A 143,111-nucleotide genomic window follows, 5' to 3' on the forward strand; every position below is an offset into this window, starting at 1 on the left:
GTTTCGGCTACATAGTTCATATTGAACTGGTAACATGCTGCTGACCACAAAAGAAAAAAGAGACAGGGCTGAGCGCAGAAATGACAGAGCGCCCTGCCCTCTCTCTTTCTTTATTTTTTGGTTACGCAGCACGTCATTATCCCAAAAATGAAGTTATAGCAAATAATACACACCGACAGAGTAAGGCGCTGATTCTTCATGCCGCTGAGCCATTTCGAGAGCGATCTCTTGCCATAGCCTGTTACGCAGCTGCGCGCTTGCATAATCGGCGTGCTCTATATTCAATAGCGCTGCGAATCCATTAACAAGAGCAAAAAAAAAGTGCCGGTTGCTTCGTCACTTAGCATTTTCTTGTGCACCTCACTCATGTTGAGGTCACGCAGGCTGCGCGGTCTAAATAGAAATGCGCGCGCAACCACGACTCGCCTTTGCCGCTGCACCACAACAAAAGCACATGCGGTCACTCCTGCACACTCCTGCACAACAAAAACACATGTGGCATCAGGCCACGGATGCATCAAGCCGACAACACGCCATCGTAGCCACGCCAACCCGTCCAATGTTGGCAGATTTGACGCTGACTACGTTAAATTGAGGCCAGACGACCGCCAAACGGACGGATGGAAATACCGGCGAGCATTTTCAATCCGGACCGCGAGCGGAGGAGGCCGGACAAGGCGAGGGCGGCAAGTTTTGATGACGCGCGCGTCACGTGATGCGCCATCCGCTGCGAAAATTCCTCCTCCGTCCGGTCGTGTGAATGCACCTTAAAGGACGCTCGATTAATCCCCTCGGTCAAAGAAACGAGGCAGGTTCTTTACGTTTGTTGACAGTAAGGACCAGGTAATGGGCGACGTGTGGACAAAGTTGAAAGCGCGCGGGTTAATTAGGGCCTTGGCAATTGATTACCTAAACAAGGGCTCCGGAGCGTCATAGGGGCACGTGTCTCGCGAGCGGCGCAGAATTTAGCCCGTTGCCCTGGCAGAAATGCAAATGCCACCGCGATGAAATTTAGGGAAAAATATAGGTCGACGCTATATATGGCGAATCTCCGTGCGAGGTAATTCATACTTGTGTATGAAACATACAGACTGTGCAAAAAAAAAAAGGTCACACTTCTTAATCAGGTGTTATAATGTGTACGATCATATATGATCACGCTATCAGTTGTGCCCATGCCGACATATAGGTGTACATTACACCGGGTCTGTATTTCTCGGAAGGAGGGGTGCATGGCGAAGGCAAATTGTTAGAAAATGTTCACGTCCTTGCCCTAATTAGAATAGTTGCAAATAAATTACTGAGCCCTAGTTTTCTTATTGGCACCACCACCACCACCACCACCACCACCACCACCACCACCACCACCACCACCACCACCACCACCACCACCACCACCACCACCATCATCATCATCATCATTATTATTATTATTATTATTATTATTATTATTATTATTATTATTATTATTATTATTATTATTATTATTATTATTATTATTATTATTATTCATGCGACCTTAGTGGTTGATTCCTCCGTTGGATTCCTCCGGTGACACTAGGCATCTTGTTAATATTTGGCGAAAATTAGGGGCGCGTTATTGCTAATATTGTAGGCAAAGTTCGTAGTGTGCGGGCTAATTACGGTCTTTGCTGTAAATTGCGTACCCAAGCGATCTAATGTCAGTGGCGTGCAGCCAGGGGGTGGCACAACAAGCACGTGACCTCGACCTCGCCGAAAGCTTTATGAGTGCGTTTTAAGAACAACGCAGAGTTTATGCCGCTGCCATGGGAGAACCGTGAATGGAACCGAGATCAAATTTAACGAAAATTATGGGGTGGGAAGGGAAGGGGAGCGGGGGGCGGAGGGGGGGGGGGGGGTTGACAATATGGGCCACTGTTCTGGCGAAGTAAATTGCCAGGCCTGAGCACGGGACTGTCCGTGTCAGGCTTGGCAGTGAATCATTGGAAAACAACATTTTCTGCAGAAATAATAGGGGAAAATCATATAGTAACACAGAAACATAAAAAAGTAAAAAAAAAGTTTGTAAGACATGCTATTTAAACAGAGGACCTCTCAGTCACGAACCCAGTTCTGTGACCGCTATCCACTTCTCCCTAGTGCAACTTGTCTAGGCACAAACGTAGCACAGCGCGCCCTCCTCCGTTGTGCTGTGGCACGGCCGCTCGATTCAAAAGCACGGTACTTTTGCATCGGTGCTTTTGCAAGGTGCTTTTGCAAGGTACTTTTGCAACCCTGCGCTTTTGCATCGAGTGGCCGTGACTGTGGTACCTATATAGAAAGGCGGACTTCGAGGAGGCAGAAAAGTCCCCAGATGTCTCTCGCGCGGTTCACGCATGCGCACTATGGTCGTGCAAACGCGAGAGAAGACGCCTCCCCCCCCCCCCCCCCCACGTGGCTGTAACCCTCCTACAACATGGCGTCCGAAAGCTGGTTGCGCCGCCACGCCGACAGATGGCGACGCTTTTGCATGGGGTTTTACAGACATTGGGTCCCGACTGCTTGATCAGCGCGAATTGAAACCATGCTGTGTGGATACGCCAGCTGTAAAGAACTGACCAGAACGCCCTTCACGCGCAGTTGTACAGGGGGAGCGGGATATGTTTAATCGCTTTGCAGCCGGTTTCTCAGCATGGAGTAGTCGCAAATGTACGTTTCGGAGTATGAATTGGGCTGCTGTTGAAAATTCAGGTGAATCTAGAAAGGTAATAACGAATTGGTGCAGGTTCAGAGTTACTTGCTTTTGAATTCATGCTAAAACGGTGCGTTGTTTTTAAAGCTTTCCGCTAATAGTGTCTTTTACACGAATCTACATTTTCCGCTTTGAGGGTCAGTGTGGCACACCAGCACATGACCTCCCCCCTCTTCGAGAGAGAGAGAGAGAGAGAGAGAAAGCAAGGACGGGAAAGGGAGGGAGGTCAACCAGATAAGTACCCGGTTACCCTAGTTCTCTAGAGGGTGTTGTTACCCTACACTGGCGGTGGGGGAAAGGGGAATAGAAATCTCTGTGTTAGTATGCGGCCTGTCCAGCCTTCCCCCTTCCTTCCCCTCCCCGGTCAAGAGCCTGCCAACACCCCTCCCCTCTTTCCTGAAAGAAATGCCTGGCCATACCCCTGGCTGAGCTCGCGGCTTCAATCCTGCCCACGGCGGCCACATTTTGATAGGGGCAAAATGCAAAAACACGATCGTGCACTTTGATTTTAGCTGTACATTAAAGAACCTCAGGCGGCCAAAGTCAATCTGAAGTCCCCCTCAACGGCGTGCCTCGATAATCACATCGTGGTCTTGGCACGTTTACTTATTTAATTTAGTTTTAACCAGCAACACGCGACCGTCTAATCCCAACGCACTTTTCCAGCACATCTTTGCAGTCACTACAAAAAAAAAAGAAAAGGCGAGGTGGACAATTAGCACATATAGTATAATAAATAGAATCGCAACTCAGATACTGTGTGCAAGAAACTGGCGATATATACACTTGAAAATAAATGAGAAAAACATTGGGGCAAGTTCACGCTAGCACGCGCAAATTCGGTCAGATTCCCGACATTTTCGCTGTAGATCGTTATTCAGAGTTTATATTCGTATAATAATCTATACCAAGAAAAGCGTAGAACGTCGACTGCTTCTCCTTCAAAACCGCAGCGCTAGAGCCGTTGCTCCGCGAGGAAGATGAACTCCACTCCAATGAGGGTACCGGCGTGGAAACATGAAAGCCGCGGCTGGGGGTTCCCTCCTAAATCCGCTTTGGACCAACATCCCTTCAACAGCGTTGGGCAGCAGGGTGGTACGTAATCCGCACCCCGTGACTGACAAGAGGAGGGGGGAGGGGGGAGGGGGGGGGGAGGGCTCTAAAGCCGCGTCCAACATCGCAAGCGTTTTGCAAGCCTGAGGCAATATCCAGGCGGCAAATGTTAGGTTTTATGTATATATATCCGAAGGAGAGGCTTGCGCGAGAGAAAGTATGTAGTATCACAACAACGTGGGAAAGGTGCGATAAAACGAGGCTTTCTATACGTTCCGTGTACACCTGTAGTAGTACACTATAGAGCGGGCTCGCGCGCCGTTCACAAGAACGGGAGCTTTTATCGAAGAACCCCAGCCCGAAAGGTCCGAGCCCCTCCCATGCATGCGCATCGACGAGCTGCCCCCTTTCTCACTTTCCCTCAACCGTTCCTTCCTTTTTCTTGCTCTGGACCGGTGCTGAATATACGGCGCTGCCTTCCAGTCTAGCTTATATCTTTCTCTTCTTTTTTTTCTTTTCTTTTTACAAAGCGGCGGCAGCTTCTGGGTGGTTCTTGAGAGCCGCCGTCTGCTCCCTTTCTCACTTTTCTGTCGTCTGCACAAAAGCTCCGCACCTCCTTTGAATCGTCGTCTGGGCGCCTTCTGCTGTTTGCCTAGGCGGCCTCTCCTTTCTTTCCCCGTGGCCACGGCACGTTCCTTGGCTTTGGCAACGTTGGCTTTGAAATTGGGGAAAATCGCGCGTCACCGGCAGCTGGTCACTGCTGGGGAAACGGCGTCCGGCATAATAGTGGGGTCGAGGCGACGTTTCGGCTGTAGTCGTCGTTACGCGCTACTGCTACAGCGAGCTCCGTGCACTTGACCATTCTGCATGGCGACAGCAGCAGACGAACTCACTCAGCACATCGTCGAAGGTATAGAGTTCTTCAGTGACGCGTTATGAAATTCTCGACATGCCCACGTTTCAAATCATGGAAAAAAACCATTGGCAGACTGCCTTTCGGGGGAGGGGGGGTGCAGCCTGCTGACTGTTGCGCCACCTACCGACAGCAAAACTAACTATAGCTTCCCGTATATTTAGGCGCAACAACAAAGTATGGTAATGGTGGTTACATCTTTATTGAGCATCATGGTAGGGCTTTAGGAAGACCTTTCATGGGGGTGACTTCCTCGGCCCACAGTGACGATTTTCAGTTGTTCCCTGAGCTCGGCGGCAGTCCTAAGCAAGACCTCCCAGCTAAGTTAGATGGGGCCGACAAGAGCGTTTTGGGGGGAGGTGAACCCCTACATCCCCAGAGGATGTGGTCTTGTGTCGCCAATTCGTTCATGTTACAATTTTGGCATAGGGGGTTAACTTCCCCATTGGTGATAATCGCCAGTCTGTGTGGACTGAGAAAAGAGTCTGTCTGAAGCTGGCTCTGGTAAAGTCCCGATGAGGCCCCAGATAAGTGCGCCTCATTTCTTTGTACAAGCTTGTGATTCCGTTATATGTGCATGGTCACCGCCTAAGTATAATCTCGATACGCACTGCAAGCCCTTAGGACCCAGTGGCTGAGCAAGACTTTCACACCCACCCCGGTAGCTCATTTATATACTGCTGAACACTGTAGGTCGTCGGCTCGATTCCCTGCCGCATTCCAGTAAAGAGGGCGTGAAAAAAAAAAAACAACGGAGGAAAGTTATGCAGATCCCACGCATCGAGTAATGGCACTGGGAAAGCGCTAGCTGTCACGAGAGAAGAATGCGAGGAACTGTCACGTGACGCACACGGCGGAGGTGTCAAAGAGCTATAGGGGGCTTTGCCACGAGAGAAATAGGCAAGCGATCCTGGCCTCGTGGTCAGAGCATCGGGCTGCTGTGCTGGAATTCCGAGGCTCAAGACTTGCGTTGGCCACGCTTTTTTTTTTTTCTTATGCGAGGATAAATGCCTCAGGGCATAGAAGGGTATGGGATGGGGGTGAATAAGGATGATTAAATGAATGAAAATAGATGTGCTGACCTAATGAAGTCCAAGAGGGATCGATAATGCGGTCCCTGCGTCCAAGCAGTGTAATGGCTCAGATTATGCGGCGAGAGTCCCGCTGCTGCGAGGTGCCGGAGCCTCGTCGGTTTCAGTGCAGGGCAAACCCACAGCAAGTGGCGCATTTCGTTTTACCGAAGAGGACCGAAGCGAGGAAAGTGAGGCAGCTGCCTACCGGCGATGTGCCCGAAATGAAGCAAAGAATGCTTCGCATCAAAGCTCTCTTGCTTAGTTCGACTAAGGCTCGTGTAGCGTTTCGACTGCCGGAGTTTCAGACTTTCAAGACGTACTACGTAAAGCCTCACTTGCCCGCGATGTTTCCGTCGTGGGGCACGAGGACCTTGAACCTTCCGAGTCTGGCCCGGACGGTGGAAGCGAAGATGTATGTATAATAAAACACACATACAAAAAAAAATTGCGGGCGGGCCCGTGTGGCTGGTTCGACGTCACGAGGAAAGCGCGCGAGACGGTGACTTTACGAAAAAAAAAAAAAAGAAGGAAAGGAAAGGCCCTTCGGAGAGAAGGAGTCGTTACGCGTCACAGCGCGCTCGTTCAGTTCGCAGCTATCTTGCACTCGAAGTCGGCGGCGCGGAACAGACGCATTGTCCCCGGGGCCCCACACGGGTCACAGTGGAGGACGAAGGGCCGCCAGCCGCGGACAGGTCCGCTGATAATCGTGCAAGAAGATAGCGTATCGTGGCGGTCGGGCTTTTGTCTCTTTAATCCGTGTTTAAAATGGCAGCACCTTTAGCGCGTCGCATGTGCATGCAGTGCAACACGGCCTTCCTCAGTCGCACCTCGATGGTGATGACGGAAGATGCGAACCTTCGTCGAGAGAGCCAGAGCTTATAGCAAAAGAACCAAAGTCAAACGAGGATACTATATTACATCCACTTCATGCCATGGTTGCGATATTCTCCACATAACCACGTTGCATATTCGTACAGCTTTTGTCGAACCCTCTATGGAGAGAGAAGAAGGGGGGGGGGGGTCTTGCTGATGGCTGTGCCACCTGCAGACAGAAATATGAACTATAAATCGCTGAGTTTTTTAGCGCAACGACGAAGTGAAAAGTTCGGCACGCTCCGCAAGCCCTTGCGAATCGGCAACGCTGCTGAAACAATACGCGCGTAGTGCAATCTTAGAAAGTGTCGCTCTGCGAGACAAGCCTGAAAAGGAGAGAAGCTATTTAGTATCAATAAGCTACCGGCATCCTACTTATGTCGAAGTAGCAATTTGAGTGCTCCTGCTGTGTCATATAATATAAACTCACGTAACAGTAGTGCGCTCGTATTCCTAATCTAAAATCAATTAATAGTAGGGTGTGCAATAATTTTCCGAAGAAAGTATGAATTTTATTTTTCGTAATAGCCGGAGAATGCGCCATTCCGAAATGAATAGATGTCCGCCTGCCGAACGCTCTGGCATTGGCTACTCGGCGCTGCCGGAGGGAATGAATTTATTTACATATAATAAAACATTTTGCGAGACAGTATAACGTTGTCGGGTTCTTTCGGCACGTTTACCGATATTCCCCTGCCAACTCTTTTTCGCCGAGGAACTGTTTCCGGTGTATTTTTTAACCTGCCATTGCACGACGCCGTGATTTTTCGACCAGACCGCAAACTAAGCAAGGGGAAGCGGGCCAATCGCAGACGCCGGCACCACCCTCCTTAACCGGTTAGTTCGGCCCTATAACTGCGCCGGCTCGGCCCCACCGAAACCCTTTCAACTTCTGCGTGCTCCTCGACTCTTGTCAGCCAATTATATATATATATATATATATATATATATATATATATATATATATATATATATATATATATATATATATATATATAAGAAAAACGTGTTAATGGAGACGATGCTATGCGCTTGGAAAGCAAACAAAAGTGACCTCCTATGGAGGAGGAGAGCCCTTGATTGGGGGGTTCGGACAACGCCGCATCGGACAATGCTGCATAGTCATCGCCCGATGCTTTCGTCGGCGGTTACGTAATTCCGACGTGAGCAGATTGGAATATGTTTCCCGTTATAGGGCCCATGCTTTCTCTAACGCTGTTGTCCACATTAGCGTCCTATCTTTGCCGCGATCCAGCCTCCAGAAATGCCGATTGGTATGTGCACGGGGTTGTTTCCATCGCCGATGGGGCCTCCAGCCACAGGCCGTCGCTCGAAGCCGCGGTGCCCCGCTCCCAGGGTGGGCCTCTTCCCTGGGGATCTGTTGGCGGCGCACAACACAGGTGTAGTATGCAGTTGCTCGCTGCGAGTCATTGCTCAATTCCTTGCACCTAGCTAGGCAGTTACTGCGGTCAGCAGTTACTTCCTTCCCTTCATTTTCCTTTATTTACATATCTGTTTACATAAGTAAGTAACTCAATTACAGCAAAACTTCGTTATATCCGTTACTTTACTATATACAATATTCCGTGTACTGCACTGTACTGCACCATAATCTCCACGGGGATTTCAAGGGAAATTTTCTTACTTCGTTATATGCGCTATTTAGTTGTGTCCAACTTCGTTATAACGAGGTTTGACTGCACAAACACTACGAGCTCGCTCTTGAAAGTGAGCTGCGCGCCTTCCCTTCGTTGATACAGAGACGGCTTGAGTCCGCTTGTCGGGCTGATGCGATTGCCTGTCATGCTCATGTGTCCGCGGTCGCGTTGGGCGAGCGTCGAATATATGGCTGAGCCAACCCGACTCATACATGAAGCACACATGTAAACGCTGACGGGTCGTGTCCGTGGTTCGCATCCAGCAGCGACTGAGCGGTCGCGTCGTCTCATCTCTGGCCACGACACAGGCTGTCGCAACAGTCTCGACACGCCAGGTGCAGTCATCACGCAAACGCTGTCGAGTCGGACTGTCTGATCCCGACTATTGTTATGCTGACTCGACGCACTCCGGTCGGGTTCGTGTAAACGTAGCCATTATATTAACGCGACAGCGTCAAGTGCCCCGTGTTGCAGAAAATCTGATGTCGGCGTCGGCGGCGTTGTCCGTTAGAGCAAAATCATCCCGAACGTGCACCTATCCCGAAGCACGCATGCAGGCCCTCCGCGTGGCGCAGAGGCATCACTGACGCTAATTGTTTTCTCAAAGCAAAACGCGTCACGAAATTCGTACCGCACCATTTACACGCAGTCTACAGACATGATAGCGTCGGACTGTAATTTGAACATGCGAGAAAACACAATTCTGGTGCGCGCAAACTCAAACACATACCTCATTTTCCGGCTGCCGTTTGAGATCTGTCAGTACCCGCGGACTCTATTTAGGTGCATAGAGGGAGACGTAGTGAGTGGGTTGTGTTTAATTTAGTGAGGTGTGTTAGAGAAATCTACTGGTGCGTACGTGAGTAATTATGAATATCCTAATTATGAATGAGGTAGTCATGCGAAAGTAACGGCGAACAGGGCCGTTATCGCTCTCCACTTTGTAACGGCGAAGCTTAAGCGTCATCCAAGTTCGTTCTTTTTCTTGCTCATCTTTTACCGGTGACTGCTCGGTTAGCCAATGCTATAGTATACGAAGTTATCGCTCGGCAAGAGGGACGCGCCTTTCGTCTTAATTTTACCGTTCTCTCGATCTTCTTTTTTTAAAATTATGGCTTCTCTGGGCATGATCATCATGTACTTAATGAGTACGAGTGCGAAGCAATAAATGAGTCACTTGAGGAGCGCATTCTCCCGCCTTCTTCTGTCTTCCTGTTTGTGCAAAAGCGTTATTCAAAATAACAGGTCAATGCAATGCTTTTGACAGTTGCTCGCAGAGCACCGCGCGTACTTACTTTTTGAGAGTCCCTGGGGCGAGACGGGCCTGGAGGCTGGCTCTAGAACATGCGTGACGCATTTTTGAGGTCAGTGGGATGCAAATATGACGCAAATGTGCGGCTGTGCGAATAATACGAGCAAATATGTGTTTGCGCGCCGATTGCATTCAGTATATATGAACGTATACTTCTTAGGTATAGCGCATCCTAAATTTTAAGTATATAGACGCGCGTGTTGAACTTCCCAATAGGAATGCGACCGCCATGCCTGGGATTTGGCCCCGCGGTTTGATTCCTAACTGCTGCTGCTGCATTTGGATGAATGCAAAATAAACGAAAAAAAAATTTGCTCGTGTACTTCGATGATAAATCCGCGGCCCCACCACTACGTCGCGTCACTCAATGGCCTCTGTGTTTCCTCGAGGCGTTAACCTCCACGGGTCAAACAATTCTCGCCGAAGAAGTCAGTACTGCGGAATGTCAGGGCAGCAGCGCGCGCTGCGCGTGTTCGTGACGTCATACTGCGCATCTTGTCGTCACGCGCTGCCATTGAGAGAGAGAGAGCGAGAGAGCACTTGACGGCACCGTAAACATGCCCGGACAACACCGAAGCGCCGAGACAGCGTGCTGTCAGTTGCAACTATGGAAAGTCAGTTCGAACCCGCGGGGGAGATCCAGCTCAAAGCTAGAGCACACTGACGCTGCTATAACGTGGGCGTACTGCCCTTTCCTCTAACGGAACTTGGACGAACATTTCTCTTTCTTTCTTTTTCGCCTCACTTGCTCTCAAAATCCGCGCCGTTGCGACGGCAATAACGCGCGCGCGCTACTCCTCGATCTCGCCCTTTCCAACATCGCCTTCGGCGGCGCAGCATTGGGCGGCGCGGTTGACGACGGCGCAAAAAAAAAGGGGGAGGCTGAAGAGCGCACCCCGCGAATCGTGAATCAGCGCGAGGGGAACCGGCAGATCGAGCGCCAGGCGCTGCCACCCGCCCACTTTCGTAGCGAGAGAGAGAAAGCAAGCTCCCCGGGCGATCATCCTCTTCTTCTTCTTCCCCGTAAAACCGCGTTGCCTGCCGAAGGAGCGCGACGTCGTCGGCCGACGACAACTACGCCGCGTTGCGTTGTTCCTCTCCCCCTCCTCCTCCCTTCTTCCTTCCCAACCCGAGCGCAAAGCTCGGGAGCTTGCCCAGCAGAATCGATTTTTCGGACGCCGTTGCCATGACGACGAAGGTAGTAGCGTCAGAGCGGGGAGGGACTGCGCGTGAGCGGATCACTTGCTGCTGCTGCTGCTGCTGCTGCTGCTACTGAGTCTTCTGGAGGCCTCGTGTTGTTGTTACTGCTTTCCGGTCGTTATATTGACGTTGCGGTTGCGTATGACACCGTCGATTGGGCCGGCGTGCCTGAAGGGACATCGACTGGTCGGTCTGGATGTTCGACGCTTACAAATTGCCGCTTGCGCGCGTGCGACCTTGGGTTGCGGAGACGAGCGCTGAGGTAGCGGCGGCTGTTAGTTGATATCTAGAGTGGGAGTGCAGCGTGGGTAGTCAGAAAAGACCGGCATAGAGTCAAGACGGAATGCAGCAGGCTGTGTAGCTGAATAGCAACGACTACGGCAGTTAACGAAAAAGAAAAGTGACGCGGGTAGTTATGCGAGAGCTAGCTTTGTTTTATTTTTTTTTTGGTCGCGCTTATATAAGTTTGTTGTTCTTAAATTTAGTAATATATCCCATTTTCATGCTCCAGTGGCTTGACATTGTATCAAACACGGCTCTGAAATATTCTCCGTCTGGGTTACAAGCGGCGAAGAATAATCGTGAGCGTTCTTTTCAATATATTAAAAAAATTATAAAATACCTTCTCCTCATGGAGATACCACATTTAACTACGACAGACTGTTCAGTCGCTCGTTCTTTCACAAACAGTAATATATGTAATATATGCATACATATACATATATACAATATATACAGTAATATATATATATATAGAGCTAACAGCATCGGCGACAAGTTATCTTTTCGTCCCCCACTTTCATTTGGCTTTATTATTCTAATTTCACTTTCAACCACAGGTAATTTCCCTGATGCTGGGTCTCGATTTTGTTAATCGACACCCTTATATAAATAAATATCTTAACTGTTAACAAGTTTACTACTATCAGCGTTTTAACGCTAGTGCTGAGAGCTTAAGTGGCGTCTGCCAAATGGTAGGCGCTATAAAAAATTTAACCACCAGCTCATAAACTCTTCAAATCCTCGTACAAGTGTTGAAAGGCCCTGCTTGGCGAACTGCGTTGATGAGCGTCGATCGAAATGTGAAAAACGTGAGCCATCCATTCCGCCGCCAGTTGTGGAGCGCCTCGCGCCTGCCGCATCACGCTCAACATTCCGCAGCAGCGGAGAGATGCGCGCATCACTGCGTTCATCTTCCGCGCGCTTTGTTTACACGGCAGTACGTTGACTCCGCTTACGTTGACTACCGCGACCAACCGGTGACAACTAACCGTCCCGCCACAAGGAGCTCTTCAACCTGTCACCGTTCGCCTTCAGACCTTGCTCCGCCGTCAAGCTACGCGAGAGCGTAAGAATGAGCCAAGAAAAAGAAAAAGTAATAGTAAAGGGCGAGAGAGGAAAGAAAAAAAAAAAAAACGAAGGGTGGTGGTCGAGTTGAAGGAAGTGGGGGTGGGTGCTCTTTGACTAGTGGCGCCTCCTGGTGCGCGCTCGAAAACGAGTCGAGGAACCCTGTGGTTTTCGTAGCAAACAAACATGGACGTCCACGCACGAGCTGTGGAGTTTACGTCTAATTGTCGCGGATACCGTGCGCTTCGCGAAGACTGAACGGCCCGCCGGCACGCACGGGAAGGAAGCCTGGTCGTGGTCGACGAATGTGGCGAGGTTTCTGCGACGGTCAGCGTCGCTTAGGCCTAGCAGCGAAGCGAAATGGCCGCTGCTACGTTCTCGCCGAGCTCGGACCGACGCAGTTTTCCGCTTTCATGAGGTAAGGTCAGACGCTTCTAGGCTCGTCAAACCACCGCGGACTGCACACAGGACGTTTGCGTGGCCTTTAAAACCGACTGTGGTCGTGTCAATGTCTGGGCTGAGCCGCTAACCGACGCGGAACCAGCGCTGCTTCGGTGACGTGGTAGGAAGAAAAAAAAAAGAGGAGGCTATCGATTCGACTCGTCCGTACCAATATTGTTTCGTCCAAACATATCTATGGCCACACGAAACTAGCAAGCGCATGGAAAGACGTTCAAAGCCTGCCCAAACATTGCGAGCAGCGGCAGGCGCAACTGTTTCCCCCGCAAGTCCGAGCGAGCTCTCTCCGCCAAGACTGGTTCCCAGCAAACGCCTCTGGCATCGTAATCAAATTGTGCATTGAAACTTGATGATCGGTCACTGCCTGCGGCATTACGTTGCACATTCATTGCAATTGGAAATTTGTTTCTTCGGGACGCGATCGAAGGCCATAAGTGCGGTTATAAGCTACGTTGCAGTTTCTTTCTGCGAGGCTTGGCGCAGGCCTTAATTACCGGAGGAAGTTGAGCGTATCATCGTGATCGCCGTAGTAATTGGGGGCCGAGAAAAAAAAAAAAACGAAAACACGTAACTTTCATTCTCGACACACATTTGCCGATGACCGTCTCCTAGAGCGAAACGTTTTCGCCTCCGTGCCATATTTTCACTGTTCAGGGTAGTAGGCGCTGTCACGAAAGTTGGGCTGGCAGGGGTTGACGTCTGCTTAGCTTGACGGTGTTCAGGTTGGTCCGAGTGTCGCGCTGCCCGGTTGATATGTCGGCGATTACATTTGGCCCGAATGTGGATGGTTAAAGTAAGGGCAGTTTGTCGGAAGTCGCGTTGTTGCTGGGGTCTTCGCTTTGCAAAGCCTCCTCGATTGAATGCCACTCGGCATTGAGGTCAGTTGCATCGTTAGAGTTGTTGCCTCAGACAAGGCCCAAGCTGTTGTAAAAACGACCGGGCACACTTTGATCTCGATCCTGTACAAAGGCACCGGCTTGGCAAGAAATCCACCCACCTGCACATTTGTTTTTATGATATCTGCCCAAGCACCCAGACCCAGCCGTAAAATTCGCCGTGTCTCGATGCATTGCGTCAACACGACAGGCGCAGTGGGGTGGTTTGACTTTCAGTGATCAGGGTCATGTAATAAGACGCTATCAGAACAAGAGATCTCAGAAATGGCCTGCGTCGTGACGCAATTACTGTCTTGTTTCATGATTACGTAGACGAAACAACCTTCTGGTAGGCGCTGCACTGTAATAGACTGTCCTAGTTTTGGGTTGTCCCTTTCAAGTCGCAAACCTCGCTTGTGGTTCCACATTTCATCTTACATTTAAACCATACTTAAGAAAAGCTTTGAAAAACATACCTAAGTTTTCATACATTGAGAGGCCTCCCGTGATAGTTAAAAGGGCAGTTTTTCTTGTGATATTAGTACCTAGCGGAGTAGCTGAAGCTACGAAACATGCTCTAGCAGACGAGGTTGAGCAGACGACGCGTAGCTGCTGCGGTCACGTGCGTTCATACGATCGCTCTTGGGTTGACGTCATCAATAGCTACAACAGAATGTAGGTGCAGTCGACCCGGTAAAGGGTACATTTTTTTGCAGTCTTCAACATCTGCATAAGTTTGTTGTCTGCAGTCACATAAAGAAGGGAACACATTTTGATACTGGAGATTTCTATTATTTTGGAGATATATAACAGATTGGTCTGTGATTGTTGTTGCTGAACCAACAACAGTTAGCTGTTGTGCTCAGGCACAGAGTGATAGTGATGGGTTTCACTGCCATAGGTAAAATTATACTCTTCCGAACTCCTCAGCTTGCTGCAGTTGATTGTATTTCATACACGACCCAGTGTTTATAGCAGGTAGTAATTATCACAGATGGCTTCACCATTGCTTGTCTGTTTTTAATTAGGGAATGAAGAATGTGGATGATGCCATGATTAAGGAAACTAAAGTTTGTTCTTGGTTGATTATCATTCCATTACATGGGGGGGCTTAAATTGTCTAAGCAAGTTTTACATGAGTGAACTCTTGAGCAGTCTAGTTGACATGTCTGTGGTTGCACCTACCGTTTTTAAAAGCAAATATAGATCTGCCTCATTTACTCCTAGCTAAAACTTCATAAATTTATATTCGTGCCACATGAGCACAACAAATTACATTAGCTACTCGATTACTTAATGTTTAATGACATTTCTGCTGTGCCACCCAGACATGCTTAATAGCTTGAAACTTTAATGCCATCATTGGCATAGTGCATTCTCACGACTCATTTGGTCATTGAATCTGTACTGTTGTACTCAATGTTTGCAGTTATGGCTCCTTGGGAAATGTGCATTTTTGAAATCAACTGCATTTTTTTTTACATAAAATAGGCTTCTTAAGGTAGTAAAGTTAATAAGCTGGAGCTGACAGCTGAACATTTCACACTTTTCTTTTGTAAACACAAAGCCAGCTGAGCAATTTCAGGGTGATTGTTAAGGAAGTCGGGAATGCAATTCTTGAACTTTAGCGTGTGGAAAATTTGGGGGGATATTAAGATTGCTAAGCAAAATTGTTGCATTAATTCCAGCTATCGTCATTGTGACATTTGTGTAGTTGAAAGTGCCTGTGTAGCAGCAAACTTCAAGTATAATGGCATTAAGAAACTTAAGGTTGTAGGCATTTAATGGCAATGATCTTGCATATGGCAAGAGTATCAGAATTAAGCGTTCAGCAGAGTTCATTGACAATGAAACCTCCTGTGAAGTTGCTGCTGATGCTAAAGAATCTTGCCTAGTTAGTGAACTTCCTATTTGTTCGCAAATACATTGCTTATGAATTTTAATGAATTTTGAGAAATCTGTAGTTGATAACAATCTAAGAAAGCTGTGAAAATGCACTGCTGTTCAACTCGGGAAGAATAAAAGAAAATGTTGCAGTGGAGGCAAACTTATTTCAACCTCAGTAGGTTTATAAGCGAGGACAGGTGTTGGGTGGCATTGTGGGTGGGGCTCATACTGAATTCCTAGATTGTCATTGAGTGTAGGTTTTAAAGCATTTGGCATGTGAATAGAACCTCGACACTATATTCACTTTTACAAACAATATTGCACTGGCGGGGTTGTTGGGTCAAGTAATGTTCGTTCACTCAAGTAATGACTGACTAAAATTGCTATGCAGGGAATGTTTTCGCCAAATACCTGTGATGGAATTTAAACAGAACTCTCTCAAATGTCACATCATTGAAGTCGGTTTCAAATTTGTAAAGGCCAGGCATGATAATTAATAAACGTTGCCAAATAATACATATAATGTTAAGGGACATGAAGACAGGGGAAGTAGAATAGACAGCAGACGGGGATAGCCAATGTTCTAGTTGACATAAAGAGGAAGGAGTGGAGTCAGGCAGGCAATGCATAGGGTACAAATTTACCATGGATTTGCAGAATGGTGGCCAAAAGAAGACAAGCGCAGCTGAGGACAGCAGCGAATTGGGTGGTGTGACGAAATTGGGAAAGTTGCAGGCGTAAGATGAGGTTCGCTAGTGCAAGACGGGAGGGATCGGAGACGGGAGGATCGAAAAAGAAAAAAAAACAACTTTTAGCACTCACCAGGGTGGTAAACTGCAACTACGTATACCAGTTGTAATGTGCAGCTATATTACAGCCCAAATATCCCCCCAAAATAACTTGGTGCCAATTCTAATGTGTACCAGGTTTAAAGTATATTATGGAACATACAAAGGCACATAGACATGCACACAGCTGAACCTTAACAACTAGTTGCTCTCGGAGTCTGATGATACCTCCTTTTCGCTGTCTACCAACCACAGGAAGTCATCTTCAGTTTCATTTAATGCATTAGAAATGCCACACTTCTTGAAGGCTAGCGGAACCATCGTCAGCGGGAGGGCATTCCATGCACCGTGAACCCACCTTGCGAAGCCTCTGAGCTGAGCATCACTGTCTTCAGACAACCCATTTGATGGGAGTGTGGCTAGCTAGCTTGCACTAAGATTGCTTTTTTTTTTGTAAGAATTGGTTTTGAGTTTGAGTAGAATTAGTATGATTGTAATGTGCTTGCAAACTTGAATGCACCTTTTACTTAAGAAAAGGTGCGTTAGAATTGTGCAACTATGGTAAGTTCAGGTGGTAGTCTGTGCTCACCCTCTGTGTGGGTCCGTGCGTATTTGTGCAGTGAGTATTTGTGCAGTGCAGTGTATTTGGCTCGAGCTAGTACACATACTCAAATACCCAAAAAAGTGTACAGCAGGGTGGCCGCAGCGGTTGCTCGGTGATAGAGAATCGCATATTAATGCGGAATATGCGAGAGGTTCAGATCCCACCTGTTTCAACTTGTCTTTTCATCCACTTTCATTTCGTTTCTTTTTTTATTTGTACAGTTTAATTGTAAACAGCAGTTAATTTCTCCTGCGCTTTACCTGGCTTCATTGCCTGTTGTCTTCATGCTGTAACAAACGAGAGATTGAGCCCCTCGTTTCTTCTATTCTCATCCATAAAAGACGCTGCAAAATAATGGGCTGATTGACCTTTTTCCTAACTTGCAACTGCGCTTCTCCTCACTGTCACCAGGGGTGGTATTCTGTAAGACTCCACCTAGTGGACTGTCGATTTCGGCCGCTGCTGATTGGATGCAGCTGTACGAGCGAGTTGGAGACGAGTGGCCGCAGCCAATCAACAGTGGCCAAAATGGACATTCCACTAGGCGGACTCCTACAGAATACCTCCCCAGTTGTTGTTTGGATGAAGACAAGGCTGCACACGTTAGGGCTTGTTTTTTCTCATGCACGTTCTCGTCACAAGGACCACGTCTGACATCTTCCAACACAAGCGAACTGTGCTTGTATCCCCTATTTGCAAAAATATGACTACTGTGCCACCAACCATGAGCTGGGCGAACTGCCTCACAAGAAAGCTAGTTGCACATTCATGAAAAGGGTGTTTGGGAGACAAAACCACTCTACAAGCTAAGTTTGCTTGGCAGAGAAATTCATTTGTTGACTTCCAAGCAAACAAAATTTTCACTTGGCAGTCCGCGCTCGTCCTGTGTGTGCGGTGCTAGATTGTGCAGCGGATTCTTTTGTCCAATTTGTGCCGACTACTGAAATTAAGCGTTACGGTCAAGCGTAGTGTATTGCTCAGCCTCTCTCTCCCTCTATTTTGCAGGGAGCGGTGGGCATAGCGGATGGCGGCTCCGCAGCAGGGCAGAGGCGCGCCGCCAGGAAGCGCGGGTGCCTCCAGGGTCGGGCCCCGGCCCGACGTGGTGGGCCTCAATCCTTGCCTCACTTGCAAGCTATGCAAGGGGTACCTGGTGGACGCCATGACCGTGGTCAAGTGTCTGCACTCCTGTAAGTCGCCAGCTCCGCGTTTCCCTCCCGATGTTTTTCTGGGAATCTGAGGTTTCTCGGTTCTTGACTTGTGGCTATCCTTCAAATGGGTCGACAGCGGGGCCAGTTTGTTGAGCGCTGTGGTTTAGATAAACACTGCAGAGAAACAATAAATCAGTTTAGACAGATGAAGTTGTATTTCAATAACTCGCACTTTCGTTAATTTTAAAATGACAGGTCGATTACTCGAAAAAGTTTTTTGCCCGCAATCTCTGTTTTGGAATGTCACTGTGAGGTCACGGATTTCAAACTGTATTCTCATATTTTAGCTGTTGGGGCGCAGTATATGTTCATGAAAATTTGTAAGGTCAGTCATTGGCTCCTTTATAGAAATACAATTTTGTCTTTTGTTACTGATAAAAATCAGCTAGGCCCAAGCAGGTGTTATATTCGGCGGACGGAGGAAGGGGGTGTTGTTGAAGGATAATTTACTAATACATCTCAAATTATTTTTCTCTGTAGTGTCAGGTAAGGCAAACAAACACACAGTGATCGAGACAGGACGAGCGCTTGCTGAAGCTTGTTCATTCAAAGCATTGGAATTCGTAGGAAGGAGATGGGCAGCGCAAGCAGAGAGATGGCCAAACAATGAAACATGAAAGGGTGACTTTTGGGAGCGTTAACTTTTTATCAGTATTGTTATTAATGGGACCCTGAAACGATCTTGAGGATATTGTACAAATGTACGGAGTCATTAGAGTAGGCCTTTCTGATCATTGACGTATCTAAGTGCTCCGCAAGAAGGGTGTAATTTATTGTAAGGTTTTAAAGATGTACATCGCTGCCGATCGCAGCACACTGCTCGGCGGAATATTCAGCCGCCCCTACCCACATGACGTAAATAACCCAATTAACGTCAGTAGGGCGAGCTATCCTATTGGCTGCCCTGGGCGCGCCATCGATAATTTTTCTGCCTTTGTGGTGAGCAAATGATGCTCGTAATAGTTGGAATGTTAGTTAACTTTTTTCTGTAAAAAGAAAGTAACAGAAAGAGAATGCACAAGAACAATTTCTCACTGCACTTAAGCACTTCCGGCACACAGCAAGTGTCGTCTGCTTGTGTTACAACGTGCTCCGTCTTCGATGAGAGCTCTGCGGTCATTGTCGGTCTCAGTATTTTCCTGAGCACTATGATTCGGCTTTGTTGCGTTGTGGCCTGCATACATAGCGACTGGCGATATGTCAAGCTGCGACATCCGGTCGCTCTGCAAAGCGGCAGACAAGCGGACTGGCTACAGCACATCGGACTTCCACTATCCGATCGGCGCCAGGATTTGCGTGTTTGCGACAGTCACTACACCGGAAGATTACTAGTTCAATAGCGTTTCGAGGGTCCGGTATTAGGGTAAACACTAGCACAAGGGGACAGGGCTTGGCCGTTTGACCATGTTGTTTTGCGGGATGAGCAAAAGCGCAAATTTGAATGGTCTGCACTGTGCAGCCGCCTTGTGGCATAGAGCTCAACCGCACACAGTGCAGTAACGAAATGTATTCTTCTTTGCTGCTGGCATAAATTTTTTGCTGGAGTGTAATCATTAACACATTGTTTTTGTAAATGTTTAAAATGTTTTACACTTGGTTAGAGCAATATTAGCTCTTCGTTTGGCTGGTTAAACTCTGTGCCAACAGGTGGCTGGACCGTGGAGACCGATCAGGCTGCTCACGTACGTCTACGCTAAAGTTCCTTCATCAGCTTGAGTTTATGCGTCCACCATTCCGTCAAAACGCCCAGCCCGCCTGTAGTTACCGGAATACAAGACATGTTCGGCGCTGCAACAGAATGCTCGCAACGCCCGCTGCTTCGATAGCTCTCGCTTGGGGTGGACTGCCAAGCAGCTGGCGGAGAGTTTGGATAGGCTTCGCGCTCTCGCTCCTAGAGAACCGGAAGTCGACCACACGACGTGCCATCATGACACAGAGCCAGTGAAGGCTGAGCTTAGCCCCGATCACTCGGCGAACAAGTTGAGGGGGAAATGCACGACTGTGGAGGAGAGTAACTTGTAATCATCCGTAGCTATCTTAATATGAGACATTTCACACAAATTGTGGTGCGAATAATTAACTTGAGCTGTACCCTATGCGTCTACAAAATTTGTCCGAACCGTTTGATGGGCTTTTTAAGCTGCCAATTTTCATACTTTGACAACACTTGATTCAAGCTGCGCTTCCATATATCTCTTGTTTGTCTGTTCTTGTTTCTCCGTCTCTTTCACCTATTGCCTGGCTTGGAATTCCAGTGCTTCGAATAAACTGATTTCAGTGAGTGCCTGGCCTGGCTCGGTCATTGTGGATTTGCGTTTGCACTTTGGACAGTGGGCAAAACCTTGTTGGTGTTAACTATACCTTCAAGTCATACTTGACATGAGCAAACTCTTTTGTGTCACCTCATTGAAGATGAGGCAGTACTGCTGTCAGATTCAGAGCATCAGTCAGCCAAACAGCTAGTCTTGTGGTCGGTCAATTTGTATAACATCTGCCAAAGACAACGGTACTTTTTTTATGATTGTGCCTCTCATCCACTATAGCACATGCTGGTGTGATGCATATAAGGTGTTATTCAGTTTGCTTTCGGACCGGGCAACAAGTGTTCTTTGTTCCACTTTACATATTACGACATCTCACGATATGTCTTTGTGAAGAAAACAGCTTTCTCATTTAATTTGGCCAGTGCGAGTACAGAGTGAGCTGCACTAATAATTCAGGCTAAAGGAGGCGCGCATTTTAAACAATCCCTTGCAACTTCCTTTCCTTATTTACCGCATGCGCGAACATAAAAAAAAAAAATTTAAAAATTTGAAAGTTTTTTTGCAGATATACCTCCCAAAGAGGCAGTAAACATCTTTTGTTTTGTTGTCGTATGAAATAAGTCTGTGCACGTGACTTCCAAAGCCATGTTGCGTCTTCAGAGTTTTATGTCTCTTTAATTATGTCAGGTGTTTTAATAACCTCTGTAGCTTTCTTTTCTTTAGTAAACAGATTGCACTAGTAAACTACCTCAAAGCCACCCGGAGTCTCTTGCTGTGGCCCTGGGTTCATTGTAAGGAAATGTTTTCGCAAGATGCAGCTGCAGCTTTTGATAGGTCATGGCTAATGTGAAAAACAAGGTCAGGCTGATCTAACAGATTAATTTTATCAAAACCATTGCTTCTTTTGTTTGGTAGGAAAAGTAGTCATATTAGTGGGGTAACTAAAGGCCCGAGATTATTAGTCTGAGAAGCTTGAAGCATTGGAAGAAACACATGAAATAAAGCAAAGGCACATTCAATCTCTTTGAGATGCATCAGGTGCTTAGGATAACCTCTTCAGCCAATAAACATTCAAACTTTTAGCCCTGAAGGGTGACACTGATGATGGCAGTTTAACACGGCAGATTTTACAGCATTCCTTTACAGTACTTGGGGCTCGTAATTTGTAGCCTTTGAAAATTGTCAGGTTGAGTTGTGTTTCCCTTTTTCTTTTTCGGTTAACTAATGATAAACTTTGCCTACGATGCACTTGAGTATACTTTCAACGGTCATTGAAACCAAAGGCCATTGAAATGCATGTATACTCGATTTGCTCCTTTGTGCGAGCTTGCGGAGGAGAGCCAATAGGGCTTGCAGATTTAAGTGGTCTTTGATTTTATTTTAATGATTGTTTGTTTGATTTCAAAGTGTGTGTGACTGCAATATTAGCCAGGTGTTGTAAGCTATGACAACACACGAAGTCAGCACATAAAGCCGGTGCCGCACCAACTGTGAATTACATTCGTACTGTTTTCCGAAGTATCGAGCCATCACTCTTGATAAAAGTGACTACGGTCGACCTGCCTAATTTAAAACTCGGGTAATTCGAAATTTCGGTTAATGTAAGCGAATGTAGGAAGTTTGTTTGGCTCGCAGTGTCTTTTGTGACATTTGAAAATCGGTTAAATTCTCACCGGGAATTCGTTCAGTTCAAACCCTCTGGCTTCCTAAGGCACACTGTTGAAGCCAGAACCAGTGAGTGAGAGACGTGATGGCATGAGCAAAGAAAATGCGCCCATGTTTGATTTAGCAAAAGATTTTCTTGGGTGAGTTTGTTTATAACTGAGAAGAAAAAAACTGTAGCAAAAAAAGATGACAATACAAGCCCACAGGACTGGTACTCGTCTCTGCCTTGTTTCTTTAGTGCTAGTTTTTCCTTCTCAGTTATGAACCAACTCTCCAAGAAAATGTTCTACTAAGCCGTCTATGTCCTACATTGATCTCTTTATTGAAGCGCCAGTCCTGTGTAATCATCTCGTTCTTGCTTCTTTCGTGCTATGGTTTTTCTTTCCCATGTTTGATGTTGAGACAGCTGCGCTAATTGACGGAGACCAATGCATCTTGACGATGCAGACCCGGTTACATGTTCGCCTCCATGTATCAGATGCACATCCTTAGTGAGGTGGGTAAGGGCTTGCATAATGATAGGGCCTGTGGCTTGCGGGGTCTGAAATTGAGGACATGGCCTAAAATTGATGACTCCAGTTTAGAAAGGGAAATTAACTTTGCAAATACACTGCACCACACTTGTAAATTACCGACTGCACATTCTAGTCTGGCGAAATCTAGTTTTACTGTTGCAGAACTTGTCACTCGTACATCTTAACCAAACAAATTAACAAGAAGTTTTGAAATAATAATTTACCATCCTAAACTCATTATGTGTTTCACTTTAGTGTATCTTTAACAGCTCGTCTGTAACAGTTTGTGTCCTTTGCCACATCCTTTGCCACATCTCTTGTGTGTGTGTCTGGGTGAGTGGTAATTTCAAGGATTGCAGCAGATGAGAAGACGTGTTGAAGTAAAACCTTGCATGTACCTACTAGAGGTGTTCTATGCATACTGGTGAGAGTTGTGGACAGTGCTTGCTAAGATTTTGAAGCCCACTTGTAGTTCCTATGAATTTTGGTAGAATGAGTTGACACCACAGTGGAGAGAGAGAGAGAGAGCGAGACAACTTTATGTCATGCTAGTAAGTGATCACGCCCATCAGTCCTGAAGCTCGCTGGCCACTCACATAATTGCCGATTTTGATGCAAGCAACCAGGTGCCACCATCGATCCCTTGTAGATGTGGCCCGATTCAGCCGATTTGCAGATGAGGGGATAGCCTGAACTTTTGTTTTTTAAAAGAGCGATGGCAGTCGTGGTCCACATTCCCATGTATTATGTACTGTTCATGAGAGTGGCTTGTTGGGCTAGTTGGTACATGGTTATGCTAGGAGAATGCCAGCAAACTTTAGAGCAGGAAAAAATCGAGAGGCAGACATAGACAAGCCACCTTCCAGCCATCTTCCAGCCACCTTCCTGTCTCTTTGTCTATGTCTGCCTCTCGATTTTTTCCTGCTCTAAAGTTTGCTGGCATTCTCCTAGCATAATTATGTACTGTGTCAGTTGTTGCTGCCTGTTGCAGTGTTTTGCTCTTCGATTGGGCATCCATTCCCAGTACCGACATGATGTGGTCCCTTGCTGTGAAATAAAGCCCTTTTTCACTGTTTATAGTGACCTTTCTGTAAACTTCTGCGTCAGTGAAAGGCTTCATTTGGAAATCCCATGCAGACCTTTAGGCTTTTGAGTTGACGGTGTTCTTTCTGAAGGCCCATGGAGAGTTTGTCTAGATTCTTGCTGCGGGATGCCCTGTGCTGAAAGCTCTTCTCCCATGTCCCAGTTGGGCCAAGGGCCATCCCACTCGGATGCAAATGCGTTGCTTATTCTCTCATTCACTGTGCGTTCTAGATTGCATGTAGATGGCATGGAAAAAGAAAAGAGAGCTGGTGTCATCTTTTGTTCAGCCTAATATATGTCTCTTCTTTGTCCCCATTATTCTTCTAACAAACCTTGGTCTCGCTCTGGTTTTGTTGCCTCTGTGCAGTTTGCAGGTCCTGCATTTTGAAGCACCTCGAAACTGGCCATGCGTGTCCTGTCTGTGATCTGCGGCTTTCCAAAATCAACATGGAGAATCATCTTATGTGAGCACTTTGTTAGTTTTTGTATTTTCAAAAGTCTGTGCAAGTATATTACAGCAAAGTTGATAAGGGGAGTCCCACAACATTCGATACCGTGTCATATCAGTTTCTGTATAATTTCTTTCGATGTTTTTAATGAAAGGAAAATTAGACATCTGCCTGTTCGTAGCAATTGCTAGAGAGGAAACCCATACGGTTTTGTCGAAAGAAAAGCCTCACAGAATTCGTCCTGGTCTGGGACTCGAACCCGGGACCACCACCTTTCCGGGGCGGTGGTCCCAGAAAGGCTGCGGTCGATATAAATTTAGATATTAAATGTCCTCCAGAGAACAGCAGCCAGCAATGCCACCTGCATGGCAGCCTCGAAGCGGCCGTATTGGAACATGCAGCCAAATAATGCCAGCATTGGTATCGCTGGCACAGCACACAAAAACATTTATTGGCTATATGGTGGGGGGACTATTGCAGTACCGTATTTTCTGGACTGTCGTCCGCACCCGGTGCATAGTTGGCGGGGGCCAATTTGGGCTTAAAATTATTCTTTTTTTTTTTTTCGTAAATAGTCTGCAGGGACAACTTCGACAGAAAATAGTTACTTTATCTTGTCTGCAACAAGTTAACAGTAGGTAAGCAAAGATTTTGTCAACTAGTGAAAGCCTGTCTCCTTCAGTACACCACAGCAAGGTTTTGCGTATGTGCTCACAAATCCAAGCACTGAAAAGCAGGCACATTTAAGTATTGTGAAGACTGCTTTTGCTTGCTTATTGTCACGGTGTTCCATACTTTAGTGCGCGAGTCTTAAACCCGAAAAATTTCACCAGCTTGCCAGTATGGGCTGGAAATATAGCTCGTGCGACCCTTGCGGGGCTCATTTTGATAGATTATTTTGCACAGAAAAATTTAGAAAACGCAGTCTGGCCTTGTCACGCTTAAGCGCACCTCCGATCTTAATAAGTAAAAAGAATCTATGGTTCATACTCACAGATAGTCCAAACCTCACGAAATCTCAACTTTCAAGTTTGTAGAGTCCATGGACTATAGTCCGGAAAGTATGGTGCTAAGCTAGAATATAGTAAATTATCTGAAAGGACTCTGGTATAGGAAAGGGAATGGCACCGAACATAGTCGAGCTTTTGCAAAGTCATGGGTGGATTTGAAGCAGTGGCAAAGCAGACCTATACGAGTTATGAAAGATGCGAGGACTCCCTCATACAGCTTCTCGCCATCTTTGATGTACTAGTTCGGATTTGTGTACATTTACAAAGCGTCTTTTTTTTTTTCCTTGTACGATTGCCGTTGTTTCATTATTCTCTGTTTGCAAACTACGCCTCTCTGATTCTTTTCGGCACTTGTCGTTCCAGCTGCTGTTGTTGTTCATTGTTGAGGTGATGCCTTATTTTTATTTTATTTTTTTAACATGTCCCTCCTGCACATGCTTTCTCCTTTTCGCAGAAAGGATGACACTTTACAGAATGTCGTGTACAAGGCTGTGCCAGGACTTTATCAGAGTGAGTTTCATGTTGCCCTGTTGCTGGGAGGCTGAGGGAGTATTACTTCATTCGCTTGCATATGATGCACCCTTTTGTTTGGAGAACTTTTATTGGGTAGGTTTCCCCACAAGCATCAGATTTATGGCTAACTCCCAAAGCCATGCAGTGCACCACGACTGATGCAAACGATACACAACCACAGATTGCACTTGCGTGCTCCAGTTTTCAGGGATTACAATGTGTTGTTTGCAAAACCTCTCTAACCTTTTTGGCTGGTAGAGCCTTCTAGGCCTAGGGCAACTACAATTGCAAGAACTTCTAAGTTTGGAGTACAGGTCTAAGTTTTGCTTATTCTTATTCTTTCCTCCTCTGGTTTCATTGCCCTCTTTTCTGTTGCTCGGTTACAAGCACTGAATCTCTGTAGTGCAGTCTGGAATTGATGTGGTGCGGGATAGATGTGTCGTCAAACATTTCGAGATTGTAACATTTCCTCCTGGCATGTAGCTACGCAAACATGAATTCCTGGGATGTTGCTTCTGCTTCTTGCTTTTCACCGGTGATTGTTAAGCTTGGTGGTGATGTTTATCTATCTAATATTTTTTGCGATTAACTACCTATATCCATTACACCTAGTAATAAATGATTGCTTTCTTATGCCTGCTACGGGTCGCTGCTGTTCGGGCTGCTGAGTACGCCATAATTGCTCGTTCCTTTCAGAGCTCACGGCAGCCACACTATGTGAAATGCCAGAATGATTTCACTTAGGCTTAAAAGTAGGACTTTTGCAAAACCCTTTTAAACAGTTTAACAATCTCACGTTAACTGTGAATTAATATATGAAATTTGTCCACTTCAGACACTCTAACAGACACAGTGTACAGCACTGGCATTATATGTACTTGATGCAGAGTTATGGATTTTTAAACATCATGCTCAAATTTTTTTTGTCATACTTTTGGGACAGTAGTGCATTGCAGGTCTGGTCTGTGACGCGTGCTGAACCCTTGGTTCAGGCCGCTCGAAAATTTGCCACGTAGGATTACGCCACGCTGCAGATGGACGGTGATACGAGATTTCCTGTCTGTATTGCGCTGAGAGGGATGTATGTGATGCATTGCTACTTTCAGCACCCGCTACAGAAAGCACAGTTAAAACCTTCATATTATCTGGGAAAACATTACAGTACTGGGTGTTTTGGCATTGAATGCTTCTTCGAGCCCTGATTCAAATTCAGCTTCCTAGAGTCTCAAGAATATAACTTTCTCTCGAAGTGCAGCAAATTTAATTCAAAGCAGTCCAGTGGTTGCCTCGTAAAAACACTTCTGCATTATATATTTAGTTTGGATAGGGAAACACGCATATCCTGCAGACTAGACATAAAGAAATTTGGTTAGTGCCGACACCTAGGGCATATTATACCAAGCAGTCTCTTTCTTGTACTGTTCCAGTATTATTAAATAAATTGAACAAAGAATTGTTTGACCCCTTTCAGCATTCAAGTGATGTTATTAAGCGATTTTTTCTTAGCAAGATTACGTAATATTGCACTCAGTTTAAACCTGTACCTGTTATTATTTTTTCCGTTTCCCCATGACCAGTTATTTGTTTTTCTAATGCCTATGTTTGTGCTGCAATGCATAGCGCTGCTTTTTACGAAGTGTTTTGTTATTTTGTTTCACTGTTTATTTGGAAAATTGATAATCTTTGCCTGTGTACTGTACTGCCAAGTTGATAAAGGGGGCAGGACCTCTGTCAAGCTTACGAGATTTTAGTCCTGCCTCCTTCTCTGTTCAAGAGAAAAATAAAGACTGAATTGAATTGAATTGAAAATCAGAGTGGGCCCCCGCGCTAAAGCTTCCTCTTAAGTGCTGGTGAAAGAACTGCAGGAGATCTAAATTTAATCCACAGCCCCCAACCACTATGATGGCTCTCGTAGATGAAGTGTTGCTTTGGTATGTTAAAAAACGCCACCACTTTTTCTTTCCCCTTATTTCATAAACAGTGCTGAAAGAGAACATGCTCGTAACTACTGTTTGTGTTCCTTGACGTCATGAACTTTTTTATTTCTTTTCAGAGGAAATGAAGCGGCGGCGGGACTTTTATGGTTCCAAGGGCAGCAAAGGTAAGTCTACCGTAAATTTGAAGGCAGTATAGTACATTTGAAGGCCACCATAACGGGCACTGATAAATTTTATTATTGGATGTAAGGAAGTAAGTTCAACATTTCGTTGGTCATGCTTTATTGTAGCGAGCATTTGTTGGGTGTCTTGAGTGTTTGTCATATTTGAGTAGATAATGGACATTCACTAAACTATGAACATTATGCACTCGTACAGTAGTCGCGGCATCAACATGTGCGTGCTGCCGAATGGTTTGTTCTTAAATGCCTTGGCGGGAATTTTGTACCGACACCGTTCACAATGCTATTTATTTTTGTGTTTCGTCAGTGGTCAGAGCGAGACTCCGCCCGAGTTATCAATGCAATCAGCAGGCTGCGAGCGGGGGAAGGTTGACATAGAATCAAGCGGAAGGCATTGCTTCAAAATTTTATCACTTCTAAACAAAGTGAAATATAAAAAATTATGTTTAGCCCCTTGGGCAACAAAAGGCCTATTTACGCTACTGGGAGAGTTATCAGTTATTTATGTTATTATCGGAGGGAGTGATGCAGGGTGTCATCCCCTCTGGACCCACTTTAATAAAGTAGCACTGCCGCTGTGTCCGCATGTGGCTTGCATTATTTGTGGTTCCGTGTGTTACCTTTAACCTTAAAGGCTGTCGCTTTTGATGAGGAACTTGCGATATTAATATGTAGACAGGCAATCTTTTTCTCTTTCGCGTTGTTTCGTGCTGTGACCCTACAGCTACTGCTCTGGGCACCGCAGGCCACCAACAGCATCTTCACGTGAACGAAGTGTCTGACACAAAAGTTGGCTTAATTTTTTTGAAAATAATGTCACAAGCCACTTTTTCTGCAAAATGGTCGCCTTCATACCAATTGCAGCACTAAGCCTAAACGCTCAGTCGCCCAGCCAGCACACAGTAGTGCTCCTTGCACTCATTGAAACGCTTCTCGTGCATTCTTATTACGGAACTGGTGCAGTGGAGTAGCAAACTAGCCTGTATGAAAGCTGCAGTGAGCTGACACCGACGTGCCTGAACCACAAATTACGCATGGACGCTCGTGTCCGTTACAATATGTCATGTAAACAGCCATATCATCATCCGTCGTTGACAAGAGTTGGCCAGGCAGCCAGACGCTGCTACGTTCGAAAGTGACTCTCGAATTTGCCGATTTAATTCCCGCTTACATGTTGCAAACTGTGCCCGCAGGCACGATTGAGGTGCCCAGCTCTGTCCCAGTGGGGTTTCTCGCAAATTGCACGACGATGCGTCTTGCATGCCACTGTCACGAGAGTTTCTGCTTGCTGATTACGGAAGTGCGAATGTGGCATGCAACGGCTTCTTTAAATCCACAATGCATTGCAAAATTTGTTCTCTAAATTAGTAATCCGTCTTTCACAGCTGTGCATCGTTTCACGCCGTTTGCTTTGAGTAGAGTGTCAGTATCCGCCTTGCAGTCTCCTGTGGTGTAGAATGTAGCAGTTATGTACAGGATGTGCTGCACAAGCAGTAGCATTGTGCTGAAGCTGTGTTGCTGACAGCTTTTCTATCCCTCTTTTTGTCAGCGGACCAAGCATCATTAAGCCCCGAACAAAAAGGAGAACTAGATAGCTCGAGTTCCGGTCGCATCATCTTCAGTCCTGATGAAGCGGTCAGCCTGTCTTTGGAGTACAAGCCCATGTAAGTGGCCATCTTTTAAGTAAGCACTTTGGTGAGTCCCTGGGAAGAGAGTTCTCAGTCTTGCCTACACCTTGGGATGTGTCCTTCAAGTTATCTCAAATCGATGCTTCCTGTGGCTTTGTTCTTCCTTGTAACGATGGAGGAATTCCGTGCCTGTTTTCCGAGCCTCCATGGAGAGCTTTGCCAGACATTAAAGTACAGCTTCAGGCTTGTTTAGCAAAAAAAGACATAGCGCTGTGGGCCTTGGTGGGCTATTACTGAGTGACATCTTGGGTGTACAAAACAAAAAATACATTCTGTTAAAACCAGGATTTGTACTAGTCTGCGATGCCCTTGAATGTAAAACTTCTATCAATAAGGTCATGAGAGCTTTAATTGCTTAAAAGTCCTTAAAGTTTGCTTTCGGCTAAGCTCAGTGGATTTCATTAGTGCATTTATTTGACCACGAGGCTTATGCAAGCCAAGAGTCAAGCCAATCCAAACTGATTATTATTTTTGTGGTAGAATCCTTCTTCTACATCTTCATTTTCTTCTGCTTCTTTCTTTTCTTTTCTTTCTTTTTTGTCTTTGTGCCTGGTGGTACATTTGTGAAAAAGGCTCATCAAGAACTTTTGGTTCGATGTGGAAGAAAGAAATTTGACCTTGTTGTTTGAGGTGGTGTTTAGTCTTCAAGCTGTCAGGCATTATGGTGCTTTAGTCCTTAATAATGCATTATCGTGGCCTTAGAAATTTAACTTTTCATAGTACAAACTCCTGTAAAAAAGTAATGCACACATGTTCAGTCACTGTCATTGCCATCATTATCAGTTTTGAAATGTTGTACAGGGATCGCATTTGCCACCGATTAGATATTCCTCCGGTCATAGTATTGCCGGGTCCTGGTACACAGCATGCAAGAGACTTGCTTCAAAGCTAAAGTATGCAATAACTTCTGGGAACCCTCTTGAAAGGTTCTGCCACATTCTTTGGGCAATTTATTGGGAATGTGTTTAATTATTAACCCATGTACTAGTATGACTGTCAAAATGAGAATTCCACATCAAAGTACTGGGAGCATATTGACTGGTAGATTGACTTCGTCATTTAGAATGAAAACAAAGCACGCACTAATAAGACAAGAAATGGAGACTGATGTACCACACAGATTGTTTGGCTTGGGAAAGCAAAATTGAATCGAAATTGAAATGACTAAGTTCCAGCTAGACCAACAGCAACTAGTCTAAAAGCCAACACAAGGGCAATGTTGGTAACTTAGTCAGAAAGTTGCTAAATTTAGCAAGTGTTTAGTCACCTTAACAACAACCTTGTCATTTTTAAGTCTGAGTTACCGTTTAGTGAATTTCTGTTTGACTTATTGACTTAAATAGCCAGTAAATGGCCCTAGCGAAATTGCGCAAGTGACTTTGGCTAATTTAAGGCCCTTGACTCCATTTTATCGCAGAAAGCGTAAATGCATTTCAATATGTCACTGCTTCTAAAGAGATATCGTAGAACTTATTAGTGAACCATATTCTCTTGGTGCATTGAAGCTGCTTTTCTAGGCAAAGCACAATATCTCTTGAAGTCTGCTACCGCTGTGTAAAACTGGGTCGTCGTTTATTTTCACAATTCCTACTGTTGACTTGCCATCATAAGAGGTTATCTACGAACAGTTAGGACATAAATCAGACAATTTTGAGCAAGCCATCGTCAAGTGTGCGGGATCAAATCCCGCCTGCTGCGGATGCATTGCGATGGGGCTGAAATGCAAGAAGGCCTGTGTACTGTGCGTCGGGTGCACGTTAAAAGAACTCCAGATGGTCAGAATTAATCTGGAGTCCCCTGCTATGGCATGCGTCATAACCATATCGTGGTTCTGGCACATGGAACCCCTGAATTTTTTGAAAATCATCATCATCATCACTTAGCGACTTTTCTTCAAAAGCCGTAGCGTTTTCAGTTGTGACCTGGCAACTTTGTCAAAAATAAAATGCCAACATTGCACACGGCTTTCGTTCTAAATGAACATTTACCAATGGGTTAAAAGCAAGTTCTCTGACTTGGAGTTGTAGCCTGCAAATTTTAGTACAAAAAGTTCTAGCTTTCTTTTTTTTTTTCAATAGTGCCATTTTTTCTTTTGCACCTTGTGTTTTCTTTGCGGAAATAAATAGTTGGGTGATTGACGAAACTATTGTGTAATGTTTATCAGTTGTTGGACTACTGTTTGGTGGACAAGTAGTCCGCTTCACTACATACAAGTTCATTTGCTCTTTCCAGTGTTGATGTTAAGACGGAGCCTGAGGCGTCTACAGCTGGACCGAGCAGCCAAGCATTTAAGGTGGGTGTGAGTTACCTGTGGCAGCAGGGTGAACTACAGTGTTTACTAGAATGTATTGCAACTGAATTAGAGGGAAGCTAAAGGGAAAGCCAGAAAAGGCGCAGAAAGGAGCAATGGATGGCAACACTGCCTTGCGAGTTCCTGCACCAGCTAAGCTTGACGGCACATATTTTGACAGCGCCTGCACAGGTCTGGTAAATTTCCTGTTGGGGAAAAATGGACTGCGTCGTGTCCTAAGGAGCCAAAGACTGAGTTTGGCAATTTTCGGGAACTCGTACTGAAACACAATGGCCCATTGTCTTCTATGCAGTTCAACGCTACTTGACAACATTGACAACTTACTAAAAAGGGACGCAAGTTCTAGAGATAAAAAAAAATCAAGAAAACATATTTTTTGAAAATTGTATTTTTGGAAATTGTGGCTTTGATGAACTCTGCATTCCTTCGTGGTAAATGACAGCTCACTTCAAGTGTGCACCTCTTATGTTGCTTTGTCGTTAACACAGGAGCCCGCAAAACGTTACCTCAACTGCCCAGCCGCTGTGACGATCGCCCTACTTCAGAAGTTTCTGCGTATGAAGTACAGCATCAGCACAAAATACAAGGTGGGCTGGCAAAAAACTCCTCATGAATCTTTGCAAATGCGTGCATGTGTCAATTCAGTTTATCTCGCCTCTTTGCGTTAATGATGTGTGGGTGCTCATAGACTGCTTTGAGTGGCTTTTGTGGCTTTGCTGGCGATGCTGCTGAAGCACGTCTTTCTTTTTCTTATCGTTATGAATGTCACTGATTCTGCATCAGGTTGCGATATTTTAAAAAAGATGTTTTCTAGATGCCCTAAGTACAGTAGAACCTCGTTCATATGTTCTGGAAAAGCAATGCGAGAAAATAATACTAATCGGAAGAATTTACGATCCAAAGTCACTAAAAAATTTGCCAGACTCAACTGTAGTTGACATCTACGTAATGCAAAGTGTTCCGTGAATCATTGCAGCATGACAGGCCAACGCACACCGCGCTGGTGGGGCTTGAGCATCCTGGCATGTGTGTTGTCATTTTTGCATTTGTGCTCCTCGAAATTGGCCTGGTTCAGCAGCTTCTCTGGGTGGGGCATTTTCGCGGGATATTTTGAGGCGCGCCAACCCAGCGAGAATCGTTGCGGCGCGAGACCCAAGACCCAAACAACCCAAGACGCGCTTTGTGGTTTTATGCGAAGCATATTACTAGAGCTCAATGCCTTCAATGACCTTGAGTACTCATGCCATACCACGTGACACCGTGACGTCACGACAGAGGAGAAACGAGGCTCCAACTCGCGCCGTCGCCTTCAAGGCTGACCACGTGACACCGTGACGTCACGACAGAGGGGAAACGGGGCTCCAACTCGCGCCGTTGCTCGCGGCGTCGCGGCGGTATATAAGCAGCTGCGCTTGCCTCTGCTAGACACTCACGAGGTGAGATGCCTCCTGGAGACAGAGCTGCTCGTTGGAATAAGAAGCGAAGGTTGCGGCGTGCTACAGAGACTGATGAAGGCGGGAAGAATGTCTCGCCAAGCAACGTGCTCAGTATGCGTCTCGGCGACAAGTTACTTACCAAGTTTAGCCACCAATATGCTTCGCATCTGACTAGGCTTAACCAAGCTAAGCCTCAGCCAATTTTTTTCTATGTGCACTGTGTTAAGTAATGTGTTAAGCACTGTGTTAAGCACTGTGTTAAGCACCGTGTTAAGACAGCAATGGAAAACTGAAACGAAATCGAGCAGTGGCCGATGGCGGAATACGATGCCACCAGAGTGAAACATGACGTTCACTTTGTGCCACCTGCAGCTGGGAGTAGCAGCATGTTTGGGTCGTTGCCTATTACAAGCATGCAGTACGCTTCCAACCCCACACGCACTGTCAAGCAGATAGCGGAGGATGCTTATTGCAATAGGGTTGGCGGGGATAGCTGTGAATGTGACGTTCGACGTCTCGCAGGGAGATTTGCCTGTGCTGGTATCATTGTCATATCATTGCGATAGCTGTGAATGTGACGTTCGACGTCTCGCAAGGAGATTTGCCTGTGCTGGTGTCATTGTCATTGTCAGTGTCATTTTCACATCACACAGGCAGGTAAGTACTGCGGGAAAGTTGCTGCCCAGGCTCCTACTGCGCTCGATCGCAGATGCCTCGTTGCTTTTTGTTCGTATGGCACATAGCGGCCTGAAAGCTTATCATCTGATTGCAATTTGCCAATGTACCGAGAATTAGTGCCTGAAGATAGTGTTTTCCTAGAATGTATTAGCCAGTAAAAAAGAATCGTAACTGTATTGGGTCATTTTTTTGTGTTCTCGATCGTGAATGTTGGCCCTGAAAAATTCTATGAAACAGGATTGTATCAACGAGGTTCTACTGTATGTTAGAAAAAAAAAAAAGCTGGCTCTTGTTTATGTGATGAAGGTATGCAAAAGGCCTTCAGAAGCATGCAGTTGGGGGCGTTTCAAACACATTGTGTGGCCATGGCTTGGCCATGCAAGGCCAGGAAGAATGCCGTTGTCCGCGTCACAGAAAGATTTCACACCACTGCTGCAAAAAGTGAGGCAGACAGACAGAAAATAAAGAGGGTGCCAGTATGCAACGTACAGCACTGGTAAGACGAGTAATCAGAACTGAGCATCATGCAAAGGAAATGAAAGGAACGCACCTGCAAATTGGGACAAAGGCCTGTTACCATATTATCTGGGCTATAATTCACACCAGTTGTACAGTTTGTTGGGTCAAATTTAGGCTTAAAGGGAGTATTAATACGTATTTTCAAAGTTCATGTCACCTGCTTTCAACTCATATAAGGATTACACTTTGCAGATATGAAGGTTTGGAAACTTGGGATATTTCAATTTGGTGTGCTTAAGTTGGTCTCAAAATGTCAGACCTGGCACCACTGATATTATGTCTATATCATGACACTGAGGAAAGTTTGCTGATGCTTAGTAGCAGTAAGGCTAGGTAGGGGTATTCCCCATAAAGAATGCTAAATGTGGAATAAATGAATATGCTGCGTACGTTTTTTTCCTGGCTCAGCTGGAATGTGTCAGCTGCAGCAATCACAAGAAGGGAGCGAGTCAGTGATTCATGATGTCGCAACACCTGCATACCTTCTGTGACGAAACCAAAAGGGCTTTTTTTAAAGAGGGAGATGTTATAGTAAAGTATGAAAAGTGCTGTCCCGCTTGGCAGTATGTTTTCTGAGATCTAGAGGGCCTGAAAAATCACACAGGGAAAGACAAGTAGAAAATAATGTTTGTCCTTAGGTAGTCCACACCCGTTTTATACTCTGCATAGAAGAATTACGGCTCAAAATAACTTCAGCATTTGCCATCTCAGTGCCACGGCAGCTGGCTAAGAATGAATGCGCTGTCCGTGGCCTTACTTCTTTCACTGATGCGTTTGCATACGTAATATTCTATATCCACATCAAATGAGATTTTGTGCAGAGATCACAAATCCTAGCACTGGAAAGCACCCATACCGAAGCCGATAATGAAAAGTGTTCAAGTGTAGGATTTGCTTGCTCATTGAGGGCTGCCGCTATCAGCTGGAATATCGGTTATGTGCAGCGAGAGTCATTCCTTGACGAACTGAGTTCACTGTGATTTAGCACAGTAGAAGTTGCAGGCACAGTCTGCATCTTGGTGTCTGCATCTCGGTCTGCATTGTGTATAGCCGCTTCTGGTGCTGTGTGCAGAATTGTGCATGCCAGGATTATTTAATATGTGTCGCAAACTTCTTTAAATACTTCTTGAAGGACCTATCATAAGAAGCCAACAAACACTGACATTAAGTACAATATTGGGGAAATTACTTGTGCTTAATAAATGAAATAAAGAAACGATAAATTAATGGAAATGAAAGTGGGTAAGAAAACAACTTGCCACAGGTGGGGAACGATCCCACAACTTTCGCATTTCGCTTGCGATGCTCTACCCATTGAGCTAACGCGGTGCCGTTTCCCTATCCACTTTCTTGGGCATTTGTTTCCTAGTAGAACCCTGGGAGCGGGGGGGGGGGGGGGGTGGCTGTCAGCCAACGCCAACACTCGCAGACCTTGGAAGCGGATGTGGAACATCCTTTCTGCCGCAGGCATCACGAGGACGTGATCTTTTTGGGTGAAGGCAGCCGCTCAATAAACCCACACATGCTACCTGAATGCATCAGTGTTGCTGGATTCGAGACCCTCGTTATCTAATAAATGAGAAGAAATGGGGTAACTGAGGGGTCCGATTTTTATTTATCAATTTTTATTTATTTAATTTATCGTTTATTTATTTCATTCATTAAGCACAAGTAATTTCCCCTATGTTGTCCTTGGTATCAGTGTTTGTTGACTTCTTATGATATGACTAATAAAAATCGGGCCCCTCGGTTAACCCCCTTTCTTCTCGTTCTTGAAGGACCTGTGTGGCAAGTTTCAATAATAAGCACGGTTCAGTCCACAGTTCCAATGGGCGGCAACCCGTAGTGCATATGTTCTTTGCCCTCAAAGGCTTATATTGCCACAGTCACATCCGAAATAGCCGTGAAGGCCTGCCAGTTAAGCAGTTTGGTGCTCGAACTTTAACAGGAAACAGCGGGTATATGCGTTTATAATAAAGGAACACCTACTATATGTCCCACTCTTCGTGTGCTTCACCGCAGTATATTTCCTATGCTTGACTGCACAACACTGCTGTACTGTGGTGGAGTAGGCTTCTGGGAACCAGATTATGCAACCTTTCTGAGACCTTGCCATCCTTCCTGCACTTTGAAGCCATCGGCGAGGATGATGAAGGCAGAATTGCCATCAATGCTGGCAGTGGCAAATCCTCTCAATAAAAAAACATGGCGCATGATGCTAAACATGACATAGTTGGTGTTCTCATGCCTGGCATTGCTGGAGCCAGTTCTTGTCAAAAGTTCACATTCTGTAAACCTGAGAAAACTCCTTAAAAAATGAAATCTACATATCTTAATCTGTTCTGCAGCTGTACACTTGTGGTTCTGAAGTTGCAAATGTATGTGGTGAGACTAAATTTTCAGTAGGCAGAATAGGTGCATGGAGGCGGTAGTCTGCAGCCATATATAGCCAGAATCACATTAAATTTCTCCTTTCAAGCGTGTATGGTCCATGGGCTGTAGTCTGGAAAATGCAATATTACCTTTCATGTTCCTTTAGTGTGCAGATGCAAAGGGCATTTGTTTCAAGAGGGCTTGTTGCTATCTTTTTGCAGGTGGACATACTTTACATGGATGATGTTCTCTGGAGTGATTACATGCTTATGGATATTGCCTACATCTACTCTTGGAAAAGGGTATGTGGGGCTGTGAACTTAAGGATGTTTTAGTTGGGGGGAAACATCCGTTGAAGCCTTTGAGTTGAGAGGACGACTTATTTCGCCATTCCTGCTAATCCTGAGGAATAGTGATTAACATTTACAAAGGGAATGCACCAGTACGCACTCAGTCCTAGCTAGTCATCTTGATAGACTTCGCATAGGATTTAGTTTAATATAGGGCTTAGGAATGCTCATCAAACCTGTTAAACATATTCACTTTCTATTGAGAATCGTCAAATGAGCGTTGAAGCGCTTTCTCACATGCTGGTTTCAGCCAACTAAGAAGAAGTCCGGCTTGCACCTCAATGTAGTTGTGTAGCTTTGATTTTAACTTCCTCTTCTAAATGAAACCCCCGCAAATTATTTCTTTCGTCTGTGTATGTACTTCGATAGCGAAAACTGCTTCAGTGGATCAGTGGCTATGATGTTCTGCTGCTGTTACGAGGTCGTGGCTTTGATGCCTGGCTGCTGATGGAGGCAGAATGCAAGAATGCTTGTGTGCTTAGATTTGGGCGCATGTTAAAGAACCCCAGACTGCCAAAATCAATCCAGAGCCCCTCACTATGGCCTGTCATAGCCTATTGTTAGAACTGCACTGAGAATTATGGGACACGTAGTAGACGACAAGCACACATTGTACAAACGTGGGCCCCTTCGTCGTAGTGAATGTCTCGTAATACTTGGTGCAGTTTTCATAATGTCGTACATATCTGACTATCTTTTACTATTTTCTTAGAATGGCAGATTCTTGCTGCTTGTTTACGATTGTTGTTTGACAAATATTCTTATGATTTGTCGCATGCATACAGTTTAGGACGAAAACAACTTAAAATAAAGATAAGAAAGATGATTGCATAGCCGAGTGATCTTCTTAGGGCCTAATTTTTCGAACCTGTTGATTATGTGAGTATACCATGTGACAGCAACATTAAATGATAGAACCGATGCATGATGGCGCCTGAATCTTCGACGGCCATTACGTAAATATTGCATTAATAAACTTCATAAACATTTCTGATTGTCTGCAGCACAGATAATTGTTGCTGCAGCTATATAGAGCATTAGTAGGATGTTCTTGAAGGCTAGTAGGTTCATACTTGAAGGAAGTGTCAAAACCGCACGAAAAAAACGAGTACTGTTGTGTTGTGTGTCCCTCCTGCTTGTCTTCGTTTTTTTTAGCTCAGTTTGAACCTTCCTTAATTTCCTTCAAATGTATAAAGCAGAGTGTCTGATTACAGTCTGCAAATCTTTTATAAACACTAAGCATATTCAGTACCATATTTTACCCGTATAACTTGCCACTGTGTATAACTCGCGCTGCTATCACAACAGCCCAAAATAACACGTGGACACTGCGTACAACTACCCTAACTTGCATCTTGGCAAGAGACAATCTCCATTCACGGATGCACAGCTCATCCAAGTCGTATTTTCGACCAGCGACTCTGTTTCCCTACTCTTTGGCGATGCTGATTATCTTCAACTTCTGCAGCATTGTAAAGGACGGCTGTAGAGCGCAGCTCATCATGATTCAAGTTCCAGTTTGCCAGTACCACTTGTACCATTGCCACACTTCGCTATCTACTAAGCACAAAATTGCAGCCTGTAAAGAGGAGGAGAATGGGTGACCATGAAGGAAGAGGGGGAAGGGAGCTTCAACAGGCAGGGGTGGGGAGAGGGCAGGGTTCTAGGAGATAACGAAACTATGCATGGCGGAGAACCTTGCCTTGAGCTGTGGCTTCAAGACAGTCAGATGTGGCTTCACGGCAGCGCGTGCCGCGCTGCGGTGAAGCCACACCTCATGGCAATATTCGCAAAGAACGCACACCGCGACTTTGCTGATTAACTTTATACATTTTTTGGTGTGGGTTGGGCATTCAACAATAAAATAATTAGCTCTTTTAGTTTACAACAAATTGTAGGCTCTTTTCTTGCTTTCACCTGTAGTGTTTTTCGAATTCCAAGGCTTGCCGGTATGGCCATATGAATTAGCCACATTCTTCACTCTTGTAAATCTCATAGCCAGCCTGCGCGTTGAATTTGGGCAATAAAGCGCAGGATGTTATTTGTTAAATGGCACTCGAGTAACCTGCTTTTACCTGCATATCTTTTTCTTTTCTCGGGCCCAGGACATGCCCCTACGGCTGTTCTATCGCGTGTTCGAGAGTGCACCGAAGCCAGCAGCACCAGTTGCGTCGACGGTCCAGGTGCCCACGTCGGCGCCGAGCCTAGCGCAGAGTACGGCACAGCAGAGCGGTAGCCTTTCGTCGTGTGTCGCTCCCGGCATTGACGCACGAGGACCAACGTTGAGCAAGAGGTGACCTGTTTCTTCACACTTGCGAAGCATGGAACTTCCAATGCTGCTGCAATCTTGGCTTTTTGTTCCTGTACAAAGGAATGCCGTAGGGTCGTACGCAGTCGGCGCCGAATTTCACAGTGCATGCATGGGCTCGACCAGAACAGTGAATTTTTGCTCTGCTATGGCATGTGGGCTTCTAATCAAATGGATCGTTGTGTAGTCCACGCAACTGACTGCCGACGTCAACCCCGAGCTCGAAATTATGAGCCTGGACTTCTTAATATTTTTTGGAAATCCTTCATCCTGTAAGCTTGTCAGGTCGAGTGTATTATGAACATAAATCTCAAACAAGTTGAAACCAGGTGGAAGGCATTGTTTCATTTATGTGTTCACCTGTGCTCATAACATTGGCCTAATTTAAGCTTGAGAATGTCTGCAGTTGCCAACCAATTTGTAATAGCTGCTCAGTTGAATTTTCCCACAGCACTGGCATCTTTTCCTTTTTGGTGATTTTGTAAAATCGATTTTGTAATTCTCAACATTGTTTCTGTATATAAATGGCACCACGAAGGGTTGCAGCCTAAAAGGTATTTGGTCGTATTTTTTGTTGATGCAATTGATGTTTGTGCCGATTCCTCTCCTGGTTGGTAAATGGAACTCCAGGTTTGGGTCAGAGGTCTAGTGGCACTAGAGAGTTTTATAGCATGTCCAGTACTACAGTAAATGCAAGTGGACTGGGCGTTTTACCGGATTAGCGGAGGTGCAAACGTGAAGAGCTTGCACAGTGCAGCCACCGAGTGGTGCAACGCTCAACCAGACAAACACAGCTGATATTGCACTAATGAAGTGTGTTTTACTTTGCTGCTGGTGTAAATTTTCAGCCAACACGATTGTGCAGCTGTCAAAAATTTACAGCAGCAGCGCAGTAGAATACCCTTGGTAACTGCAGTAACAGCTCTGTTTTTCTGGTTGAGCTCTGCACCACCAGGTGGCTGCACTGTGCAGGCCGCTCATGTTTGCACCTATGCTCATCCGCTATTCCTCCCGATTTGCCTTCGTTTAGTGGAATATGCTAAACCTCTCTATAAACAGTGTCGCTGTAGCACAAGCATGGCATTGCATGTGATGTTCTGACATGTTTTAGTTTTGAACATTGACATAACAAACATGGATATAGTGTATTATGTGATATAGTAAGTTATGGATATGACGAAGTAAAGCTTAATTTGGTTAGCCATGCTTTGTTTCACTGAGCACTTTGCTGCCATAACAAAACTGAAGTTTGAGACAATATTAATTAAAGCGAAGAAAATACTTATTCGTTTGTACATTCTGGTGGAAAAAATGTCAAATGCGCAGCAATAACTTGAGTAATGGTATACTCTGGACACGCATTCATGTTTTTGACAGCAGAGCCAATCAGCAAGCCAACATTCCAATCCTGTCTGATCACACTGGTCACAGGTCGTGCTATAACGAATGTACGTAAGGTATGTTGTAATATAGCATTGCCCACATGCCATGTATTAGTATGGCAGGTAATGTTGTTTTCTCTTGTTTCCTGCCACTGTGTGACCTTTCACATGATGGTCGGCATATGTGTTGTCCATTTCATCCCTGTTGTGTGTCTACGTGGCTTCCACACCTACCGTATTTCCTCGAATCTAATGCGCACTTTTTTCCAGATAAAACGGGTCCAAAATTGTGTGCGCGTTAAAATCTAGTACGACCCTAAATCTGCGTTACCATATTGTCATCGGCATTTCAATATGGCTGCCTCGTATGCGCTTCGAGCCTAGCTGCCGTAGCGTCCTCCATGTGCTGTAGTATGTGTGCCTAGTTAGGTTAGTGCACCGTCCATCTGCCCAGTCTTCTTGTTTTCTGTGTTTGCTCTATCAGCTTGGAAGAGCCGACTGCAAAAACATGCCGAGTTCATCACAATGCTGCAATTAAAAGGAAAGTGATCACATGTGCAGAGACTGACAGATATTGGGCCGCATCATGGGCGTTCAGAGTTCCTGAAACTTGCGTGCGGGACTGGCGCAAACAGGAAGAGCTTTTACTCCGGCGGCTGCTAAGTACGGCGCAGTCGCGCGGCCCCCATCTTGAAAGTGATTTGCGATGGAGACAGAGTCTACGCATCTAGGTGCACCGCGTTGTGTTCTTGTCGCTGAGTTCGCACTGAAGCAAGAGGCTGCACAAAGGTCGATTCACTCGCTCTTGCTAGTGCACTTCCTCACTCCAGCGTTTTGATAAAGAGTTTCCGCGGTCATTGCATCAGACATGTTCATGTTTGCTTGTGCGTGCGTGACACTATGCTTGTTAATTTGGTTAGTAAGCGAAAGTATAAATCTTTATATGGCCAATAAAACTACTACAGTCAAGTCTCGATATATTGAATCACGCGGGACCACCGAAAATCATTATTTTGAAATATTGTTGTAAGGAAAAACTTGTGGGTATAAGCCAGTGGACAAACCTAGGAATGAAAATGGTACCTTGGCAGTAGACGCGTGTACAGACAAGCATACTCTCAAATAAAAATTTCACTCACTTCGAAGCTGCTTTATTTGAAGAAATCAGTCATTGTCTTCTGGCGCATGCAGCATGCATGACTGATTAGGAATGCATCTACATCTTTCACTTTGCACAATACCTCATCGGGTATGTTATTGCACCGAGCGATGAAGTTCAGACTTTGTTCATGTGCACAAAAACATCAGTGTTCGGCACGATCTCATCTTCTGTGTTCGGTGACCCACAGTCGACTGTCTTCCTTCAAGTCGTCATCGTCTCAGGAGACATCACGAGCGCAGTTAACAATATCTTCGGTTGTCAGGTCCATCACCGTTAGTACTGCACTGTCGCTGTCCACGTAGTGGTAGAAGAAAGAGACAGTGGGCAGCAGTTCCGCAACCTCGGTCCACAGGTCCCCTGGGTTGTTGTTGGTCATCTACAGGTCATCTTCAAGCTGCACAGGCGCTTTGACAAGCCCTGCTTTTCGCTAGCAGTTGCTAATGGTGGAAGTCTTCAAGCTCTGCCAAGCTCGTGTGAGCATTTCCGCTGCCTGATGAATATTGATTTCAGTCGGCTGCTTTAGGCGGAGGTTGGTAATCAACCACTGCACAAAGCGCTTACGAAATTCTGCTTTCACACTCTTTATAATGCCCTGATCTAAAGGTTGCAGCAAGGACGTGTTGTTTGGCGGCAGAAACTCCAAGTGAACGTGCTTCAAGCGAACATTCACAATCTGAGCAGAGTAGTTGGCGACAACCACTGTAATTCTTCGGTCATCCTTCCTCATTTGGTCATCGCATTTGATGAGCCACTCAGAAATGTTTTCTGGTCATCCATGCTCGTGTGATTGCACGACAGTCGTACGGTAACATGTTTTTCATGCAGCGAGGCTTCGCGTACTTGCCGATGACAAGCGGTTTAATTTTCTTCAGGCCTGTTGCATTGCAGTAGAGCAGGACTGTCACGCGAGATGCGACTTCTTCCCTCCTCTGCACTGCTGCGTTTTGAAGTGCATCGTCTAGTCTGGCAGGAGCTGATAAAAACATGCACTCTCATCCGCGTGGAAAATATCTTCCGAGTACAATTCAGCCACCTCTAGAAAACGATAATTGCACCAGGAATCCGCGCCTTCTCTGTCAGCAGCCTTTTTCTCGCCTGAGACTGCCTGCCAATTTATTCCATTCCTTTGGCGGAAATGAAGAAGCCAACCCGCGCTGGCATCGAACCCAGTTACTTCAAGTGCATCGGCAAATTCGCGGTCTTTTTCTTGGATCATTGGGCCAGACATGGAACGAACGTTTTGCAGTTTGGCATCTTTAAACCACGTGAGAACAGCTTGGTCCACATTTTGAGTTTCCCACTCACGGCCATTTCCTTGTTGAAGCGAGTTGCGATTCCCGGTGAAGCTTGGCGGTCTTGTCTCGGTCTTTCAAAATCGTCGCGACAGCCGATGGGGCAATTCCACGCTGTCTGCACACGTCGATTTGCCTTTTGCCTGCGTCGGTTTTGTGCAATACGTCCAATTTGTCCTACAGTGAAAACTGCTTTCACTTCTTGACGCCATCGCTAGCCGCATTCATCGTTGGATCTCGTGCGAACATCGCGAAACCTTTGTTGTGAAGTTCTTGGTGAAGTTTGCGGTGAAGCAGTTGGCGCTCGACATGGTGATGATGATAGCTACTGCAACATGATGATAATAGCTACTGCACTCGAGGTTTCTGTTTCATGCGAGAGTTGTGGCGCTGTTACTTTTACCGAATTCGTAATACCGATTTTCCTATGTTATAAAGGGGAAAATAAACTATGTGCGTTATTCTGAAATATGCGCTGTATTGAAATTCGTAGTTCTGAAATATCTTTACATTGATTATATAGGCAATCTGGTGGGGATTTTTAAGATATTCGATAGTGTGAAGTTTGTAGTAACGACATTTGACTGTATACTTTTCGTATAGCTGTCTACTAATGGGCTGTCGCAGTTGATCCTACGCCTTTCGGGTGAAACTGCGACTTTTTCTTATTTATGACAACTTCAGTGTATTGGGAGTAAATCTTTGTTTTTCCAAATGAGAGAAAGTTTATTTCTGTATGAAATCTGTATGAAAGAATGAGGTGCGCAGTGCTGTAAAGGACGTTTCTTCTTTTAGGTCATGGAAAACGGATACAAGTTACAATTGAGAGCGTGTTAAAATCGAGTAAACATGGTAATCCTTCAAATCATGATGCATTTTGTTTGCAGTTTTGGTTGCTGCAATTTATTAAAGGAACCTTTTCTCTTTTTCTGTATTTTGCAGTGCAAATGTGACCCAAGAGAGCAGGAGTTGCAAAAAGGAAACCACTTCATCCGAGCCCATAGCAAAACCTGTCGAACACCCGGCACCTGTCGTCGAGTTGCCCCCGTCGAAGCCCACCATTGAAGCAAGTGGCACGAGCATCGCAGATCCAAAAGTACAAAGCAAAATCGACACCTCGTGTCCCAAAAGAACAACCGACCCTGCATTTGTGGCGGGCATGAGCAGAGTGAGTAAGGTGACGAAGACCACGACAACGGCAAGCGTAACAGCGCAAGCCTGCAGCGTTCAACAAGTACCTGACATCCCGGGAGCCCCCTCAAGCAAAATTTGCTCTCCTGCAACGACAGCCTCAGCTGCTTCAACTTCGAAAAGACCAAGCACGGCTGAGACTGCAAATCTGGCTGCTGCGAGAACAGCCTCGGCTTCTCTTATCAAGCCTGAGAACGCTGCCATACCTAGTAAGTCGGCAGCCACCAACACGGAGGCCAAAGCTGTTGCACCAGACAAGCCTGCATCATGCCTACTAGCAAAAGTACCTGCAAGCTTCACAAAAAGCGCAGCAGTTGAGAATGTGCACAGTCAAGATGCAGCACCGCACCCTGGCACTGTTACCCCAGCAGCATGTCAGGATGCTGGTGGCAAATCTGACCACATTTGTGGGCCTACTTTGACGTTCAAGGCAAATCTTCCTGCTGACAGTGGTTCGAGTGCTAGAACGGCAGGGTTTGTCATGAAGTGCCAGCCCAAGGTAGCAACTCCCACGTTGAATGGCATCGACAAAGGGCTTGCGAGTGGTTTGGTGAAAAGTGCAATCTGTTCAAGTGATGTCACATCTGACGAAGTAACAAAGAGAGGCACCCTCATTGAAGATGTTGGCACGATATCAAAGAGCGACGTTTTAACGAAGCCTCCACCCTTGTTAGTGGAGGACAAAAAGGTTGAAGAGAAGATGCCCGAGACGAAAGAACTTCAGACATGTATCAGCCGTGCGGCACACAAGGCGGAAGAGAAAATGAATGCAATAAAAGCAGCCGCCGCTTTGGTGAAGGAGAGCGGTCCATCCGAGAAGGACTGTAAAGAATCCTCCGGAGGACTTTCGGTAACGCTCAGGCCGAACAGGATTTCCGGAAGAAGCCACAGCGAAGACTCTGCTGATAAGCGTCCTCAGAAGACCAGTCAGGGGGACTCGTCATCGAAAAGCGATTCACCTGCTTTGAAACCTCCTTGCCGGTCCGCCACTCCACCACTGCCTGTGATCCCGTCGTACCTCACTTTGAGCAAGTCACATCCATCGCTCTTTCACATGTCGCCGCGGAAGCGAGGCCGACCCAAGCTTGCAACTGTCAACAGTTTGAATGAAGAAATAGAGCGGGCCCACATGATGGCCCGTGGTGAGATGGCCGTTGTCACAGCCACTGAGGTGCCTATGGCCCGCGGTGAGACGACTGCCGCTCCAGCTGCTGAGAAACCTAAGCCAGTCATTCCGGTCATCACAAGCCTCAAGATCAAGCCCATTCCTCCCCCGCCCCCACAGCAGCCTGAAGCTGTAACGCTGCAGTCGCCAACTGCAGCGGAAGCACCAAAAGATACCCAGCTAAGGCCGCGATCCAAGAGCCAGGGAGACATCTCTGAAGAGAAGTCGTCGGATGCTGAAGACTCGATCGGGCGCCGTAAGAGCAGACGCAAGCGCCCGCCTGCAGAGCAGCTGAAGACCATGGTGACTCAACTGAAGGAGTTGAACGTGGAGAAAGGACAGGTGGCAACGCAGGAGCCTCTTCGGAGCCTTCCAGGTGGGGGCACTCCGGGCCGGCCCAGGCCTGAGCAGGGACAGGAGAAGATCACACTGCGAGTGACTCGCGATGAGAAGTGCAACCTGAAGGTGGAGAAGCAGCTGCGTCCTGCGGTCGTCTCCGAGACGCTCCACGACTCTGGCTTCTGCGAAGACGTCGTGGCAGACTCGTTGGCTTCCTCTCCCGTTCCCGACCCCAAACCAAGAGGCGAGACCGTTGCAGTGGCCAGGACCGTGCACCAGACGCCAGTGCGCCGGAACATTGTCTCAAGCACCACCAGCAAGGGACTCGAACACATTGGGGCCACACGCCACCTGCAGCATGGTACGAAAAGGGATTTGCGCAAGAGCAAGAGGAAGTCTGTCGAAGATTGGGTTAATGAACAGAGCAAGTGGGTCCGGACACATGAAGTGGAAGCTGCAACGCACCAGGACGTCATGCCGCCCAATACAAAGCCACCTAGGAGTGGGGAAGATACCATGCTGAGTCCGGTTGCATCTTCAGAGTCTAAAGAAGCGTCCACCAAGGTACAGCGGAGAGGTCGCAAGCGAGCAAATCCTGTTAAGATCACCAAGCCAGCACCCATGGTCGATGCTCAACAGGAGAAGCTTGTAAGCTGCCCTGCTCGTGTTTCGAGCTCTTCTGCCGAGGTTGCCACCCCTTCTTCTGCGTTGCCCGCAGTCAGCAAGGAATCAGGCTCAGAAGCAGGGTGCAAGGGCAGCACTCACAGTCCTAGAAACAGTGGCAGCAGAAGCAGACAGGAGCCGGAGCACCCAAAGAAGTCCCCGGAACTTGTCATCCCACGGTACATTCCCAATGCGGCTACCAGTGTGCCGCTGACGGTCACGCACGCCCGGAACAAGCGCTTAAGAGAGTCGAGACAGGAAGCGACGGCCGCCTCCGGCCTCGACCTCTCGTCATCCGGTTCTGCTCCAGGTGCAGTAGGTGAGTCACCCGAGAAGGATTCCGAAAAGAGCAAATTCTTCAAGGAAGCGCTAAATCTTTCAATGAAGGAAGCTGAGGCGCCCGCTGCATCTTGCAAGGATACCTGCACGGCAAGCATGCTACCACCAAAGCATCTGGAAGAGATTGCAGGAGCACCGACTCGGGACTCGCACAATTCACTACCACCAGCATCATCAGCTGTCGAAAGCAAAACGGTCACAAAATCTCTTGAGCAGTCACCCCCAAATCTTGGAACTACATCGCAATTGAGCATCATTCATCAAGTTGTTGAAAAGATAGCATCTTGGAACTCTTGTAAGGTGCCAAAGGTTCCGCAAGATGTCGATAAAGGCAAGGCAGCTACAAAGGGAGAGAATCAAACAAACTGTCATGATGGAAAGTGCAATCCACGGCAAGAAGTGTCGCAAACTTCGCTAAGCCACTCCCCAGGCCAGCCAGGCTCTTTAGATAACAGGCAAGATGCCAGATCTGCAAAAAATGATGCGCTGGCATCATCTTTGGAATTGGCTGTTGGAGCAAAGGCAGGTTCGTGCACTGTCACAGGTGCAGTGGTGCAGCCATCAAAGCAGTCGCCAAAGTCGACGGAAGCACAGACCTTGGACAGTACATCGCCGAGCAGCACGGTTGGGTCAGAGATCATGCCGCGGATAAACGAAACGGGTGTTTTTCGCCTCGAGTTTCCAGCCGCTGAACTTTCAGTTCCATCCGAGTCGAGAAGTCCCAAGGAGAAGTCTTCTGTCAATCCGTCAAGCAACTCTGCAGAACAACTCCAGAGTCATGGCGCCTCGTCGTTTGTGGGAAAAGAAATGTCTGAAAGTGTTCGAAACATAGTGCTTGTTCAGGAGACCATGATGGAGCTTCGACAGGGGTCATCGCGAGCAGCATCTTGCGGCTTGATGGAGGCCAGGGCAAAAGACGACACTTTGGCAGCCGAGAAGTTGTCCCGAACTAGCCCCATTCCTTCTAAACAGGAACGCCCTGTGCTAGAAAACTGTCTGGCTCTAAGCATTAAGAAAGAGCTTTCAGGCAGCAGGAACAATGTCTTCGGTTCGACAAGCATGCATTCCAGGCCACAGCCAACCTTACAGTTACCAGTAGGTGATGTGAAGACAGCACGGGAAATCTGTGTTACGGCACCTGCTGCTACATCTGCAAGCAAAGTGTTCTCAGGGAGCTCCACGTCTTGCGTACGATCAAAATCTGCTGAACTGTTAGTGAAGGCATCACCACCAGCAAATTGCTTGTTGCCAATATTCGAGGGCACACCCATTCCAAAAATGCCTGCAGGAGCTGTCATGACGGAACGAGAAAAATTTGCTCCTTCAAAATTACAGAGTAGCCACGTGAGGAGTCCACGAAGTCCTGTCAGATCTCCTCTTGCATTAGAAATCAAAGGCCTGAGTTCGATGGGACATGGCAGTACTGGCAGCTCTGCCTTGCAGAATGCACCAAGCCCCATCAAATCCCCAGTGCTGTTGGAAGTCAAAAGTGCGAGTCCAACAGGCCATAATCCAGTGGGCCCCTGCAGTGTCTCCACTGTGGAAAGTGCACCAAGACCAGCAAGGTCTCCGGTTTCTTTAGATGCAAGGGGTGCTAATCCAACGAGCCACTACATCGCTGGTGGTCCTGTCAGGACAACGGACTTGAAGGATAGCAAACTTCAGCAAGAGAGGGGCTTGTGGCGGCCCATCGACATCTGCACACCAAGGCAGCTAACGCAAGCCGCCCTTAAAAAAATAGCAGCCAACAAGAGCATCTCCATAGGGCAAGTGAAAGACACGAGGTCACAGGTGCCATGTAGAAACCGGCAGGGAGTCGCGCTGGACATTCCACAGACACCTCGGTCTCTGTCGATCAGCATTGTCACGTGCAATGCAGGGGTGAAGGAAGGCTACCTCCAGCCAGCAAACCAGGCAGTACAGGCCTCACAGCCCCTCGAACCTTTGAGCATGTCTCGTCAGTTGAGCAACAGCAAGCAGGCAGATTTTCTCGTGAAGGAAGTACGGCCGCCACCACACTGCCTGGACACAAGCGTAGGCAACCAGCTCCTCGGCTGCAGCACACTGTTATCACGAACACATCCCGAGTTGTCCGTAACATCAAGGAGCGATTTCAAAAGTGGTATTCACATCCCTGCTCCTCTGAGTGTCTACGCAAGCACGCAACAGAAGAGCAGCTTATCACCTCCCCTCTGCAAGTCAACGACGCGGACTCCTCCATCAGAGGAGCAGCTGTCACCCCGGCTGAACGTGGAGTTGGAGCAACCTCGCGTATCCCCGAGACCTTCAGACACAGTGCAGCGACGTGCGTTGGCCAAGGACGTCTGCCAACCGGAAGGGCATCGAATCAGTTCTTCCAACGAAGTGCAGGTGAGCAAACCTAGTGCCCGCAAGGAGTCCGGCATGCCCAGTCCCAGAGCGAGTGAGAACATGTACAGGACAACGGTGGCCGAAATCGACCTTTTCACAACGCTAAGCATCATCGAGACCATGAAAGGGAAGGCAACCGTGCATGACATCATAGATGAGTACATCACCAACATTGGCAGCTTCTTCAGCATTATGGAGTTGCTTCCAACGGAAGGCAGGCATGCTGCGGAGTTCATGTGTTCCCTGAAGGAAAAGGGTCTGCTGAAGGTCACAGCATTGCTCAAAAAGGTCACCACCAACTTGTCCTCTGGCCAGCTATCGCGCGCGCTTGCTGTCGAGGCTTTGGTGCAGAGGTGCTTACAGCGGTGTCGCCACGGCCATCGTACAGACTCATCTGCAATGTCGACGCCGGAGGAAGAAGTCGTCACGTCATCTGAATGGGGCCCCTCATGCACGGGCTCTGCGTTATATGAGCAGAATGTTGTAGACGTGAAGGATGAACCACCTGCACTTGTTGTTCCAGAACTGGATTTCGCATTCGCTGTCATTCCCTTCCTCGAGGTGCACTTCAGGCATACAGAGCTGAAAAGAAAAGCTTTGAAGCGCCTGAAGCATGGCTTGAGGCTTAGGGACTTGGTGGGGCTGAGGAGGAAGCATGTGTCATCAGTAATTCTGCCCGACCAAGTGGAACCCAACAGGAGGTTTCTTCCCAGGAGATCCGGAGGCTGCTTTGCCAACTTTCCAGTGCTTGGGCGAGTCCAAAAGTGGTGAGTGTTTCATTTGGTGATAGTTTTTTCTTGCACCTTTAAAGTGGCAGCCAGTAAGGACTATGTCATGACACAGTGCTCGTATGACATCGCATATTTTCACCTTATCAATTTTTATGGTGCACGATGACCATGCTGTAGCTTGAGCAAGGCATACTTTTGTGTGTTTACTGACTGAAACGGAAGCACACTGGTAGGTATTTTGTCTGTGATGGTTGTGTGATCATTGCTGCAGCATAAAACAGCTGTGAATTGCCGGATAGGTAACATGTCATAATCGGCATAAATTTGTAGCTGCCCAGGAATACTCGCATGTTAGCCTTTTCCAGTCTCTGACTGAGAATGTGCTGCATGCAAATTGCAAAGGCTTACTGTGTATATTTTCTTTGTCTCCTTGTTCTATATAGCAGTAACCTGCCACAACCCACTGCTTCTCTTGACCAGCCAACCAAAAGCCTAGCCAGGTTTCTTCCTACAGCAACTCTTGGGCTTCCTCAAAGCACTGTGATTGTGGATGCACTTTCTTCGTTGTTGACTGGACGCTCGCCCAATCTAGTCAACCACAGAGTTCCCCGGAATGGACAGTGTTGTTCTCTTGTGTCAGAGCAGTGTATGACGGCAGCTACCAAGGCTTCGTCATCGGCAGTGCAAGCCTACCGAGAGCCTGGTGCTGCCAGGAATGTTGATAACATATTGTCTGCATTATCGCAGTTCATGTCTGGCCAACCGGACTGTGTCTCATCATATGTGCCCCAAGTGGTCTCGCATTTTGGTAGTGGTGGGCTCGTTCCTTCCACTCGTCATCGGCAGTTAAGGGTCGGGCAGCATGCATCGTGCAACCTGCTACTCGTCGAAGCCACTGCTGAACGTTCACTAGTCATCTCATCGCCGCAGTCAAATAGCAAGCTTGTGATTGGGCCCGATTTCGACAGGCAGCTGCTGTCGAGGTTGCTCGACGGACTGCAGTTTATGATACCAAAGACGCAAGGCGCCAGTTCCTGGTTGAACAGCGTCGTGCACAGGGTGGCGGTGGGCGGCCACAAAAGCAGACGCATGCTGACGAACTGCATTGACACACCTGACGATAGATGGCCCGCCATGGAGGCACTTGGGGCATCTTCCTGCAAGGTTATCCCATCGGTCAAATCGGAGCTGGTGTCCAGGCCGGAGCCATTGACCAGGCCAGAGCTATCAGCCAAGTCACAGCTGTTGGTCAAGCCTACGGTCGCAGTGTCCAGGGGGCTTCTGCAGAAGCGAGGAGCACCGACTACTGGCATCTGTGAGGTCTCCCCTGTACAGAAGAGAAGGCGCTTAGCTGGCGCCGCCGTACCCGGTGTCACAGAGGTGTGCTCTGCAATTACGCAGCGGCAACGCATTGTCAATGCACGCCTGTCAAGAAAGGAAGTGGTTGAAGTCGTTCCTAAAGACTGCGTAGTTGTGCTGCACAGGTTGGAGCTGCGTGATGTCGAGGAGACGTTGCTTAAAAGGAAGAGGTGTAGGAGTGGCGGCAGCACCCAGCCCAAGAAGAAACCAAAGTTGTCTCTGTTTCCGAAAGCCCCGTTGGGTGTCCAGAGGTAGTGACGGCTGCTGCTGCTTATCACCTGTGAAGATGTGTTCTACCGTTTGTTTTTCCGCCTCCCCCAGCGTCCCCCCACATGTGTCGATTGTTTGTCTCTGTTGTAAAGAGAGCGTCTTTCCCCTCTGTGCACCTGTTTTATCGCAAGTGCGGTTTATTTTTCCCTGCAATTTGTTCTATCCCAGTGAGAGAGGCATTGGACGTTGTTTAGCCGTATAGCACACACACACAACTCTAATTTGTAGCTTATTTATGCAAGGAACTGTTTGTTTTTCCTTTGTTGTAAACGTGTAATATAATTGTTTCCTTCATGGCAAGGAGACGATGTATATAGTGTACGATAAATAAATTTTGTATAATTTAAGCAATCTATATCCTACTTGTCTTGGCCAGTCATTGTTTGTGTGCAGAAGACTTTGAGTTGGTTTCGCATTCGTTCACAAAACATATTCACATTCGCACATTCACAGAGCTGGAATCTTAAGGGCAGAGGTGAATACAAATGATCTGCAAATCGCTGGTTTGTATTGCAAATGGTGTGTCACACTGTGTCACATCACCGATTTGTGTCCACGGTCAATGTAAGAAAGGGTTCCTCTTCAGCCCACAGTAACACATAGTTGCTGCCTTACGCAAACTTTGAAGTGCTGCAGGAGCGCTTTGATACGATCTGGCAAATATGCCATAGTGAACACTAAACACTGCTTCAATTACGCAGTTTCAGCGTGTGATTTGAACAATTTAGAAGTTGAGACGTAGCATGCAGCAAAACCTCGTAAATATGTAGTTGGTGGGTAACTTGCATCAGATACATACTCACTGATGTACTAATTAACCGTCAATGGCAAATGAGCGGCTGTAGACATACGGGCCAAAAAAAGTGTTGACTTTTTACTCAAACACACGTGCAGACTAGTTTTATTTGCGAGCAGGCACCGAGAAATTTGTAATTCTCGCTTCACTCATGTATTGTGTATAGGTTCCCGCTGAAGAATTCCAGGCAGTCAGAATAAATTCGGAGTCTTCCACTAACGATGTGACTCATAATTAGATTGTGGTTCTTGCGTAGAATCCCGTAATTTTGTAGTTCAAAACAAGGCATTTATTTACGCAGCTTCAGCACGAGTGAGTGCTGAAGTGCTTATAACACTATTATTGCAACGACAGGCCATGTGGTATTTGGTTTTTGGTGTAGGCTTCCAGCGAAAACAGCATGAAACAAATGTTTGTGGTGCTTTTTGGTTGGACTACTACAAAATGCTGCTACCAGCACTGCCATCCATACTTACGGTATCTCTCTATACGGACAGGCTAAGCAATAGCAATTGGAAGATTACTGATATCCGTCGCTGTGCTACTCCGTTTTATAAATGGGCAGTGCTGGGTAACCTATGTGAGTATAACAAGACAATTTGTTGGGCGAGTTGGTTCACGGTACCAAAGAATTCAAGGGAACGTGGAAGACAAGACAGGATGGGGAACAGCACGAGCTCTCGTTCTGTTCCTTGTGCGTGCTTTTTTGCACTCATTCAATTTGTTCTGTAGCTGTGCAAGTAGTGTGGTCACAAATGTATCACAGCATGTTTCGTAGTGAACTGGCCTTTTATATGCAACAGCATCCACAGGGCAAGTTCTTGATGAATTAGAACTTACAAAATATGCAAGTAAGGTCCCATCAAATTGCTTACTTGTAGGCCTTGAGCTTCCATCATGTGAGGCACCATGTTGTGGTTGTGAGTAGCGGCAAGAATTTGGAGTGGCGCCTTCTCGCAAGTGACATCACGGCCGGGACACCGCTCGCTCCGGCTCGGTCGGCTGCCGCGTGCGCTCATTCCCTTCGTGTATGCTTGCGGTATGCGTAGCTCAAGCCATGCTTGTTGAAGGATATGTCGGCCTCTTTCTACTGCCATGCATGAACCGCAGTTCCTTGAAAAGCGTGTGAGACGAGAAAATTTGCGCCTTGGATATCACAAGCTATGTAGCGTTGAAGTCTACTGGTTTTGCAATGCATATATGCGTTGTGTCTGTCCATGAATTTAGCAAAAAAAGAGGGTCAGCAAATTTAACACGCGAAGTTGTGTATGATGCTTCGCTAAACACTAACCATTCCCTTAGTACTTAGCTATGAGAGACATTGCATTTTACACTGAAGAAAAATCTTGGTATTTGGTGTCTACAAGTTATCTGGGTTAGAAAAACACTGCCCAGCGAAGCTGTCATCGTGATTCTTGTTACTCTGGTGAGTTTTCTAGTCAAAATGGCCACATTATTATGCATAAACGAAAGAGTTTGGCGTGCATTTTGTATAAAAAATGTTTGATGCTACTTTCACCGCTCTCTGAAACAGGCCCCCATAAAGCGAATTGCTCATGGCTGCTAACACAACGGCACGTCATATGTAGAGTATTTACATATATAATAATTCACAAGTACCATTGTAGCAATCACTTGAAAGAAAGGTTTCGTGGTTAAGATCGAGAGCCAATAAATTGCAAGCGATTAAATGTTTCATGGTGGCCGTCAGTAGCCTTTGTCGACAATATGGCACACCAACGCGACTGCAGCAACCGACTGTTGTTATGGCGAGGCACGCGTTCTTCGCGAAACCCATCAGCTTACTACAACTTCGAATTGAATCCATGAAGCAGTTTTTTTTTACAGCACCAGTTGCAATGCCTAAAGTATACTCTAGGTACTAGAGCACAGATTAGGCTGCCTAGAAAAGGCGAATTCAAGCACCTTCGGCCTCATCGCGTCTCAATCCAGCATTGTTTATACAAACGAGAACTATTTGCTTCATCAGTACATAACCTCACAAACCTTAATTAAGACGCCACAAGCCACTGGATTCCACTTGATTTTTTACCCTCGACCGGTCAATTATATCTTCAATAGGTTCCATACTAGTAATGAATGACGCTTCGGCTTCTTTCTGGTTGCAGCCATACGGCCCAAAAAGCAAATTTCACTAAAAAATTTGGGCCGAGCAGCCTATGTCAGTTTGCCAAACAGATTCGCCTTGTATATTCCTCAAGCAATAAACACCAGTAAATAGCTCAAGGGAGTTGAACGTGTAGCACGAGAAAGGAAATATATATTGGTGCATTCCTTTTCGTATTTACAAACAGCTGTAAGCCTCAATTAGCTTTACTTCAAATTACCGCCACTTAAGATAAGCACGTGAAGTACCACGTAATTTTGAGAAGCAGTTAAAGAAGTAAATGGTGCTGGTACGCTCTAAACTGCAGTGTTAAGTCCTCATGTTACTGCCGAGCGTTTCGGTGAAGAAATGCAAAAATTCTTTATACCATGAACGATACTCGTCGTGAGCAAACCTGATTTGTTGTAGAAGTCATATATAGCTGGTGTTTGTGACATACTTGTTGCACCACTGCAGGTATGGTATCATGACTGGATTCTTATATGCTATGTTTTTGCGGTTGTCGATCCGCGCATGGAAAACCTGCAGTGTGCTGGTCGGCACTCCTTCGGCTGGCGTTGTAGCGTTGCCTTAGGGAACTGTATTGCCATAATCCCCTTGAATAAATTTTCGCGAACGAAGACGTCGTAAAAATATATTTCAGATGACCGCTATAAGTATACAGGCAGATGGAACGCGAGCGAACAAACGAAAACACTGCAGAAGGCGCCCGGACAGCGCCCGAACTGCAGCAGACGACAGGCGCGAATCCATGCTATGGCCACCATATCCATGCCCTGACTTCACGCGAGCGGCGCTCGCAGCGCCCCTGTAGTTCGTTCTCGGGGCTAATAGCACCCATGCGCTTACACGTCACCCGCGTTCACCAAGTTAATCGGTGGAACGCCACTAATTTTTTAGAGCGCAGCTTTTTTTGCAGCGAGCGTCGTCGGCGGCGGCGTAACCCAGCGAACGAGCACAACAGTAAAAGATGAAATACTGAACGCGGAGAGGCAGATGAAAGACGCGAACCGCAAACTATGGATACGCAAACGGCGGAGACCAGTGAGAGCGGCGCCTTCAGTGACGTGCACGTGTGAGGCTGATTTCATGCGGACATACCCGACCGCTCGATGCGTATTCGTATCTTGTATAAGCCAGACCGCTAATTCCGTACTATCGTCTGCTCGCGTCAGCTCTCGCTCGCGGTTATGTTGTTTTGCTTGGTTTGGTCTCGTTCGCGCTTGTTTCGATTTTCATCGCTTGCGATTCTTTCGTCAACGGGTTGTATGCGCGACGCGAATTGTGTAACACTTTCTGGAAGCCAAGCAAGTGGCACCGGCGATTGCACTGGAACCTTCGACGAGTCACGTATAAAAGCCGGCGAGCCTGACCAGCAGGTCAGATTTTCGACGATTGCCGACTCTGCTACATGTCTCCCTGAAATTATTTGCCTCAATATATCGCGAAATGAAAACACGTATAGAGCCGCGCTCAACTTTCGCAGCATCGTAATCGTCGGTGAATGTTCCCTTCCTTCCTGGTCGCATGGTACGTACGGCAAGTCCGTTGCACTTTCCAAGAGACCTCGAAAGAGTCTGTTGGAGCCTTGCTAACGTGCTGTTAAGAAACCGCTTGTGTCAACGTGAGTTACCGGGCAAAGCAGACATAAACGCACGCGGCAATATCCTAGGAATGTGTCGAATACGTCCTGTAGACGTCCCTCACACGACCGTTTGACCGCATTTTGTGGACGTCGTAGGGACATACGCCAAGGATGTTTTTTTGCAGTGTTCGTCATAATGTCTATTGGGGTCGCGGCACACAATCAAGAAGGTACAGTCTACAGCGAAAGTTTACGGGATGCGGTTTCCCCTTCAAATGTGAATTCTTGCCCTGCTAATTCGTGGCACTTCGTATTTAATGAATGACTGTGTAGGTGGCGAAGGCTACTGCATGCTGGAACACTTAATTCGAGGCTGTGTGACCACGCCTCGCGAACATTCAGCTTCTTGGCAGATCCTGCGTCCCGTAAACATTTGCGGTTGACTGTAGACAGTGCACACGTTTCGTGCGCGCGCACGCACGTGTCTGGAGTTTAGTGCAGCGTACTTCTCATTTTTCTAGGCCTTCTTCCACCGAGCGCAAGTGACCACTTATTGAACTGACTGAAGTTTTCGAATTGCGTTAGAAAATTCGTGAAATGCGACGTACACGCGAGGCTGCAGACACGGTAGCCTAATTCGCATTGTAATTCGGACGTGAGAGAAAACGTAATTCTGTTACGAGAAAACTCGTAGAAAAGCCCTAATAGGAAGACTTAGTATTCGCGTGTATGCCGGAAAGTGAACCTTATATAGGATAACCTTGGGGACATACGTGGTAGGATATCCTAAGTAGGTCCATGTGCAATATCCTTGGGACATCCGAGATACACGATACCCGAAACTGGACGTCCAGCAGATGTCCTATCTGTATCCGAAATGGCACATGGACGTAGGGACATGATTTGGGTGTTCTGTGGACGAAGCGTTTTCACTGTGGAGAAATCGTTTTAATACGCTCGCATTATTTCTGTAGTTCACGGGCTTTACGGGGGCCACCTGTTTGCATCTAACCGTTTTTCCTGCCTAACTGGGTCACTGGGTACTCCGTGGTCGAACGGTTAGCGCATCGGGCTACTGTGCTGCAGAGGTAACGGGGCTCGAAACCAACCATCGGATCAACTTGAGTTATTGACTATGTGTCAGTGTGTATACATACGTGCCCATATTCAACGGGCCAATTTTACGCTATCGTGGGTCACTGTAGATGCGGGACCATGGGTAAGAACCGCTGTTCGAAGATACTCTTTGACGCCGACTTGGAGCACTGTGTTTGTACCACTAGCTTTGTGCCGGGAGCACTAGGTATGTTCCACTCGGTTTGTACCGGTTTTCCATGAACCTATTGATGCCAGCTTGGGGTCACCGGGTATGTGGCAGTAGATGTATGCCGTTCTTGGGCCACTGGGAAAAGGTGACGCGAGCAGGCAAGGAAACGGCTGCTACTATGTACCAGACGCGACAGCGGTTGCGGACAAACTGGATAAATTTAAGTTCGAGGTGCGGTATACGGTACTTTTCTGCTGTTTCCGAAAAACAAACTCCACGCAAATTTATTAAACGGACAAATGACGCAGGGCGTGCAGACACAAAGCTGCATTAAATCACCGTGAGGTCTATAGGCGACACTACAGAAGCGGTCGCACGTCAAATCAACACTTCTGTGTCCGTCGCGGTAGCTTTTCAGCTATGGCATTGATCGAGGTTGGCTCGATCCCAACCGCGGCAGTCACATTTAAATGGTATCCAGCGAAATACAAATACTCTCGTGCACATAGCTTTAGGTGCACGTTAAAAAACGCCAGGGTGTTAAAAATCCGGCGTCCGCCATTACGACGTGCTTCATAATCCGATTGTGGTACGTATTGGCACGTAGAGCCTCATAGTTCAGTTAAAATTTAGCGCTTTTGCCACAAGGCGATGTGCCATGTGAGGCAGTGACATTGCTCAACCCTCTCGGAGATTATGGACAATGGCGCACAACTATGCCTCAGGCAAACACGTCTCCCTGTGTGTTCTGTTTACTACGCAGAGAAACAGCAGTCGTTCACGCAAGTTAACGTTTAACATCAACTCACCGCTCTAGTGTTGGACTAAACGTTGAAGAATTTAAACATTCGCCACCAACATCAGCGCGAATTATCGTCAATAAAAGCAAATAGCACAAAAAGCTTCGATTTCCACTGTGCGTGGGATATACAGAATTTCTTTTTCTTTTTCTTTCTTTTTAACGAGAAACACCATCATAGCGGATCGCTGCACGACGTCAACAAATTTTGATTCGTGTCATGTCGTCACAATGATGTCGATGCTGCAAAGTCCGGCATTCCGAGACGACGTCATTACAAAGTTAAAATAGTTTGTTTCCCAACATTAATAATCGCCAACTGCGATCCTTTTAAGGTTCCAAAAATCGTGTCGTAAGCGCTTTTACAACGAATGTATGTACCAGCATATTGGCTTTAATAAATGCGATATCGCGCGATAATCAAGAGGACAGTCTCTTATTTCGTCGGGTCCAGTTTCCGGTGGGGGCAGAACGGAAGCAGTCTTCCGAACACCGCGTGCTGGACCACCGGAAACTTGCCCAGGACCTCGGCCTTGTACATCTTGATCAGGCCCGCGTTGATCTTGGCCCAGCTGGGGATGGCGCTGATGTTCCACAGCTGGTTGGAGTGCTCGTGGAAGGGGCCGCTCTTCATCTTGCAGATGAACTCGATGCAGCCCATGAACATGTAGTCGCGCGAGCAGCTCTGCGCGAACCCTGGGGTCGGGAAGGACTTGGGCTGTATCGCGTGCTGGCCGACCAGCTGAGCGCTGCCCCAGATGAACGGCAGGAACTGGTAGTCGTCGAGGCTCCAGGCGCCGTGGCTACCGGCGGGCTCCATGCGGTACTCCAGCTGGAGGTGACGCACCAGCTCCAGGTACCTGAGCGAAAACGTAATTTCAAGAGGCGACTCAACGGCGGCTGACACATCGAAGACGGAGAATGTCTTCCGGGGCGCGTTAGTGTGTGCATGCGGTTTGTCGTTCCACGTCTGTTGTTCGGGGAGGAAGAGACGCTCCTCCAGAAGACCTGTCTTTTCTTTCATTCGTTAGCAACCGCTGTTGAGTCGCCCTATACTCGACCTACGCCACTTTACCCTGCTTTAGTGCCATCTATACTCTTACGCAGAGCCTTTTACTTATCCGTTACTTTACGTTCTTTTTACAATGCACCTTCGGAATCGGCTCACATTTGAAGATTTAATTCACTATCTTCGTGATGGGCCCACGCTTTTCCTTGAGTAAAACCACGCTTTCGGTTCCGGTTTAGGGAGCGCGCAATTTGAACTTTGAATTCGTTTCGGACATTTTTTTCGCTGATTGTGCATTATGATCTGTACAAAGCTCTATGCTATCCTTGGTGTGTCTTTTTTCGTTCCGAGAGTCGTTTTGACGCCCTCTTGTCCAAAGTGCTCTAGAAAGCCTCAAACCGGCTGATTTATTAGACGAAAGCGGTTAGATACCCATATCACACGAACCCTGAATGGATCTGGCTTAGCCAAAGAAGACGTTGAGTTCTCTCCCCCATCTGCTCCCCCGAAAGAAATAAGACGCATACCTGTAATATATATTTGCTCTGAAACTATCTAGTACGTGTTACGACAACAGTAGACTGCCATAGGCGACACCTTCACAAGACCACTGCCACGGAGCACCCAATTACTATATTACTTTGCGAGGCGGGCACACCATTGTCCTCACGACCGCTATAGGCGTTTACAGCGCCGCTGCATCGGTGGTGTCATCCCTGAACACATCAGCGTCCTGTCATTAGTCCCTAAGAAAACGAAGAAGACAGGAACAGATAACGCGACACAAAGCGCAGGGGGCGATTCCGCCTAGCGGAACAGCCGAGGACACTGGCACCGGGCTACTCATTGCGCGCAGGCGCGTAGACTAGACTCATCCGTCGATGCGTTCTGTCATACGGAGCTGATCGGCTCTACGGTAGGGCGATAATATATATAATAATAATAAAAAAAGAATTGCATACCAGTCGCGTGCAATAAGAGCTGCAACACGGTGCCCGTAGTTTAAGGGGCCTCAAGACTAATTACCCAAAACTGCGCACTAGTACTTATGAAACCTAAAACTGCACACCGGTACTCATGAAACTCATTTTTCGTAAGCTTAATCATAAGGAACGTTGGAAGTCACCCCACACACACACGTAAGCCAGCTATACCATAAAAATTGTTACAGCGCAAACACATGCAACCACAAAGTGTGAAGGACGGGACACAAGCGCTGAAACACTTTCCTTCACAAAGTCCTTCACACTTTGTGGTTGCATGTGTTTGCGCTGTAACAATTTTTATGTCAAGTATGCACCAACTCGCCCAGAAAGAAGTTTTAATGCAGTTATACCAACCTTTGGAATACGGCCAGGACCACGGCGTCAGAATCCTCTTCCACCCAGGCCCCGATCTTGAACAGGCAGCACAGGAACATGGCGAAGCTCATCTCGTGGCCCGTCCCGTAGTCGATGCGCGTCGAGTTGCCGAAGCTGTCGTCGAAGTAAGGCACGAGCTCCACCAGGGCCGGCCGGCACCTGGCCGGCAGCGCGTCGCCCAGCAGCCGTCGACTCTCGTCGTTCACCTTGCCCAGCCACGTCCGGAAGGCCGTGTTGCCGAACCGCTGCGGCTGGCTGACGGGCGGCGTCTCCCGCACCCAGCGGTCCAGCGTGTCCAGCACGGACAGCAGGGCCGAGGTGACCTCGGAGACGTGGAAGGCGTCGGTGAGCTTCTTGCCCTTGACGCGCTCGTTGAGGGCGAGAACGAAGCCGACGTACTCGCCGTACGCTTCGCTCTCGGTCCAGCGCTTCATGTCGGCGGGCGACAGGACTTGCCGCTTGGGCTCCACGTACTCCGGCTCCTCGTCGCTGTCTGACATAGCGGTGCGGTCGATTGACGAAGTGCCGACTATACGGGCGCCTAAAGTGTGTCGTTGCTGTTGATTCGAAGTGTTCCAGGCACAGAAGTCTTCTAGGCGCGTGGCAATTATGGTGGCGATGGCAATGATGATGATCGTAGCGGTTGTGATGCAGGCGCCACCCTTTGAAGCAGACGATCGCACGAGAGAGCACCGGGTCAAAAAAGAGAAAGACAAAGAAACAGGAAAAAGAACAGACGAACAAAAAATTAATGCATTAACAAAGAAGGAGGCCGCAGGATGGCGGAGACTGCAAACGGGCACCTTTCCAAACTTACACATACTAAGTAGGATGTTCCCCACGCAGTATAGCGCAACCTGTCCGTGGTGTGGAGCTAAGCCAACATTATACCACATTACATGGGAGTGTACAAGAAACCAGGCATTCCACAAACACAAAACACCAAGCGCGGAGCAATGGGAGAGCTGGCTCACCAGCCGCGAGCTAGAGACTCAAAGAGCTCTAATAGCGCACGCGTGCGAGGCGGCCCGGCTCAGTGGAGCCCTGGACTAGGGGCACATCCATGGCTGAAGAGGACTCAAGCTTCAATAATGAAGACTTCGGCCTCGACCCGCTAAAACCTTTAAAGAGTCAATAAAGTTTTCCATTCCATTCCATACGTTATTACTGTTATTTAATTTTTGAACATACATACAAACGATAGAAAGCGAAAGCAAGGAGCAGGCTGGCAACAGCCACCAGAAGGAACACAGCGCCTACCTACGTTTGCTTCTTTGTGGGCTTCAGGAAGCGGACGAAAGAAAGTAGAAGTAGAAGGCAGCAAGGAAAGAGGAAATAAAGAATAAGAAGACATATAACAAATCCAAATTAATGCAATGACAAAGAATAGCGTATGGCAGTAGGAATAGAAAAAAAGAAGATCACTGCGTGTGGCGCTATTAAAAGAATGCTAATAAAGTCCGGGCTGTCGTCGCTTAGTCAAAGTATTAATAATCGGCTATAGGCCATGCTTCTTTTTTTACAGCGAAGGTGTAAACGGTTACTGTCCCCACTATAGTGTCCGCGTGTAGCAAAAAAATCCCGAAGATAGTGCAATGCCGGACCGACCCGCGGCGGAGGTGCAGTTCGTCATGAAGGGGTCCACATACACAGCTTCGCTGGTTAATCCCTCTTCACAGAGTGGAAGGGCACATATTTTTTCTTTCTTTTTTTATGTTCACAGAAATCTATTCACTTCTTCACTTGTGTGTAGTTCAGTGCTGCTCGCTCAATCTGCCTGACTCTTGGGCAATCCCCGTGTGTGAGTATGTGCCAAAGACATTAAGGTCTTCACCGTCACCATCCTCGCTCAAGGCACGCTCCCCCCGGTCCTATTTTGTTCCATTTACTTGTTTATTCGCGCTTTGCTGCTTTTGATGACTACTTCTTCATGTTCCTCTAGCCGACTTCTTCGCTATATATAGTATGCACGTGATGTCACATCCGCTGCTGTCGTCTGCTTCCGCCATCTTGGGGTAACTTATCAACAGGCGCGCGCATAGGCCTATAGGTTCCCCAAGATGGCGCTGTTGTAAACCGGAAGTAGCGGAGTATCATTGAATGACATACGTGCATACTATGCGTTGCACCTTGTTCTGCTTATATACTAGGGCAGTGGCACGTACCGATTCCACAGGAACTTTTTTTTTTAAAGGGCCCCTCACCATGCCACATAGCAAATGTTCATTATACGCTGGAAATCGTGCCCTTTAGGAGGCGTTCTACTGCAAGAATTTTTTCACATTGGTTCATTACTAGCCGAGATAGAAATGTTTCAGTGCCGCGAACCCGTGATTTCAGGAGGCGAGCGTCACCGCCAACGCAGGCACTTTCTCCATTTGCCCCCCAACTAGCCTCCGCTAGCGAAATTCCTGCAGTGCCGGCTCTACTACCGGGCTTCCTCTACCACGGCGGAGCTAGCTGGACTTCACCTCGCTGCGGACGTCCTCGAGGAGTCGCCGCACATCACCAGCGCGGCGATTCTCTGCGACTCGAGGTCCGCGCTGCAGCAGCTGCTACTCGACGAGCGCGCGCCGCCCCTTGCACAGCGCGTTGCCGTCCGTCTGCACGCACTGCAGGGGCGATGCAACCTACGCCTGCAGTGGATCCCCTCGCACGTCGGAGTCGCGGGCAACGAGACGGCGGACCAGCTGGCCAGGCGCGCACACGACTCATCGATCGCGCTGACAGACCGGGTGAGCTCGCTGGATACAGCGCGACTCCACTTCGGACGGGAGCTCGCGCTCCGCCATTTCGACGACCGAGTTGCGCAGGGTCAGCGTTGCCAGATTGGAAAGTCGGCACGACGCCAGAAACTCGCTAAAATTTCCCCAGATTTCACCAGAAAATAAAATTGCCTTAAAATGCACAAAAATGACCAAGAATTAACATTCGTCAAGCACTCATCTTATTATTTATATAAAATCACGATGAGAAGCCTTTCATCATCCCTTGGAGCATCGTAGATGCCTGAACGAAACCTGTGTACCATATCGTCTGTGATAGTGAACTTCACGCAACACCCCTCTCTGGAGGTCAACGTTGTGCGAATTCGTACAATGGAATCCAAAGTTTTCAGCGGCATTTTGTTCCTGTACTTCGTCTTAACACACGTGACCTGACTTAAGACACGCTCCACCACTGCATTCGACACTGGGCAAGAAAGACAAGCCAGTGCATACAATGCTAATTCCCGCTAGGGCTTTTCCCCCATGGCATTTTTAAACTTGAAAATTCTAGCCCAGAATGTTGCAGAATCCCCAGGAAGCTTCCCGTCGAAGACGGCCTGCGCAACAGGTTTTTGTGACAGCGAAACGAGCGGAGCATCAGCACGTGTGTTGGCTGGCCACTTGACGCATCGCCGGTGGCCCGGTGTTGCTCTTCCCGTGCTTCCCACGGTAAATTCATTCCTCCACTAGAATAGCCGGTGCCGTCTATTGAAAGGACTTATAACTATACGTGCGTTGAAACCTAGCGCTAGCATCACACGCTAGCACAAACCTTAGTTACAGTAAGCTTTATATAGTTCACTGTACCCTAGCAGTAGCACCGCAACACAGGGATTTCATGAGGAATAAACAAGCAGGCGCTACCTAGTGTTAAACGATTGGATGAGCAGCGCGGGTAGACGGTAATTTCGGTAGAGCGGTTTTCCCCAGATATCCCCAGATTTTGTCTGGTGTAGTAGTTTGTTGGCCTGGCCACCAGGAGCTCTACATTTTCACCAGATTTCCGAAATCTGGTGGCCAATTTCACCAGATGGCAACGCTGCGCAGGGTAAAGTCGTAAAGTCCCTCAGCGCAGGGGCGCCCACCGCGCCATCTCCCGCAGACCGGATTCACTAGGCGCGAGCGCGCCTTCCTCCTTGCCCTTCGGACCGGTTCTGTGTGGCCAGTGTGGCGGTGTGGCCCGCCGAGCGGCGGCATCGACTGCGTGGAGCCCTCTCTCCCCTTTGCCGCGACTGCGGGACACTGGGGACACTCCAGCATCTGCTATGTGAGTGCCCCAACTTTCCGCTCGCGCGCGCGTCTCTTGCCCGTGTTTACCGTGGGCACGGCCTGCCGTGCGACACCGTGACTGAACTCCTGCACCCCTCGGGCTGCCCTTCACGACACAGGACACTACTACGTGCGCTCCTGACATTCTCCGAGGCTGTCGGCCTCGCCGACCGCCGTTAGCTCCATCGCATTTCCGCGGCGTGCTGCTGTTTCTGGTGCACTTTCTCTCCCTCTACTTTCATTCCCTACCCCCTGTGCAGCGCGGTTGAGGTGTCCCTCTGCTGAGAGACAGTTACTGCGCTGCACTTTACCCCAACCTTTCCTTCCCATCAACAACAATCTCCTTCTCTCTCTCTCTCCCTGCATTCTCTCGTACCGGAGCTGGAGGCTCGCTTGGGGCATACGTTGCGGGCCCCGCCTCCTCTTTATTGCTTTTTTTTTCTCGCTTTTTTTTTTACTGCGCGGCGCACTTTTGCTGACGGCCTCGCGCGTGAGCTGTTGCGTTTGTCTCGTTTCGCGCAGCATAAGATTTTGCGCGCTGTGCACGAGAGCACCTGAGTAGAGGTGTCAGTCAGTGCTATACACAAACTCTGGAGGTAGACGCAAGCGGATCGCAGAGCATGATCGCGTGCTGGAACGCGGTAGAATATGACATAGTTTCGCTCTGTGCGAGCGCGCGACTGCGCGACATTGGAACAAGCAGGCGAAGCGGAGGTACATATCTCTCTTGCTACGGTACGTAGTAAAAGAAAGTCACACAGACATTGAGTTTGTAGGTTTAATTATTTATCTAAACATTATTTCGTCTACTGAAGCTCTCGATTCCATTGGGACGTGCTCACCGCTTCGAGCTCCCGAGAACGTTCAGCAGTTTCACAGTTTCCAGCACCGGAATCTCGTCATCTTCGTACCAGAAGTCAACCCACACCTTCAGATTGAGTGGAACGTGAAAAGGCTACCTTCACTCTCCGTTCCCACGGAACGCTGAACTGTTTTGTGCCTTAGCCGTTGGCCTCGCCACGCTAACCCTAGCTGCAAGAGATCGAGCGCTCGTGCACGTGTGCTACCCGCCTAAAGCGCCGCTGGCACGCGCCCAGCATGATGGAAACGCAAAAGACCAAAGCAAGCCCCGACCAAGGCTGGCAAACCGTTAGAGACACTAGTCAGCGTCTTGACGAGCTCGTCACCGTAACGTCGAGTCACCGACGGTACTGCATTATAGGAACCACCCGCAAGACCCTAGTGGACCCACTGTTGCGTGTGCACGTAGCCGGCTTGGCAACTATATACGGAAAATAAAGACACCTACGTGAAGGTGACGACTGTCCAAAACCAAACAGCAGTTGACAGCTACCGCCCAACAGCAATACAGAAACGTTTTCTCATATGGCAAGTTTCGATAATGGGAACACAGCACCCGCTCCTCACACCCTCACATATACCGGGTGAATGGCACGGACACAGTCAAAGGTATAATTCGTGGTATACAGTGTCCTGTGATAGCTGAACTTGAAAGGGGGGTAGAAGTGCAAGGAGCTAAAATCTTGCAAGTAAGGCGTATATACGTTCATCGAGAACAATCCTGATAACTCTCGAGGGGAACATATTTACCACGATACGCTCTCTACTGTTGACTGGTTGACCGAATGTACCAATATAGACCTCGGAGCATGCTGTGCCATTCATGCCTTCACATTGGACACGGCGCGGGCGGACGCCTGTCCCCGCAGGAACAAATTTGTGGCCTGCATAAAATGTGGAACTAAGTTACCTCCAGGATCCAATGCAGACACTCCTCATGAGCGCGACCTAGCTGCCGAAATTGCGGTGTAGAGCATGCAGCAAGTTACCCCGGTTGTCCAGTACGCCAAGAAGCTGACGAAGCAAGAAGGGTGCAAGAGGCCGCAAGCAATGCAAGTTAGACGCTATGAAAGAGCAGGAAGAGCATGAGCCCGCCAAGCAATCGAGGAACCCAAAGCACAAGCACCGCTGCCGCAGTAGGAGCCACAGTAGAAACAAATGGCTTGAGCTCCCAACCAGTGGCGTAGCTAGGTCGTCTGGCACCCGGGGCCCATAGGTCTTCTGTCACCCCCCCTCCCCCCAGCTGCAGCCGGTGGAAAGAGGGGTGCCGTCAGATGTATAAGACACCCCCCCCCCCTCACACTGGCCCCTTGCACCCGGGGCCCACGGCCCCCCGGCCCCCCCTGTTGCTACGCCACTGCTCCCAACAGCAAACCGCTTCGAAAGACACCATAGACCAGAAAAGCAACGTCGCCGGAGCGCGAGCCACAGCAGAGACAATGACCAGAACAGAGCTAGCAAAGAGGATTGTAGAGAGATACCACGACTACACCAGAAACCAAGAAGAAACGAAGAAAAGACGAACGGGGACCACTCCAGGAAGACTGAAAGACTAAAGATGCTCCCGAGAAGAGCAGCATACGTAGGGGAGTGCTTCGCACTTTTCACCAGCTGCCAAGTCTTCGCCACACCGCTAATCCCCACCTTTCCTACAGTCAGGCATTGAAAGCAGCTCAGACATCGCAATCTCAGCGGAACATAATTAGACATCTACCATTTACCCACCCTCACCCTTTGTGGTTCTGCCAGTGACTGCCTCCATGAACGATTCGCGTTTCGGAGCCCATTAAAGTACTTCATAAGAAGCATATCATGCGCGTTGGGTCAGGACCAGACTACTGTGGCCAACCAGGCCACCACCTTTAATTACACTGTGCGGGAACCATCTCAGTCTACACGGCGAGATTCACAGCGACCACATGCCATACTCCAGGAAGGATGGCAAAGAAGCCTTCGCTTTAGAGCACACACTCACTGAAATTCAGTCAGGGCCTTTCACTATAAGTATTGGCAGTGTTGTATTGTAATTGCAAGCCAATGTTCTACGATTTTGAAGATGAAGAGCAAATTCGAACGCCAGCACCAACGACAAATGAAACGCCGCGACAGTCCTTTAACCTTGCTGGCTATAGTATGCCTTCTCTCTGACGTTTCGGCTCGTTAATGAACGATGCACACCAGCCGGGACAGATCCCTGCGTTTCCAGGAACAGCGCCTGCTCGTGCACACCACGTGACTTGTGCTGTCCTCAGCCGCTTCCAAACGCGACTCAGAAGGCGCACGCGGGTCAGCAGAGCTTCACGGTGGGTCCCGAACGGCTTTTGATGTGAAACGTGTGGACTTCCTTGGGGTATCCCTTGAGCAAGCGTTTCAGGTGCGCCAGGACCCGGTTCACGTTATCCGCCAAATGCTCGGGCAGCATGTCCACGTGGCCCACGGCGACTACGAGCTGCTTACGCTGCGAACGGAGCAAAATATGCGCTGCATGGGATGAGAGCCATAGAAAGGGAGAGAGAGGAAGCAAACATTTATTTACTAGCCTCATGCTCGAATCTGCGCACTACACAGTAATGGTTTAAACTCATTTCCCAATGATGATGAGTAGATGAACGGATAGATTGCTGGTAAACTGCTTTTGCGGGGATTACTTCTTGTACCGTACATACATATAAGTACTTTTGCAAAAAGAAGAAGCGAAACATTTCGCAAAAAAAAAAAAGTTTGGGTCTCAAAAGCTGACTGTTCACGTTTCGGAGCACATACGAATTCTTTGTACACGACGCCTTGGACGCGAGGTCGTGTGTCTACGGCACAAGGAACCAGTATGGGTTCCGAAATGTCAATTAACGTTGATTGGCTCGGGGACAGGATGCCTTTGCCTTATTTAGCATGCCCTCTGACCAGACGATTCTTCGTCGGCTTTTGAAAAAGCCTGTCCACCCCTTCGGTGATCTGCTTTTAGAGGATCGGTCCAACGAACGTGACACGACCGATGACAGGTATTGCTAGTGCTAGCGATGGTGACCGCAACAACACGGCTTTAACATGTAGAAAGGTATAGAGATACTATCACGGCAACATGCCTTCAAGCGAATCTTGGCTGTGTTTTCGGCCTCCTTGATCTTGGCCATCATGGGCTGTTCGGGCGAGAATCCGACGGGCGCCTTGTGCTCGCCTCCCACAGCATAGCCCAAGTAGGCGTTGAACTGGCTTAGTAGAGGCTTGGACACCAAGAAAGCGTCGTACTTCTTAGCTGCGGAGGTGAAAGAAGAGCATACGTGAGATGAGCGCTCAAAACCCACAACACTAGCTGAGTGGTGTGTAGCCTGGCCACTGAGGGCAACATTAAAATACACATCATTAAAGAACGCAACAAAATCTCGGGCTTCGTAAAAAAAAAAATCCCTGGCTTAAAATTGTGCAGATACAGAGCAGCCTCCGTGCTATACTTTGCGTTCGAAGTACGTTAGAGTTATACGCCAGAGAAATAACATTCGCAAAAGTAGACGTTTTTTTGAAAACGAAACTTAAAACTCGAGAAAACGTCGCCATTACTGCTCACCGGAAATGACGCACGACCCAGAACTTTGACAGCCATCGCGGCTCCACTGCATGATCGACGAGATCTGGTAGCGTCCGCGGAGAACAGGTCACATAAAGCTTATGTTCAAGTATATAACATCCTTGCCTCTGGCAAACTGATAATCTTGAAGGCAGCGTGCTGGGATTTGTGCCGTATTCGCTAACCACAACGTACACGAGTCGTCTGCTTGGGCGAGGCCATACGTCAGAAGTCTATAAGGCCACCTTCAGCTACGTAATAACCTCACGTATACGAGGGTGATCTTTAGGTTTCTTTAACATGTATGTTTTAGATCAGGATTGATGTCGACCACCTGGGTTTCCTTAACGAGTACCCAAAGAAAGGTGTACAGTCGCGATCAATTTGAAGGTGATCGCGCGAGCATCGACTGGCGGGCCTTCCAAGCAGCATAGCGGCCGATTTCGGAACTGCGAAGATAAAAATTGCGCTGCCTTCTTCCCCTATTATGCTCTTCCAGGCTGCAATCGCCACCCCCAAGACCAACTCGCCACATTTTTGTGTTTGTTTCCCTTTCATGGAAATGATCTGTGTGCGTCGCTTCCTCATGCATATCTTGACTAACAATGACGCCTCTGTGCAAACGCTCATAACGCAATCGAAATGAATTCGCAGGTTATGCCATGAACGGTGACGGGAGTGACAGCTTTTCGGGGAACACCAAAAGAGAGAGAGGAAAGCTATCTGAGGTTTCCCTCTCGACCGACGGCGATGATGTAACATGGCGCTGCTCCTAGTTTTGGTCGCCGCTCGAGCGATCACCTTCAAATTGATCGGGTCTGTACACGGGCGTTATTGCACGCATTCCACCTCCATCGAAATGCGGCTGCCGTGGTCAAAAATCGAATAACCTTGTCACGGCTAAGCCGCTGCAATTTATATGGGCCTAGCTTACTAGATCAGGCGGTAAACTATGGGAATGCTGACAACTGCGTCCGATAGCGTGCTTACGGGCAGCGATGGGAACTTCACGCTGACAAATGCTGACAAGATCAGGACTGCGAGATACCGAGAGAGCGAGCATGGGGTCGCCACGTCGTGGCTGCTGTGGCAGAGAAGCTTCTGCAAAGCTTGAAACCTAGAACACCTCAGGATGGTGGCGGTCAACCGAAGACCAGACCGGCGGTTCTCCCCTATATTCATAGGGTCTCCCACAACCTGAAGAATGTAGCCAATCGCTACGGTGTGCCGGTGGTATTTTCTGCCCCGCGCAAGTTGGCCTCTTTGTGCCCCCGGATTGTCTCCGGCGAGGAATGCGTGCGAGACTGCACCAAACGTCACGCCACCCAGTTTGTCAGGTGTTCGGTCGGGGTTGTGTATGAAATTCCCCTGACATGTGGAAAAGTTTACATTGGCCAGACGGGCCGTTGTATAAATGAACGACTAAGGGAACACAAGCTCTCTATGGTTAACGAAAAAGGGTCAAATTTGCCCTTACATTGCGGCGCATGCCCTTTGGCTACGCCTGATAAAGCATGCCAGCCTTTGCTGGCTAGAACCAAAATCTTAAGGCGCAGTCGTAACCAGGTAGCACGTGAACTCGCAGAAGCTTTTTACATTGATAAGTCAGGTGATGATTGTGTAAGCGATTCCAGTATAAATTTGTATAAGAAAGAAAAAACGTTCTTGGCATGTGCGCTTAGGCAATGAGTAGGCAATAAGAATCTAGGTATATATATTTGTGTTCCTTCTGAATAAAATCAGTCGCGAGTTTGCGCCCGTCCATGTCCTTACTCGTCCGTGTCTTTTTTAGCGCAATTCCCTTCTTTAAGTATGTCGCCACAGATATCGTAGAGTCGAGAGGAGCTTGGTCGCTGGACAAGTCGTTGGACTGTCGATATAGCCCTATCGGTAAAGGAGCTGATGAATTTATCATGAGAAAGGCACGCGTTGCTGTCCAAGTTCGCTTTCTAACGTCGTAAAAATGCTGCGCATACTGTTTTTTCACTGCCTTCTGTATGTTGTCACGGTGTTATAGCTCGATAATTCGGAGGGTTATGCGCATTATCATTATTTTTTTTTGCGAAGTACAATCCGCCATCGCCAGACGCCGGCCCCGCGTTAAGTGTTCCTTCGATTCCGTTGCATGCGTTCGACTGCATCCTGTTCATCCAAGGTCATCTACGTAGTAAGTGTGTGTCTGCCATTCTGTCGAAGTATATATAATGCAAGCTTCCCTCTTGTGTGGGCCCTCGATGAACGCACCCCTTCTGTTCAAACTGAGCGCATTGGTGTTCTTGGCACCCGCCGTGGTATATAGCTTATGGCGTTTTTCACTGGTCGATTCGGAGCAGGATTTTTTGCTCCGCGGCAACGAATCCGAATTTCACTGGTCGATCTGGAGCGGGTTCGCGCGTTCCACTGGTCGTTTCGGATCAACTCGCTCCGCGCCGGATCGCTCTCACTTGCTCCGCCGCCGAGACGCGGATTGGTGAAAGCCGAGCGCTCGCTCGAGGATTCAGGCGGCTGCTCCAGATCGACCAGTGAAAAACGCCATTAGTGTGGCTGTCGCGTTGCGCTGTCGAGCTCGAGGTCGCGGGTGCGATTCTCGCCGCGGCGGCCGCATTTCAAAGGAGGCGGAAATTAAAAACGCTCGTGTACTTATAGAACCGGGGGCTCGTAGAAGCATCTCAGGTGATCAAAATTATTCCGTGATTAAGTATTGTTGGTGGGAGGGGACGACCAGGTCGATGATGCAAATTCCAAGTGAAGCCGGATGAACGTTTGGTGCGCCAACTTATACGAATGTTAGGCAACGATTTACGCAGATTTCGACGAGTGCGTTTGGAGCGCTTTAGCACAGGTAGTAGCAATGCGCGATGACCATGAAAGATTGGGTGTGAGGTGTGATCCTATATACTTGGAAGATTCAACAAGCCGAGACACGGCAGAAGAGCTGTTAATAAAACAGGAAAATCTGAGTGGGATTGTTTGCAACTGAAAGAAGTGAGTTTTCGTTTGCTTGAGTTTAGAACCGTTTATCATTTGCGGCAGCCCATGCTATAAGCTTACTGTCACTTTGTGGGACAAAGTGACCATCGGGAGAAGTTATCTTTTTGTAAACGACGCAATCATAAAATTGCCTAATATTTGAAGGAATGATAGAGAGCACATCATTAATATAGAATAAAAAGAATAAAGGGCCTAAAACGATGCCCTGAAGGACTCCGGAAGTCACGTCAGCCAGAGCCGAAGGCACAGTTTTTATTAAATGTTAATTGTTGACGAAGCGATATAAAGCTTATTAATTACGATAATGTAGCAGAATTTATAGCACAAGAGAACTCAATTTAGAAAACAAACGGCGATGGGCAACGCGGTCAAAACGTTTCAAAAAATCGAGAAAAATGCTATTAGTCTGGAAGTTACTGGAATGCATTATGTAACCGCGCAAACGACAACGGACGAAGAAGGAAACGCACAGGGCAGGCGCGGATCCTTCTTCGGCGTTTACGCAGGCGTTTCCTTCTTCGTGCGTTGTCGTTTGCGCGGTTACATAATGCATTCCAATGTCGACCACCAACTAGCCCGCCTATCCCTGGTAAATATGGAAGTTTCTGTCCATGTTGGAATGCAAGTCGGTTGTAAACTCGAGCGACTGCGTATCGCAGGACAGGTTTTTCGCTATAGCCATGCTCATTGGTGAAAAAGAATAAAACAAGAAATGAGTAGACTCTCGGTGGTTGTAGATGTGTGATGCGACGATATGCTCAAGGGTGTTACGTTTCGCCTACGACGCGCGGTGTAGCCGGCGCGGATGCAACGGACACCGGGGCTTCGTTCAAAGCGGCGGACATTTTGGCCCGTTCGGAGCGGCCGCAACGCATCCCCGCCAAACGCGTCCAGGCTTGTTTCAGTGCCACGTGTCTTCGTGTGTGCGTGTGTGTGTGTGTGTGCCCACGCTTGTCAAAGCGCGGCAGCCGGGGAGACGAGCTCCCCAAGTGTGAAGCGAGGAGGTCTGACCGGCGCCGGCCCGGCTGATGCGTCACTACACTCGTCTCTACATGTCTCTCAGCTCGTCCGTGCCTCGCTGTGACGTGGTCTCATCCCGTGACCTTCCTTCTTGCCCGCGACGCCAAGAGTATAAAAGCAGCTGCCCCCGGACGCCAAGAGAGAGGCTCCGAATTCTTCCGTTGAGAAGCGTGCTCTCCCGTCTCTCCACTTCGGTCGACCTGACCGGCCGCTCTTTTGCGATGCTAGAATAAACAAGTTGTTCCGTTAGCAGTCGACTCATGCTTTGCCAGGACCTTCGGATGCTTCCAGTGGTGCCCCAGGCCGCCAGGCCAACGCTACCCTTGGGGCTTGCGACCCATTTGCAACAACTCGTGCCAGCAGTGCGACTGCAATAACGGGTGTCAGCACTGAGGTTCCAACAAGGGCAACTTACAACATATGCATCCTAAGGAGACGGGGCGGTAATTATCTGGTGCGTTTCGCTTTCCGGCTTTGAATATAGGAATTGCTTTAACGACCTTCCGATCTGCGGGCAATGGCTCGGTTGACAACGATTGTATAAATATACAACACTGAATTACACTATATAGTGCTAACGTACTTTTAATCTCCTTATTACCCCGAGTCCGGATTATCTATACCGGCCGAAGACGACAATCTTAGATTGTTTATAGGGCACGAATCATCATCTGCACTGATTGCTATAGGTTCCATATATGAGGATAATCTAGTTCAGGAGCGATAAGTACGCCTTGATGAACCTCCTTTGCAAATAAAGCAGAAAGAAAATTGGTAAACTCAAGCGAGCACTGTGCACCGCCTAAATGAGCATGATGATTTTTGACAAGATTAATTTGTTTCGAGTCATGATAAGGCGATATGGTTTGCCGATACCGTCTCGGATTAGAGCGTAAAAGGAAGGGAAGGTCAGACTTATCAAATATTTAGCCTTAGCTGCGCGAGGAACAGTGTTCTTTCAAGCATGCCTTGTATACTTCGCCCAGGAGGACGGGCTGGACGAAATCTTGGCAATTCCGTAAAGCCGTTTCTTTTTATTTTTCTATTCTGTACAGTGACGGACCTGAACCAGCATTTTTGTATCGTGGGAAACGGAAATAAGGGGAACATACCCGTGAACTGAGTATCTTGGATGCCAGCCAGTTTTCATCAACAGAACGCATCGAAAACATTTGTATCAAAGACTTATGGGAAAACGCCGTCAATTTCGCACTCATGCATTCATAGTCTGCTTCATTGTAGTTACGGACGATCGTGTTAGTTATGGCATCTATGTTCGTTGCTGACTTATGAATAGTAAACTGAAGTAACGTGTGCTTGATAAAACCATCAATGAATTGAATTGGGCGTATAGCGCTTAGGTAACCGTGGCTTGCGCTAAACCTATAGGATGTTAGTACTGCGCGCAGGTTTATTTACGGCCTGTGAAAGGTTAAAACACAACACTAGGTTAACAAAGTCCGTTGAAATACGGCAGGACGATCACAAAAGGAACCAGTCAATGTTAAGAAAGTGAAAATCTCCGAAAAGGCAAATGTAATTATTAAGGCACCTCAGGGTCGTGGCAGAAATGCTGCTTCTTAAGTCTTCTAGAAACAAATTACTAGCATCACGTGGGCGATAGCAATTAAACGCCTGATGGTAGGTTAGCAGTGTGAGCCCGGCAAAATAGCAGCCCATATTATTTCAAGATTACAATTCGTACCGATAACGAAATATGGGATGCCCTTTTTTAATGGCCAGCAATACCCCTCCGCCTCTTTTGTGCATGATCATGTCGATAACTGGCATAGACTTTTGTCAACCAGTCATTCACGGCCCCTATATTAGTATGCAACCGAGTCTGTATCGGTACTAGAATGTCCGATTTGCTATGATCAAGGTATGAGGAGGCTTGACAGCATTTAGGCAGGACACTTCTGGTATAAGTAAATGAAACTGATAATGAGAGAGAGATGGAAGGTTTCGATAATGGTTTGCTAACGCGTGCGTTGGCCCATAGCTATCGCGTAGATAAGACAACAGAGTTGCTTGTGGGGTCATAAATGCATGTCGAATTGTCAGTTCTAAGCTTATCAACCGCTAATCTAAAGGGCTCCGTTCGTGCCCTGGCAAATTCCAGCAATTTTTTTTTCCTGGCTTGGGGCGTGTCGAAGGTGCAAACTTTTCCTTATTGAGGAAGTATATACTTCCAGTTTGCGGGCCAAGCCCAGAAGGTGTTGCGTTGTCTTTGAAGAATTTCAGTTTTACAATAATAGGCACATGTCTTCGGAATGAAACGGCCAAATGCATCATCATCATCATCATCATCATCATCATCATCATCATCATCATTTTCTGTCCCCCAATTACCCCTGCACTCTTGCGCTAACCGATTCCAACTAGCACCCGCAAATTTCCTAACTTCATCGACCCACTAGTTTTCTGCCGTCCTTGACTGCACTTCCCTTCCCTTGGTGCCCATTTTGTTACTCTGATGGTCCAACGGTTACGTACCCTACACGCTACATGTCCAACCCAGTTCAATTTTGAGTGATTATTATGTTCTTCTTGGTCTCGGCTTTTAAAGTGTTCGATGCGGTCTCACCGAAGCGGTCGAAGAGGAAGAGAGAGATATATAGAGAGAAAGCTTTTCCGCTACATCTCTCCAAGAGCAAGAAGCACGGGGCATAAGGGAACGCGGCTTTGTAACGTGGTGGGCGTACCGAGAACTCGGGCCACTGCGGGGACCTTGCCGATTTCTTTCAATGTCGGCAAGTCCAAGAAATCCAACTGGTTGGCCGCGGCTTCTTGAATGGCTTGCTCGCCGCCGACGATGCAGACCCGAAAACAAGGCTTCGGGGAGTGCTTGAGCCTGAGAGAGAGAGAGAGAGAGAGAGAGAGAGAGAGAGAGAGAGAGAGAGAGAGAGAGAGAGAGAGAGAGAGAAGAACCAGACATACACGGGAGTTTCATTTAGCATCCAGGGAAAACACAAGGAAGGCGGTAGATGGAAATGTGAGACGATGAGCAGAACGAGAACAAGGTGAAAGCCGGAGCCAATGTTTCGGGAAGTGGACTTGCCTTTTTCATGGCTTTTTTCATTTTAGCATGCCTCGCAAGATAACCCAGCAACAACTTGGACATTACCAGGAAAATAACGCCTGCAGAAATCACCGAACAGTTAAGTGAACAGATTATGCGGACCGCACAAGTTAAATGTACAGCTGTCAACTCGTGGGCATTGAAATTTGGAAGATTCGCCAAATGGAGGGTGGGGGGAGGGTTAGAGTGTGAGAGAGAGATTTTGCTATCCTCCTATGTCTCATCAACGTTACAAGCAGCTTTGAATGGCTTGCCAGTGCAGTTATGAAACGTCTCGAAGCTCGCACTGTGACTGGGGATGACATGGGCGTGCATGTATAATTAAGAAACACGTGCTGTGTCTCGTGGCAGTGGCCGCTCTCTACTCTTGCATCACCATATATTTTTTTTTGTATGTTCCGCCGCGTGACATTTCAGTACTGCGGAGAAGCTGACTTGAAAGAACCGGCCATTGTGCAATTTATTTATTTAGTTATTTATTTATTTATTTCACATACTGTCAATCGCTCATGGGATTATCACAGGAAGGGCAAATACAAATGATAGTATTTGCGAACAAATAATATAAATACATTATATGATAACGAGCGTGTTATTGCGAAGGTTTTTGCTCCGCTAACCAAAAGAATTAAGTACTTCAGCACAAATTAAATATATGGGTACAATTTATCATAACCTATAAGAATGTGAGAAAAGAGGAAACCAAATAAAAAAAAAACTTTAAACACAAGTGATATAAAACACGTAATGAACATGATGAACAGGATGCAGTCATGCATATAATGCATCACAGTTTTTAAGAAACCACCGTTTTATGCATTCAAGCACAAAAGTAACGGGAACACCAATGCATTTCGACGGACACTTTGAAATTTAATATATCGGAACTGGTACTGTCCAGATAATTCGTTCCAAGTGGATACGCCGTGCGAACTCAGCGAGTGTATATTTCGTAGATTGAAATATGTGGCGTAAGTTAATTAATTAAAGAAAACGTTAACTAGCGTAATTAATTGTTCAGTTGAACGTTTTCATTTCTCGTTGAAGTAATGGCCGCTTCATCGAGTAGTTTAGATCATGTGCGAGTCCTACCCGGAGTAGACGGTTTTCGCCTGGACGTCTGAACTCGATTGCCCACAAGGTGCCAGGTGAACCTTCGGCATTCGGCAAGTGCACTGTCCAAAATCGCAAGAGCAGCGCGGGCTCCTGAATTGTGCTATCTGCCATAGGCAATCTTTAAAAAATTTGGTGCGGCCAAAAAAAAAAGTGCCCTGTATGTTTAGTGCTCAGCGAATGAAGCACATAGTGGGCGGCAATTTTTGGGCCACCAACGAGCTCAGAGGGACTGAACGCAGTCACAATGACTCTCGCATTCATGTGACATTTGCCAGAAAAGTCCGAGGACGCCTATAAGCACTTCCTATGAGTCGTGAATGCGAAAGCATTAATGCCTGATCGAACGTCGCTGAGCGGTCCTTCGAATTATAGACTCCTCGCGAACAAGCGAGCGCGTTGAGACGCTTGGCGCCTTGTGATTTAGGCTTAGCGAGGCGCAGTTAGAACGCAGGCGAGAGCATGCGCGGGCAAAGAATGCACTTATACCTCAGGCTACCGAGGGCGAGGATGACGTGGCGCCGCAGCGATGCCCTCTCCCCTCACGTCCTTTCCCTTTCGCCCTCTCTGCTCCGTCGAGGCGGACCGGTGACGTGGCATCGAAGCCAATGGGAAGTTAGGCGCCGTTTCGCTCCTACAGATGACAGGCGCCGGCATTTTTCACTCAGTGGACGATTTGACGCTTTCGCACCAAAAAATGCATCAGATCGGTGACCTCAGTGACTACTGTCGACGCCAAAGGTGTCAGCAGTCACGTGCTCCGAGCCTCGCGTTTCGATTGCTGAGCACCGTACCCGACTGCGCATCGTCGACGTAGTTCAGAAGGTTAATTTGTCACTTATTTAATAAAAAAACTAGCCAAGAAAGAAAAGGAAGATGCGCACAGGAAACAAGAAGACAAGAAAGCCTCGAAAGAGGCTTTCTTGTCTTAGCGCTTGTCCTGTCTAGTCTTTGTGGATCGTGCTTTGCGCTCTAAGCTTCCAATGTAACTATGTTTTACCAACCAGCCCAAGCCTATACTCTTCTGCACAAGACAAACCTGAGTCCAATTTTCTGCTAGCACCCAGTAGGACTTACCTGACGCTGCCTGTGAAGTGCTCGTACTCCTTCTTGCCACACTTCTTGAGCTTGATGAGCACCTCGACTGGTTCGATGCGCCTTGAAGGTCTTTGCGCCGCAGTGTTAACGAGGGACGCCATGCAGTTGTGGAGCATCTCTTGGCTCACGCGCAGCTGGCTGGAAAATCAGCCACAAAGAAGACACTTATTACGACGTAATAAGATGAGTTAAGGACCGCGCAGCGAGCGGTAGAACAAAGAATGCTAGGTGTCGCGTTAAGAGACAGGAAGACAGCGATGTAGAAAAGAAAGCAAGCAGGGGAAGCCAATATTCTAGTAGAAATTAGGAGGGCAAGAAATCAGCTGGGCTGGCCATGTGATGCGCAGAGCAGATGACTGGTGGTCTATTAGAGTTACAGAATAGGTGCTATGGCAAGGGAAGCGCAGTCGAGGACGGCAGAGAATTGGGTGGCGTGTTGAAACGAGGAAGTTTGTAGTCATAAAATGGAATCAGCTTGCGCAAGACAGGAGTAACTGGAGAGCGATGGCAGGCATGGGTCTTCGTACTGCAGCGGGCATAAAAATAGGCTGACGATGATCCCAACGTATATGCCCTCCCTCTACATGAAGAATATGTATTTGCAACTTCACGCGTCATGATAGGTTGCTCTTCTTTTTTGTATGTTTTCGGAAATTTGGTGCACAGGTTTTCTGTACTTACTACCACCCACAGATGTTTGCACAATTGTGGACGCCAAGATAGTGCACCAAAGCGAAAACGCCGATGGTAAAAAAAATACGTTAAAACATTATATATATGTTGGAACACTTCTGATTGGACCTGTGCTGCAATTTAGAATAACTTGCGTAAAGTGTTCTAGTAAAATGAGTTCGAAGGTAAATGGCTGGGACTTTTTTCTAGGGGTCAGTGTACATGTCGCTGTGTAGCGGGTTCCCTTATTTCACGGTTTTGTTGCGATAGCAATTATATACATGGACACTCCAGGCGCAGTTACGCCGTCGCCGTCGGCGTGATGTTCCGCATAAAGTCTAAGTGGGAGAACATCGCGACCGTGCGCCGTATGCTGCGTGTGCGAGTGAAAGCGTGTGAAGTTGAGCCGAGTGGGGTGGCTCGATCTCGAGCGCGGAAAGGCGGAAGGCCGGGAGAAAGCGCGCCGTCTTCCATCGCGCAAGGCTCTGGGGAGGTAGGCGTGCTACTCCGGCGTCGGCTGCGTATGGCAGTGCTGAGCGCGGCCGGTCGGGCCCTATCTTGAAAGCGATCTGCGATAAAGGACATACTCCAGGTGCGCCGAGGGCTGATAGCTTCGTCGCGCGCCATGTACTCGCCGCTTAGTTCGCGTTAAAGCGGGAGGCAGCACGAAGGCCAGTTCGCTCGCTGCTGCTGCCGCACTTCCTCGCGCCAGCGTTTTGACAGCGAGCGTACGCGGTCATCGAGTGACAGGTGTTCATGTTTGCCTGTGCGCGCGTCATACTATGCTTGGTTATTTAGTTGGAAAGCGAACGTTTACGAGTTTATGCGGCCGGTGGAACTACTACCCTTACTTCGTACAGCTGTGTAATAATTTGCTGTCGCAGTCGATGCTTCGATCACCTTTCGGGCGAAACTGCGACTTTTGTTGCACAATGTTTTACGTGACGCATAATTTTCAAGCGTCTGTAGAGGTGATTTCCCAATATGTTAGACCTGAAATAGTTGTTGTTTTCATATCAGACGCTTCCGTAGAGATATATAGTTCGAGCGGAATCGATGTCCTTGTCGGAAGAGCAAAACTAACCGAAGAATAGTAAATTTGTAGTTCAGTCTGCAGTTGTACGCTTTTCTTCGTGATTCTGAATATGCAATAGATGCGCTGAAAATAACTTTTTAATAGACTAAATTAATGTGTGCCTGAGTGGTTATGCTGCTTGTCGACCTAACTATAACGTGAACCAGAGCGTGAGTGGCGGCAGACTATTGTCACTTCTTCCTGCATCTTCCTGCTATTAAATCTCTGGATGATAATCTGTTTTCGTGTTTTCTGGCATATAGCTTGCACTTGTGTAGAGTTTTATACAGTGCTCTTTGGTGGTGCCTACTGAGTGCAATTCATGATATGTCCGTTGAAAAATGTATCTGCTAAGTTTAGAGGAATTTTGTAAAACTAGTCTTGTACAGTGCACATCAGCGTGCTGTCTCCCGATTGGTGCTGAAGAGTGTAAAAATGACCTAAATAAAGCGGCATCGTTCTTCCCCATCCGCCGTCTCCTTTTGAACGTCACTGGTAGGGTCTACTTCCCAGCCGGCTTGAATAGTGCCCGACACCACATGTGGTGCTCCTCTGTATTCAAGCATTTCAGCGGGGATCCCCGCCACCATGCTCGAAAGGAGGACAACTAAAACGAACTACGAAAAGACCCTATAGTAAAGGGCACCGGATGAATTTTCACTGGGCGAGGTTCTTTAGCGCGCAGAATCACTGTTTTGTTTTTCTGCATTGCGTCGAGGGACAACAAGAAATGCTTGAAAGGGCTGCATTCATTCGCTTCGGCTACCAATCCTATGCATGCTCGGATATACTATACTCTAAAAAAGTAGTAACCAGAGGAACTGCATTAGTAAGAGAAGTTTTACTAACCTCATGGTTCACGCTCCCCGAGCACCCGAGTATTGTGATGATGGGCCTCAAACATATGGCACGTACCCACTTATAGAGAATGAGCCTCGAATTGTGTGGCAAGAGAAAACACCTAAGCGAAGGAAACCCGGTAAAAGAATACTAATGCAATCGTTTTCACCCATAAAGCCGTACTAACACTTAAGCTCGAGTTTAGAGCCTTTTGCATTGCAAAATAAAAGCTGCCAAAAGCAAGAATAGTACGAAATTAGTACGGATTAGTACAAATAATACGACAAACTGTAATGAAATTATGAAATAGATATTTAAACATGAGAGATGTGAAAACGTCGCACAATTGCGGCGAAATAAAGCACGTGGGTGGGAATAAATGTTGGCGACCTTAAAGTCCACGGTGGGAGTATGGTCAATAATCAAGTTTTGTCATGAAACGGCCAAAGGCGAGACGACTTAACAATTTGGCACTGTGATGTGCTCCCAAAAACATTTGGGGCGTGAAAAACAAGGTAAAAGATGAACAAGAAGCAACAATTTAGATTGGTTTCAGTGAGATTCAGTGATTTGTCTCACAGTGGGGAAGGCATTTCTGTGACTGATCCCAACGAAAAAGGCTCTAAAGGGCACTATTGCAGAGGCTGATAAAATCAGATGGCTGTAAAGAAGGATTTCTAACATTTTACTGAAAGAGAAAACGAGAACACGTTCACGACAAGGCAAGAACGAATGATCTATTTTTGCCATATTCTTGCAACTTCTCCACCGAATGTTCATAACGGAGAAGAAACCAGTCCAGACCTGCGCAAATTGAAATCCAATGCTGGTCTACAACGCAGCATTCAGAATCTCAAGTCTGTGCCTGACTATACCAACCATATCTGTATTGGGTAAGGTGAAACCTAGCGGCAAAAAAATAGAAGAAGAGGGAAAAGAATGTTCTTTATTTAGCGCAGCATTTTCTCACTTTGCTCTTCTCAGAATTTCGGCTAAGGTCAAAATTAGGAGAAAAGCAATTAAATGTCATCACTGCAGCTTCCCAAGGTGCCAAATGAAGACTTGATTGTCAATCTCGGACGCAGCACACCAAGGCACTACTGCCTTTCGAAAATGGGATTATAATCAAGCCGCCCACCGGAATAACGCCCATATACCAATTGTCGGCCCCATAGAGCACTATTGGACTTCATTGAATAAAACGAGCGATATGTCGATATGTAACATGCATTAGTGGTTTCATGCCACACGGAAAACTTTCGAATGAAAGGGAAGTTACATCGCACTGCATATTAGTCGTGTTTTGAAACGGCAGCAACGAAGACGGCGACGAGTTTTAGCGACAGTTTTAACCACCCTTGATTTCTGTGCCCACGTAATCGTCGCCGCTTGCTTGCCTCGACCCGAGTCCTTATTGAACTGTTTTCTTAAGACCTCCTGCCCTCCTGCCCTCTTGTTACTCAATTTCATCCCTACTTTATTAATTCTGCTATTCAACAATATCTATGACCCCGGTTCGGTGAAACTTCAATTTCCCGGCACAGAAAAAAAGAGAACGGAACACTACAGGTGGAAGAAGTGGGGTTAAAAGCAGCACCTATGCAACTTGTCAATCTCACATCGTCTGTCGAGTACATCTTGGCCGCAGCAAATCATCGGTCACCGCAGTTTGGGTGGCAGATCAGACTGTCGTACGACTGTGTAGTTTCGCAGCTTGAGGTATAGTAGGCACAGTCACAACTCCTTGCCTCAACGTGCTAACGAGAACTTTGCGGACATGTTGCTTTTTAATTGAGGTAGAAACGAGGGGCGAACAAAAAAGAAAAAAAGAAAGAATCAGATTGCGCGTGACTGAGAAACGCGTAAACTTCCCCTCCAGCATACTGCTGTGGGGGGAGGGGGTTTCCCCGGTCGATGGCCCCCTCGGCCGAGCACTACTCTGTCCAGTCTCGGCGCCGCGGCGTCAACCTCTGGCACGGTCCATCCGGCGCCTGTTCCAGGGTCCAGCCGCGGCCACCAGCTGGTCCTGCAGCTGGGCCGCCATATTGGTGGCCTCGTACAACCTCGCGGCGCTGATGATGCTGATCACGAGGACCGGGCCGGACCAGGAGGACCACATCCACAGCGGCGTCGTATCGCCACCCAGCACCACGTCCAGAAAGGAAGAGACGTACTTCGGGCACAGCTGCAAGGACGCGCGATAGAAATGTCGGATGTGGCGAAAATTAATACCAATAAGTGTTAGCGTGAGATAGTAGCATATAGCGACGATGCTGGATGGTCTTAAAAGCTTGGAGCTTGTGAATCAGTGAGGATAACCCGGTTGGCAACATGGAGTATTCGTCAAAAGAAATATCGATACGGAATGACTACTTAGAGCTATGTATCGGGCCTAGATATTTTGTGCAGCTATCCGGGTTTGGGAGGTAGGCTTCGTGGAAAGTTCGCGTTGAGAACGATAGTAAATCGAGGTATAACGTTCGGGACAACAGATCATTTAGTGTGGGCTTTCGTGCTTTGGAACGTAGACTTCAACGTCTCAGCCCGCGCAGTGGATGGTTCTCCAGCACAAATTCCCAACACGCGCCATGGACGGCCTAGATGCCTTTGACGAATCCCTGCACATTCCGAGTTCAATGACTGATCGAGTCTGTAGGAGTGCTCTTAATTACTCTCAGTAATCCTAGAAACTGAGTGCAATCTCCGTGATGAAAAAGTCAGTCAGTTACTCAACTGTGACATGTGCGGTACATCCAGCTTCCATCCGATTTTTTCCTTGAGATATCCACTCTGCGTACGCTGCGAGGCACAGTGAAAGTAGCAGCTGTAGATGTCAAGTATCTGTTGTTTCCACAAGAGCCGGACATTCGGTACACGTTAGCTGGTTGACTATTTCCATCCCTGGGCCTAGTTTATGATTGACAACTCCATCCCGAAGCTTTCTAAGCGGCATACCTCCCGCGCACTGGTACGGTGACGGGAAGGAATCAGACACAATGGGGAATCGAGGCGCGCCTGTCCTGTCGGGGGTTTAATGTTTAAACCTGTGGAACATTGCATGTGGGCATCACAGGACGGCGGTGACAAGGGTGCCCTAAAGTGCTGTACCGTTTCGGACCATGTCTGTGCGTGTGGCCATTGTTACATCAAATGCTAAAGTTGCGAGCAGAGACGCTCGCAGTGATCGGCAAGACGCAAAAAAAAATGTGCCCGCAGTGTTTTTTGCGGCGCTCACATGCTTGGTCGTGGGCTCCGGGCCGATGCAGAGCGCAGGGATGACGAAGGGCAGCAGCACGAACGGCGCCACGGCCACCACGTAGATGGCGAGCAGGCGCGGGTTCCTGCGCAGCGACCCCAGGAAGCCCACGATGGTGACCAACAGCGCGGGGACGAGCACCACGTGGGCCCGCGCTTTCGCGTGGTACGCCAGCAGGGCGGGCAGCAGCTCCTCGTCGCTGCTTCCGGGAGCCGGCTCGTTCCACGGCTCCATGGAGGTCTCCTGCTCGAGAGCAGGGCGATGTCGATTGAGAGAGACAGCGAGATTCTTTTTTCAATAGCGCAAAGGACAAGGACGAGATGAGCGCACATACACAGCGCTCTGTGCACCCGCGTCATCCTTGTCCTTTGCGCTGTTGAAAAAAGAATGCCCCACCAACTTACCCAAGCTTCAACAGATAGCGAGAGTAAACATTATTTTAATGGGAAAGCATTATATGACTGAGGAAGCGGAAAATCCGCGGCGGCGTCCCCGGAGATGGTACAAAAAGTCACGTGGTTACAGCCAACCAACAGGAGGCTCGTGCCGCGTGGTCCTGGGTTTCTTGAAGCGCCAAGTAGCCCATTTCATCAAGAGTGCTGAAATCTATCTATCTATCTATCTATCTATCTATCTATCTATCTATCTATCTATCTATCTATCTATCTATCTATCTATCTATCTATCTATCTATCTATCTATCTATCTATCTATCTATCTATCTATCTATCTATCTATCTATCTATCTATCTATCTATCTATCTATCTATCTATCTATCTATCTATCTATCTATCTATCTATCTATCTATCTATCTATCTATCTATCTATCTATCTATCTATCTATCTATCTATCTATCTATCTATCTATCTATCTATCTATCTATCTATCTATCTATCTATCTATCTATCTATCTATCTATCTATCTATCTATCTATCTATTTAAAGACCAAGAGCAGGGTTACATCTTATACCTATCTCCATAAAGAGGAGACGAACCCAACACTCACCACCGCGCATATGGCGACGATGCAGGAGACGCCGATGGCCAGGGTCCCGATGACGAGGCAGACCTGATAGTGAAAGGGCCGGACGTCGTCGCGCGCTTCGTCTTCGTCCGCTTCCTCGTCGTCCTCCCAGTCGTCGTCGTCGTTCAGGTCCGCCTCCGCGTCGGCGACGTCTACCGCGTCGACCGCGTCGACCACCGCGGGAGCCTGCATGTCGACGTCGTGGCGCACTTCCCGGTTTGTCTGCTTCAAGGTCGCCTCCTGTGGGCCTCGCCTATCTGTCCACTGAGCGTCGACTTGTCCTCGAGCGAGACCAACCGCGAAGGCTCAATTGTTCCTGATGCCGGGCGTATGCGCGCCTCGGGGCTATTCTTGCTCTCTTGCTGTTGTTGTTGTTGTTGTTGTCCTTAGTGGCCGTGGCACATACCCACAGTGGGGGATTGGCCAAGAATCGGGCGGTTTAATTAGGTGCCTAAAAATAATAATGGAAACAAGGGAGTTAACAATTTGGGCGTGTGAGTTTAAAAGTAAACGTTTTGTGTTTGGAGAAAAAAGGAAATAATCAGATGAAAACCGGGTATAAGATAATAATAATAATAATAATAATAATAATTAATAAAAGATAAGAAAAAAAAAACTATGGTTGGGAGGGAGAACGATCAATCTAACATGGAAATCGATTGGTTTCAATGAGGCTTGCTCCATTATGGCGCGTTCCTTGCTCTTCTTCGTCTACGTAGAGTCAGACAACTTCGCCGTAGAACGCGTACGGACACTCGACCACGTTCAATGCCGATTTCTTGAAAGGTGCTAGAGGTACGTCGCCGTGGCTTTTTTTAATGCACGTTACTTTCAAATCTTCCCACTCTAGGCCTCTCGCGGTCAGTCCTTGAAAGTAGCAGGACTATTTGCCTTTTGAAAGTTTATCTTCTTCTTCATATACACACATCAATGTACGCACCCGTGATAGGCGATTAGCGAAAGAAGGAAATACATTTAGACGCTTTGACAGAATTTGTGTGGTGCTATTTTTCGGAACCCGCCGCGATGGCTTAGCGGCTGTATGGTGTCGCACTGCTAAACACGAGGTCGCGGTATCAAATCCCGGCCGCGGCGGACGCATTTCCATGGGGGCGAAATGCAAGAACACCCTTGTCCCGTGCATTGGGGTTACGTTAAAGCCCCAACGGTGGTCAAAATTAAGCTGGAGTCTCCCACTATGGCGTGCCTCATAATAAAATGGTGGTTTTGGCACATAAAACTCTATAGAATTCAATTCAATTCTTCGGAGCTGCAGAACAACGACAAGAGTGTGAGAACACGCTTGCCATCGCTTCATATACCTTTTTGGAAAAGATGCTCCCTGTGTATTCCCTGTGTGTGTGTGTGTATCCATCTATGATACAAGATGGCTTGCACTGACGTCATCGTAGCCGCCATGTTGGTAGGCGGATCACGTGGTCACGTGAAGGTTATAAATAAGATGGCTTGCACTGACGTCCCCGCAGCCGCCATGCTGGTGCATCGACACGGTGATAAGCTAGATCCATGACGTCACATGAAAGCTATCGATTACTTGCAATTACGTAATCGTAGCCGACATGCCGGTGCAAGGGTACGGGGATGAGCTGGTTCCGTGACGTCACGTGAAAGATATCAAAGCTATGCGTGTTATGCGAGCTCAACAGTGCCACCTACATTTTGCCCCACTACAGGTATACGCGTTGAATCTGAAACGTTGCTGCCCACTGTATAGAAAGGTGGACCTGTCTGTGAAAACGTGCACCTGAGAATCGATTATTGTAGTACGTTGTTGAAATTATGTAACGTTGTCTACATATAGGGTAGGTATTGGTTTAAATAGGGTGTACAACCTGATAGCCGCGTCATTCGATTCGCCGACCGCGTTTGTTGCTATCGCCTCAAGCGATTAGTTTCTTGGTTTACACATCACAAGTTCACCGAATAGAAGTGATCATAGTTTGCCCCCAGTCTCTGCATACCTGTCTGCGCACTGTTAAATTGCAGCCACGTGACAATATTATAATTGCAACTTTGAAGCCTGTCGGACCTTCCTGTCACTTCGTCTATGCCTGCCTCTCGTTTTCTTGCCGTTTTCAAGTTTGCTGGCATGTTCCTAGTATGATCATTTTTAAGTTATACGGATTTAAAAAATGAAATTGCCTGTTGCAGATAAGGTAATTCTGCTCTGTGAGCTGGATTGTTCAGACAGGCGGACTTTACCTGTACGAAAATGGAGACACATATTTAACTAATTACAAAAACTCGCTAATTAACTTCTGAATTAATTATTTTACGGCACATATTGCAATTCATGAATTGTAGCCAATGAGTTTGCAAGACGGATGCACTTGAAATGAATCTCCAGGGTGACACCACTTTGGAGATATGAACCTTCAAACTTGTCGTAAAAATGCACTGTTGTTCCACTTACCTTTCTAACAAAATGTTTTTTTTTTGTGCACTGGAACACAGAAGTAGCTGAAGCACACGTGTATTTCTTCCCACACTTCGGGAAATAATATCTCGAATCTGGTGCCATCCTGGAGGTTCATTCCAAAAAATTGGAGGCTTATCAAGGTTAAGCCCAGTGGATGCTTCGCATCCACTGGGCTTAACCTTAGCGTATCCTTAGCGTTTGGAGGCATCTTGACCGCATACACGCCCGGCGCAAAAACGCTGGCGCGGTTGCGGGCACAGAGACTGACGCGATGGCGGGCGCGCGCCGCTTCATCCCTGGCGTGACGTCACATATCACGTGATGCTGCGATGGTGGCGCCGCCGCCGCGTCGCGCGCGACGGCGCGAACCGAAGCGTGGAGGCCTCCGCCGGGCGACGTCCGACGGCGCGATATGAGGCCCCATCTGCAGCCGGTGTGACGTCATCACGTGACGTCACATCATGTGATCTCACTTCAGGGTCAATGGTGGCCACCGCCGGGAGGCGACCGACGGCGCGATATGAGGCCCCATCTGCAGCCTGTGTGACGTCATCACGTGACGTCATGTCACGTGACCCCACTTCAGGGTCAATGGTGGCCACCGTCTGGCGTCGCGCGAAGGCCCGAAACCTACGTTAATATGCTTCGCATAAAATTAAAAATTAAATAATTGGGTTTAACGTGCCCCAACCACTTTCTGATTATGAGGCGCGCCTTAGTGGAGGACTCCGGAAATTTCGACCACCTGGGGTTCTTTAACGTGCACCTAAATCTAAGTTCCCGGGTGTTATCGCATTTCGCCCCCATGAAAATGCGACCTCGTGCTCAGCAGCCCAACACCATAGCCACTGAGGAGATTCATTTTAAGGGGACACGTGTTGTAAACTCACCGGCTACAATTTTGAAATCGCAATATGTGCGGTAAAGTAAGTAATTAAGAAGTCAATCAATGAATTCTTTTTTATTAGTTTAATATATGTTTTGATTTCTCGTGTTAGTAATGTCTGCCTCTTCGTATAATCCAGCTCAAGGACAAGAATGATGCTATCTGCCACCGGTGATTGTTTAAAACGAATTCTGGGAAACTGAGAAATGACCCCCGTGTATATTCACCATCCAGCGCATCATTACTTTAATAAAGCGAATATCTTTCCAGAAGCATTCGGCTATTCACTAGCATTGATAATTATCATCGATTTCATGCATAACCATTTCTTTCTTTTTTTTTCATCCTTTTCTCTACCCCCTTGTCGCTTTCATTTCCGTGTCAGTTTTTTTATTGCGTTTCTTCACACCGTCCGAACCTTAGATCACTCCCCACTTGTGGGTACGTTTCATGAAAGAGCTCATCATCATGTTCGTCATCAAGTCGCGGTGATGTATTTCTAAAATTATCCATAATTTATATTATTTCATTTCTTCACATTTACTTATTTTATTGGAATTCCTAACAATAATTAATTAAACTTCTAATTTACAGTACTATCGTCCCACGCTCCACTATACAAATCTAGATTGTCTCTACTTCTAACCATACGGATGGATGGATGGATGGAAAAACTTTATTTTCGTCAGAACGCATGTGCGGACGATTCCGTGCTAGATGGCCATCAGCTCATGGCTGACGGCGACCTGGGTGGCCCACTCCACGGCCCTAACCATACGGAAAACCGCCTGCTTCTTGGCCAATCCCCCATAGTGGGTACGCGCCACTCTTGAGGCCACAAGACAAGACAAGACAAGATGTCCCCAAGAGACGTCGGCACGGTTAGGCCGCCGTGCATCGCACCAGGAAGGAGGCGTACTGCCTGACTAGGGAGGCCGTTCAGGCTGACCTTGGGGCATCCGCATGCTCAGCCCCACCACCGATACCTAAAGGGACAAGAGATGGAAGGAGAGGTCCCGGCATACCAGGAACAGCAGCAACGGCAGCCAGAGCCTTCCTCCGTCGACCCAGAACCACGTGTCATCGACGCCACTGCTGCTGAAGTACCTGGCAAGACACTCGAGGTGAACAGACGCGGCGAGTGCATTAATTTACCGCGGTTCCTGTTGTCGACAGGCATCCGTGAGCAGCTGTAGTTTGGTGTACCCCTCTGAAGACAAAGTCTTTCTTTCTATCTTTCTTTCTTCATTTCTTTCTTTCTTTCTTTCTTTCTTTCTTTCTTTCTTTCTTTCTTTCTTTCTTTCTTTCTTTCTTTCTTTCTTTCTTTCTTTCTTTCTTTCTTTCTTTCTTTCTTTCTTTCTTTTTTTCTTTCTGTCTTCCTTTTTCCTTTCTTTCTTTCTGTCTTTCTTTCTCAACACAGCCTACGAGACTTTCATAGGCTGTGTTGTAAAATAATCAAGCTTCCTGGGAAGTTGCGCGCTTTGAGGCATGCCACTGGAATTTCACCATGAATGCCCTAGTGGGTCTCTATAGTAAATGTGTAACCGCGATTCATTTTGCATAACTAATTTTGTTCCTTAGATATGATTTTTTTTTTCGTCTGCTCCCCTTTGACCCAACGTGTGCGTATCCCGAAATCCTGCCCGTGTATTACTCCTTTTCTCCAGACGATGAGTAATACGAGAGCAAAGTGAAAGCAGGAGCCAACGTTTCGACAAGCGGACTTGTATTTTTCAAGGCAGGCCTTGAAGAAGACAAGCCCAACCTGTGCGTATCCCGAGATCTTGCCCGTGCATTACTCCTTCACTCCAGACGATGAGTAATACGAGAGAAAATTGAAAGTAGGAGCCAACGTTTCGACAAGTGGACTTGTCTTCTTCAAGGCGGGCCTTGAAGAAGACAAGCGCACTTGTCGAAACGCTGGTTCCTACTTTCAATTTTCTCTCGTATTACTCATCGTCTGGAGTGAAGGAGTAATGCACGGGCAAGATCTCGGGATACGCACAGGTTGGGCTTGTCTTCTTCAACGCCTGCCTTGAAGAAGACAAGCGCACTTGTCGAAACGCTGGTTCCTGCTTTCACCTTGTTCTCGCTTTACTGATCGTTTTGAACTTCCATCTCCCGCCTTGCCGCTGTCTTCCCTGGATTCCGTCCCTCCAGGTAGCAGACGACGACAGTCAGGTGATGGCCGACTGTTGCGAGCAGGCGGCGGAGGCCGTCCTGCAGGGAATGGAGGCCAACCAGGAGTTGGAGGTGCTTACACGGATTCCTTCTCTGCAGGTAGCAGACGACGACAGCCAGGTGATGGCCGACTGTTGCGAGCAGGCGGTGGAAGCCGTCCTGCAGGGAATGGAGGCCAACCAGGAGTGGGAGGCGCTGCGCGCCATCATGGACGGCGAGGACGAGGACGAGGCGCAGGACGAAGGCGAGTGGGACGCCGCCGACGCCGACGAGGCCAAGACGCAGCGGAGCCTTCACGCGAGCGCCTGCTGCAAGGGCCACCCGCCGTCGGCCGGCAGCGTGCGGCCCTGCCAGATGAGTGCCTACACGCGCCTCGACAACGCCATCACGCCCATCATTCTGGCCTGCATCCTCTCGTTCGTGGTGAGCCGTCGACGCTTGGCGGTCCACATTTAGCGTAGGGTAGATCAGTGGCGTATAGCTAGGTCGTCTGGCTCCCTGGGCCGATAGCTCTTCTGTCACCCCCCCGGGTGTTGTCGAGGAAGGCGAGGATATCGACAATTTTCGGGTGTCATCCGACGTATATGACACCCCCTCCCCCCCCTGCTGGCCCCATGCACCCGGGGCCCACGCCCCCCCCCCCCCCCGTTGCTACGCCACGGGGTTAGATAACCGGTGGACCACTAGAGTTAGGGAATGGATACCAAGGCAAGGGAAGAAGCGCAGTCAAGGACGGCATAAAGTAAGGTGGGCTGATGAAATGAGGAAATATGCAGGCGGAAGTTGGAATCAGCTAGCTCAAGACGGAGGTAATTTGGAGATTGCTGGGAGAGGCCTTCGTCCTGCAGTGGACGTAAAAATAGACTGTTGATGACGATGATGACGATCTTTCGCCGTCGCGGCGTTTCGGGCCAATCAGAGATGGTGCGTAGTCAGCCTTGTTAGCCAATGAGAACTGACAACGTGGCGAGTTTGACAATATGGCGGAATACGAAACTGCCCAGAAATGGCGCACTTGGTCGGCTGACCGTCGGCTATAGACCTGGCACTCCGTACCTCCACTTTTCGGTTGCCGCTAGACTGTCGACCAGAATATGCTTGATTGGGGAACACCCCTTGCGCGAAAGTTGTCAGAAGCTTCTTTCGTGAAGCGATCTGCAATGGCCGAGCAAGACAACGCCTCAGCCCGGAGCGATCGTTTCGACAAGGAGACTTCGTCAACGTCGGCCTTCAGGCTGAGAGTGCTGTGCAATGTTTTTTTTTTCTTTTTTTTACGGCGACTCACAAAAGCGCCACTACGAAATGTTTAATTCTTCGCGCACTGGCTATGCAGGGACACTCAAAACATCGTTACGTGTTTTTCTTTGCTATATTCACCAGGTGTGCTTGCAAAAAATAATCTACCTTTGTGGAATACAAATAGGCTGACACGTCGCAAAAAACAAGCACCTTTTTTTATGTAGGCTATACAGGCTTTCTTTTTTCTCTTTTTAGCACAGTCTCGATCACAATCGAGTGGTTGGCTGCGAACTGCGGCAGCGTCCGTTCCCCGGCAGCGGCGAATGGACCTAGCCTGCGGCGTGACCATGCGTGGTCTCACTGCGGCATCAGCCTATGCTTGTGTTTTATGCGTAGCATATTGCAATCACTCAGTTCAGCCCTTGGGCGCGGCCGGGCAGCCACCATTTAGGGTGTGAGCCATTGTTCATTGCTGCGCGTCTCATATGTGGGTCTATTCTCTTTTAAGTTTGCTATGTTTGTTATTAAGTTGCTTCTATTTTTATGCGTTGCATATTGCAATCACTCAGTTCAGCCCTTGGGCGCGGCCGGGCAGCCACCATTGACCTTTAGCGCTACCACGTGACGTGACGTCACGACAGCCGGAGGAAAAGCTGGGCCCCAACTCGCGCAATATGCTACGCATTCTTGGCTTAACCAAGCTAAGCCTGGCCATTTTTTTTCTTTCCAGAAGATGGCGGGCTATTCGGCCACCTGACCACTCCAGACAAGTGCGATTCGCGCAGTGGGCCTCATGAACATAGCAAAAGAAAAAAAAAGGAGGAGGGGGGAGGAGAGTCACGTTGGTTGGACTGTCGATGTATTGGTTGTGGGCGACAAATTAAACTGTTGGTAGTGTAGCTCGTGTGTGTCGTGGTGTTAAAGTGTTCCCTGCACGGGTATCTGCCTTTCCCGCCGTTAAAAAACATCGTTTACAGCAAAGAGCCCGAAATTGTCCAGCAACAAGTTCTTTTGTCCAGGTTGAGGCTTCCCTCGTTCGACCTGCGTTGATAAGCGAGTTACAGCCACTTTTGTGTACCGGATATGCGTCCCTCTCTAACCTCTGTTCTCTAGCCTCTTCCGTGGGCCAATACCGAAGATAGGGCAGCACCTCCCCATAAAATTTATTTCTGAAAGCCGCGCTGCTGATGATGATGGCAATAATGATGATGACGTTGATGATAACTGATGACAAAAAAGTTCGATGGTGATTCAGTTTTTAGCTGACGTCGATCAAACGTTGTCGCAACTTTGTCAAACATAGCGTGGCTCTCGGAATAAAGTATTCGGTTCATACGCCCAATTCTCATCCCCAACTCGACGTGGGAGACAGTGTCTTCCAGGGACTTTTAATCCAGTGGTTGAATCACCTTCCAACTTTCTTTCTTGTTTCCTTTTTTTTATTTAACCTTTTCTCTCTCTTTTTTTTTTTTGCTTCCGTGTAGAGAAATTTGCGTAGCGCGCAGTTCTTGCGACTGCGCGCAGGTCCAACCCCTGCTGATGCTGCTGCACAAAATGGCGCTGCGGGTTTTCCCGTCACCCCTGAGACTGCTGGTCGGCCTCGAGGTGCCTTCGTTGATCGTGATCAAGACGTTCCTCTTCGTCCTGCCCGTGGGGGTTGTGTCGCTGTTCGTCGAGGAGATGCGCGAAGCGGAGGACGCCGTCTTGACCACCGTCGCATTCCTGATCAGGCTGCTCGTCAACGTCCTGCTGATCGTCTCCAGGAGCGGCAACGTTCCCCTGCTAGTGACTTTCTTCGAGGTGAGTCGTTGACAGTGCATCTCGATATCAATGCAACACAGATATACGCACAGGCGCGGCCACTTCTAGCGTGAACACGGGAGTGCGTGATATGCTCCGCGGAGGGCGGCACCACCGGCGCGAAGTCTTGCGTAAATGAGTGCATTAAAGAACAAGTGCAAGAGACGGCTTTTGTTGACAAATGCGGTGTTTCCACGGGAGCTTTTCTAGAAATTCTTTCAATGTACTTGAAGTCGACGCTGATTGGGTGGAGAGATGGCGTTTTTCTCCAGAAATCAGGCATTTGTATTGGCTCAAAGGTTGCCCCTATTCTTAGCAACATTTACCTGAGTAAGGTTGACAACTGCTTAGAGAAAGCCTTAGGTGATAGCGTTATTAAGATATTTCGTTACGTTGATGATTACCTGATTTTCTGCAATAGGGAAGAATTCGATTCCGCTGCTACCTCAGTAAGGAGCAATTTAAACTTTATGGGGGAGGATTAAAGTTTACCAAGGAATTTCCTCAGCGACGCGTGATTCAGTTTCTTGACATTGCCTTGATCTTCGAACAAAATCATGTTTCTTGGCAGTACTCCCCAAGATCTTCGATGTCGTTGCTAAACTTTCAATCCAAGCATTCTAAATTTGTAAAAAACGGAATTGCCATGTCGTGCCTTAAGTCTTCCCTCACCAGATCCTGCATGCACAAAATGAGCGCCAGTTTTAATGCGCAGGTCCGACGCCTATTAGAAGCAGGTTATCCTAGTGTGGCGGTGGTCACTGTGGCTGAGCGCCTAAAGAAGTCGGTTTCAAGAGGGACGGACGTGATTACAGAAAGCAGTAATGGCCAAAAAAAGAGTAGTGGCTATTCCGTATATTCATTCAGTGTCGCACAGGCTTAAAAAAGTTGCAAGTAGATATGATGTTAATGTTGCTTTCACTGCTCCCAATAAGCTAGGTAAGATATGCGCTGCCGTACAGAATAAAAAGCAGCGGGTAAAAGGCAAAAAACGAACAGATATTTGTCCAGTGAAGCACAATAAGGACAACAGTTTTACTGACTGTCGTATGGGTGTGGTTTATCTAATTCCCCTTAGCTGTGGCCAGTTCTACGTGGGCAAACGGGACGGTGTATCAATGAGAGGCTAATGGAACATAAAAGGTCGTTAACCGGTGGATCGCCTTCTAATCTTTCACTAGATTGCCGAGATTCTAACTGCACACCAAAGTTAGATGAATGCGCGATATTGTACAGGCATAAGAATGAAGATACGCGTCTTATGGTAGAGGCATGGCATATCCATAATGGTGGAAGTGCGTGCGTGAGTCAGCCTTCGATTACTTTACATAAGGAAGAGATTAAGTGCCTTAACAGCTATCTCTCACGTAGACCGGCACGTGTACCCGACTGACACGTGGTGTTGCCATTCCTGAGCATGCGCAGGTGAGTTTTGTGTCTTCTCTCTTTTTTCGCCTCAGTGCTCCCTTCAGTTGATAGTCGGCGTTCGTGTTGTCCACTTCTCTACTCTTGTGTCCTGTCTGCACGCCTCACTTCTATTTTGCATAATGAATCCTTACCAACTAGCTCAGCTTTCTGTCGTTCTAAGCTTCTGGTCCTTGCTAGGTACTCTTAAGCCATGCTAAGTTTATTAAACCTTACTCCGTTTCTTGTGCCGGCTTTTTCTTCTCCTGGCGGGACCTATACTCGCCAATGCTTCCACGATTCACAGGACTTCAGCACGAAGCGGAGTCGCAGCGACCAAAACACTTTGCGTACACCGCTTGTGCTCTTCCGCAGAGAATGTTGGTGCGCATCGTCCTCACGGTGTTGCTGTACACCTACGAGGGCTACAGCAAGTACCTGTTCTGCCAGCCGCGCACGCTGACCGGCCTGTACGCGCCGGCGAAGTGCGTGCTGCCGTCGTGGTGCAAGCGGGCGCTGGCAGGGCGAGATCCGGAGGACACGTTCCGGAGGGCCTCCTGTCTCTACGAGAAGATCTCGATGTCTGACGAAGGCCCTATGCTACAGGTACGAGGAAGACCACCGTATTAAGCAGTTTCTTTTTTCTTTTTCGCTTATCCGCAAACTATCTACGTTCGGACGTCGCCGGCGCGCAAGGAGGAAGCGCGGAAACATGCACGCTTGCAGTCTCGGAGGGACGCGCATGCGCACAGGCGTCACTCTCGACACCAGGGGTCAACGCTAGAAGGGGAGGAGGGCTGTTTCACCAAGCGCTGGCGCGCCCCGCACTATTTTTTGGGCGAGTGTACATTCGGCATTTAGCCTTGACAAACGTCAATGCCACCTATTCAGATACATGTAATCGCAGAAATGCTTTCCTGAGATAGCCTCCTGGCTAACTTTGTGAAATGTTTAGTACTTGAGAGAAAGAGAGAGAGAAAGTAAAGCCCTAGGGACTGGCGGAAGCGGAATTTTGTTTTAGTTCCTGAATTTGTTTTACGAAAATTGCGGAAAATCGTTGTTCGAGAAAAAAAATACAGGCACGAAGTCTAGGAATCCGCAACTTTGTACCGAGAAAAGATATCGAATTTCTGTAAAATGCATTCATTAGAACATCCAAAGCGGACAAATTTGCTATATTCTTTATATATCAAGGGAATTTCTCACAATATTTGCAAGGGTTTTGTGAAAGTCCTACTCACTGATTAGTCGTGTACCTAAGAGCCATGTATAATACATAAATTTTGTCCGCTTTAGATGTTCTATTAGGTGCAATTTACAGGAGTGTGATATCTATATTTATTATCGAGATAGAGCTGAAAAACTTCATAGTTTCGTTTTGTGGAAATCACGAGTGGGATGTGTTCATGTTTGGCTGTTTGCGCGTGAAACCATGCTTGTTAATTTATTTAGTAAGCGAATATTCACAGCAGTTAATTTGCAACTCTGATAAAACTACTAACGCTATACGGCGTGTAGTGGTCTAATAATTTCTTATCGCAATCAATGCTTCGCCGCTCGGGCGAAACCGTCACTTTGTTTAGGGCACAAATCATTTTTTTTGTTCTCCGCCGATGGTGCATGATAGAGCGACGACAAGGTTTGTTGTTATACCCTGCCTAAAATATCGTGGATCTCACCCTACATACACCTCCATTGACGATGGACGTTTTTTTTTCTTTCTTTTTTTTTGGTTATCCGGCAGGCACAGAGCCTATGCAGGGTGTCCCAACTAATGTTATCCAAGCTGTTCAGCAACGAAAAAAAGTTTAAAGAAACACAGTGCAAGACATGGTTTAAGATATATGGTGTTCGGTCGTCAGGTGTCTGACGACCGAACACCATATGTCCTTAACCATGCCTTGCACCGTCTTTTATAAATCTCCTTTTTTTCTTGTTGTTGTTGAAGAGCTTGGATAAAAATGGCTGTGGCTTAGCTAAGGTTAAGCCCAGGATGCGAAGCATACTAGCCTTTATTTTAGTTGTTGAACCACTGTTTAGCCTGGTGAACTGCTGTTGCTTGGCTATATTTGGCTCGGCTAGACAGAAACAACTCATGCAGGCGAGCGCACGAGCTGAGACCCGGTTATGTAGCTACGCGGCCGCAAGCGAGCGCACGAGTTGAGCCTCCGCTTTTACAGCTGTTATGACGTCATATGGTAGCTACGCGGCCGCGCGCGGCGCAGCAAAGAAGAGCGTGGTTGTGCGGCTAGTATGCTTCGCATAAAAGTTAGTTGGGGTTATCCTACGTAGGGGCGTCGTGGCTCTATAGTTACGCAAAGCCCACACCGAGCGTTAGCTTCGGTTTCTGGGTCCGTTCCGAATCCCGCAGTCGCACCACCTGGAGTACGGCCACCGACTGAACCACTTCGCGCGCGACAACGCGATCGGCGCCTGCGTTTGGGTCTCCGCCATGGTCCTGTCGCTGTTGATGACCTGGGACATGGCCAAGACCTTGTGCGCCGACGTGGCAGCTACTTGGCGCTTCTGCGGTCGCTGCTGGGAGCAACGCCGCGCCGGATTGAACTGGAAAGACGCCTTCAGCATGGCTGCGCAGCGGACGCTCGGCGAAGCGCCCGAGCACGACGAGACGACACCTAGCGGTACGTACCAGAGTTCGCCGCTCAACAGATACTGCCTTAAGAGGAAGATTTAGCTCGGGTGCTCCTATCTAAACACATGCAAAAAGGAGAATTCGTTTTTCTCGGCAACCGCTGCACCGAACTTGACGGGGTTTGCTGCATTTAAAGGAAAACCTTAAGAATCAGTGACCTTTAGTTGCGAATGTTTTATTTAGGTTGTCGATGTTTTAATAAAAATTGGCAAAAATTGCGAATCTTTAGAAAACGAAACTTTGAAGTTTACATCCCCCTAACTCAGCAATGAAAAATGATATCACAGTTCTGTCAATTGCACATGATAGTACATCTAAAGCGGACAAAATCGATGTGTCACACATGAATCTCTAAATATTTAGTAATATTGAAATACAGCTTTTGCGGAATAGTTGTACACAACGTAACCAATTCACTTACGATATAGATTGACACCTCAAATTTGTCCGCTTTGAGTTATGTAATGGATGCCGTTTACAGAACCGCGATAACTGCTCTTGGTGGAGAAGTATTAATTTGGAAACTTCGTGCTATTCTTTTCTAACTCTCGAATTTTTGAACATTCTTTTAACAAAATTCAGGACCTCAATCAAAATTCCGCTTCCAATAGTCACTAGAATTTACCTTTCTCTTTGAAATGCGACAAATTTCATAAAAGTAGGTCCAGGGGTTATCGCAGAAAAGCGTTTTTGCGTTTTACATGTATTCGAATAGACTGTGGCGGAGTTGCGCCCTAGCTAAAGCTTCTTCGGAAGCTTTAGCTCGGGCCCGACTCTTATAAATAACGTATTTATTTATTCATTTGTCTAGTTATAATATAACGCCGACAATGCGCAGGGCCAAGCAGGATGGATGCAAACAATGTGGAGACAGGCATCAAGAATAAAGTAATCGATAACAATCTAGTGAAAGGGGATTTATTGCAGCTCGTACGAGGGATCGCAAGTAGCTCTCGATCACGAGTCCTAGCCCTTCGCATCAACAGCCCGACTTCGGGTCTCGCGCCGCAGCGGTGGCAGTCCGCACAGCGCCACATGCATGTTGCCCACTACAATTGCCCCCGCGGCGAAGAGGATCCATCCTGGCTACCTAAGGTGATGACACGATAAGGCGGTCGCGGCCATGGCGGCGTTTGTCCACAGATGGCGTCACCGGTTCGACCACATAATTCATAATTCGCAGATCTGTGGGTATTTAAGCAGGTGGTTCTTCGAAAATAAAACCAGTTGTTAGAAAGCGCTCGTCGTTGTCTTGCGCAAACTAGTTTGTTTAAAAATGAATATGATCCAACTAGGCCGACTCGCAGTTATATAACATCAATTGGGTACGGTAAAGAGTTCCAGTAATCAATAGTTATTGGAAATAATGAATATTTGAGCAGCTGTGTACGCGCGAAATATGGGGTCAAAGAGTGGAGTTGGCGGCGCCAGGTGTGTCTAGTTAAGGGTTTAATGTATACTAAAGGTCGAACAATTGATTTATTACCAATAAATTAAGAAACGAAAGTAAGCAGCAAATTCCTTTTTTTCCTTCGCAAAGCGAGCAACTGTGTACCCGTTTGTGATTTGACTTCATAAAAACGATTACGTTCTGGTGTTCCTGGATCAGGTTCCTCCGGCCAGACATCCTTCTGCAAGACGTCCTCCTGCCAGACGTCTTCGGGCCAGACGTCTTCGGGCCAGACGTCTTCCGGTCAGACGTCTTCCGGTCAGACGTTCTCCGGCCAGGCATACTCCCGCCAGATGTATTCCTGCGAAGCCGGAGTCTCGGGAGAACAGATGCCGCGGCCTTCGTTCAAAGTTCGGTGATGAGCGAGCACAAGACAGTGACTGTTGCACAGTTCCTGGAGGAAGAGCCCACAAGCATGTGCTGGACGCAATATTTACGGCGTAATGCGTAAAATTCATCGTATGTGGCAGGAACCCTCTGTGCCATTCTTGGTTCCACCTAGGCCACGGACAATTCCGCAGAAGCCTTACAGGCGGTCGTCCTGATTTATTCGGCATTTCTAGAAATGATTTCATCTGCTCATTTTTATCGTTATGTCTGCATAAATCCAAGCTAACCGCTTGAACATCAACCAAGATCTCAGCTGTTTGTACTCCTGACATTACTGTATTAGTTCTGTCCCGACTAGGTGCGGACCCATGGATGCTGTAGAGATGCCTTGGTCGCTTTGTGAAGTTGCTTTTGTCCACTCTCTCACCAAGGGAGATGCTTCTAACTTTGTTATTCCAGTTGGGTGTTTGCCTGGAAGGTAACTGCCACTATCGCGGATACGATGGGGGGGAGTGGACGTTGCAGGTGTCGCCCTAGGTACCGATAGATAATGTAGGTACTTATGTATATTAGGAGCCTTACGTCTCAGTTGTTTAACGCGCACTGCCTACTAAAAAAAAGCTGCATCCGTAATTACGCTACCGTGAACGAATTGTATTGGCGGATGCGGTGGACTTCGTAAAACTGTATACGACGCTACGCAACCATATTTGTTACAAAATATGCTTTGTTACTGGAACGTGTTCCATGTCACGTCATATTGTCACCCATTCATCATTCTTCAATGGATTGTCGCTTGGGAAGCTGGCGACACAGTAGTTGGTAGCACTTTCCAGTTCATCCGAAGAAATTACCCACGCTACAAAAGTATTTGCCAAGTTATACATTCAATGGCGTGCAATAGACGACACAGGTGTTAAAGTGGGGTAGCAGCATGGAGGAGAAAGGAAAGAATTAGGATGCAGCATTGTGCAAGACAATTTTAAAACGCACCACCTGTTTGTGACGTCAAAGCACACGGTAGGTTTTGGTGCTGCTGCTCTGGAGGCAGGGCTACGGCTCTGCCACCGAAACAAAGTGAGCATCGATTAAAAACGACCGGCAATTGAACGTTCGCGGATCAGTACGCCTAGTCTGAGAGGTTACGTGTTGGGCCGATACTGCGAAAAAAAAAAGCGAAGGGAATGTCTTCACGGACAGTTCGCTTGCTAGGAGATAGCTGCGTGACGTAATATATGCTCTCTCCTGTCTTTCTCACGCACTACAATCAAGGTGCGACGCAGACGTATGACGCCTCTTGGACACAATGATGCGAAACCACCACCCTATAAGCTGCTGGTAGCACCAGTCCAAAAAAGGTGCGTGAGCTAATCTCGGACTTAGTACAAACCAAGTCGACCTGCAGCGATTTTCATTGCTTTATTGCGATGTCCATGGATACTGTCTGGTGCTTTTGACGTGTCTACACGGTTTCCTGGTAAACTACAATGCGTTTTGCCTCTTCATAAAGTTTATTTACGAGTGCATTTGAGGATGAAACAGCCTCTACCTTGCACAGGGCTTTCTCGTGTTAAATACCGCAGGAAATAAAGCGCACAGCATGCCACTGAACCTGTTCAGATTTTATGAGTGCCTTAGCCTGACGTTCCCAAGCACCGCATGAGTGTTCAAGTATCGGTCTTATTCACATTTTAAAAGCAATTAGCATCGCACCTGGTGAAGAGTACCTAAGCGTTCGCTTGCTAATATACGCGCTGACGTCATATTACCTGATGAATAAACGCACATGCGCAGACTGGCTTTCGCGCAAAAACAATAAAGATAAGCCTATAACCCCCTACGATGCCGGCTAAGCTAGCTCGAATCACTCCTCTGGAAAAGTATGGTCGAGCGCATACACGTCACTCCGCATGCTAATACACGTGCCACGTCAAGTGATGAATAAACGTGCATGCGCATATTGGCTCTCGCAGAAAAAAGGTAAGTAAATAGCCCTTACAATGTCGGCTAAAAAGGTAGAATCAATCCTCTGGAAAGGGTGGCCGGGCACATACACGCTGCTCCGCATGCTGATACACGTGCCACGTCAAGTGATGAATAAACGCGCATGCGCACATTGGCTCTCGCAGAAAAAAGGCAATAGCCCTTACAATGTCGGCTAAAAAGGTCGAATCAATCCTCTGGAAAGGGTGGCCGGGCACATACACGCCGCTCCGCATGCTGATGCACGTGGCACGTCAATTTATTTGATGAATAAATGCACATGCGCAGATTGGCTCTCGCAGCAAAAAAAAGGTAAGTATATAGCCCGTTACAATGTCGGCTAAAAAGGCCGAATCAGTCCTCTGGAAAGGCTGGTTGGTTGCATACACGCTGCTCCGCATGCTGATACACGTGCCACGTCAACTTATTTGATGAATAAACGCGCATGCGCAGATTGGCTCTCGCAAAAGAAAGGTAAGTATATAGCCCGTTACAATGTCGGCCAAAAAGGCCGAATCAGTCCTCTGGAAACGCTGCTTGGGTGCATACACGCTGCTCCGCATGCTGATACACGTGCCACGTCAACTTATTTGATTTATAAACGCGCATGCGCAGATTGGCTCTCGCAGAAAAAAAAGGTAAGTATATAGCCCGTTACAATGTCGGCCAAAAAGGCCGAATCAGTCCTCTGGAAAGGGTTGTTGGGCGCATATACGCCGCTCCGCATGCTGATACACGTGCCACGTCAACTTATTTGATGAATAAACGCGCATGCGCAGATTGGCTCTCGCAGAAAAAAAGGTAAGTATATAGCCCGTTACAATGTCGGCTAAAAAGGCCGAATCAGTCCTCTGGAAACGCTGGTTGGGTGCATACACGCTGCTCCGCATGCTGATACACGTGCCACGTCAACTTATTTGATGAATAAACGCGCATGCGCAGATTGGCTCTCGCAGAAAAAAAGGTAAGTATATAGCCCGTTACAATGTCGGCCAAAAAGGCCGAATCAGTCCTCTGGAAAGGGTTGTTGGGCGCATATACGTCGCTCCGCATGCTGATACACGTGCCACGTCAACTTATTTGATGAATAAACGCGCATGCGCAGATTGGCTCTCGCAGAAAAAAAGGTAAGTATATAGCCCGTTACAATGTCGGCTAAAAAGGCCGAATCAGTCCTCTGGAAACGCTGGTTGGGTGCATACACGCTGCTCCGCATGCTGATACACGTGCCACGTCAACTTATTTGATGAATAAACACGCATGCGCAGATTGGCTCTCGCAGAAAAAAAAGGTAAGTATATAGCCCGTTACAATGTCGGCTAAAAAGGCCGAATCAGTCCTCTGGAAACACTGGTTGGGTGCATACACGCTGCTCCGCATGCTGATACACGTGCCACGTCAACTTATTTGATGAATAAACACGCATGCGCAGATTGCTCTCGCAAAAAAAGGTACGTATATAGCCCGTTACAATGTCGGCCAAAAAGGCCGAATCAGTCCTCTGGAAACGCTGGTTGGGTGCATACACGCTGCTCCGCATGCTGATACACGTGCCACGTCAACTTATTTGATTAATAAACGCGCATGCGCAGATTGGCTCTCGCAGGAAAAAAAGGTAAGTATATAGCCCGTTACAATGTCGGCCAAAAAGGCCGAATCAGTCCTCTGGAAAGGGTTGTTGGGCGCATATACGCCGCTCCGCATGCTGATACACGTGCCACGTCAACTTATTTGATGAATAAACGCGCATGCGCAGATTGGCTCCCGCAGAAAAAAAAGGTAAGTATATAGCCCGTTACAATGTCGGCTAAAAAGTCCGAATCAGTCCGCTGGAAACGCTGGTTGGGTGCATACACGCTGCTCCGCATGCTGATACACGTGCCACGTCAACTTACTTGATGAATAAACGCGCATGCGCAGATTGGCTCTCGCAGAAAAAAAAGTAAGTATATAGCCCGTTACAATGTCGGCCAAAAAGGCCGAATCAGTCCTCTGGAAACGCTGGTTGGGTGCATACACGCTGCTCCGCATGCCGATACACGTGCCACGTCAACTTATTTGATGAATAAACGCGCATCCGCATATTGGCTCTCGCAGAAAAAAAAGGTAAGTATATAGCCCGTTCCAATGTCGGCCAAAATGGCCGAATCAGTCCTCTGGAAAGGGTTGTTGGGCGCATATACGCCGCTCCGCATGCTGATACACGTGCCACGTCAACTTATTTGATGAATAAACGCGCATGCGCAGATTGGCTCTCGCAGAAAAAAAAGGTAAGTATATAGCCCGTTACAATGTCGGCTAAAAAGGTCGAATGAATCCTCTGGAAACGCTGGTTGGGCGCATACACGCCACTCCGCATGCTGATACACGTGCCACGTCAACTTATTTGATGAATAAACGCGCATGCGCAGATTGGCTCTCGCAGAAAAAAAAGGTAAGTATATAGCCCGTTACAATGTCGGCTAAAAAGTCCGAATCAGTCCGCTGGAAACGCTGGTTGGGTGCATACACGCTGCTCCGCATGCTGATACACGTGCCACGTCAACTTACTTGATGAATAAACGCGCATGCGCAGATTGGCTCTCGCAGAAAAAAAAGTAAGTATATAGCCCGTTACAATGTCGGCCAAAAAGGCCGAATCAGTCCTCTGGAAACGCTGGTTGGGTGCATACACGCTGCTCCGCATGCCGATACACGTGCCACGTCAACTTATTTGATGAATAAACGCGCATCCGCATATTGGCTCTCGCAGAAAAAAAAAGGTAAGTATATAGCCCGTTCCAATGTCGGCCAAAATGGCCGAATCAGTCCTCTGGAAAGGGTTGTTGGGCGCATATACGCCGCTCCGCATGCTGATACACGTGCCACGTCAACTTATTTGATGAATAAACGCGCATGCGCAGATTGGCTCTCGCAGAAAGAAAAGGTAAGTATATAGCCCGTTACAATGTCGGCTAAAAAGGTCGAATGAATCCTCTGGAAACGCTGGTTGGGCGCATACACGCCACTCCGCATGCTGATACACGTGCCACGTCAACTTATTTGATGAATAAACGCGCATGCGCAGATTGGCTCTCGCAGAAAAAAAAGGTAAGTATATAGCCCGTTACAATGTCGGCTAAAAAGTCCGAATCAGTCCGCTGGAAACGCTGGTTGGGTGCATACACGCTGCTCCGCATGCTGATACACGTGCCACGTCAACTTACTTGATGAATAAACGCGCATGCGCAGATTGGCTTTCGCAGAAAAAAAAGTAAGTATATAGCCCGTTACAATGTCGGCCAAAAAGGCCGAATCAGTCCTCTGGAAACGCTGGTTGGGTGCATACACGCTGCTCCGCATGCCGATACACGTGCCACGTCAACTTATTTGATGAATAAACGCGCATCCGCATATTGGCTCTCGCAGAAAAAAAAAGGTAAGTATATAGCCCGTTCCAATGTCGGCCAAAATGGCCGAATCAGTCCTCTGGAAAGGGTTGTTGGGCGCATATACGCCGCTCCGCATGCTGATACACGTGCCACGTCAACGTATTTGATGAATAAACGCGCATGCGCAGATTGGCTCTCGCAGAAAAAAAAGGTAAGTATATAGCCCGTTACAATGTCGGCTAAAAAGGTCGAATGAATCCTCTGGAAACGCTGGTTGGGCGCATACACGCCACTCCGCATGCTGATACACGTGCCACGTCAACTTATTTGATGAATAAACGCGCATGCGCAGATTGGCTCTCGCAGAAAAAAAAGGTAAGTATATAGCCCGTTACAATGTCGGCCAAAATGGCCGAATCAGTCCTCTGGAAAGGGTTGTTGGGCGCATATACGCCGCTCCGCATGGAGATACACGTGCCACGTCAACTTATTTGATGAATAAACGCGCATGCGCAGATTGGCTCTCGCAGAAAAAAAAAGGTAAGTGTATAGCCCGTTTCAATGTCGGCTAAAAAGGTCGAATCAATCCTCTCGAAAGGGTAGTTGGGCGCATACACGCCGCTCCGTATGCTGATACACGTACCACATCAATTTATCTGATGAAGAAACGCGCATGCGCAGATCGGCTCTCACCGAAAAAAAAGGTAAGTATGTAGACGGATGTCTAGATTAATGTAATTCAATCGTACATTACGATTCGGCGGTACTATAGAGAGAAGATGGGGCGCGATAACGTCTTATCTGGCCAAGCAGCTGGTCGACGAATACACAGCGACAGTTGTGCCGTTCCGGTAGCCGAATGGTTAAGGTGTTCAGCTCGTAACCGTAACGGCGGTGGTTTGAATCACGAACCAGCATAGGTGAAGAAAAAAAAATGGCAGTGGCTTAGCTCGGCTATGCCAGGATATACGTAGCGAAAGCTAAGGCATAGCATGGCTAGCCTGGGTTAATCTTGATTGCAAGTCTAGGTTAGTCCCGTTGTCTAGCTACTTTGCGGCGTTTAGCCAATCATTCGGCGCGCTGTTCGTCTGTTTCCTGGGCGATTCGTTTCCTCTTCATCTCGTTCTGACGTCAATTCCAGGCCTCCTCCTGCTTATCAGAATTGCCGCCGTCCATGCTGCCGCATCAACTGTGGTTGCGGAGCACGCGACCTCTCCCTTTCGATCCTCCGACATGTTATCAGGCATGCGACGCGGCTGGCGAAGCGAGCGGAGGCGAGCGCAACGACGAGGAATGCGGAGTGACGTCATACCAAACGGCAGAAGCGGAAAGGCGTGGCGCTGCGCAGCGGCGGAACACTTGTGGCTCAGGGCTACTAGTGGCGCATGCGCAGTAGTGACTAAGGAGCGAGAGAGAGAAATCTGTACCTATTTATTTATTGCGTGGGGAGTGATCTATGCGAATACATACCGTTTACCCGCCGTGGTTGCTCAGTGCCTATGGTGTTAGCCTACTGAGCACGAGGTCGCGGGATCGAATCCCGGCCACGGCGGCCGCATTTCGATGGGGGCGAAATGCGAAAACACCCGTGTACTTCGATTTAAGTGCACGTTAAAGAACCCCAGGTGGTCAAAATTTCCGGAGTCCTCCACTACGGCGTGCCTCATAATCAGAAAGTGGTTTTGGCACGTAAAACCCCAAATATTATTATTATACATACCGTTTCCGAGAGAATTTATTTCACATGGCCGAGACAATATTTTCATGGGCTATAGGCTTACCATTTTTCCATTTTTCGACAAAATTATTCTGTGCCTATTCGTTTATTTACTGCGTAAATCGGCATCGGGGCATGCGTGGGGAGTGATCTATGCGACGAAATAGCGCTTCCTAGAGAATTTATTTTACGTGGCCGAGGCAATATTTTCATGGGCTATAGGCTTACCGTTTTTCCATTTTTTAGACAAAATTATTCTATGCCTGTTCGCTTATTCACTGCGTAAATCGGCATCGGGGCATGCGTGGGGAGTGTTCTATGCAACGAAATAGCGTTTCCTAGAGAAATTATTTTACGTGGTCGAGACGATATTTTCACGGGCTATAGGCTTACCGCTTTTCCATTTTTTCGAGAAAATTAATCTGTGCCTATTCGTTTATTTACTGCGTAAATCGGCATCGGGGCATGCGTGGGGAGTGTTCTATGTGACGAAATAGCGTTTCCTAGAGAAATTATTTTACGTGGCTGAGACGATATTTTCATGGGCTATAGCCTTACCGTTTTTCCATTTTTTCGAGAAAATTAATCTGTGCCTATTCGTTTATTTACTGCGTAAATCGGCATCGGGGCATGCGTGGGGAGTGTTCCATGCGACGAAATAGCGTTTCCTAGAGAAATTATTTTACGTGGCCGAGACGATATTTTCGTGGGCTATAGGCTTACCGTTTTTCCATTTTTTCGAGAAAATTAATCTGTGCCTATTCGTTTATTTACTGCGTAAATCGGCATCGGGGCATGCGTGGGGAGTGTTCTATGCGACGAAATAGCGTTTCCTAGAGAAATTATTTTACGTGGCCGAGACGATATTTTCATGGGCAATAGGCTTACCGTTTTTCCATTTTTTCGAGAAAATTAATATGTGCCTATTCGTTTATTTACTGCGTAAATCGGCATCGGGGCATGCGTGGGGAGTGTTCTATGCGACGAAATAGCGTTTCCTAGAGAAATTATTTTGCGTGGCCGAGACGATATTTTCATGGGCTATAGCCTTACCGTTTTTCCATTTTTTCTAGAAAATTAATCTGTGCCTATTCGTTTATTTACTGCGTAAATCGGCATCGGGGCATGCGTGGGGAGTGTTCTATGCGACGAAATAGCGTTTCCTAGAGAAATTATTTTACGTGGCCGAGACGATATTTTCGTGGGCTATAGGCTTACCGTTTTTCCATTTTTTCGAGAAAATTAATCTGTGCCTATTCGTTTATTTACTGCGTAAATCGGCATCGGGGCATGCGTGGGGAGTGTTCTATGCGACGAAATAGCGTTTCCTAGAGAAAATATTTTACGTGGCCGAGACGATATTTTCATGGGCAATAGGCTTACCGTTTTTCCATTTTTGCGAGAAAATTAATATGTGCCTATTCGTTTATTTACCTCGTAAATTGGCATCGGGGCATGCGTGGGGAGTGTTCTATGCGACGAAATAGCGTTTCCTAGAGAAATTATTTTACGTGGCCGAGACGATATTTTCATGGGCTATAGCCTTACCGTTTTTCCATTTTTTCGAGAAAATAATCTGTGCCTATTCGTTTATTTACTGCGTAAATCGGCATCAAGGCATGCGTGGGGAGTGTTCTATGCGACGAAATAGCGTTTCCTAGAGAAATTATTTTACGTGGCCGAGACGATATTTTCATGGGCTATAGGCTTACCGTTTTTCCATTTTTTCGAGAAAATTAATCTGTGCCTATTCGTTTATTTACTGCGTAAATCGACATCGGGGCATGCGTGGGGAGTGTTCTATGGGACGAAATAGCGTTTCCTAGAGAAATTATTTTACGTGGCCGAGACGATATTTACATGGGCTATAGGCTTACCGTTTTTCCATTTTTTCGAGAAAATTAATCTGTGCCAATTCGTTTATTTACTGCGTAAATCGGCATCGGGGCATGCGTGGGGAGTGTTCTATGCGACGAAATAGCGTTTCCTAGAGAAATTATTTTACGTGGCCGAGACGATATTTTCATGGGCAATAGGCTTACCGTTTTTCCATTTTTTCGAGAAAATTAATCTGTGCCTATTCGTTTATTTACTGCGTAAATCGACATCGGGGCATGCGTGGGGAGTGTTCTATGGGACGAAATAGCGTTTCCGAGAAAAAATATTTTACGTGGCCGAGACGATATTTTCATGGGCTATAGGCTTACCGTTTTTCCATTTTTTCGAGAAAATTAATCTGTGCCTATTCCTTTATTTACTGCGTAAAGCGGCATCGGGGCATGCGTGGGGAGTGTTCTATGCGACGAAATAGCGTTTCCTAGAGAAATTATTTTACTTGGCCGAGACGATATTTTCGTGGGCTATAGGCTTACCGTTTTTCCATTTTTTCGAGAAAATTAATCTGTGCCTATTCGTTTATTTACTGCGTAAATCGACATCGGGGCATGCGTGGGGAGTGTTCTATGGGACGAAATAGCGTTTCCTAGAGAAATTATTTTACGTGGCCGAGACGATATTTTCACGGGCTATAGGCTTACCGTTTTTCCATTTTTTCGAGAAAATTAATCTGTGCCTATTCGTTTATTTACTGCGTAAATCGGCATCGGGGCATGCGTGGGGAGTGTTCCATGCGACGAAATAGCGTTTCCTAGAGAAATTATTTTACGTGGCCGAGACGATATTTTCGTGGGCTATAGGCTTACCGTTTTTCCATTTTTTCGAGAAAATTAATCTGTGCCTATTCGTTTATTTACTGCGTAAATCGACATCGGGGCATGCGTGGGGAGTGTTCTATGCGACGAAATAGCGTTTCCTAGAGAAATTATTTTACTTGGCCGAGACGATATTTTCATGGGCTATAGCCTTAGCGTTTTTCCATTTTTTCTAGAAAATTAATCTGTGCCTATTCGTTTATTTACTGCGTAAATCGGCATCGGGGCATGCGTGGGGAGTGTTCTATGCGACGAAATAGCGTTTCCTAGAGAAATTATTTTACGTGGCCGAGACGATATTTTCATGGGCTATAGGCTTACCGTTTTTCCATTTTTTCGAGAAAATTATACTGTGCCCATTCGTTTATTTACTGCGTAAATCGGCATCGAGGCATGCGTGGGGAGTGTTCTATGCGACGAAATAGCGTTTCCTAGAGAAATTATTTTACGTGGCTGAGACGATATTTTCATGGGCTATAGCCTTACCGTTTTTCCATTTTTTCGAGAAAATTAATCTGTGCCTATTCGTTTATTTACTGCGTAAATCGGCATCGGGGCATGCGTGGGGAGTGTTCTGTGCGACGAAATAGCATTTCCTAGAGAAATTATTTTACGTGGCTGAGACGATATTTTCATGGGCTATAGCCTTACCGTTTTTCCATTTTTTCGAGAAAATTAATCTGTGCCTATTCGTTTATTTACTGCGTAAATCGGCATCGGGGCATGCGTGGGGAGTGTTCTATGCGACGAAATAGCGTTTCCTAGAGAAATTATTTTACGTGGCTGAGACGATATTTTCATGGGCTATAGGCTTACCGTTTTTCCATTTTTTCGAGAAAATTAATCTGTGCCTATTCGTTTATTTACTGCGTAAATCGGCATCGGGGTATGCGTGGGGAGTGTTCTATGCGACGAAATAGCGTTTCCTAGAGAAATTATTTTACGTGGCTGAGGCGATATTTTCATGGGCTATAGGCTTACCGCTTTTCCATTCTTGCGAGAAAATTAATCTGTGCCTATTCGTTTATTTACTGCGTAAATCGGCATCGGGGCATGCGTGGGGAGTGATCTATGTGACGAAATAGCGTTTCCTAGAGAAATTATTTTACGTGGCTGAGACGATATTTTCATGGGCTATAGGCTTACCGTTTTTCCATTTTTTCGAGAAAATGTATCGTTGCCTATTCGTTTATTTACCTCGTAAATTGGCATCGGGGCATGCGTGGGGAGTGTTCTATGCGACGAAATAGCGTTTCCTAGAGAAATTATTTTACGTGGCCGAGACGATATTTTCATGGGCTATAGCCTTACCGTTTTTCCATTTTTTCGAGAAAATAATCTGTGCCTATTCGTTTATTTACTGCGTAAATCGGCATCGAGGCATGCGTGGGGAGTGTTCTATGCGACGAAATAGCGTTTCCTAGAGAAATTATTTTACGTGGCCGAGACGATATTTTCATGGGCTATAGGCTAACCGTTTTTCCATTTTTTCGAGAAAATTAATCTGTGCCTATTCGTTTATTTACTGCGTAAATTGGCATCGGGGCATGCGTGGGGAGTGTTCTATGCGACGAAATAGCGTTTCCCAGAGAAATTATTTTGCGTGGCCGAGACGATATTTTCATGGGCTATAGCCTTAGCGTTTTTCCATTTTTTCTAGAAAATTAATCTGTGCCTATTCGTTTATTTACTGCGTAAATCGGCATCGGGGCATGCGTGGGGAGTGTTCTATGCGACGAAATAGCGTTTCCTAGAGAAATTATTTTACGTGGCCGAGACGATATTTTCATGGGCTATAGGCTTACCGTTTTTCCATTTTTTCGAGAAAATTATACTGTGCCCATTCGTTTATTTACTGCGTAAATCGGCATCGAGGCATGCGTGGGGAGTGTTCTATGCGACGAAATAGCGTTTCCTAGAGAAATTATTTTACGTGGCTGAGACGATATTTTCATGGGCTATAGCCTTACCGTTTTTCCATTTTTTCGAGAAAATTAATCTGTGCCTATTCGTTTATTTACTGCGTAAATCGGCATCGGGGCATGCGTGGGGAGTGTTCTGTGCGACGAAATAGCATTTCCTAGAGAAATTATTTTACGTGGCTGAGACGATATTTTCATGGGCTATAGCCTTACCGTTTTTCCATTTTTTCGAGAAAATTAATCTGTGCCTATTCGTTTATTTACTGCGTAAATCGGCATCGGGGCATGCGTGGGGAGTGTTCTATGCGACGAAATAGCGTTTCCTAGAGAAATTATTTTACGTGGCTGAGACGATATTTTCATGGGCTATAGGCTTACCGTTTTTCCATTTTTTCGAGAAAATTAATCTGTGCCTATTCGTTTATTTACTGCGTAAATCGGCATCGGGGTATGCGTGGGGAGTGTTCTATGCGACGAAATAGCGTTTCCTAGAGAAATTATTTTACGTGGCTGAGGCGATATTTTCATGGGCTATAGGCTTACCGCTTTTCCATTCTTGCGAGAAAATTAATCTGTGCCTATTCGTTTATTTACTGCGTAAATCGGCATCGGGGCATGCGTGGGGAGTGATCTATGTGACGAAATAGCGTTTCCTAGAGAAATTATTTTACGTGGCTGAGACGATATTTTCATGGGCTATAGGCTTACCGTTTTTCCATTTTTTCGAGAAAATGTATCGTTGCCTATTCGTTTATTTACCTCGTAAATTGGCATCGGGGCATGCGTGGGGAGTGTTCTATGCGACGAAATAGCGTTTCCTAGAGAAATTATTTTACGTGGCCGAGACGATATTTTCATGGGCTATAGCCTTACCGTTTTTCCATTTTTTCGAGAAAATAATCTGTGCCTATTCGTTTATTTACTGCGTAAATCGGCATCGAGGCATGCGTGGGGAGTGTTCTATGCGACGAAATAGCGTTTCCTAGAGAAATTATTTTACGTGGCCGAGACGATATTTTCATGGGCTATAGGCTTACCGTTTTTCCATTTTTTCGAGAAAATTAATCTGTGCCTATTCGTTTATTTACTGCGTAAATTGGCATCGGGGCATGCGTGGGGAGTGTTCTATGCGACGAAATAGCGTTTCCTAGAGAAATTATTTTACGTGGCCGAGACGATATTTTCATGGGCAATAGGCTTACCGTTTTTCCATTTTTTCGAGAAAATTAATCTGTGCCTATTCGTTTATTTACTGCGTAAATCGACATCGGGGCATGCGTGGGGAGTGTTCTATGGGACGAAATAGCGTTTCCTAGAGAAATTATTTTACGTGGCCGAGACGATATTTACATGGGCTATAGGCTTACCGTTTTTCCATTTTTTCGAGAAAATTAATCTGTGCCAATTCGTTTATTTACTGCGTAAATCGGCATCGGGGCATGCGTGGGGAGTGTTCTATGCGACGAAATAGCGTTTCCTAGAGAAATTATTTTACGTGGCCGAGACGATATTTTCATGGGCTATACGCTTACCGTTTTTCCATTTTTTCGAGAAAGTTAATCTGTGCCTATTCGTTTATTTACTGCGTAAATCGGCATCGGGGCGTGCGTGGGGAGTGTTCTATGCGACGAAATAGCGTTTCCGAGAAAAAATATTTTACGTGGCCGAGACGATATTTTCATGGGCTATAGGCTTACCGTTTTTCCATTTTTTCGAGAAAATTAATCTGTGCCTATTCGTTTATTTACTGCGTAAAGCGGCATCGGGGCATGCGTGGGGAGTGTTCTTTGCGACGAAATAGCGTTTCCTAGAGAACTTATTTTACGTGGCCGAGACGATATTTTCATGGGCTATAGGCTTACCGTTTTTCCATTTTTTCGAGAAAATTAATATGTGCCTATTCGTTTATTTACTGCGTAAATCGGCATCGGGGCATGCGTGGGGAGTGTTCTATGCGACGAAATAGCGTTTCCCAGAGAAATTATTTTGCGTGGCCGAGACGATATTTTCATGGGCTATAGCCTTACCGTTTTTCCATTTTTCTAGAAAATTAATCTGTGCCTATTCGTTTATTTACTGCGTAAATCGGCATCGGGGCATGCGTGGGGAGTGTTCTATGCGACGAAATAGCGTTTCCTAGAGAAATTATTTTACTTGGCCGAGACGATATTTTCATGGGCTATAGCCTTAGCGTTTTTCCATTTTTTCTAGAAAATTAATCTGTGCCTATTCGTTTATTTACTGCGTAAATCGGCATCGGGGCATGCGTGGGGAGTGTTCTATGCGACGAAATAGCGTTTCCTAGAGAAATTATTTTACGTGGCCGAGACGATATTTTCATGGGCTATAGGCTTACCGTTTTTCCATTTTTTCGAGAAAATTAATCTGTGCCTATTCGTTTATTTACTGCGTAAAGCGGCATCGGGGCATGCGTGGGGAGTGTTCTTTGCGACGAAATAGCGTTTCCTAGAGAATTTATTTTACGTGGCCGAGACGATATTTTCATGGGCTATAGGCTTACCGTTTTTCCATTTTTTCGAGAAAATTAATATGTGCCTATTCGTTTATTTACTGCGTAAATCGGCATCGGGGCATGCGTGGGGAGTGTTCTATGCGACGAAATAGCGTTTCCCAGAGAAATTATTTTGCGTGGCCGAGACGATATTTTCATGGGCTATAGCCTTACCGTTTTTCCATTTTTCTAGAAAATTAATCTGTGCCTATTCGTTTATTTACTGCGTAAATCGGCATCGGGGCATGCGTGGGGAGTGTTCTATGCAACGAAATAGCGTTTCCTAGAGAAATTATTTTACTTGGCCGAGACGATATTTTCATGGGCTATAGCCTTAGCGTTTTTCCATTTTTTCTAGAAAATTAATCTGTGCCTATTCGTTTATTTACTGCGTAAATCGGCATCGGGGCATGCGTGGGGAGTGTTCTATGCGACGAAATAGCGTTTCCTAGAGAAATTATTTTACGTGGCCGAGACGATATTTTCATGGGCTATAGGCTTACCGTTTTTCCATTTTTTCGAGAAAATTATACTGTGCCCATTCGTTTATTTACTGCGTAAATCGGCATCGAGGCATGCGTGGGGAGTGTTCTATGCGACGAAATAGCGTTTCCTAGAGAAATTATTTTACGTGGCTGAGACGATATTTTCATGGGCTATAGCCTTACCGTTTTTCCACTTTTTCGAGAAAATTAATCTGTGCCTATTCGTTTATTTACTGCGTAAATCGGCATCGGGGTATGCGTGGGGTGTGTTCTATGCGACGAAATAGCGTTTCCTAGAGAAATTATTTTACGTGGCTGAGGCGATATTTTCATGGGCTATAGGCTTACCGTTTTTCCATTTTTTCGAGAAAATTAATCTGTGCCTATTCGTTTATTTACTGCGTAAATCGGCATCGGGGTATGCGTGGGGAGTGTTCTATGCGACGAAATAGCGTTTCCTAGAGAAATTATTTTACGTGGCTGAGACGATATTTTCATGGGCTATAGCCTTACCGTTTTTCCATTTTTTCGAGAAAATTAATCTGTGCCTATTCGTTTATTTACTGCGTAAATCGGCATCGGGGCATGCGTGGGGAGTGTTCTATGCGACGAAATAGCGTTTCCTAGAGAAATTATTTTACGTGGCTGAGACGATATTTTCATGGGCTATAGGCTTACCGTTTTTCCACTTTTTCGAGAAAATTAATCTGTGCCTATTCGTTTATTTACTGCGTAAATCGGCATCGGGGTATGCGTGGGGAGTGTTCTATGCGACGAAATAGCGTTTCCTAGAGAAATTATTTTACGTGGCTGAGACGATATTTTCATGGGCTATAGCCTTACCGTTTTTCCATTTTTTCGAGAAAATTATACTGTGCCCATTCGTTTATTTACTGCGTAAATCGGCATCGAGGCATGCGTGGGGAGTGTTCTATGCGACGAAATAGCGTTTCCTAGAGAAATTATTTTACGTGGCTGAGACGATATTTTCATGGGCTATAGGCTTACCGTTTTTCCACTTTTTCGAGAAAATTAATCTGTGCCTATTCGTTTATTTACTGCGTAAATCGGCATCGGGGTATGCGTGGGGAGTGTTCTATGCGACGAAATAGCGTTTCCTAGAGAAATTATTTTACGTGGCTGAGGCGATATTTTCATGGGCTATAGGCTTACCGTTTTTCCATTTTTTCGAGAAAATTATACTGTGCCCATTCGTTTATTTACTGCGTAAATCGGCATCGAGGCATGCGTGGGGAGTGTTCTATGCGACGAAATAGCGTTTCCTAGAGAAATTATTTTACGTGGCTGAGACGATATTTTCATGGGCTATAGCCTTACCGTTTTTCCATTTTTTCGAGAAAATTATACTGTGCCCATTCGTTTATTTACTGCGTAAATCGGCATCGAGGCATGCGTGGGGAGTGTTCTATGCGACGAAATAGCGTTTCCTAGAGAAATTATTTTACGTGGCTGAGACGATATTTTCATGGGCTATAGCCTTACCGTTTTTCCACTTTTTCGAGAAAATTAATCTGTGCCTATTCGTTTATTTACTGCGTAAATCGGCATCGGGGTATGCGTGGGGAGTGTTCTATGCGACGAAATAGCGTTTCCTAGAGAAATTATTTTACGTGGCTGAGACGATATTTTCATGGGCTATAGCCTTACCGTTTTTCCATTTTTTCGAGAAAATTAATCTGTGCCTATTCGTTTATTTACTGCGTAAATCGGCATCGGGGCATGCGTGGGGAGTGTTCTATGCGACGAAATAGCGTTTCCTAGAGAAATTATTTTACGTGGCTGAGACGATATTTTCATGGGCTATAGGCTTACCGTTTTTCCACTTTTTCGAGAAAATTAATCTGTGCCTATTCGTTTATTTACTGCGTAAATCGGCATCGGGGTATGCGTGGGGTGTGTTCTATGCGACGAAATAGCGTTTCCTAGAGAAATTATTTTACGTGGCTGAGGCGATATTTTCATGGGCTATAGGCTTACCGCTTTTCCATTCTTGCGAGAAAATTAATCTGTGCCTATTCGTTTATTTACTGCGTAAATCGGCATCGGGGCATGCGTGGGGAGTGATCTATGTGACGAAATAGCGTTTCCTAGAGAAATAATTTTACGTGGCTGAGACGATATTTTCATGGGCTATAGGCTTACCGTTTTTCCATTTTTTCGAGAAAATGTATCGTTGCCTATTCGTTTATTTACCTCGTAAATTGGCATCGGGGCATGCGTGGGGAGTGTTCTATGCGACGAAATAGCGTTTCCTAGAGAAATTATTTTACGGGGCTGAGACGATATTTTCATGGGCTATAGCCTTACCGTTTTTCCATTTTTTCGAGAAAATTAATCTGTGCCAATTCGTTTATTTACTGCGTAAATCGGCATCGGGGCATGCGTGGGGAGTGTTCTATGGGACGAAATAGCGTTTCCGAGAAAAAATATTTTACGTGGCCGAGACGATATTTTCATGGGCTATAGGCTTACCGTTTTTCCATTTTTTCGAGAAAATTAATCTGTGCCTATTCGTTTATTTACTGCGTAAATCGACATCGGGGCATGCGTGGGGAGTGTTCTATGGGACGAAATAGCGTTTCCGAGAAAAAATATTTTACGTGGCTGAGACGATATTTTCATGGGCTATAGCCTTACCGTTTTTCCATTTTTTCGAGAAAATTAATCTGTGCCTATTCGTTTATTTACTGCGTAAATTGGCATCGGGGCATGCGTGGGGAGTGTTCTATGCGACGAAATAGCGTTTCCTAGAGAAATTATTTTACGTGGCCGAGACGATATTTTCATGGGCAATAGGCTTACCGTTTTTCCATTTTTTCGAGAAAATTAATCTGTGCCTATTCGTTTATTTACTGCGTAAATCGACATCGGGGCATGCGTGGGGAGTGTTCTATGGGACGAAATAGCGTTTCCTAGAGAAATTATTTTACGTGGCCGAGACGATATTTACATGGGCTATAGGCTTACCGTTTTTCCATTTTTTCGAGAAAATTAATCTGTGCCAATTCGTTTATTTACTGCGTAAATCGGCATCGGGGCATGCGTGGGGAGTGTTCTATGGGACGAAATAGCGTTTCCGAGAAAAAATATTTTACGTGGCCGAGACGATATTTTCATGGGCTATAGGCTTACCGCTTTTCCATTCTTGCGAGAAAATTAATCTGTGCCTATTCGTTTATTTACTGCGTAAATCGGCATCGGGGCATGCGTGGGGAGTGATCTATGTGACGAAATAGCGTTTCCTAGAGAAATTATTTTACGTGGCTGAGACGATATTTTCATGGGCTATAGGCTTACCGTTTTTCCATTTTTTCGAGAAAATGTATCGTTGCCTATTCGTTTATTTACTGCGTAAATTGGCATCGGGGCATGCGTGGGGAGTGTTCTATGCGACGAAATAGCGTTTCCTAGAGAAATTATTTTACGTGGCCGAGACGATATTTTCATGGGCTATAGGCTTACCATTTTTCCATTTTTTCGAGAAAATTAATCTGTGCCTATTCGTTTATTTACTGCGTAAATCGACATCGGGGCATGCGTGGGGAGTGTTCTATGGGACGAAATAGCGTTTCCTAGAGAAATTATTTTACGTGGCCGAGACGATATTTACATGGGCTATAGGCTTACCGTTTTTCCATTTTTTCGAGAAAATTAATCTGTGCCAATTCGTTTATTTACTGCGTAAATCGGCATCGGGGCATGCGTGGGGAGTGTTCTATGCGACGAAATAGCGTTTCCTAGAGAAATTATTTTACGTGGCCGAGACGATATTTTCATGGGCAATAGGCTTACCGTTTTTCCATTTTTTCGAGAAAATTAATCTGTGCCTATTCGTTTATTTACTGCGTAAATCGACATCGGGGCATGCGTGGGGAGTGTTCTATGGGACGAAATAGCGTTTCCGAGAAAAAATATTTTACGTGGCCGAGACGATATTTTCATGGGCTATAGGCTTACCGTTTTTCCATTTTTTCGAGAAAATTAATCTGTGCCTATTCGTTTATTTACTGCGTAAAGCGGCATCGGGGCATGCGTGGGGAGTGTTCTATGCGACGAAATAGCGTTTCCCAGAGAAATTATTTTGCGTGGCCGAGACGATATTTTCATGGGCTATAGGCTTACCGTTTTTCCATTTTTTCGAGAAAATTAATCTGTGCCTATTCGTTTATTTACTGCGTAAATCGGCATCGGGGTATGCGTGGGGAGTGTTCTATGCGACGAAATAGCGTTTCCTAGAGAAATTATTTTACGTGGCTGAGGCGATATTTTCATGGGCTATAGGCTTACCGCTTTTCCATTCTTGCGAGAAAATTAATCTGTGCCTATTCGTTTATTTACTGCGTAAATCGGCATCGGGGCATGCGTGGGGAGTGATCTATGTGACGAAATAGCGTTTCCTAGAGAAATTATTTTACGTGGCTGAGACGATATTTTCATGGGCTATAGGCTTACCGTTTTTCCATTTTTTCGAGAAAATGTATCGTTGCCTATTCGTTTATTTACCTCGTAAATTGGCATCGGGGCATGCGTGGGGAGTGTTCTATGCGACGAAATAGCGTTTCCTAGAGAAATTATTTTACGTGGCCGAGACGATATTTTCATGGGCTATAGCCTTACCGTTTTTCCATTTTTTCGAGAAAATAATCTGTGCCTATTCGTTTATTTACTGCGTAAATCGGCATCGAGGCATGCGTGGGGAGTGTTCTATGCGACGAAATAGCGTTTCCTAGAGAAATTATTTTACGTGGCCGAGACGATATTTTCATGGGCTATAGGCTTACCGTTTTTCCATTTTTTCGAGAAAATTAATCTGTGCCAATTCGTTTATTTACTGCGTAAATCGGCATCGGGGCATGCGTGGGGAGTGTTCTATGGGACGAAATAGCGTTTCCGAGAAAAAATATTTTACGTGGCCGAGACGATATTTTCATGGGCTATAGGCTTACCGTTTTTCCATTTTTTCGAGAAAATTAATCTGTGCCTATTCGTTTATTTACTGCGTAAATCGACATCGGGGCATGCGTGGGGAGTGTTCTATGGGACGAAATAGCGTTTCCGAGAAAAAATATTTTACGTGGCTGAGACGATATTTTCATGGGCTATAGCCTTACCGTTTTTCCATTTTTTCGAGAAAATTAATCTGTGCCTATTCGTTTATTTACTGCGTAAATTGGCATCGGGGCATGCGTGGGGAGTGTTCTATGCGACGAAATAGCGTTTCCTAGAGAAATTATTTTACGTGGCCGAGACGATATTTTCATGGGCAATAGGCTTACCGTTTTTCCATTTTTTCGAGAAAATTAATCTGTGCCTATTCGTTTATTTACTGCGTAAATCGACATCGGGGCATGCGTGGGGAGTGTTCTGTGGGACGAAATAGCGTTTCCTAGAGAAATTATTTTACGTGGCCGAGACGATATTTACATGGGCTATAGGCTTACCGTTTTTCCATTTTTTCGAGAAAATTAATCTGTGCCAATTCGTTTATTTACTGCGTAAATCGGCATCGGGGCATGCGTGGGGAGTGTTCTATGGGACGAAATAGCGTTTCCGAGAAAAAATATTTTACGTGGCCGAGACGATATTTTCATGGGCTATAGGCTTACCGCTTTTCCATTCTTGCGAGAAAATTAATCTGTGCCTATTCGTTTATTTACTGCGTAAATCGGCATCGGGGCATGCGTGGGGAGTGATCTATGTGACGAAATAGCGTTTCCTAGAGAAATTATTTTACGTGGCTGAGACGATATTTTCATGGGCTATAGGCTTACCGTTTTTCCATTTTTTCGAGAAAATGTATCGTTGCCTATTCGTTTATTTACCTCGTAAATTGGCATCGGGGCATGCGTGGGGAGTGTTCTATGCGACGAAATAGCGTTTCCTAGAGAAATTATTTTACGTGGCCGAGACGATATTTTCATGGGCTATAGCCTTACCGTTTTTCCATTTTTTCGAGAAAATAATCTGTGCCTATTCGTTTATTTACTGCGTAAATCGGCATCGAGGCATGCGTGGGGAGTGTTCTATGCGACGAAATAGCGTTTCCTAGAGAAATTATTTTACGTGGCCGAGACGATATTTTCATGGGCTATAGGCTTACCATTTTTCCATTTTTTCGAGAAAATTAATCTGTGCCTATTCGTTTATTTACTGCGTAAATCGACATCGGGGCATGCGTGGGGAGTGTTCTATGGGACGAAATAGCGTTTCCTAGAGAAATTATTTTACGTGGCCGAGACGATATTTACATGGGCTATAGGCTTACCGTTTTTCCATTTTTTCGAGAAAATTAATCTGTGCCAATTCGTTTATTTACTGCGTAAATCGGCATCGGGGCATGCGTGGGGAGTGTTCTATGCGACGAAATAGCGTTTCCTAGAGAAATTATTTTACGTGGCCGAGACGATATTTTCATGGGCAATAGGCTTACCGTTTTTCCATTTTTTCGAGAAAATTAATCTGTGCCTATTCGTTTATTTACTGCGTAAATCGACATCGGGGCATGCGTGGGGAGTGTTCTATGGGACGAAATAGCGTTTCCGAGAAAAAATATTTTACGTGGCCGAGACGATATTTTCATGGGCTATAGGCTTACCGTTTTTCCATTTTTTCGAGAAAATTAATCTGTGCCTATTCGTTTATTTACTGCGTAAATCGGCATCGGGGTATGCGTGGGGAGTGTTCTATGCGACGAAATAGCGTTTCCTAGAGAAATTATTTTACGTGGCTGAGGCGATATTTTCATGGGCTATAGGCTTACCGCTTTTCCATTCTTGCGAGAAAATTAATCTGTGCCTATTCGTTTATTTACTGCGTAAATCGGCATCGGGGCATGCGTGGGGAGTGATCTATGTGACGAAATAGCGTTTCCTAGAGAAATTATTTTACGTGGCTGAGGCGATATTTTCATGGGCTATAGGCTTACCGCTTTTCCATTCTTGCGAGAAAATTAATCTGTGCCTATTCGTTTATTTACTGCGTAAATCGGCATCGGGGCATGCGTGGGGAGTGATCTATGTGACGAAATAGCGTTTCCTAGAGAAATTATTTTACGTGGCTGAGACGATATTTTCATGGGCTATAGGCTTACCGTTTTTCCATTCTTGCGAGAAAATTAATCTGTGCCTATTCGTTTATTTACTGCGTAAATCGGCATCGGGGCATGCGTGGGGAGTGATCTATGTGACGAAATAGCGTTTCCTAGAGAAATTATTTTACGTGGCTGAGGCGATATTTTCATGGGCTATAGGCTTACCGCTTTTCCATTCTTGCGAGAAAATTAATCTGTGCCTATTCGTTTATTTACTGCGTAAATCGGCATCGGGGCATGCGTGGGGAGTGATCTATGCGACGAAATAGCGTTTCCTAGAGAAATTATTTTACGTGGCTGAGGCGATATTTTCATGGGCTATAGGCTTACCGCTTTTCCATTCTTGCGAGAAAATTAATCTGTGCCTATTCGTTTATTTACTGCGTAAATCGGCATCGGGGCATGCGTGGGGAGTGATCTATGTGACGAAATAGCGTTTCCTAGAGAAATTATTTTACGTGGCTGAGACGATATTTTCATGGGCTATAGGCTTACCGTTTTTCCATTTTTTCGAGAAAATGTATCGTTGCCTATTCGTTTATTTACCTCGTAAATTGGCATCGGGGCATGCGTGGGGAGTGTTCTATGCGACGAAATAGCGTTTCCTAGAGAAATTATTTTACGTGGCCGAGACGATATTTTCATGGGCTATAGCCTTACCGTTTTTCCATTTTTTCGAGAAAATAATCTGTGCCTATTCGTTTATTTACTGCGTAAATCGGCATCGAGGCATGCGTGGGGAGTGTTCTATGCGACGAAATAGCGTTTCCTAGAGAAATTATTTTACGTGGCCGAGACGATATTTTCATGGGCTATAGGCTTACCGTTTTTCCATTTTTTCGAGAAAATTAATCTGTGCCTATTCGTTTATTTACTGCGTAAATTGGCATCGGGGCATGCGTGGGGAGTGTTCTATGCGACGAAATAGCGTTTCCCAGAGAAATTATTTTGCGTGGCCGAGACGATATTTTCATGGGCTATAGCCTTAGCGTTTTTCCATTTTTTCTAGAAAATTAATCTGTGCCTATTCGTTTATTTACTGCGTAAATCGGCATCGGGGCATGCGTGGGGAGTGTTCTATGCGACGAAATAGCGTTTCCTAGAGAAATTATTTTACGTGGCCGAGACGATATTTTCATGGGCTATAGGCTTACCGTTTTTCCATTTTTTCGAGAAAATTATACTGTGCCCATTCGTTTATTTACTGCGTAAATCGGCATCGAGGCATGCGTGGGGAGTGTTCTATGCGACGAAATAGCGTTTCCTAGAGAAATTATTTTACGTGGCTGAGACGATATTTTCATGGGCTATAGCCTTACCGTTTTTCCATTTTTTCGAGAAAATTAATCTGTGCCTATTCGTTTATTTACTGCGTAAATCGGCATCGGGGCATGCGTGGGGAGTGTTCTGTGCGACGAAATAGCATTTCCTAGAGAAATTATTTTACGTGGCTGAGACGATATTTTCATGGGCTATAGCCTTACCGTTTTTCCATTTTTTCGAGAAAATTAATCTGTGCCTATTCGTTTAGTTACTGCGTAAATCGGCATCGGGGCATGCGTGGGGAGTGTTCTATGCGACGAAATAGCGTTTCCTAGAGAAATTATTTTACGTGGCTGAGACGATATTTTCATGGGCTATAGGCTTACCGTTTTTCCATTTTTTCGAGAAAATTAATCTGTGCCTATTCGTTTATTTACTGCGTAAATCGGCATCGGGGTATGCGTGGGGAGTGTTCTATGCGACGAAATAGCGTTTCCTAGAGAAATTATTTTACGTGGCTGAGGCGATATTTTCATGGGCTATAGGCTTACCGCTTTTCCATTCTTGCGAGAAAATTAATCTGTGCCTATTCGTTTATTTACTGCGTAAATCGGCATCGGGGCATGCGTGGGGAGTGATCTATGTGACGAAATAGCGTTTCCTAGAGAAATTATTTTACGTGGCTGAGACGATATTTTCATGGGCTATAGGCTTACCGTTTTTCCATTTTTTCGAGAAAATGTATCGTTGCCTATTCGTTTATTTACCTCGTAAATTGGCATCGGGGCATGCGTGGGGAGTGTTCTATGCGACGAAATAGCGTTTCCTAGAGAAATTATTTTACGTGGCCGAGACGATATTTTCATGGGCTATAGCCTTACCGTTTTTCCATTTTTTCGAGAAAATAATCTGTGCCTATTCGTTTATTTACTGCGTAAATCGGCATCGAGGCATGCGTGGGGAGTGTTCTATGCGACGAAATAGCGTTTCCCAGAGAAATTATTTTGCGTGGCCGAGACGATATTTTCATGGGCTATAGCCTTACCGTTTTTCCATTTTTCTAGAAAATTAATCTGTGCCTATTCGTTTATTTACTGCGTAAATCGGCATCGGGGCATGCGTGGGGAGTGTTCTATGCGACGAAATAGCGTTTCCTAGAGAAATTATTTTACTTGGCCGAGACGATATTTTCATGGGCTATAGCCTTAGCGTTTTTCCATTTTTTCTAGAAAATTAATCTGTGCCTATTCGTTTATTTACTGCGTAAATCGGCATCGGGGCATGCGTGGGGAGTGTTCTATGCGACGAAATAGCGTTTCCTAGAGAAATTATTTTACGTGGCCGAGACGATATTTTCATGGGCTATAGGCTTACCGTTTTTCCATTTTTTCGAGAAAATTATACTGTGCCCATTCGTTTATTTACTGCGTAAATCGGCATCGAGGCATGCGTGGGGAGTGTTCTATGCGACGAAATAGCGTTTCCTAGAGAAATTATTTTACGTGGCTGAGACGATATTTTCATGGGCTATAGCCTTACCGTTTTTCCATTTTTTCGAGAAAATTAATCTGTGCCTATTCGTTTATTTACTGCGTAAATCGGCATCGGGGCATGCGTGGGGAGTGTTCTATGCGACGAAATAGCGTTTCCTAGAGAAATTATTTTACGTGGCTGAGGCGATATTTTCATGGGCTATAGGCTTACCGCTTTTCCATTCTTGCGAGAAAATTAATCTGTGCCTATTCGTTTATTTACTGCGTAAATCGGCATCGGGGCATGCGTGGGGAGTGATCTATGTGACGAAATAGCGTTTCCTAGAGAAATTATTTTACGTGGCTGAGACGATATTTTCATGGGCTTACCGTTTTTCCATTTTTCCGAGAAAATTAATATTTGCCTGTTCGTTTATTTACTGCGTAAACCAGCATCGGGGCATGCGTGGGGAGTGTTCTATGCGACGAAATAGCGTTTCCTAGAGAAATTATTTTACGTATCCGAGACGATATTTTCATGGGCTATAGCCTTACCGTTTTTCCATTTTTTCTAGAAAATTAATCTGTGCCTATTCGTTTATTTACTGCGTAAATCGGCATCGGGGCATGCGTGGGGAGTGTTCTATGTGACGAAATAGCGTTTCCTAGAGAAATTATTTTACGTGGCCGAGACGATATTTTCATGGGCTATAGCCTTACCGTTTTTCCATTTTTTCGAGAAAATTAATCTGTGCCTATTCGTTTATTTACTGCGTAAATCGGCATCGGGGCATGCGTGGGGAGTGTTCTATGCGACGAAATAGCGTTTCCTAGAGAAATTATTTTACGTGGCCGAGACGATATTTTCATGGGCTATAAGCTTACCGTTTTTCCATTTTTTCGAGAAAATTAATCTGTGCCTATTCGTTTATTTACTGCGTAAATCGGCACCGGGGCATGCGTGGGGAGCGTTCTATGCGACGAAATAGCGTTTCCTAGAGATATTATTTTACGTGGCTGAGACGATATTTTCATGGGCTATAGGCTTACCGTTTTTCCATTTTTTCGAGAAAATAATCTGTTCCTATTCGTTTATTTACTGCGTAAATCGGCACCGGGGCATGCGTGGGGAGCGTTCTATGCGACGAAATAGCGTTTCCTAGAGATATTATTTTACGTGGCTGAGACGATATTTTCATGGGCTATAGGCTTACCGTTTTTCCATTTTTTCGAGAAAATTAATCTGTTCCTATTCGTTTATTTACTGCGTAAATCGGCATCGGGGCATGCGTGGGGAGTGTTCTATGCGACGAAATAGCGTTTCCTAGAGAAATTATTTTACGTGGCTGAGACGATATTTTCATGGGCTATAGCCTTACCGTTTTTCCATTTTTTCGAGAAAATTAATCTGTGCCTATTCGTTTATTTACTGCGTAAATCGGCATCGGGGCATGCGTGGGGAGTGTTCTATGCGACGAAATAGCGTTTCCTAGAGAAATTATTTTACGTGGCCGAGACGATATTTTCATGGGCTATACCGTTTTTCCGTTTTTTCGAGAAAATTAATCTGTTCCTATTCGTTTATTTACAGCGTAAATCGGCATCGGGGCATGCGTGGGGAGTGTTCTATGCGACGAAATAGCGTTTCCTAGAGAAATTATTTTACGTGGCCGAGACGATATTTTCATGGGCTATAGGCTTACCGTTTTTCCATTTTTTCGAGAAAATTAATCTGTGCCTCTTCGTTTATTTACTGCGTAAATCGGCATCGGGGCATGCGTGGGGAGTGTTCTATGCGACGAAATAGCGTTTCCTAGAGAAATTATTTTGCGTGGCCGAGACGATATTTTCATGGGCTATAGCCTTACCGTTTTTCCATTTTTTCTAGAAAATTAATCTGTGCCTATTCGTTTATTTACTGCGTAAATCGGCATCGGGGCATGCGTGGGGAGTGTTCTATGCGACGAAATAGCGTTTCCTAGAGAAATTATTTTACGTGGCTGAGACGATATTTTCATGGGCTGTAGGCTTACCGTTTTTCCATTTTTTCGAGAAAATTAATCTGTGCCTATTCGTTTATTTACTGCGTAAATCGGCATCGGGGCATGCGTGGGGAGTGTTCTATGCGACGAAATAGCGTTTCCTAGAGAAATTATTTTACGTGGCCGAGACGATATTTTCATGGGCTATAGCCTTACCGTTTTTCCATTTTTTCGAGAAAATAATCTGTGCCTATTCGTTTATTTACTGCGTAAATCGGCATCGGGGCATGCGTGGGGAGTGTTCTATGCGACGAAATAACGTTTCCTAGAGAATTTATTTTACGTCGCCGAGACAATATTTTCATGGGCTATAAGCTTACCGTCTTTCCATTTTTTCGAGAAAATTAATCTGTGCCGATTCGTTAATTTATTGCGTAAATCGGCATCGGCGCGTGCGTGGGGAGTGATCTATGCGATGAAATAGCGTTTCCGAGATTGAATGACTGAGTAAGTGAGTGAAGTAACTTTATTTCGGTCCAGAGAAGACGCAGGGAAGACCCCGCGCGACCCGGCTTGTGCCACGTAGGGACCGGCAAGCCTAGCTTGACGGCCCAATTGCGGGCACTCTGGACGGCCACGGTTTGGTCGTTGAGTTCGGGGCTGCCCAAGAGCGCAGCCCACCTATCCTCGCTGAAGGAGGAGCTGATGGCTTCACACTCCCACAACACATGGTCCAATGTTGCCCTTTGTCCACAGGCTGGGCAGCCGCACTGGTATATCTTTCAGGGTATATGGCATGAAGAACCGCGAGGTTAGGGTACGCACGGGCTTGTAAATGTCGAGGGGTAACCGCCCGGGCCCTGCATGAAGGGAATTTATTTCACGTGGCCGAGACGATATTTTCATGGGCTATAGGCTTACCGCTTTTCCATTTTTTCGAGAAAATTATTCTGTGCCCATTCCCTTTTTGTGGGATAAATCAGCATTGGCGCATGCGTGGGGTGTGATCTATGCGACGAAATAGCGCCTTTGAGAGAATTTATATTAAGTGGTAGGGAAGTAATTGGACCTGCTTTGGCAGACAGTGTAATGGCTGGGCCATAGACTTACCTTCTTTCCGGAAAAGCCAATTTGCGTACATCCATTTATTTATCGCGTAAATTGGCATATGCCTGAGCATAATGCTCAGGCATAAGCCGACAGGCCGACAGTGTAATTACTATAGGCTTACCTTTCTTCCGGTGGTGGTGGTGGTGATAAACTTTATTGAAAGGGGGAAGGGTAAAGAGGGACGTGGCTGAGGGTTGGGGCTCATGTAAGGCCCTGGGCCTGCTTGGCCTTTTTCGCCCAGTCCACCAGTTCAGGAGAAGCCAATTTGCGCACTTCCATTTATTCTTCGCGTAAATTGGCATATGGTCGGGCATTAGGAGGGAAAGTGCTGCACACGCGGAACCAGCGCTTTTCCGCGAAGTAATTGGACCTGGTTGGGCCGACAGTGTAATGGCTATAGGCTTACCTTTTCTCCGGAAAAGCCAATTTGCGCACATCCATTTACGTATTGCGTAAATTGGCATATGCCTGAGCATAATGCTCAGGCATTAGCAGGGAAAGTGCTGTACACGTGGAACCAGCGCTTTCCAGGTTACCAATTAGACCTGGTTGGGCCGACAGTGTACTAAGCTATAAGCTTACCTTTTTTCCGGAAAAGGCAATTTGCGCACATACATTTATTCATCGCGTAAGTTGGCGTATGCTAAGGCATTAGCAGAGAAAGTGCTGTACACGCGGACTCAGCGCTTTTCCGGGAAATAATTATTTCTTTATTCAATACTGCAAACCTTGTACAGGTCCAAACAGGGTGGGTTAAATGGCAACAAAACAATGAACAATGATAACAAAGTTTAAAAACAACATCAAAGTGTGGCGAAAGGCAGTAAGAAATCATTCCAGTCGGTCACAGTGCGAGGAAAAAATGAAAACTTGAATAAATCTGTTAGCGCAAAATACGGCGTCAGGGAATTAGGATGATGGTGGCGTGTATGCCTTGACGTTGAAAGCGACAGATATGGAGAAGGGTTAATAGCTAGATCTTGGTTCCAAAGCAAGAAAAGAAACTGCAAACGTAATTTTTTTCTTCGTTCTTCAAGACATTGGATACCGTTAATCTGCATTAGTTCAGAGGGTGAGTCATACGGGGAACATTTAGAGTAAATAAACCTTACAGCTTTTCTCTGTGCCTTTTCTAGGCGGGTGATATTGTATTTATTAAATGGGTCCCAGACAACGCATGTATATTCAAGTTTAGGTCTAATTATAGTGAATTGTAAGCAAGTAATTTTACGCTAGGGGGAGAATTTCTAAGCTTATGTCTTAAAAAGTACAGTTTACCGAATGCAGAAGAACAGATGTTATATATATGTAAATTCCATGATAAAGTATTAGTAAGTGTGACACCCAAATACTCATATTTAGTCTCTTCCAGCAAAGGTGACGAACCTAGCCTGCAGTCAAACGAAAGCGGAGCTTTTTTGCGACAGAAGCGAAGAAAGACGGTCTTATCAGTGTTAAGTTTCATGTCCCACATTTTACACCATTCAAAAATCTTAGAAAGAGAGGAGTTAAGATGGATTTGGTTGCTAATTGAAGTTATTTCTTGAAAAAGCCCACAATCATCCGCAGACAACCTGATTTGGACATTCGGATCAAGTTCAGCAGTAATGTCATTAATATATAATAAAAGCAATAATGGCCCCAGCACACTTCCTTGGGGTACGCCAGAGCCGACCGGAAGGCAACCTGATCGCTGATCATTAACTGCTACAAATTGGTAGCGATTGGTTAAATAGTTTGATATACATATGATTAAAATTTCTGGGAGGCCAATGCGTCTGAGTTTTAAATTTAGTTTGTCATGGGGAACTCTATCGAAAGCTTTACTGAAGTCAAGAAATATTGTATCAATCTGCCCGTTCCTATCGAGACATGAAGCGAGTGAATGTATTACTGTCACTAATTGTGTAATTGTTGAGTATCCTTTTCTAAACCTGTGCTGGAAATTACAGAGGACTGCATGTGCATGTAAAAATTCATTAATCTGGTTGGCAATAATATATTCGATTAGTTTACAACATGATGATGTAAGTGATATAGGACGATAATTTTGTAATAATGTGCGGTCACCTTTCTTGTGTATTGGCACAACTCTGGCTATCTTCCAGTCGCTCGGTAATTCTCCATGAAGTAATGAAATACGAAATAAAATAACTGGAAACATTGCAACAGATTCCGCATATCTTCTTCAGAAACACGTTAGGAAGGTTGTCGGGGCCACATGATGATTTAGTTTTTAAATTTAGTAACGTAGAAACTACGCCAGGGTATGAAATCAAATTTACATCACAGGGGTGAAACACTGCGTCATTGGACGGACGAGCACCGGATTTAGAAAACAAACTGTGAAAGTAGTCATTGAGGTGGTGCGCAATATCCCCGTCATCGGTAACCATAGAATCATCAATCAAAATTTGCGACACCGGTTTCTTTTTTTCACTTATATAATTCCAAAACTTTTTTTGGATCCTCTGCAATGAAATTTGGCAGCACTGTATTAAAATAATGTTCTTTCGGAAGTGTACTGCACGTGCAAGACATTCTTTTAAATCCTTTAAATGACCTAAATGCAAGCGCTGTTTCTTTAACCTTTTTATCTTTCGCTTTAAGTGGATTATTTCACGCGTCCTCCACGGCGTTTTTCTACGAACAAATTTACGTTTGCTGGGCACAAACTTATCTTTATCTTTACGGTAGTGGCACATATCTTTAAAACGGCGCCAAAGTCTGCTCAAATCGGTATCATTAAAGTCGATAAGGCATGTTTCCAAATGTTCTATAGTGGATGCATCATCTACACGTGAGTAATCTTTGAAAGAACAATGTTTCACAGTGTTATTAGATAGAGTACAAGCGACAATGAGTAAGTGAACACTGATAAGCAGGTGGTCAGAGATGCATTCCACAACTTCAATAGTGTAATCAGGTAATCCTCTTGGCAAAAATACCAAATCCAGTACAGATTTGCTAGTTCCTTGTACACGTGTCGGTTCCTGAACTATTTGAATTATGTCATGTGTTAACATTATGTTAAGTACACTGTTTAAATTATTGCTGTTTTGAGGAAGGGATTCAAAACGCTTCAAATTAACGCCTGCCAGGTTTAGGTCACCAATAAGCAGCAATTTGTTTCTCTGGAACCGAGACATGTTCTCTTCCAGTTTTAACAGATAATCAGCTGATTCATCAAGAGGTCTGCAAATGGCAAACAGATTGAAGGTATTGCCCCAGCATGAGATCATTATGCAGGAACATTCAAGGCCGGGAATTTCTTCCAAGAGAACAGCCTGTATGTGGTCTTTAATCAGAACTGCAACATCGCCTCCCCTGAAAGGCCGATCCCTACGAAAAACTTGGTAACAATTAGGGAAGACATCCTCGTCGGCTATTTCAGTCCGCAGCCACGTTTCGGTTATGACGGCAATATGTGGGTCATATTCTAGTAAAGAAACCACAAGGGGTTCCGTTTTGTTTACTACACTACGAGCATTTATGGTGATTATGCGCAAGTGCTTGTCACATTCTTTGGAAAGGCGTCAAGGCTCGGGCTGCTGAGAGCGTTGATTCTTTATCTTGACGCGCATGTTTTTTGCCTCATCCCAAGATAACAAATCTTTATTGACCCTAAGTTTATCATGAAGTAGGCCTACTTTTTTACCCTGCAGTTTCTCATCTTTCGCGCTTTCCCACAGAAGCTTCCGTTTCTTTAGCGTTGCTTGCGAGTAATCACTTTGTACATGCATGCCTGAATTTAATTAAATTATGGGGTTTTACGTGCCAAAACCACTTTCTGATTATGAGGCACGCCGTAGTGGAGGACTTTGGAAATTTTGACCACCTGGGGTTCTTTAACGTGCACCTAAATCTAAGTACACGGGTGTTTTCGCATTTCGCCCCCATCGAAATGCGGCCGCCTTGGCCGGGATTCGATCCCGCGACCTCGTGCTCAGCAGCCCAACACCATAGCCACTGAGCAACCACGCCGGGTATGCCTGAATTTTTGAGCTTGCTGCAGTTTTCAAATATAGGTTTCTTTTCCTTATAATCTTGCAGATAGATGATGACCGGTCGTTTGCTGCCTTGTCGGCCGAGCCTGTGAATGCGGCTGATTGATTTGCACTGTACTTGCAATTTATCCCTCATTACCTCGGTGAGAACTTTTTCTTTGAGGGCTGCTTCTATTTCATCATCACAATGTGAAACGCCATGAATAATCACGTTTGACCGCCTATTCATGTCTCCGAGATCAGTTAGTTTCTTTGACTGGAAGCCAATAACATCTTCTATAGACTTTAGAGAAGTTTGAACCTGATCCCCTTCCGTCGGAGAAGATTCAGATAACCTTTTGTCAAGTTGAGTGTACGTCTGTTGAAGGTTATTGAAGACAGTTGGACTTTCATTTCTGAAATATCGTTACGGATAGCAGTTTGACCCTGAAGCAACTCTTCAAACAATTCCATCTGCGTGGGACCTGGGTTTGATGCAATGTCCCCACAGAGAAGCAACTTGCACACAAGAAGACATTCATAGGCAAGGTCTAAACACTTCTGTGGGCACGGCAGGACAAAAATGCCACCACAATCAGTCCGTAAAGAACTACTGTAAGGACTAACCTGTAGAACGAAGAACAGAGTCCTGGTTAGCGTCATTGCCAGTCCGCGTCCGCCGTGCCCACAGAAGATGGACCAGTTAGGTGCTTCTTTTATAGTGGTGTTCTCAGGTGACGTCACGCCGCGACTACCAGGTGGTGTCGCTAGTGGAGCCAGGTCTCCAGGAAATATAACCATGGTGTCATCTGGTCAACAGTGTTATGCGGACGAAGTTGATAGACGTCGACGATATCGCTTCCATCCCGGCACGTGTAGCGGCTCGTTGCCTTAGATGTGCCGATCTGGAAAATGCCCTACAGAACGCAGAACAGAGTACTGGATAGCGTCATTGCCAATCCGCGTCCGTCGTGCCCACCCTGGTTGGACATGGTTGGGCCGACAGTGTAATAATCTATAGGCTTACCTTTCTCCGCAGAAGCTAATTTGCGCATATCCATTTATTCATCGCGTAAATCGGCGTATGCTCGGGCATTAGCAGGGAAAGTGCTATACACGTGGCAACAGCGCTTTTCCGGGGAGTAATTGGACCTGGTTAGGCCGACAGTGTAATAAGCTACAGGCTTACCTTTCTTCCGGAAAAGCCAATTTGCGCATATAAATTTATTCATCGTTTAAATCTCTCTATTATGCCTAAGGGCATGCTTTTGAATGAAAAAAATCTATCTGCGCTCGGACGGAACTACAGTAAGGACTAACCTGCAGAACGCAGAACAGAGTCCTGGTTAGCGTCATTGCCAGTCCGCGTCCGACGGAACGTTGCCCCACAGGGCGACCAACCGCGGGAGTAACACGCGCTGGAGTTGAGTGGAGACCACCCGCTGAGAAGACGTCAGGGCCCGCGTCACGGCGCCATTTAGTCATGGTGTCGTTCTGCAGGCGACTACATGAAGTTGTCTCTCTCTCTCTCTGCGCTCGGGCAGTAACACGGAAAGTGCTGTACATGCGTACCAGCATTATTCAGGGAAATAATTAAACGTGTTTGGGCTGACAGTGTAATGGGCTACAGGCTTACCTTTTCCCGCAAAAGTGAAATTACGCATACCTATTCATACATCGCATAAATCGGTGTATGCTCGAGCATTATCACGGAAAGTGCTATAAACGCGGTACCAGTGCTTTTCAGGGAAATAATTGAACGTGGTTGGGCCGATAGTGTAATGGGCTACAGGCTTAGCTTTTTACCGCAAAAGCCAAACTAGGCATATTCATTTATTCATCGCATGAATCGGTGTGTGCTCGGGCACACCCCCGAGCGATGGGAGACCTTGTTGTCCAGCCCCGACCTACCGACCCAGCTCGTGCTGGCGGCTAGGGGCCCAGGAACTGCCGGACGCATATGGGACCTGAGAAGAAGGTTCCACCCCATCTGGTGCCAGCGCGCACCAACCGTCACTAAGGGCTCAGTACAAAAGTTGACTCTCTCTCTCTCTCTCTCGGGCATTAGCACGGAAAGCGCTGTGCACGCGGAACCAGCACTGTTCAGGGAAAAAAGCGTGGCAGTTTTGGCGAGTTGGTATGTCATGACTGTTTTAGGCTTGTAGCGCAGCTCGGAAGAGCAAAGAAGGAATGAGGTATAGGGGTAATCAAAGGGAACGGAAAACAGAGTGAGCGCTACAAGGTGCACAGACAGACTAGCGCTCACTCTGTTTTCCGTTCCCTTTGATTACCCCTACCTCATTCCTTCTTTGCTCTTCCGAGCTGCGCTAAAAGCCTAAAACAGTCTGTTCAGGGAAGTAACGGAGTAGAGCGCGTCCCCCTCCTCCGCACTCCCCCCCCCCCTCGCGGATTCTTGCGCGCGACGGAAGAGTGAGCGAGATTGAGCCGCAATCTCCGACTCCGCCTCGCACGCTTTCCGTCGCACATACAGCTTATGGCACGCGGCGACGGTTTTAAACTTAAAAATTAAATTATGGGGTTTTTACGTGCCAAAACCACTTTCTGATTATGAGACACGCCGTAGTGGAGGACTCCGGAAATTTCGACCGCCTGGGGTTCTTTTAACGTGCACCTAAATCTAAGTACACGGGTGTCTTCGCATTTCGCCCCCATCGAAATGCGGCCGCCGTGGCCGGGATTCGATTCCGCGACCTCGTGCTCAAGCAGCGCGGCGACGGCTTTATCGCCCATGGACTTTGTGCAGAACCTCACGTCGACGCCGACGCTGACGACAGAAATGCGCTTGGAGTGTCCATGTAGTTTCTATCAAAATAACAAACATTATTTAAATTGCCCGACGACCGGACTCGAGCACAAGACCTGTTGCGAGGAAGCCCTACCTATATTTATACCACCACGTCAGGGACACGTGGACAGGATGAACCACTGCAATCAGCAGCGATTATGCGGGTTCACAGTGTCGTAGTGCCTCCTAGATTTAAAAAAAAATCTGAGTGCCCTTCCACACTGCGAGGAAGGATGACCAGCGAAGCTGTGTATGTGGGGCCCCTAATTGGCGAATCGCATCTCCAACGCAGGTCGGCCCGGCATTGTACTTTATTCAGGATTGGCCCACGTATGGGGAGTGCCTAATGCCTGCTTCACCTCAGCCGCGGGTCGGGCCGTTATTGCACGATCTTCGGGATCGGCCCACGTATGGGGAGTGCTTAACGCCTGCTTCACCTCCGCCGCGAGTCGGCCTGGCATTGCACAATCCCAGGAATTGGCCCACGTATGGGGAGTTTTTATGCGAAGCATATTACGAGAGCTCAACCCAGCTCCTCAGGCGCGGCGGTGTCGCCTTCAATACCACGTGACACCGTGACGTCACAACAGAGAAGAACCGGGGCTCCAACTCGCGCCGTCGCTCGCGGCGTCGCGGCGGTATATAAGCAGCTGCGCTTGCCTCTGCTAGACACTCACGAGGTGAGATGCCTCCTGGAGACAGAGCTGCTCGTTGGAATGAGAAGCGAAGGTTGCGGTGTGCTACAGAGACTGATTTTCTAGGTGGCTTTGGCTCAACTCTTGCAAGATGGGCTGGGTGGGAATCGAACCAGGGTCTCCGGAGTGTGAGACGGAGACGCTACCACTGAGCCACGAGTACGATGCTTCAAAGCGGTACAAAAGCGCCTCTAGTGAATGCGGTGTTGCCTTAGAAACGAGCCGTTTCTAAGGCTCAGGCATGCGTCGCTTGCTCAGGCGCACATTTCGTTGCCGCGCCGAACGCTGCGTTGCTCGACGCTCACCGCGTCCAATGCGGGGCGCGTAGTCGCTGCGCCGTAGCCCATTGTCTTACACCCCTTGGCGGGTCGACGGGAACGCTGTCGCGTTCCACTCTTGAAGGCGAAGCAGAGTAACGCATGAGTTGTTTCTTCGTCTAGCCGAACCAAATATAGCAAAGCAACAGCAGTTCACCAGGCTAAACAGTGGTTCAACAACTAAAATAAAGGCTAGTATGCTTCGCATCCTGGGCTTAACCTTAGCTAAGCCACAGCCATTTTTTTGCTTACCACGCCAACGACACGAAAATTTGCTTGTACGGTAGCGGTATACAGCTTTGCTTTAAAACATCAGTGTATGTCATAGTGACCACAAAGCAGTTATAGCAGTCATTTCAAAGTAATAAATAAAATAAAGGTTCTGTAAGCTGCATTCGAACATGTGTTTTGAGTCATATATCCCTCTGAAGAGCAATTGTGCTTAATGGGCGCACATCATGGGATTGGTGTTTGACAAGTTGCCCTACTTTACTTGCCACATATCTGTAGCTTCGCTGACCAACCACCTTCACATGAGTGGATGGACGGATATGTATTTTTTATTTAGCTTACGTTTACTGTCACTACAATCATGCCACTCGAACAACTACAGCTGCCATACTGCCACCGCATCTGTACGACTCTTCCACTTCGCGTAATATTTGCAGTGACTGCTTTCGAACATGGATTTTGTTCGATGTTCTTTTTTTACCACACTTGTGCAAGAAACTGAATGAAACAAGTTTTAATCCTTAGGAAAAAAACACAATGTGGTTTACAGCTGATAATGCGTTGTTTCAGATCTTTTTTTATTGTCATTGTTGCTATTTCAAGGCTCTTTATTTGCAGCCAGCCGCGGGGAGCCTCACGGGCATGCTCGCGCGAGGGAACCCCTTTGGCGCCTAGCAAAGCACGGGCGGAAAGCGCGGAGCGATAATTTTTCGTGACCGAACTACTTTCGCGTATAGCTTCCGCCATAGAGTTCCCTACAAAAATTTTTGTAGGAAACTCTATGGCTTCGCAGCATTGCACCTGATGTCTGAGAGAATCGCGCACCAGTGAAGCATAGAGTTTCCTAAAAAATTACTAGAGGGAACTCTGGCGCTAGTGTCTACGTGAGCTACAATGGAAGCGGCTTTGTAAACCCGTCATTTTCAACAGTTTATTGCGTAATAAATAATTAAATAAACATCGTTAAATTTGCCCGACGGCAGGATTCGAACACAGGAACTCTAGTACAGAAGCCTGATATTGAAACCATTAAGCCACGGATGCATGTATCGACAAGCGAATGAAACGCACTTATGAATTTATCGCGGGCATGCCAGTGCTTTGAGACGCTTGGCGCGTTTCGATTTGGGCACATAGACAAGCTCAATCGTTGAAATTGTACGCGTTCCCGGCGTCTTCTGCACTTCGAAGAATATAGATTGCGCTGAAATATACGACAATAAGATTTATATAGCGTAATATACAAAGCCACAGGAACGTCTGAATCCATAAGCACGAAGATCAGACAAATCCATGTACTTCCCGTCACTCCCATGGTAGGACAACGACTGCAGCGCCAGAGTTCCCTCTAGTAATTTTGTAGGAAACTCTATGCAGTGAAGGTACAGAGACGCTGCGAACATACGCGGCACAACACCACGGCGTCGAAGCACAAACGGAAAGGGTGCGAACGTGGTCGCGGACGCCACTTGATCTCGACGGTGCGACGCCTGCTATGCCAAAGGGAAAGCAGCCGTGGTTGACATCCGCGGCTTCACCTCTCCCCGTTGCCACTGCAGGGCGTTCTGATGAAGGGTTGGCTAGGCTTGGCTAGGCTTGGCCAGGCATTTATGGCCTGGCTTGTCGGGAGTGTTCACGAATTTTAGAGCGCGCAGTTTGCGCGTATGCTCGTCTGCATACGGAAGACTACTCGAGTCCAAGTTGTTCCCCAGCTTGCACAAGTCACCACGAACGTTTTTTGTTAAAGGATCGATGTTCTTGATGGGTGGCTTTTAAAGGCTTTTTGCGTTCTGCGCTGCGCAGTAAGCTTAAGGTAGCCTTCTGATAAGAATCCTGCAGACAGCCAGAGTAGCTTAGCTGGCTCTGTAGTGAAGCCTTCACTCGATGCCCACGTTCTCAATGACTCAAAGGACGGTGCACGGGCTCAAGGCTCTTGTGGTGGTAGTGATATGAAACGTAAGCAACGGACGCAAAGCGCGCATGGATGAGGGCGTTTCCGAAGAAAGCGCGACATTTTTATGCGCATTAATTTTTAATCGCATTGTATGCAACACCTAAATAACGCGAGACGCACCACTGAATGTTGAAGTTTACTTACCTTGACGCCTTTCGCGAAGCCTTCGCACCTAGAAGTAACGCCGCTTCCCCCAGCGCCTCTTAGACAAACCGAAATACACGCTGCCAGACTACTAGGCGTAGTAACATGCCCACCTTGAAGCTCCGCCTCCGTAGCTTTCCTTTCACTCCCATAGAAATTTGTCCGCAAAGCGTAGTGACGATGACGATTCCTTTTACAAAGGCACAAAGCAGGCCACGAATCAGGTGGTAATACGATACGAACAAAGAAACATCTTGTCTAAGATGGGAAAGCAAATAATAATTGAAAAAATAGAATTGTATGTGGCGGTCTTTGCACAGAGAATCGTTAATTTGGTCTCTTCGTTGCTGTTGGCCAGCAGGCTTTGTGTTGATTACGAACAATCCTGTGTCGTTCCCCATGCTGGCATATTAGTGAGCTAGGCTTCCACATTGTATACCCCTTTTTTTGGTTCGGACTGTCATACATCTGACATATATATGTAACTATAAGGGGTGTCCCAACTATCATGCACCAAGGTTTCAAAATATACAAATACCACGTAGCTGGAATGAACCAAGGCTATACTGTGTGCCGTCGCTTGTAGATTATCAGATTATTCTTCTACGTTCCTCCTAATTACATGTTTAAGCAAGTAATTAATCAACTTTTCAAATATTATAATTAGATTAAGATGTCCATAAGAAAATTGTAGAGCAACATGAAAAACTCCCGATACAGCTTTCTGTTGCCCAATACGTGCTACATAAAAGTGTTTTTCCGAGCATGAAGGAAGCCCGCGAATACACGCAAAGTGCCTTGAGCGGCGAGTCGCACGGCAACTTTTTCATTTATGCCTTGTCTCCTAAATCATTTATTACCGTAAATTTTACATGTTGCCATTGTTGTTTGTGTTATTAATTCTGGCCATCATGCACAGGAGGTCCCATTTCAGTTTCTGATTACGGGACATCCTTCCGTATATACTTATAATGTAATTATCCCCATTATTGTCACGAATAAAACTGATTCTGATTCCAAGCTTTGCAAACGTTCCGCTTATGGAGTGAATCAGTATCAATGTGCCTAGCTCTTCGTTTTTTATTTAGCAAATACTTTTCAGCAGCGTCTTGTTTTTCATGATTCTGACTCAGTAAAGTTCCGCGGGCGGTCACTATTGGATTGTTTGTTTTCTCCTGTATCCAGTGGCATAGCAACAGGGGGGGGGGGGGGGGGGCGTGGGCCCCGGGTGCAAGGGGCCAGTAAGGGGGGGGGGGGGTGTCATATACGTCTGAAGACACCCCTCTTTCCGCCGGATACACCTGGGGGGGGGGGTGACCGAAGACCTATGGGCCCCGGGTGCAAGACGACCTAGCTACGCCACTGCCTGTATCGCTCGCGGGTTGCGAAAACTTTGTCGGAAGACTACTCGGGTCCAAGTTGTTCCCCAGCTTGCACAAGTCACCACGAAGGTTTTTTGTTAAAGGATCGATGTTGTTGATCTGGCAAGGATTATAACGTAGATGTTATGTACGTTGTACGTACATAACATAATGTACGTACATAATTACGTAATAGCTTGTATCAAATGCGTATTACTGATCATCACTGCGCTTACTGTGTGGCCCGTTACGAAGCGTTCAGCTTCAAACATTAGTGTGCGTCGGTGTAGTCGCCGTCACCCATGCTTTGGCGCATCGACTCATGTGCGCCAGCGGCCGCCTCTCTTGCGCTGTGAAGCAACTAATGGTATCTCAATCCAAATATCCTCATTGCAACAAATGCCGAGCGCACAATTGCCCTTTTAACGCGGAACTTGGCGTGCTTTCTTTCCCGAGGTTTGGCGCAAATGCACCTTCGGTTCCTCGCCGAGTGAAGTGGGCCGATCTCGGAGGCACTGTAACCCGCGAAAGCGTGGGTCGCGTCGCACCATCTCGATACGTCGGAACGTCATCCCTACGTTGCGCAGAAGTTGATCAGTTGTATTATATTTAGTTGCCCGCTTCAAGAAATCTTAGCACCCGATCGACTTTTTTTATTCATGCCTTTTCATCTCATTTCGTCTTCCCTGTCTCCTTCATCTTTTTTCTTCCCCTCTTCCCCAATGCTGATTAGCACACTATAGGACATAATAGTCCAGGGCGACATCTCAGTTTGTCTATCAAATAAGCCTTACTCTCTCTCTCTCTCTCTATCTGTATGAAACACATAGATTCTGACATGCCTGTTGGGTCAGTATTCTTCTTTTTACAACACTGCATCTACAGACTTTCGTAGATTTTAGTAATAAATTCCATTCCAAAAACGTATGTCGACTAGTTTTTATAATATAATATAATATTTGGGGTTTTACGTGCCAAAACCACTTTCTGATTATGAGGCACGCCGTAGTGGAGGACTCCGGAAATTTTGACCACCTGGGGTTCTTTAACGTGCACCTAAATCTAAGCACACGGGTGTTTTCGCATTTCGCCCCCATCGAAATGCGGCCGCCGTGGCCGGGATTCGATCCCGCGACCTCGTGCTCAGCAGCCCAACACCATAGCCACGACTAGTTTTTAAGTGACTCTATGTAACAGGTAATGTCCGTTGTTCCCCTGAAGGCACATGTGCGGATCTGTCCACCTAGTGGGCTGTCCACTTCGGCCGCCGCTGATTGGATGGAGCTGTACCACTTCGCACTGGAAAGCTACCCAGCCAAAAATATGTACTTCAGCACCAGCCGAAATGGACAGTCCACTGGGTGGACACTTAAAAAAATCCTTCCCATAGTGGCTACAGAACGGCGGTGTGTCACTTGCCGGTACCACGTCCACGTACTCGCATAAATTAAAGCTAAAACCGTTCACACGTTTTCATCCGGGTGAGCAAAAACCTCGTCGCTAGACTCTGGCGAGGGAGTACAAAGGCCCGCGGGGCAGATTCCGCAATGCTCGTTGTGCAGGGGCTCACGCACAGCCTAGAGGACATTATGCATGGCGATGCCCAGGGGCGTTTTTGAAAGAGGCCTGGCTTGCTGGGAGCGTCGACGAATTTCATAGCGCACAGGTTGCGGGTATGAACGTCTGGATGGAAGCTAAGCTGAGGTCAACTTCTTTTCCAGCTTCAAAAAGTAACAACGAAGGCTCCTTGTTAAAAGATCGATGCTGTTCATGTCCCTCTGATAAAGGCATCTTGTGTTCTGCGGAGCGCAGCAATGTTAAAGCAGCCTTACGATGAGAGTCCTAAATATAACCAGAGTGTCTTACGTGGCTGTGTAGTAAAGCCTTCGCTCGATGTCCTTAGTTCGTTGGCTCCAGTGAAAGCACGTATATTCCAAGAACTTGGCATTTAATGTATTGACCTCTTTCAGCTTGTCCTCAAATTTTGTCGAACTTATTAGGACTGCCTATTCAAATATCCGAAATACATTGTTACTTGAGGGTCGGGAAAGTGCACCGTTTCCCGTTACTCGTGGTGTTCGTCAAGGGCGCCCTCTATCCCTAGTGCTCTTTGTGCTCAGCCTTGAGCCATTTAGCGCTCAGTACTGAGAGACCCTTACGTGTGCGGTCTCCCACTGCCTGGTTGCGGTGTTGTGAAGGTGACAGCCTTCGCCGATGACCACACATTGTATCTTAGGAATGAAGATAGCTTATCCCGTTGCCTTCGAATTTTCACTGAGTACAAAAATATTTCAGCTGCAGCGCTAAATTCTAAAAATGTCGTTATTTGTTCATTTGTTAACCACAGACATGCCTAAGTCCTATTTTCCACCTTCACAAGAGTGACTCTATTTGTACTTTACGCATTGATTACACCTATGATGGCATATCAGACTCTGTGTGGCTCTCGATTCTTGACGACATAAGGCGAAATATTCAAGATGTTCAAGGGCATGATTTACCCCTATTAGAAAGAAGGTACTTAGCACAGTCTGTATTTTGCGACCGGGTGTGGTACGTTTGTCACGTTGTACTGCCACTATAACGAGTTACTAGGACATTGCAGTCCCTTCTTGGTTCCGTCTTCTGATCGGGGAGTACAGAACTGGTCTGTCGCGCGGCGTTTGGGCAAACACGCACTCACGGTGGGTTCGCGTTCCCATCCGTGTCTGTCCGCTGTCAGCTGCTAGCTCTTCGACTTCTGCTCCGTCTGTTACAGCGTGACCCGTCTCCTGCGCGTGAACTCGCCTGCTATTTCCTTATCACAAACATTCGTTACGTGTTACCGGGCGTGCACTTAAATCGCGGACCACAAGTGTTAAACGTACCTGCATTTTATTCAACGGCCGTGGCATTTTATCGCCACATACAACAGGTATGTCCTGATGTAGACGTTCTCGAAAACCGTGTTGTAGATACTATGTCAGCCTTACTGCTTCCTCTAGTTCCCCCAGCGCGCAGCACGCGTTCCGATAATGTGTCGTGGGATGCAATTACGGCATCATTTCTACCTGGCCACTTACGCCACTCGACGTGGCGTCTAGGATTCAATTCAATTCAATTCAGTTTATTTGGACATGCATAGGTGGTACAGGATGTCCACGAGGCGCGGCAAAAAGAGGCAACAATGCCTCCTGACAGGGCCTTCACCTCGGGATCACACATTATGACAGCAGGTCGGCACGATAAAATACTGCACTACTTTGTGAGATCAAAGAAATCAGTGGAAATTCAGCAATTGAACGCTGTGTCACATATGACAAATTATCCTATGACTTGATATTATACATTGATTACATCATTCTAATTCACGGAAACAATGATGCACATGATCATTCAAATTGCGCTTGCTCAAGATGAAAGAAAGGTGCAATTCTAAGCAAAAGAGGCAGGAGAAGAAAGCATCATTTTCATTTTGTTTCTTAAATTGACAAAGGGTTTTGCAATCATTTATGCAGTTGATCATTAAAGGATAAGTGTTACAGAGTGTAACTATTTGGTTGTCTATGATCTGAGTACCATAATTTGTGCGTGACTTCGACCAAACCATAGATACAGTGCAGCGAATGCTGCAAGTGCTTCCAACTCGTGACAGGTTAGAGCGGTAGGCCGTAGTCCCATCTTCGCTGTGTCCAAATTGCCCCCTTCAGGAATCCAATAAACTTGTGCTGCTGCAAATCGTCGTTGCCAGGATATTTTGGAGGGCCGTGCATACTCGTTTCTGTGGCCTTGGAGTTAACCTCTTTATTACATCAGGTCGCTGCCCACGTGGCCGCTTTGCGCGACTTTTGATTGCTGCAGGGGCCTTTTGTCTGTGGCGTAACCGGTGCGAGGCAGTTGCTGCAGGACATCGTCGCCGTACTCTGTTTCCCCTGTTTGACTGTTTCATTGAGATTCAGAGCAATTCGCACCACACAGGTTACAGTATGTTATAATTTTATCACAACGCATGCACAGTGCTTTATAATGATTTTTGAAGCAAATCTACTTCTTCAGGTCTTTCTATGCTTGTGATGCAATAGGGAACGCCGTTGTCACAGCCGTTGGGTCACCGTCGCATTCGGTCCCCTCATGTGCGCTGCCGCACAGGGAGGTCTGGGCGTGACAGGGACAACAACCGCTTGTGCTGTCCGTTTCTTCAAGTCTCGTGATTTCTTGCGGTAACTACCCAATATCGTGTATCCGTACCTGTATTTTGGATACATCAAGTCAAGTATCGTGTATCTTAGGACAGGGTATACACCTGATGCATAATCAATGAAGGCGCTCAGAGTTACTCAAGGCGAGCATTTTGTTTGAGCTTACTTGAGTTATTGTAAGGCCATACAGCTGATCTTGTTAAAATAGCCTGGCAATTAGCCATAGCGATTATACGGACGCTTAAGGGGCGAATGACGCCACAGCGCATGTGCGGACCCCTCCACCTGGTGGACTGTCCACTTCGGCCACCGCTGATTCGATGGAGCTGT

The 143,111-nt window shown here is 46.7% G+C and overlaps 5 protein-coding genes across 7 annotated transcripts; 2 read left to right on the forward strand and 3 right to left on the reverse strand.

Moving 5' to 3' along the window:
- The first annotated feature begins 12,258 nt into the window (after positions 1–12,258).
- On the forward strand, positions 12,259–51,862 carry LOC135919285 (uncharacterized). Of its 2 annotated transcripts, none has more exons than XM_065453026.2 (12): positions 12,259–12,560; positions 17,761–17,942; positions 23,858–23,954; positions 25,404–25,459; positions 27,516–27,563; positions 29,131–29,245; positions 31,502–31,562; positions 32,069–32,167; positions 36,808–36,888; positions 39,042–39,229; positions 44,023–49,914; positions 50,325–51,862. In XM_065453026.2, exons 2-12 carry the CDS (start codon positions 17,780–17,782, stop codon positions 51,490–51,492), a joined length of 7,968 nt encoding a protein of 2,655 aa, XP_065309098.2. In that variant the 5' UTR covers positions 12,259–12,560; positions 17,761–17,779; the 3' UTR covers positions 51,493–51,862. The 2 variants fall into 2 exon arrangements, with proteins under 2 accessions (XP_065309098.2, XP_065309096.2); XM_065453024.2 differs by having other exon boundaries at positions 12,260–12,560; positions 50,322–51,862.
- Positions 51,863–58,191: 6,329 nt separating this feature from the next.
- LOC139047362 (serine/threonine-protein phosphatase 2A activator-like) lies at positions 58,192–63,286 on the reverse strand. The gene is made up of 3 exons (XM_070521187.1): positions 62,924–63,286; positions 60,432–61,114; positions 58,192–58,942 (listed from the first exon to the last, which is right to left on the reverse strand). Exons 2-3 carry the CDS (start codon positions 60,950–60,952, stop codon positions 58,519–58,521), a joined length of 945 nt encoding a protein of 314 aa, XP_070377288.1. The 5' UTR covers positions 60,953–61,114; positions 62,924–63,286; the 3' UTR covers positions 58,192–58,518.
- Positions 63,287–67,330: 4,044 nt separating this feature from the next.
- LOC135919247 (large ribosomal subunit protein uL1-like) lies at positions 67,331–80,872 on the reverse strand. The gene is made up of 5 exons (XM_070521811.1): positions 80,813–80,872; positions 78,196–78,354; positions 75,629–75,777; positions 68,434–68,603; positions 67,331–67,808 (listed from the first exon to the last, which is right to left on the reverse strand). Exons 1-5 carry the CDS (start codon positions 80,815–80,817, stop codon positions 67,638–67,640), a joined length of 654 nt encoding a protein of 217 aa, XP_070377912.1. The 5' UTR covers positions 80,818–80,872; the 3' UTR covers positions 67,331–67,637.
- A 1,206-nt stretch (positions 80,873–82,078) lies between these two features.
- Positions 82,079–85,458, reverse strand: LOC139047767 (uncharacterized). Its single transcript, XM_070521810.1, has 3 exons — positions 85,070–85,458; positions 84,039–84,302; positions 82,079–82,988 (listed from the first exon to the last, which is right to left on the reverse strand). The coding sequence occupies exons 1-3, from the start codon at positions 85,277–85,279 to the stop codon at positions 82,767–82,769; spliced, it is 696 nt and encodes a 231-aa protein (XP_070377911.1). The 5' UTR covers positions 85,280–85,458; the 3' UTR covers positions 82,079–82,766.
- A 3,793-nt stretch (positions 85,459–89,251) lies between these two features.
- LOC135919248 (uncharacterized) lies at positions 89,252–99,771 on the forward strand. 2 transcript variants are annotated; one of them, XM_070521809.1, is made up of 7 exons: positions 89,252–89,537; positions 90,574–90,594; positions 90,715–91,017; positions 93,358–93,633; positions 95,413–95,643; positions 97,409–97,679; positions 99,300–99,771. In XM_070521809.1, the coding sequence occupies exons 1-7, from the start codon at positions 89,415–89,417 to the stop codon at positions 99,497–99,499; spliced, it is 1,425 nt and encodes a 474-aa protein (XP_070377910.1). In that variant the 5' UTR covers positions 89,252–89,414; the 3' UTR covers positions 99,500–99,771. The 2 variants fall into 2 exon arrangements, with proteins under 2 accessions (XP_070377910.1, XP_070377909.1); XM_070521808.1 differs by lacking the exon at positions 90,574–90,594 and having other exon boundaries at positions 90,694–91,017.
- Positions 99,772–143,111: the final 43,340 nt, after the last annotated feature.

Source organism: Dermacentor albipictus, chromosome 7 (genome assembly GCF_038994185.2).
Source record: "Dermacentor albipictus isolate Rhodes 1998 colony chromosome 7, USDA_Dalb.pri_finalv2, whole genome shotgun sequence".
NCBI classification, from domain to species: domain Eukaryota; kingdom Metazoa; phylum Arthropoda; class Arachnida; order Ixodida; family Ixodidae; genus Dermacentor; species Dermacentor albipictus.

Excerpts from the sequence above, each read along its gene's own strand:
- LOC139047767 (XM_070521810.1), bottom strand. The coding sequence starts at position 85,279 with ATGCAGGCTCCCGCGGTGGTCGACGCGGTCGACGCGGTAGACGTCGCC. Across the intron at positions 84,303-85,069 it reads TCGTCGCCATATGCGCGGTG|GAGACCTCCATGGAGCCGTG; the intron begins GTGAGTGTTGGG and ends GCTCTCGAGCAG. Across the intron at positions 82,989-84,038 it reads CGGAGCCCACGACCAAGCAT|CTGTGCCCGAAGTACGTCTC; the intron begins GTGAGCGCCGCA and ends GCGTCCTTGCAG.
- LOC135919248 (XM_070521809.1), top strand. The coding sequence starts at position 89,415 with ATGGAAGGAGAGGTCCCGGCATACCAGGAACAGCAGCAACGGCAGCCA. Across the intron at positions 89,538-90,573 it reads TACCTGGCAAGACACTCGAG|GTAGCAGACGACGACAGTCA; the intron begins GTGAACAGACGC and ends CCGTCCCTCCAG. Across the intron at positions 97,680-99,299 it reads CGACGAGACGACACCTAGCG|GTTCCTCCGGCCAGACATCC; the intron begins GTACGTACCAGA and ends TTCCTGGATCAG.
- LOC135919247 (XM_070521811.1), bottom strand. Across the intron at positions 75,778-78,195 it reads CACTTCACAGGCAGCGTCAG|GCTCAAGCACTCCCCGAAGC; the intron begins GTAAGTCCTACT and ends TCTCTCTCTCAG. Across the intron at positions 68,604-75,628 it reads CGCAGTGGCCCGAGTTCTCG|CTAAGAAGTACGACGCTTTC; the intron begins GTACGCCCACCA and ends TCACCTCCGCAG.
- LOC139047362 (XM_070521187.1), bottom strand. The coding sequence starts at position 60,952 with ATGTCAGACAGCGACGAGGAGCCGGAGTACGTGGAGCCCAAGCGGCAA. Across the intron at positions 58,943-60,431 it reads GTCCTGGCCGTATTCCAAAG|GTACCTGGAGCTGGTGCGTC; the intron begins GTTGGTATAACT and ends GTTTTCGCTCAG.
- LOC135919285 (XM_065453024.2), top strand. The coding sequence starts at position 17,780 with ATGGCGGCTCCGCAGCAGGGCAGAGGCGCGCCGCCAGGAAGCGCGGGT. Across the intron at positions 17,943-23,857 it reads GGTCAAGTGTCTGCACTCCT|TTTGCAGGTCCTGCATTTTG; the intron begins GTAAGTCGCCAG and ends GCCTCTGTGCAG. Across the intron at positions 31,563-32,068 it reads CGAGCAGCCAAGCATTTAAG|GAGCCCGCAAAACGTTACCT; the intron begins GTGGGTGTGAGT and ends TCGTTAACACAG.